At 38.6% G+C, this 144,179-nt stretch overlaps 3 protein-coding genes, 2 long non-coding RNA genes and 9 gene segments (V, D, J or C); 1 reads left to right on the forward strand and 13 right to left on the reverse strand.

Moving 5' to 3' along the window:
* Window positions 1-17,860: 17,860 nt before the first annotated feature.
* LOC134071252 (uncharacterized) lies at window positions 17,861-20,702 on the reverse strand. The gene is made up of 5 exons (XR_009937038.1): window positions 20,301-20,702; window positions 19,638-19,726; window positions 19,409-19,490; window positions 18,987-19,061; window positions 17,861-18,002 (listed from the first exon to the last, which is right to left on the reverse strand). It is a non-coding gene; the product is annotated as an uncharacterized LOC134071252 (long non-coding RNA).
* A 25,082-nt stretch (window positions 20,703-45,784) lies between these two features.
* On the reverse strand, window positions 45,785-46,334 carry LOC134099311 (T cell receptor alpha variable 9-2-like). The segment is given in 2 exon segments: window positions 45,785-46,155; window positions 46,257-46,334. Coding segments are annotated over 2 exon segments (411 nt in total).
* Window positions 46,335-49,360: 3,026 nt separating this feature from the next.
* LOC134071266 (T cell receptor alpha variable 40-like) lies at window positions 49,361-50,252 on the reverse strand. The segment is given in 2 exon segments: window positions 49,361-49,807; window positions 49,923-50,252. Coding segments are annotated over 2 exon segments (429 nt in total).
* Window positions 50,253-52,882: 2,630 nt separating this feature from the next.
* Window positions 52,883-56,781, reverse strand: LOC134071259 (alpha-(1,3)-fucosyltransferase 7-like). Its single transcript, XM_062527904.1, has 2 exons — window positions 56,707-56,781; window positions 52,883-55,593 (listed from the first exon to the last, which is right to left on the reverse strand). The coding sequence occupies exons 1-2, from the start codon at window positions 56,721-56,723 to the stop codon at window positions 54,465-54,467; spliced, it is 1,146 nt and encodes a 381-aa protein (XP_062383888.1). The 5' UTR covers window positions 56,724-56,781; the 3' UTR covers window positions 52,883-54,464.
* Window positions 56,782-60,511: 3,730 nt separating this feature from the next.
* On the reverse strand, window positions 60,512-62,213 carry LOC134099317 (polymeric immunoglobulin receptor-like). Its single transcript, XM_062552129.1, has 3 exons — window positions 62,081-62,213; window positions 61,468-61,833; window positions 60,512-60,834 (listed from the first exon to the last, which is right to left on the reverse strand). The coding sequence occupies exons 1-3, from the start codon at window positions 62,127-62,129 to the stop codon at window positions 60,512-60,514; spliced, it is 738 nt and encodes a 245-aa protein (XP_062408113.1). The 5' UTR covers window positions 62,130-62,213.
* A 969-nt stretch (window positions 62,214-63,182) lies between these two features.
* LOC134099327 (uncharacterized) lies at window positions 63,183-73,285 on the reverse strand. Its single transcript, XM_062552141.1, has 5 exons — window positions 73,170-73,285; window positions 72,713-73,014; window positions 69,878-69,908; window positions 65,271-65,572; window positions 63,183-63,398 (listed from the first exon to the last, which is right to left on the reverse strand). The coding sequence occupies exons 1-5, from the start codon at window positions 73,207-73,209 to the stop codon at window positions 63,183-63,185; spliced, it is 891 nt and encodes a 296-aa protein (XP_062408125.1). The 5' UTR covers window positions 73,210-73,285.
* LOC134102284 (uncharacterized) lies at window positions 68,959-71,412 on the forward strand. Of its 2 annotated transcripts, XR_009941503.1 has the most exons (6): window positions 68,959-68,990; window positions 69,800-69,896; window positions 70,025-70,118; window positions 70,344-70,423; window positions 70,546-70,677; window positions 70,907-71,412. It is a non-coding gene; the product is annotated as an uncharacterized LOC134102284 (long non-coding RNA). The 2 variants fall into 2 exon arrangements; XR_009941502.1 differs by lacking the exon at window positions 68,959-68,990 and having other exon boundaries at window positions 69,701-69,896; window positions 70,907-71,411.
* Window positions 73,286-87,801: 14,516 nt separating the features above from the next.
* On the reverse strand, window positions 87,802-88,639 carry LOC134099334 (T cell receptor alpha variable 38-1-like). The segment is given in 3 exon segments: window positions 87,802-87,816; window positions 88,142-88,455; window positions 88,532-88,639. Coding segments are annotated over 3 exon segments (378 nt in total).
* A 6,739-nt stretch (window positions 88,640-95,378) lies between these two features.
* On the reverse strand, window positions 95,379-95,932 carry LOC134099341 (T cell receptor alpha variable 3-like). The segment is given in 2 exon segments: window positions 95,379-95,740; window positions 95,827-95,932. Coding segments are annotated over 2 exon segments (468 nt in total).
* A 7,251-nt stretch (window positions 95,933-103,183) lies between these two features.
* Window positions 103,184-117,112, reverse strand: LOC134099347 (T cell receptor alpha variable 3-like). The segment is given in 2 exon segments: window positions 103,184-103,602; window positions 117,056-117,112. Coding segments are annotated over 2 exon segments (459 nt in total).
* A 296-nt stretch (window positions 117,113-117,408) lies between these two features.
* Window positions 117,409-118,233, reverse strand: LOC134099355 (T cell receptor alpha variable 9-1-like). The segment is given in 3 exon segments: window positions 117,409-117,491; window positions 117,718-118,065; window positions 118,181-118,233. Coding segments are annotated over 3 exon segments (480 nt in total).
* Window positions 118,234-133,856: 15,623 nt separating this feature from the next.
* LOC134071283 (T cell receptor alpha variable 18-like) lies at window positions 133,857-134,617 on the reverse strand. The segment is given in 2 exon segments: window positions 133,857-134,362; window positions 134,523-134,617. Coding segments are annotated over 2 exon segments (441 nt in total).
* Window positions 134,618-136,146: 1,529 nt separating this feature from the next.
* Window positions 136,147-136,651, reverse strand: LOC134099363 (T cell receptor alpha variable 1-1-like). The segment is given in 2 exon segments: window positions 136,147-136,502; window positions 136,598-136,651. Coding segments are annotated over 2 exon segments (396 nt in total).
* Window positions 136,652-142,689: 6,038 nt separating this feature from the next.
* Window positions 142,690-143,204, reverse strand: LOC134099369 (T cell receptor alpha variable 3-like). The segment is given in 2 exon segments: window positions 142,690-143,039; window positions 143,126-143,204. Coding segments are annotated over 2 exon segments (390 nt in total).
* Window positions 143,205-144,179: the final 975 nt, after the last annotated feature.

The following is a 144,179-nucleotide window of genomic DNA, read 5'->3' on the forward strand; positions in this document are numbered from 1 at the left end:
TGCAGGTGGGGCTGGCCACCTGGCATAAGATTCTAATTGCCCTATTATGATGTCATAATCCAATGTTAAGTCTATGGGAGAAAAAATGTTTTAAAAAATTAATATAAATTCAACGATAAAGTTTTCAAAGTTGAAAAATACAAAGCTGAAGTCACCTAAGTGAGACCTACGCAGCGCAGTTTGAATGAAGTTTCTACGTTAAACGGTTGAAGCCGCATTAAACACACAAAAAGCGTTAGAAGAATAATATCACCTATAATAAGAATAATTGGAAGAACAGTATAGTGCATTTTCATGCACTATAATAAGTCCTCCTAATTCCATCCAACTTTATATCCATTCATCTTCTTCAAACCATTCACTCATCCACCCATTCTAAACAGTCTGCCTATCAACATCAATTAGACGTTCTACATTCAACTTTTAAACAATCTACTCTGTCTCAGGCTGGCTCTCTTAAGACTAGCCAGTTAAATTGATTACACCTGTGTCTGTATCCACTACTCTCAGTAGAGAGCTGTGTCTCTCCATTCTACAAGAATATAAGGCACATTCCATCCAACATTCTATCCATTCATCTTTTTCAGACCATTCACTCATCCACCCATTAAACTGTCTATCAACATCTATTAAACAATCTGTCTATCAACATCCATTAAACTCTCTGTCTATCAACATTAATTAGACTATCTACATTCAACTTTTTAATTATTTACTCTGTCTCAGGCTTTAAGAGTACACTCTGGTTCTCTTAAGACTAGCCAGTTAAATTGATTACACCTGTGTCAACTACTCTCAGAGAGCTGTATCAGTGTCTCTCTTAACAAGAATATAAGGCACATTCCATCCAACCTTCTATCCATTCATCTTCTTCAGACCATTCACTCATCCACCATTAAACTGTCAATCAATATCTATTAAACAATCTGCCTATCAACATCCATTAAACATTCTGTCTATCAACATTAATTAGACTATCTACATACAACTTTTAAAGTATTTACTGTGGGTCCCTCTCAAGCAGCGTTTATATGTCCTCCCTCGCTCCTCGATCCTCAATGATCTACATAAAGAAAGATAGAAGAAGGGCTAGACTATCCCATTGTTGCCGCTCCATCATTCTTTATGTAGATCAGTGAGGAGCGAGAGAGGACGCGTAAACGCTATATGAGAGGCACCTTCTGTCTCAGGCTTTAAGCATACAATCTCATCAAGACTACAGATCCTGTTAACTGTTTCCTCTGTCCACAACTGTTTCAAAATAAAAGTCCTCACTGCAATAATACACTATTAAATCATTTGACCATTGAAACTACTCAACTATTTAACTGTTCAACCATTCCAACTGTCAGTTATCATCAACTATGCCTCCAGTCAACTACATGAAACCTCCATGTACCTAGCAACCAACATAGCAACCATTACAATTAAGCGTTTATGACCGTTTCCATAGCAACCAACATGATTATACTGCAGTAACTTCTTGTTTCCTGATAGTGGCCAACATGGATACCCTAGCAACAAATGTTTCAAAATAAAAGTCCTCACTAGCAAGTTATCTAGTTAGCATGGTTAGCTTTGTTAGCATAGCTAGCATTTTTAGCATAACTGCAAAAAATCATCAACTAAGTTAGCTAATCAACCTGGTTAGCATTGTTAGCAAATCTAGCATTGTTAGCATAGTTAGCATTTTTAGCATTACTGCTAGAAATAATCGGTTAAGTTAGCTAATCAACCTGGTTAGCATTGTTAGTAAAGTTAGCATTGCTAACATAATTAGCATTTTTAGCACAACTGCTAGAAATCATTGGCTAAGTTAGCTAATCAACATTTTAACATGAATATAAATCATTAATTAAGTTAGAACAGGAATGTTTCAGCTTTAAACTGTCTACCTTCACATCAACTCTCTGTAAACGATGCAACCACCATGTTTACCCTAGCTACACCTTAGTAACCATATCTACATTATCTATCTTTTTTTGCATTTTCATGCACTGGTAATTCCTTGGAATTGCATTTCTAGTTATTATTCCGCTTACCACTTTTTCTGACCGCAATTTCTCTTCAACCGTTTAACTTAGAAACTCCATTCAAACTTTGTAACGTAGGTATTCTAATGGATCGGGTTGCTATGACTTTTCAACTTTGTAACTTTTATACTTTTTGAACTATTAAATAAAAACTATTAAAATTTCCCCATAGACTTAACATTGGCCTCTATGACATCACAATCGGGTCGTTGAGCAATTAGAATCTTATGCCAGGTGGCCAGCCCCACCTGCAGCAGCCCTCTCTCTCTCAGGCTTTCAGCATACAATCTCTCTGTGAAGACTACATATCCTGTTAACTGTTTCCTCTGTCCACAACTGTTTCAAAATAAAAGTCCTCACTGCAATAATACACTATTAAATCATTTAACCACTGAAACTACTCAACTATTTAACTGTTCAACCATTCCAACTGTCAGTTATCATCAACTATGCCTCCAGTCAACTAAATGAATCCTCCATGTACCTAGCAACCAACATAGCAACCATTAAAATTAAGCATTTTTGACAGTTTCCATAGCAACCAACATGATTATACTACAGTAACTTCTTGTTTCTTGATAGTGGGCACCATGGATACCCTAGCAACTACTGTTTCAAAATAAAAGTCCTCACTAGCAAGTTAGCATTGTTAGCATGGTTAGCACAGTTAGCATTGTTAGCATAGTTAGCTAATCATTTTTAGCAGTTATGCTAAAAATGCTAAGTTAGCTAATCAACCTGATTAGCATTGTTAGCATAGTTAACATTTTAGAATACCTGTTAGAAATTATTAGTTAAGTTAGAACAGGAATGTTTAAGCTTTAAAATGTCTACCTTAACACTATCAACTCTCTTTAAACTATGCAACCACCATGTTTACCCTAGCTACACCTTAGTAGCCATATCTACATTTTTTTGCATTTTCATGCACTGGTAATTCCTTGGAATTGCATTTCTAGTTATTACAGTGCATGAAAATGCACTGTACTGTTCTTCCTATTCTTCTTATTATTATTACAGTGCATGAAAATGCACTGTACTGTTCTTCCTATTCTTCTTATTATTATTACAGTGCATGAAAATGCACTGTACTGTTCTTCCTAGGCTTTTTCTTATTATTATTCTTCTTCTAACGCACTTAATGGAGCTTCAACCGTTTAACGTAGAAACTTCATTCAAACTTTGTTGCGTAGGTCTTACTTACGCGATGTGGGCTTTGTATTTTTCAACTTTGTAACTTTTATACTTTTTAAACTATAAATTAAAAACTGTTAAGATTTCCCCATAGACTTAACATTACATTATGACATCATAATAGGGCAATTAGAATCTTATGCCAGGTGGCCAGGCCAGCTGCAGCAGCTCTCTCTCTCTCTCAGGCTTTAAGCATACATTCTCTGTGAAGACTACATATCCTGTTAAACTTCCTCTGTCCACAACTGTTTCAAAATAAAAGTCCTCACTGCAATAATACACTATTAAATCATTTAACCATTGAAACTACTCATCTATTTAACTGTTCAACCATTCCCACTGTCAGTTATCAACTATGCCTCCAGTCAACTACATGAGACCTCCATGTACCTAGCAACCAACATAACAACCATTGAAATTAAGCGTTTATGACCGTTTCCATAGCAACCAACATGATTATACTGCAGTAACTTCTTGTTTCCTGATAGTGGCCACCATGGATACCCTAGCAACAAATGTTTCAAAATAAAAGTCCTCACTAGCAAGTTAGCTAGTTAGCATGGTTAGCATTGTTAGCATAGTTAACATTTTTAACATAACTGCAAAAAATCATCAACTAAGTTAGCTAATCAACCTGGTTAGCATTGTTAGCAAATTTAACATTGTTAGCATAGTTAGCATTTTTAGCATTACTGCTAGAAATCATCGGTTAAGTTAGCTAATCAACCTGGTTAGCTTTGTTAGTAAAGTTAGCATTGCTAGCATAATTATCATTTTTAGCGTAACTGCTAGAAATCATTAGCTAAGTTAGCTAATCAACATTTTAACATGAATAGAAATCATTAGTTAAGTTAGAACTGGAATGTTTCATCTTTAAACTGTCTACCTTCACACTATCAACTCTCTGTAAACTATGCAACCACCATGTTTACCCTAGCTACATCTTAGTAACCATATCTACATTATCTATCTATTTTTGCATTTTCATGCACTGGTAATTCCTTGGAATTGCATTTCTAGTTAAACTTCTTCTTCTAACGCTCGCAATTCAGCTTCAACCGTTTAACGTAGAAACTTCATTCAAACTTTGTTGCGTAGGTCTTGCTTATGCCATATGTGCTTTGTATTTTTCAACTTTGTAACTTTTATACTTTTTAAACTATTAGTTAAAAACTATCACCATTTCCCCCATAGACTTAACATTGCTCATTATGACATCACGGCAGCAATTAGAATGTTACCCCAGCTGGTCAGCCACCTGGGCACCAACTGTCAGTTTCTCTCAGGCTCCTCTCTGAAGACTACATATTCTGTTCCCCTGTATCCTCTGCGCACAACAGTATCAAAATAAGTCCTCCTAATTCCATCCAACTTTATATCCATTCATCTTCTTCAAACCATTCACTCATCCACCCATTCTAAACAGTCTGCCTATCAACAACATCAATTAGACGCTCTACATTGAAGTTTTAAACAATCTACTCTGTCTCAGGCTGGCTCTCTTAAGACTAGCCAGTTAAATTGATTACACCTGTATCTGTATCCACTACTCTCAGTAGAGAGCTGTGTCTCTCCATTCTACAAGAATATAAGGCACATTCCATCCAACATTCTATCCATTCATCTTCTTCAGACCATTCACTCATCCACCCATTAAACTGTCTATCAACATCTATTAAACAATCTGTCTATCAACATCCATTAAACTCTCTGTCTATCAACATTAATTAGACTATCTACATTCAACTTTTAAATTATTTACTGTCTCAGGCTTTAAGAGTACACGCTGGCTCTCTTAAGACTAGCCAGTTAAATTGATTACACCTGTGTCAACTACTCTCAGAGAGCTGTATCAGTGTCTCTCTTAACAAGAATATAAGGCACATTCCATCCAACCTTCTATCCATTCATCTTCTTCAGACCATTCACTCATCCACCCATTAAACTGTCAATCAATATCTATTAAACAATCTGCCTATCAACATCCATTAAACATTCTGTCTATCAACATTAATTAGACTATATACAACTTTTAAAGTATTTACTGTGGGTCCCTCTCAAGCAGTGTTTATATGTCCTCCCTCGCTCCTCGATCCTCAATGATCTACATAAAGAAAGATAGAAGAAGGGCTAGACTATCCCATTGTTGCCGCTCCATCATTCTTTATGTAGATCAGTGAGGAGCGAGAGAGGACGCGTAAACGCTATATATGAGAGGCACCTTCTGTCTCAGGCTTTAAGCATACAATCTCATTAAGACTACAGATCCTGTTTCACTACTTCCTCTGTCCACAACTGTTTCAAAATAAAGGTCCTCACTGCAATAATACACTATTAAATCATTTAACCACTGAAACTACTCAACTATTGAACTGTTCAACCATTCCAACTGTCAGTTATCATCCACTATGCCTCCAGTCAACTACATGAAACCTCCATGTACCTAGCAACCAACATAGCAACCATTAAAATTAAGTGTTTATGACCGTTTCCATAGCAACCAACATGATTATACTGCAGTAACTTCTTGTTTCCTGATAGTGGCCACCATGGATACCCTAGCAACAAATGTTTCAAAATAAAAGTCCTCACTAGCAAGTTAGCTAGTTAGCATGGTTAGCATAGTTAGCATTGTTAGCATTTTTAGCATAACTGCAAAAAATCATAAACTAAGTAAGCTAATCAACCTGGTTAGCATTGTTAGCAAATTTAGCATTGTTAGCATAGTTAGCATTTTTAGCATTATTGCTAGGAATCATCGGTTAAGTTAGCTAATCAACCTGGTTAGCATTTTTAGTAAAGTTAGCATTGCTAGCATAATAAGCATTTTTAGCGTAACTGCTAGAAATCATTAGCTAAGTTAGCTAATCAACATTTTAACATGAATAGAAATCATTAGTTAAGTTAGAACTGGAACGTTTCATCTTTAAACTGTCTACCTTCACACTATCAACTCTCTGTAAACTATGCAACCACCATGTCTACCCTAGCTACACCTTAGTAACCATATCTACATTATCTATCTATTTTTGCATTTTCATGCACTGGTAATTCCTTGGAATTGCATTTCTAGTTCTTCTTCTAACGCACGCAATTCAGCTTCAACCGCTTAACGTAGAAACTCCATTCAAACTATGTCGCGTAGGTCTTACTTACGCGATGTGTGCTTTGTATTTTTCAACTTTGTAACTTTTATACTTTTTAAACTATTAGTTAAAAACTATTACAATTTCCCCCATAGACTTAACATTGCTCATTATGACATCACGGCAGCAATTAGAATCTTACGCCAGGTGGCCGGCCACCTGGGCACCAACTGTCAGTTTCTCTGGCTTTAAGCATACAGTCTCTTAGAAGACTACATATCCTGTTAACTGTTTCCTCTGTCCACAACTGTTTCAAAATAAAAGTCCTCACTGCAATAATACACTATTAAATCATTTAACCATGAAACTACTCAACTATTGAACTGTTCAACCATTCCAACTGTCAGTTATCATCCACTATGCCTCCAGTCAACTACATGAAACCTCCATGTACCTAGCAACCAACATAGCAACCATTAAAATTAAGTGTTTATGACCGTTTCCATAGCAACCAACATGATTATACTGCAGTAACTTCTTGTTTCCTGATAGTGGCCACCATGGATACCCTAGCAACAAATGTTTCAAAATAAAAGTCCTCACTAGCAAGTTAGCTAGTTAGCATGGTTAGCATAGTTAGCATTTTTTAGCATAACTGCAAAAAATCATCAACTAAGTTATCTAATCAACCTGGTTAGCATTGTTAGCACATTTAGCATTGTTAGCATAGTTAGCATTTTTAACATTACTGCTAGAAATCATCGGTTAAGTTAGCTAATCAACCTGGTTAGCATTGTTAGTAAAGTTAGCATTGCTAGCATAATTAACTTTTTTAACATAACTGCTAGAAATCATTAGCTAAGTTAGCTAATCAACATTTTAACATGAATAGAAATCATTAGTTAAGTTAGAACTGGAATGTTTCATCTTTTAACTGTCCACCTTCACACTATCAACTCTCTGTAAACAATGCAACCACCATGTTTACCCTAGCTACACCTTAGTAACCATATCTACATTATCTATCTATTTTTGCATTTTCATGCACTGGTAATTCCTTGGAATTGCATTTCTAGTTATTAAACTTCTTCTTCTAACGCTCGCAATTCAGCTTCAACCGTTTAACGTAGAAACTTCATTCAAACTTTGTTGCGTAGGTCTTGCTTATGCCATATGTGCTTTATATTTTTCAACTTTGTAACTTTTATACTTTTTAAACTATTAGTTAAAAACTATCACCATTTCCCCCATAGACTTAACATTGCTCATTATGACATCACGGCAGCAATTAGAATGTTACCCCAGCTGGTCAGCCACCTGGGCACCAACTGTCAGTTTCTCTCAGGCTCCTCTCTGAAGACTACATATTCTGTTCCCCTGTATCCTCTGCGCACAACAGTATCAAAATAAGTCCTCCTAATTCCATCCAACTTTATATCCATTCATCTTCTTCAAACCATTCACTCATCCACCCATTCTAAACAGTCTGCCTATCAACAACATCAATTAGACGCTCTACATTGAACTTTTAAACAATCTACTCTGTCTCAGGCTGGCTCTCTTAAGACTAGCCAGTTAAATTGATTACACCTGTATCTGTATCCACTACTCTCAGTAGAGAGCTGTGTCTCTCCATTCTACAAGAATATAAGGCACATTCCATCCAACATTCTATCCATTCATCTTCTTCAGACCATTCACTCATCCACCCATTAAACTGTCTATCAACATCTATTAAACAATCTGTCTAACATCCATTAAACTCTCTGTCTATCAACATTAATTAGACTATCTACATTCAACTTTTAAATTATTTACTCTGTCTCAGGCTTTAAGATATTCTGGCTCTCTTAAGACTAGCCAGTTAAATTGATTACACCTGTGTCAACTACTCTCAGAGAGCTGTATCAGTGTCTCTCTTAACAAGAATATAAGGCACATTCCATCCAACCTTCTATCCATTCATCTTCTTCAGACCATTCACTCATCCACCCATTAAACTGTCAATCAATATCTATTAAACAATCTGCCTATCAACATCCATTAAACATTCTATCTATCAACATTAATTAGACTATCTACATACAACTTTTAAAGTATTTACTGTGGGTCCCTCTCAAGCAGCGTTTATATGTCCTCCCTCGATCCTCGATCCTCAATGATCTACATAAAGAAAGATAGAAGGGCTAGACTATCCCATTGTTACCGCTCCATCATTCTTTATGTAGATCAGTGAGGAGCGAGAGAGGACGCGTAAACGCTATGAGAAGCACCTTCTGTCTCAGGCTTTAAGCATACAATCTCATTAAGACTACAGATCCTGTTTCACTACTTCCTCTGTCCACAACTGTTTCAAAATAAAGGTCCTCACTGCAATAATACACTATTAAATCATTTAACCATTGAAACTACTCAACTATTGAACTGTTCAACCATTCCAACTGTCAGTTATCATCCACTATGCCTCCAGTCAACTACATGAAACCTCCATGTACCTAGCAACCAACATAGCAACCATTAAAAAGTGTTTATGACCGTTTCCATAGCAACCAACATGATTATACTGCAGTAACTTCTTGTTTCCTGATAGTGGCCACCATGGATACCCTAGCAACAAATGTTTCAAAATAAAAGTCCTCACTAGCAAGTTAGCTAGTTACCATGGTTAGCATAGTTAGCATTGTTAGCATAGTTAGCATTTTTAGCATAACTGCAAAAAATCATCAACTAAGTTAGCTAATTAACCTGGTTAGCATTGTTAGCAAATTTAGCATTGTTAGCATAGTTAGCATTTTTAGCATTACTGCTAGAAATCATCGGTTAAGTTAGCTAATCAACCTGGTTAGCATTGTTAGCATTGCTAGCATAGTAAGCATTTTTAGCGTAACTGCTAGAAATCATTAGCTAAGTTAGCTAATCAACATTTTAACATGAATAGAAATCATTAGTTAAGTTAGAACTGGAACGTTTCATCTTTAAACTGTCTACCTTCACACTATCAACTCTCTGTAAACTATGCAACCACCATGTTTACCCTAGCTACACCTTAGTAACCATATCTACATTATCTATCTATTTTTGCATTTTCATGCACTGGTAATTCCTTGGAATTGCATTTCTAGTTATTAAACTTCTTCTTCTAACGCTCGCAATTCAGCTTCAACCGTTTACAGTAGAAACTTCATTCAAACTTTGTTGCGTAGGTCTTGCTTATGCCATATGTGCTTTGTATTTTTCCACTTTGTAACTTTTATACTTTTTAAACTATTAGTTAAAAACTATCACCATTTCCCCCATAGACTTAACATTGCTCATTATGACATCACGGCAGCAATTAGAATGTTACCCCAGCTGGTCAGCCACCTGGGCACCAACTGTCAGTTTCTCTCAGGCTCCTCTCTGAAGACTACATATTCTGTTCCCCTGTATCCTCTGTGCACAACAGTATCAAAATAAGTCCTCCTAATTCCATCCAACTTTATATCCATTCATCTTCTTCAAACCATTCACTCATCCACCCATTCTAAACAGTCTGCCCATCAACAACATCAATTAGACGCTCTACATTGAACTTTTAAACAATCTACTCTGTCTCAGGCTGGCTCTCTTAAGACTAGCCAGTTAAATTGATTACACCTGTATCTGTATCCACTACTCTCAGTAGAGAGCTGTGTCTCTCCATTCTACAAGAATATAAGGCACATTCCATCCAACATTCTATCCATTCATCTTCTTCAGACCATTCACTCATCCACCCATTAAACTGTCTATCAACATCTATTAAACAATCTGTCTATCAACATCCATTAAACTCTCTGTCTATCAACATTAATTAGACTATCTACATTCAACTTTTAAATTATTTACTCTGTCTCAGGCTTTAAGATATTCTGGCTCTCTTAAGACTAGCCAGTTAAATTGATTACACCTGTGTCAACTACTCTCAGAGAGCTGTATCAGTGTCTCTCTTAACAAGAATATAAGGCACATTCCATCCAACCTTCTATCCATTCATCTTCTTCAGACCATTCACTCATCCACCCATTAAACTGTCAATCAATATCTATTAAACAATCTGCCTATCAACATCCATTAAACATTCTATCTATCAACATTAATTAGACTATCTACATACAACTTTTAAAGTATTTACTGTGGGTCCCTCTCAAGCAGCGTTTATATGTCCTCCCTCGCTCCTCGATCCTCAATGATCTACATAAAGAAAGATAGAAGAAGGGCCGCTAGACTATCCCATTGTTGCCGCTCCATCATTCTTCATGTAGATCAGTGAGGAGCGAGAGAGGACGCATAAACGCTTTGAGAGGCACCTTCTGTCTCAGGCTTTAAGCATACAATCTCATTAAGACTACAGATCCTGTTTCACTACTTCCTCTGTCCACAACTGTTTCAAAATAAAGGTCCTCACTGCAATAATACACTATTAAATCATTTAACCATTGAAACTACTCAACTATTGAACTGTTCAACCATTCCAACTGTCAGTTATCATCCACTATGCCTCCAGTCAACTACATGAAACCTCCATGTACCTAGCAACCAACATAGCAACCATTAAAATTAAGTTGACTGTTTCCATAGCAACCAACATGATTATACTGCAGTAACTTCTTGTTTCCTGATAGTGGCCACCATGGATACCCTAGCAACAAATGTTTCAAAATAAAAGTCCTCACTAGCAAGTTAGCTAGTTAGCATGGTAAGCATAGTTAGCATTGTTAGCATAGTTAGCATTTTTAACATAACTGCAAAAAATCATCAACTAAGTTAGCTAATCAACCTGGTTAGCATTGTTAGCAAATTTAGCATTGTTAACATAGTTAGCATTTTTAACATTACTGCTAGAAATCATCGGTTAAGTTAGCTAATCAACCTGGTTAGCAGTGTTAGTAAAGTTAGCATTGCTAGCATAATTAGCATTTTTAGCATAACTGCTAGAAATCATTAGCTAAGTTAGCTAATCAACATTTTAACATGAATAGAAATCATTAGTTAAGTTAGAACTGGAATGTTTCATCTTTAAACTGTCTACCTTCACACTATCAACTCTCTGTAAACTATGCAACCACCATGTTTACCCTAGCTACACCTTAGTAACCATATCTACATTATCTATCTATTTTTGCATTTTCATGCACTGGTAATTCCTTGGAATTGCATTTCTAGTTCTTATTCTTCTTCTTCTAACGCAGTTAATGCAACTTCAACCGTTTAACGTAGAAACTTCATTCAAACTTTGTTGCGTAGGTCTTACTTACGCGATGTGGGCTTTATATTTTTCAACTTTGTAACTTTTATACTTTTTGAACTATTAATTAAAAACTATTCAAATTTCCCCATAGACTTAACATTGCTCATTATGACATCACGGCAGCAATTAGAATGTTACGCCAGGTGGCCAGTCCAGGTGCAGCAGCTCTCTCTCTCACACTGGCTCTCTTGAGACTACATTTTCTGTTCCCCTGTATCAACTGTATCAACATAAGTCTTCCTAATTCCATCCAACTTTCTATCCATTCATCTTCTTCAAACCATTCACTCATCCACCCATTCTAAACAGTCTGCCTATCAACATCAATTAGACAATCTACATTCAACTTTTAAACAATCTACTCTGTCTCAGGCTTTAAGCACACACTCTGGCTGTCTTAAGACTAGCCAGTTAAATTGATTACACCTGTATCTGTATCCACTACTCTCAGTAGAGAGCTGTGTCTCTCCACTCTACAAGAATATAAGGCACATTCCATCCAACTCTCTATCCATTCATCTTCTTCAGACCATTCACTCATCCACCCATTAAACTGTCTATCAACATCCATTAAACTCTCTGTCTATCAACACTAATTAGACTACATTCAACTTTTAAATTATTTACTCTGTCTCAGGCTTCAAGCATATATACACTCTTCTCTTAAGACTAGCCAGTTAAATTGATTACACCTGTATCAACTGTCAGTTTCTCTGGCTATAAGCATACAATCTCTCTGACGACTACATATCCTGTTAACTGTTTCCTCTGTCCACAACTGTTTCAAAATAAAAGTCCTCACTGCAATAATACACCATTAAATCATTTAACCATTGAAACTACTCAACTATTTAACTGTTCAACCATTCCAACTGTCAGTTATCATCAACTATGACTCCAGTCAACTACATGAAACCTCCATGTACCTAGCAACCAACATAACAACCATTCAAATTAAGCGTTTTTGACCGTTTCCATAGCAACCAACATGATTATACTGCAGTAACTTCTTGTTTCCTGATAGTGGCCACAATGGATACCCTTGCAACAAATGTTTCAAAATAAAAGTCCTCACTAACAAGTTAGCTTGTTAGCATGTTTAGCATAGTTAGCATTTTTAGCATAACTACAAAAAAATCATCAACTAAGTTAGCTAATCAACCTGGTTAGCATTGTTAGCAAATGTAGCATTGTTAGCATAGTTAGCATTTTTAGCATTACTACTAGAAATCATCGGTTAAGTTAGCTAATCAACCTGGTTAGCATTGTTAGTAAAGTTAGCATTGCTAGCATAATTAGCATTTTTAACGTAACTGCTAGAAATCATTAGCTAAGTTAGCTAATCAACATTTTAACATGAATAGAAATCATTAGTTAAGTTAGAACTGGAATGTTTCAGCTTTAAACTGTCTACCTTCACACTATCAACTCTCTGTAAACTATGCAACCACCATGTTTACCCTAGCTACACCTTAGTAACCATATCTACATTATCTATCTATTTTTGCATTTTCATGCACTGGTAATTCCTTGGAATTGCATTTCTAGTTATTATTAAACTTCTTCTTCTAACGCTCGCAATTCAGCTTCAACCGTTTAACGTAGAAACTTCATTCAAACTTTGTTGCGTAGGTCTTGCTTATGCCATATGTGCTTTGTATTTTTCAACTTTGTAACTTTTATACTTTTTAAACTATTAGTTAAAAACTATCACCATTTCCCCCATAGACTTAACATTGCTCATTATGACATCACGGCAGCAATTAGAATGTTACCCCAGCTGGTCAGCCACCTGGGCACCAACTGTCAGTTTCTCTCAGGCTCCTCTCTGAAGACTACATATTCTGTTCCCCTGTATCCTCTGCGCACAACAGTATCAAAATAAGTCCTCCTAATTCCATCCAACTTTATATCCATTCATCTTCTTCAAACCATTCACTCATCCACCCATTCTAAACAGTCTGCCTATCAACAACATCAATTAGACGCTCTACATTGAACTTTTAAACAATCTACTCTGTCTCAGGCTGGCTCTCTTAAGACTAGCCAGTTAAATTGATTACACCTGTATCTGTATCCACTACTCTCAGTAGAGAGCTGTGTCTCTCCATTCTACAAGAATATAAGGCACATTCCATCCAACATTCTATCCATTCATCTTCTTCAGACCATTCACTCATCCACCCATTAAACTGTCTATCAACATCTATTAAACAATCTGTCTATCAACATCCATTAAACTCTCTGTCTATCAACATTTATTAGACTATCTACATTCAACTTTTAAATTATTTACTGTCTCAGGCTTTAAGAGTACACGCTGGCTCTCTTAAGACTAGCCAGTTAAATTGATTACACCTGTGTCAACTACTCTCAGAGAGCTGTATCAGTGTCTCTCTTAACAAGAATATAAGGCACATTCCATCCAACCTTCTATCCATTCATCTTCTTCAGACCATTCACTCATCCACCCATTAAACTGTCAATCAATATCTATTAAACAATCTGCCTATCAATATCCATTAAACATTCTGTCTATCAACATTAATTAGACTATATACAACTTTTAAAGTATTTACTGTGGGTCCCTCTCAAGCAGTGTTTATATGTCCTCCCTCGCTCCTCGATCCTCAATGATCTACATAAAGAAAGATAGAAGAAGGGCTAGACTATCCCATTGTTGCCGCTCCATCATTCTTTATGTAGATCAGTGAGGAGCGAGAGAGGACGCGTAAACGCTATATATGAGAGGCACCTTCTGTCTCAGGCTTTAAGCATACAATCTCATTAAGACTACAGATCCTGTTTCACTACTTCCTCTGTCCACAACTGTTTCAAAATAAAGGTCCTCACTGCAATAATACACTATTAAATCATTTAACCACTGAAACTACTCAACTATTGAACTGTTCAACCATTCCAACTGTCAGTTATCATCCACTATGCCTCCAGTCAACTACATGAAACCTCCATGTACCTAGCAACCAACATAGCAACCATTAAAATTAAGTGTTTATGACCGTTTCCATAGCAACCAACATGATTATACTGCAGTAACTTCTTGTTTCCTGATAGTGGCCACCATGGATACCCTAGCAACAAATGTTTCAAAATAAAAGTCCTCACTAGCAAGTTAGCTAGTTAGCATGGTTAGCATAGTTAGCATTGTTAGCATTTTTAGCATAACTGCAAAAAATCATAAACTAAGTAAGCTAATCAACCTGGTTAGCATTGTTAGCAAATTTAGCATTGTTAGCATAGTTAGCATTTTTAGCATTACTGCTAGGAATCATCGGTTAAGTTAGCTAATCAACCTGGTTAGCATTTTTAGTAAAGTTAGCATTGCTAGCATAATAAGCATTTTTAGCGTAACTGCTAGAAATCATTAGCTAAGTTAGCTAATCAACATTTTAACATGAATAGAAATCATTAGGTTAGAACTGGAACGTTTCATCTTTAAACTGTCTACCTTCACACTATCAACTCTCTGTAAACTATGCAACCACCATGTCTACCCTAGCTACACCTTAGTAACCATATCTACATTATCTATCCATTTTTGCATTTTCATGCACTGGTAATTCCTTGGAATTGCATTTCTAGTTATTATTCTTTTTCTTCTAACGCTCGCAATTCAGCTTGAACCGTTTAACGTAGAAACTTGATTCAAACTTTGCTACGTAGGTCTTACTAAGGAGACCTGTGCAATATATTTTTCAACTTTGTAACTTTTATACTTTTTAAACTGTAAATTAAAAACTATTGAACATTTCCCCATAGACTTAACATTGCTCATTATGACATTACGGCAGCAATTAGAATGTTAGGCCAGGTGGCCAGTCCAGGTGCAGCAGTTCTCTCTCTCTCTCTCTCTCTCAGGCACACTGGCTCTCTTGAGACTACATTTTCTGTTCCCCTGTATCAACGGTATCAACATAAGTCTTCCTAATTCCATCCAACTTTCTATCCATTCATCTTCTTCAAACCATTCACTCATCCACCCATTCTAAACAGTCTGCCTATCAACATCAATTAGACGATCTACATTCAACTTTTAAACAATCTACTCTGTCTCAGGCTCAGGTATCTCTACACTCTGGCTCTCTTAAGACTAGCCAGTTAAATTGATTACACCTGTATCTGTATCCACTACTCTCAGTAGAGAGCTGTGTCTCTCCATTCTACAAGAATATAAGGCACATTCCATCCAACTTTCTATCCATTCATCTTCTTCAGACCATTCACTCATCCACCCATTAAACTGTCTATCAACATCCATAAAACTCTCTGTCTATCAACATTAATTAGACTATCTACATTCAACTTTTAAATTATTTACTCTGTCTCAGGCTTTAAGGATACACTCTGGCTCTTAAGACTAGCCAGTTAAATTGATTACACCTGTATCAACTGTCAGTTTCTCTGGCTTTAAGCATACAATCTCTCTGAAGACTACATATCCTGTTAACTGTTTCCTCTGTCCACAACTGTTTCAAAATAAAAGTCCTCACTGCAATAATACACTATTAAATCATTTAACCATTGAAACTACTCAACTATTGAACTGTTCAACCATTCCAACTGTCAGTTATCATCCACTATACCTCCAGTCAACTACATGAAACCTCCATGTACCTAGCAACCAACATAGCAACCATTAAAATTAAGCGTTTATGACCGTTTCCATAGCAACCAACATGATTATACTGCAGTAACTTCTTGTTTCCTGATAGTGGCCACCATGGATACCCTAGCAACAAATGTTTCAAAATGAAAGTCCTCACTAGCAAGTTAGCTAGTTAGCATGGTTAGCATAGTTAGCATTTTTAGCATAACTGCAAAAAATCATCAAATAAGTTAGCTAATCAACCTGGTTAGCATTGTTAGCAAATTTAGCATTGTTAGCATAGTTAGCATTTTTAGCATTGCTGTTAGAAATCATTGGTTAAGTTAGCTAATCAACCTGGTTAGCATTGTTAGTAAAGTTAGCATTGCTAGCATAATTAACATTTTTAGCGTTACTGCTCGAAATCATTAGCTAAGTTAGCTAATCAACATTTTAACATGAATAGAAATCATTAGTTAAGTTAGAACTGGAATGTTTCATCTTTAAACAGTCTACCTTCACACTATCAACTCTCTGTAAACTATGCAACCACCATGTTTACCCCAGCTACACCTTATTAACCATATCTACATTATCTATCTATTTCTGCATTTTCATGCACTGGTAATTCCTTGGAATTGCATTTCTAGTTCCACTTCTTCTTCTAACGCTCGCAATTCAGCTTGAACCGTTTAACGTAGAAACTTGATTCAAACTTTGCTACGTAGGTCTTACTAAGGAGACCTGTGCAATATATTTTTCAACTTTGTAACTTTTATACTTTTTAAACTGTAAATTAAAAACTACTAAACATTTCCCCATAGACTTAACATTGCTCATTATGACATCACGGCAGCAATTAGAATGTTACGCCAGGTGGCCAGTCCAGGTGCAGCAGCTCTCTCTCTCTCTCAGGCTACATACACTGGCTCTCTTGAGACTACATTTTCTGTTCCCCTGTATCAACATAAGTCTTCCTAATTCCATCCAACTTTCTATCCATTCATCTTCTTCAAACCATTCACTCATCCACCCATTCTAAACAGTCTGCCTATCACCATCAATTAGACGATCTACATTCAACTTTTAAACAATCTACTCTGTCTCAGGCTTTAAGGATACACTCTGGATCTTAAGACTAGCCAGTTAAATTGATTACACCTGTATCTGTATCCACCACTCTCAGTAGAGAGCTGTGTCTCTCCACTCTACAAGAATATAAGGCACATCCCATACAGAAAAATAACATATTGACATATATGCAGCTTGAATATATTCCAGCATAAGGGCATCTATGTTAAATACATATATTTACATCTATGTTAAATACATATATTTACATATATGTTAAATACATATATTTACATATATGTATCAATATATGTCAACATATAAGTACATGTTTGAAATTGGCCACTTTCTTATATTTTCTGCATATAATTAAATATATTTAAATATATTGCACTAAGAAGAATGATCACGTGACCCTTGATGAAAATTGTGATCACATGACCTATATATTTCAGACTTATATTTCTCACATATATTCTGATATATTGTTCAAATATAGTTCATATTCTACTATGGTTTCATGTTTTCTGCATTTACAATTGTTTTCACTATAGTATTTACTTAAAATTAACCATAGTATCATTATAAAGAGGAAGAAACACACAACTCTTCTGTTTTCTTTTGTTGAATTTATTTAAAAATGGCCATTTTTGTTTTTGTACTGACATCACAGTTCTGCAAGTTTGGCATTAATTGCATGGCCCAGCAATCTTGAGGGAGTGCCTGAATCTCTTCTAGGTGGCCTATGGAAAAGACAGAACATATACAAATAGAACATGCAAAATATTAGTGACAACCACAGATGCTAAAGTACAGAATCACAATAACTGGAGAGAAATACAAAGCCAGTTGGAGAGAAAGACATACGTTATGTAAAATAAAATAAATTCATCCATTATAGTCTTTTTTCTATTATTTACTTACAGCAATACCTTTTTACATTTAAGTTTAGTTTGACTTTGTTATAAGTGAAAATCAGCTCTATTGACAAATCTTGCAAGATAATTGAGTTTATCTTACAAAAGTGGTATTTCCACAAAACAAGAAACTTTTATTTGCAGGATTCGCCAATAGAAGTAGATTTTCACTTATAACAAGGTCAAATAAGTGTACATCAAGTGCAAAAATGTCTAAAGATGTATTGATATATGCACATAATAGATCAAATAAACACGCAATTGGGAACAAAATGATTCATACCCCTGGAATTATTTATTTAATGTTGATTTTCCCTTAACTAATGTTTGTTCTGACTGAAAAAGACATTGCCACATGCCAAAAGGTTGTAAGACCATGTGCTAGAAACATGGAACTTTTTTTACATTTTGATGATAAATGGCATGTGGCAGTGTCATGTTCAGTCAGAACAAACATATTGGTCAAGAGGAAATCACAAATCGATATTTGCCATGAGCAGTATCCAGGATCCATGACATAACTGCAAGTCAATAAGGCAAAATCATGAGGAAAATCTGCCTGTCTCTATGGGAATTTAACATAGGGGTGTCTTTAAAGGTTGGACTTTTCCTAAATTAAGGCATTGAGATCAATTTCCAAAAGATGATTTCAACTTCAGCATGGGGGTCCAAACTTATGGATATGACTGTAGCCGATATGAATATGAATAATGTTCATAACTGTATATTCACTTAAGGTTATCTCACTTCAAAAAAATATTGCATAGAAATACAAAGTGAGTTGGAGAGAAAGACATACAACAAACTCACCCATTATGGCCTTAACCCTTTAAGGGTCCAGGAACTCCTTTTGCTCCCCCGTCTGCAACTCTTAAGACTTGCCCCCTGAAAAAATTGCACAATCAATTAGATCCTCAAATAGTTTACTACTGAAAAGATCTATGATGGTGAGGTGAAAATGTGAAGCAGTCCACACAGATAGCCTAACATTTTTAAATGAGACAACACAACTAACTCATACACAGGAGAGACATAGAGAATTACACAGATAAAGCATTCAGTATCGTTCTGAATCAACTGTAACAATCTTAATGCACAAGCAGGCCAGGTAACAGTGTACAATAGTCCAGCTTGGAAATAACCATAATCTGTACAATAAGCTGTGTGGAATCTTGTGTCAGATAAGGTCTGATCTTCCTAATGTTGTAAAGGATAAAAACACAAACACTTACACCAGGTTGAGAGCAGCAGCCATAGTAGCAGGTAGTGCCATCAGGACAGACTGATTTTGCTCTGGACAGTTCATAGAGCCCACTACAAAGTCATAACAAACAGACACATGAAAGGAAGGGTTAAACTAAACATTTACAAACACAAATATATGCACACATACCAATGCTATATGCAATTATGTGTGTGTGTGTGTGTGTGTGTGTGTGTCTACCTGGTGAGTGAACTCACTTGCAGGCTTGTAATGGGCTTTGGAAGTGACAATATTCCAGAATAAACCCAGCGGTCTCAGGGCAGCAGTCCTCCACACAACACACCGCCTGCAAACAGAAGGAACAGAAGGAGGCTAAAATTAATAAGTTGCAAACACAGAGATCTATAGTTCCTGAAATCAGGGGGTGAGATAACGTATAGCAACACTATGTATATTATGCATCAACACTACATGTATTACCTTTAAATAATGTTAACTACCCATGTCCCATGGAAGTTTGCAACGTAACTCTATTAAGTAACGTTAACAACTTTCATACTTCAGCCTGCATGGTAATAGCCACTTTAAATGTACTGTTGGCTAAGCTACTTGCGCCTGATATTTAATTCAAACTAAAGCTGTACATTCATAAAGACATCTCTGACTGAATTATTGCTAGATATATTAACTACCATTCCAGATATTCCTCATAATGAATTTGGTTACTGTAAACGTTAACATTAACAGCTAACATCGCTAACGTTAGTGATGTTAGCTCGCTAGCTATATGCTAACTAATTATGATTCTAATCTAACACTATCAAATCATAATCACTTTGGTTAAGATTTCATAATGAAAACAATACATTTCTAATAGATTCCCGTTTTCAATTGGCATACGAAAGTACTGTAATTCTTACCTTGAATATGATGATGACGGCAGAGTTTGTTCAGCTTACATACAGCAAGCTTCATGACAGAAAAGTGACAGTTGAAGTGTGACTTGTGGCTGGAGTTGAAAAGTCAGTTGGGGTGGGGGATGGGAATTGCTGTGTGTGCGCATGCACTTTTAAAAAATCTATTCAGTGAATATATTCAGCACATAGACTTACATGTAAGATATTCACATATATGTTAGTGCTGGGTTCCGCATATACTTGCATCTATTCAGTGAATATATTCAGCACATAGACTTTCATGTAAGATATCCACATATATGTTACAGTGCTTGGTTCCACATATACTTGCATATATACATATTGGTACTATATATGTATTCAATATATTTTAGCCATCTATTTAAACATATGCTGGATGCAGCTGCATATATGTGCATATATTTTTTCCATGGATTTTTCTGTATGGGATTCCATCCAACTTTCTATCCATTCATCTTCTTCAGACCATTCACTCATCCACCCATTAAACTGTCTATCAACATCTATTAAACAATCTGCCTATCAACATCCATTAAACTCTCTGTCTATCAACATTAATTAGACTATCTACATTCAACTTTTTAAATTATTTACTCTGTCTCTCTGGCTCTCTTAAGACTAGCCAGTTAAATTGATTACACCTGTATCAACTACTCTCACAGAGCTGTATCAGTGTCTCTCTTAACAAGAATATAAGGCACATTCCATCCAACCTTCTATCCATTCATCTTCTTCAGACCATTCACTCATCCACCCATTAAACTGTCAATCAATATCTATTAAACAATCTGCCTATCAACATCCATTAAACATTCTGTCTATCAACATTAATTAGACTATCTACATACAACTTTTAAAGTATTTACTGTGGGTGCCTCTCAAGCAGCGTTTATATGTCCTCCCTCGCTCCTCGCTCCTCACTGATCTACATAAAGAAAGATAGAAGAAGGGCTAGACTATCCCATTGTTGCCGCTCCATCATTCTTTATGTAGATCAGTGAGGATCGAGGAGCGAGAGAAGACACGTAAACGCTATATGAGAGGCACCTTCTGTCTAAGGCTTTAAGCATAGAATCTCATTAAGACTACAGATCCTGTTTCACTACTTCCTCTGTCCACAACTGTTTCAAAATAAAAGTCCTCACTGCAATAATACACTATTAAATCATTTAACCATTGAAACTACTCAACTATTGAACTGTTCAACCATTCCAACTGTCAGTTATCATCCACTATGCCTCCGGTCAACTACATGAAACCTCCATGTACCTAGCAACCAACATAGCAACCATTAAAATTAAGTGTTTATGACCGTTTCCATAGCAACCAACATGATTATACTGCAGTAACTTCTTGTTTCCTGATAGTGGCCACCATGGATACCCTGGCAACAAATGTTTCAAAATAAAAGTCCTCACTAGCAAGTTAGCTAGTTAGCATGGTTAGCATTGTTAGCATAGTTAGCATTTTTAGCATAACTGCAAAAAATCATTAACTAAGTTAGCTAATCAAACTGGTTAGCATTGTTAGCAAATTTAGCATTGTTAGCATAGTTAGCATTTTTAGCATTACTGCTAGAAATCATCGGATAAGTTAGCTAATCAACCTGGTTAGCATTGTTAGTAAAGTTAGCATTGCTAGCATAATTAGCATTTTTAGCATAACTGCTAGAAATCATTAGCTAAGTTAGCTAATCAACATTTTAACATGAATATAAATCATTAGTTAAGTTAGAACTGGAATGTTTCATCTACTGTCTACCTTCACACTATCAACTCTCTGTAAACTATGCAACCACCATGTTTACCCTAGCTACATCTTAGTAACCATATCTACATTATCTATCTATTTTTGCATTTTCATGCACTGGTAATTCCTTGGAATTGCATTTCTAGTTATTCTTCTAACGCACGCAATTCAGCTTCAACCGCTTAACGTAGAAACTCCATTCAAATTTTGTTGCGTAGGTCTTACTTACGCGATGTGGGCTTTGTATTTTTCAACATTGTAACTTTTATACTTTTTAAACTATTAGTTAAAAACTATTACAATTTCCCCCATAGACTTAACATTGCTCATTATGACATCACGGCAGCAATTAGAATCTTACGCCAGGTGGCCGGCCACCTGGGCACCAACTGTCAGTTTCTCTGGCTTTAACCCTCTATGGTACGCATTATGATCTGAGGGAGCAAGATTTTTTTTGTAATGTTTTTCCTGCTTAGAAATAGTTACTTTAACAAAATTAATGAAGATTTTAAAAAATATATTTTTTATTTTGTTTTTATAAAAATGTTGCCTGTAGGCAACATTGTACCATAATGGAAAACATTAAACTATGTATGTTTTCTTATACAAAAGAATATGGCATATGTGTTTAGAACATATTTTTATATAGCCAGAGACATAGAAAGCAGAATTATGTAGTTTTTACACCATAATAACTGTACCGTAATGGAATCACAGTAGGCCATACTTTATATCATTTTGGGGTTGGAGGGTGTTTTTTACTCATTGTAATGCTTTTTTCTACTTGCAATTTCAATAAATAGTCATTTAAAATAATATTAATATTGCTAGCTTCATGTTTAAAAGTGACTAAGATTTCTGGTAATTTTCCCATTTAAAACGTGTCTCCTCTCAAGTTAGAAAGTGCAATAAGACCAACTGAAAATGAAACCTGGTGTTTTTCTAGACTGATTTGACCTGGAACTACACTCTCATCTGGCGTAATAATCAAGGCAACTTGCAAGCGTACCATAGGCGCAGTGATATCTTACGCAGCATCTGAAAATAGTCCCCATAGACAACAAGCAGTAGTAGTGCCAGTAGCTGCAAGTTGCCTTGATTATTACGCCAGATGAGAGTGTAGTTCCATATCAAATCAGTCTAGAAAAACACCAGGTTTCATTTTCAGTTGGTCTTATTGCACTTTCTAACTTGAGAGGAGACACGTTTTAAATGGGAAAATTACCAGAAATCTTAGTCACTTTTAAACATGAAGCTAGCAGGCGAGAAGCTAATGGTCTAATCCGATTCAATGATCTATGCTAGGCTGAAGCTAAAAGTTGTATCGCCAGACTCACAGAATGGCTGGATGAACGGGAACAAGGTAAATATCGATTGTTTTGCTCGAGGGGAGGTGGAAAATGAGCGTATTTCCAAAAATGGCGGAATATCCCTTTAAGCGGAACTTAGGGGTGGAGTTTTAGGTACGTGTGTTTGCGTGTGTTTGTTTGAGCAGGTCGTCGGAGTCGGAGAGTGACGGAGTGGGACAGAGAGGTCTGTTAGATAATGCTCTGTTAAAAGCGTGAGTTGTGGCCATAGACAGTAAAAGATATGGACAGAGCTATCACGTAGACGGCAGCAGAGACCGAGGAAGCAAATTTCAACGGTTTTTTTAGGTCTTCTTATTCCGTCATAGGTCTCCTGCGCAGGCTCAGATGTCGTACATGTGACGTAGGCACCGAGTCTGACCTATGGCGACGCTTTACTCTCGCTGGACGCATGCGCCTTTAACACTTTAGCATTGACTTTCGAAAAACGTTAATTACTCCGCCGATAAGACAGTTACAAGATTATTATGTCAATTTCACAATGTAGTATGTACCCCGACAATAGAAAATGTTCATATAAAGGCTTAAAACGCTTCAGCTGTAACGTTATTTGATGTCAAAGTGGCGCTTACGCCCCATAGGATTCAATGGAATGGCCAGCTAGCCACGGTCTTCTCGTTAGCATGGCGGCCGCCATACTGTCTACACCATAGACTGTATATATACAGTCTATGGTCTACACTCTCAGAACGTTCGCTGCCCCCTTGGTTGTGGCTAAGACAGCAACTCGGATGTGATATGGCTACTTGGTTGATAAATAAAGCACGGGAAGTTTCATTCAAGTATGACAACGTGTCTGGAGTATTACAATATTCATCCTGGCTGTAGCCTAACTTTAGATGAAGCAGACTATGAGTTTCACAATAGGCTATTAACGGTGGTAAACATTTAAGCATACAGTCTCTCAGAAGACTACATATCCTGTTAACTGTTTCCTCTGTCCACAACTGTTTCAAAGTAAAAGTCCTCACTGCAATTATACACTATTAAATCATTTAACCATTGAAACTACTCAACTATTGAACTGTTCAACCATTCCAACTGTCAGTTATCATCCACTATGCCTCCAGTCAACTACATGAAACCTCAATGTACCTAGCAACCAACATGGCAACCATTAAAATTAAGTGTTTATGACCGTTTCCATAGCAACCAACATGATTATACTGCAGTAACTTCTTGTTTCTTGATAGTGGCCACCATGGATACCCTAGCAACAAATGTTTCAAAATAAAAGTCCTCACTAGCAAGTTAGCTAGTTAGCATGGTTAGCATAGTTAGCATAGTTAGCATTTTTAGCATAACTGCAAAAAATCATCAACTAAGTTAGCTAATCAACCTGGTTAGCATTATTAGCTAATTTAGCATTGTTAGCATAGTTAGCATTTTTAGCATTACTGCTAGAAATCATCGGTTAAGTTAGCTAATCAACCTGGTTAGCATTGTTAGAAAAGTTATCATTGCTAGCATAATTAGCATTTTTAGCGTAACTGCTAGAAATCATTACCTAAGTTAGCTAATCAACATTTTAACATGAATAGAAATCATTAGTTAAGTTAGAGCTGGAATGTTTCATCTTTAAACTGTCTACCTTCACACTATCAACTCTCTGTAAACTATGCAACCACCAAGTTTATCCTAGCTACACCTTAGCAACCATATCTACATTATCTATCTATTTTTGCATTTTCATGCACTGGTAATTCCTTGGAATTGCATTTCTAGTTATTTTTATTTTTCCTCTAACATTTTTGTGCGTTCAATTCAGCTTCAACCGTTTAACGTAGAAACTTCATTCAAACTGTGCTGCGTAGGTCTTACTTAGGTGACTTCAGCTTTGTATTTTTCAACTTTGAAAACTTTATCGTTGAATTTATATTAATTTTTTAAGACATTTTTTCTCCCATAGACTTAACATTGGATTATGACATCATAATAGGGCAATTAGAATCTTATGCCAGGTGGCCAGCCCCACCTGCAGCAGCTCTCTCTCTCTCAGGCTTTAAGCATACAATCTCTCTGAAGACTACACATATCCTGTTAAACTGTTTCCTCTGTCCACAACTGTTTCAAAATAAAAGTCCTCACTGCAATAATACACTATTAAATCATTTAACCATTGAAACTACTCAACTATTTAACTGTTCAACCATTCCAACTGTCAGTTATCATCAACTATGCCTCCAGTCAACTACATGAAACCTCCATGTACCTAGCAACCAACATAGCAACCATTAAAATTAAGCGTTTATGACCGTTTCCATAGCAACCAACATGATTTTACTACAGTAACTTCTTTATTCCTGATAGTGGCCACCATAGATACCCTATCAACAAATGTTTCAAAATAAAAGTCCTCACTAGCAAGTTAGCTAGTTAGCATGGTTAGCATTGTTAGCATAGTTAGCATTTTTAGCATAACTGCTAGAAATGGTTAGCTAAGTTAGCTAATCAACCTGGTTAGCATTGTTAGCATAGTTAGCATTGTTAACATAGTTAGCATTTTTAGCATAACTGTTAGAAATTATTAGCTAAGTTAGCTAATCGACCTGGTTAACATTGTTAGCATAGTTAGCATTTTTAGCATAACTGTTAGAAATGATTAGCTAAGTTAGCTAATCAGCCTGGTTAGCATTGTTAGCATAGTTAGCATTGTTAGCATTTTTAGCATAACTGCTAGAAATCATTAGTTCAGTTAGAACTGTAATGATTAAGCTTTAAACTGTCTACCTTCACACTATCAGCTTTCTTTAAACTATGCAACCACCATGTTTACCCTAGCTACACCTTAGTAACTATATCTTCATTATCTACTCTATCTATACATTTTTGCATTTTCATGCACTCGTAATTTCCCTGGAATTACATTCTCTAGTTATTACAGTGCATGAAAATGCACTGTACTGTTCTTCCTAGGCTTCTTATTATTAAACTTCTTCTTCTAACGCTCGCAATTCAGCTTCAACCGTTTAACGTAGAAACTTCATTCAAACTTTGTTGCGTAGGTCTTGCTTATGCCATATGTGCTTTGTATTTTTCAACTTTGTAACTTTTATACTTTTTAAACTATTAGTTAAAAACTATCACCATTTCCCCCATAGACTTAACATTGCTCATTATGACATCACGGCAGCAATTAGAATGTTACCCCAGCTGGTCAGCCACCTGGGCACCAACTGTCAGTTTCTCTCAGGCTCCTCTCTGAAGACTACATATTCTGTTCCCCTGTATCCTCTGTGCACAACAGTATCAAAATAAGTCCTCCTAATTCCATCCAACTTTATATCCATTCATCTTCTTCAAACCATTCACTCATCCACCCATTCTAAACAGTCTGCCTATCAACAACATCAATTAGACGCTCTACATTGAACTTTTAAACAATCTACTCTGTCTCAGGCTGGCTCTCTTAAGACTAGCCAGTTAAATTGATTACACCTGTATCTGTATCCACTACTCTCAGTAGAGAGCTGTGTCTCTCCATTCTACAAGAATATAAGGCACATTCCATCCAACATTCTATCCATTCATCTTCTTCAGACCATTCACTCATCCACCCATTAAACTGTCTATCAACATCTATTAAACAATCTGTCTATCAACATCCATTAAACTCTCTGTCTATCAACATTAATTAGACTATCTACATTCAACTTTTAAATTATTTACTCTGTCTCAGGCTTTAAGAGTAGGCTACACTCTGTCTCTCTTAAGACTAGCCAGTTAAATTGATTACACCTGTATCAACTACTCTCAGAGAGCTGTATCAGTGTCTCTCTTAACAAGAATATAAGGCACATTCCATCCAACCTTCTATCCATTCATCTTCTTCAGACCATTCACTCATCCACCCATTAAACTGTCAATCAATATCTATTAAACAATCTGCCTATCAACATCCATTAAACATTCTGTCTATCAACATTAATTAGACTATCTACATACAACTTTTAAAGTATTTACTGTGGGTCCCTCTCAAGCAGCGTTTATATGTCCTCCCTCGCTCCTCGATCCTCAATGATCTACATAAAGAAAGATAGAAGAAGGGCTAGACTATCCCATTGTTGCCGCTCCATCATTCTTTATGTAGATCAGTGAGGAGCGAGAGAGGACGCATAAACGCTATATGAGGGGCACCTTCTGTCTCAGGCTTTAAGCATACAATCTCATTAAGACTACAGATCCTGTTTCACTACTTCCTCTGTCCACAACTGTTTCAAAATAAAGGTCCTCACTGCAATAATACCACTGAAACTACTCAACTATTGAACTGTTCAACCATTCCAACTGTCAGTTATCATCCACTATGCCTCCAGTCAACTACATGAAACCTCCATGTACCTAGCAACCAACATAGCAACCATTAAAATTAAGTGTTTATGACCGTTTCCATAGCAACCAACATGATTATACTGCAGTAACTTATTGTTTCCTGATAGTGGCCACCATGGATACCCTAGCAACAAATGTTTCAAAATAAAAGTCCTCACTAGCAAGTTAGCTAGTTAGCATGGTTAGCATAGTTAGCATTGTTAGCATAGTTAGCATTTTTAGCATAACTGCAAAAAATCATCAACTAAGTTAGCTAATCAACCTGGTTAGCATTGTTAGCAAATTTAGCATTGTTAGCATAGTTAGCATTTTTAACATTACTGCTAGAAATCATCGGTTAAGTTAGCTAATCAACCTGGTTAGCATTGTTAGTAAAGTTAGCATTGCTAGCATAATAAGCATTTTTAGCATAACTGCTAGAAATCATTAGCTAAGTTAGCTAATCAACATTTTAACATGAATAGAAAGCATTAGTTAAGTTAGAACTGGAATGTTTCATCTTTAAACTGTCTACCTTCACACTATCAACTCTCTGTAAACTATGCAACCACCATGTTTACCCTAGCTACACCTTAGTAACCATATCTACATTATCTATCTATTTTTGCATTTTCATGCACTGGTAATTCCTTGGAATTGCATTTCTAGTTATTATTACAGTGCATGAAAATGCACTGTACTGTTCTTCCTAGGCTTCTTATTCCTCTTCTTCTTCTAACGCTCGCAATTCAGCTTCAACCGTTTAACGTAGAAACTTCATTCAAACGTTGTTGCGTAGGTCTTGCTTATGCCATGTGTGCTTTGTATTTTTCAACTTTGTAACTTTTATACTTTTTAAACTATGAATTAAAAAACGATTTCCCCATAGATTTAACATTGAGCTATTTCCCCATAGACTTAACATTGCTCATTATGACATCACGGCAGCAATTAGAATCTTACGCCAGGTGGCTGGCCACCTGGGCACCAACTGTCAGTTTCTCTGGCTTTAAGCATACAGTCTCTCAGAAGACTACATATCCTGTTAACTGTTTCCTCTGTCCACAACTGTTTCAAAATAAAAGTCCTCACTGCAATAATACACTATTAAATCATTTAACCATTGAAACTACTCAATTATTGAACTGTTCAACCATTCCAACTGTCAGTTATTATCCACTATGCCTCCAGTCAACTACATGAAACCTCCATGTACCTAGCAACCAACATAGCAACCATTAAAATTAAGTGTTTATGACCGTTTCCATAGCAACCAACATGATTATACTGCAGTAACTTCTTGTTTCCTGATAGTGGCCACCATGGATACCCTAGCAACAAATGTTTCAAAATAAAAGTCCTCACTAGCAAGTTAGCTAGTTAACATGGTTAGCATTGTTAGCATAGTTAGCATTTTTAGCATAACTGCAAAAAATCATCAACTAAGTTAGCTAATCAACCTGGTTAGCATTGTTAGCATAGTTAGCATTTTTAGCATTACTGCTAGAAATCATCGGTTAAGTTAGCTAATCAACCTGGTTAGCATTGTTAGTAAAGTTAGCATTGCTAGCATAATTAGCATTTTTAGCTTAACTGCTAGAAATCATTAGCTAAATTAGCTAATCAACATTTTAACACGAATAGAAATTATTAGTTAAGTTAGAACTGGAATGTTTCATCTTTAAACTGTCTACCTTCACACTATCAACTCTCTGTAAACTATGCAACCACCATGTTTACCCTAGCTACACCTTAGTAACCATATCTACATTATCTATCTATTTTTGCATTTTCATGCACTGGTAATTCCTTGGAATTGCATTTCTAGTTCCACTTCTTCTTCTAACGCTCGCAATTCAGCTTGAACCGTTTAACGTAGAAACTTGATTAAAACTTTGCTACGTAGGTCTTACTAAGGAGACCTGTGCAATATATTTTTCAACTTTGTAACTTTTATACTTTTTAAACTGTAAATTAAAAACTATTAAACATTTCCCCATAGACTTAACATTGCTCATTATGACATCACGGCAGCAATTAGAATGTTACGCCAGGTGGCCAGTCCAGGTGCAGCAGCTCTCTCTCTCTCTCTCAGGCTTTAAACTGGATCTCTTGAGACTACATTTTCTGTTCCCCTGTATCAACGGTATCAACATAAGTCTTCCTAATTCCATCCAACTTTCTATCCATTCATCTTCTTCAAACCATTCACTCATCCACCCATTCTAAACAGTCTGCCTATCAACATCAATTAGACGATCTACATTCAACTTTGAAACAATCTACTCTGTCTCAGGCCTGGCTCTCTTAAGACTAGCCAGTTAAATTGATTACACCTGTATCTGTATCCACTACTCTCTCAGTAGAGAGCTGTGTCTCTCCATTCTACAAGAATATAAGGGACATTCCATCCAACTTTCTATCCATTCATCTTCTTCAGACCATTCACTCATCCACCCATTAAACTGTTTATCAACATCCATTAAACTCTCTGTCTATCAACATTAATTAGACGATCTACATTCAACTTTTAAACAATCTACTCTGTCTCAGAGCCACCTGGGCACCAACTGTCAGTTTCTCTGGCTTTAAGCATACAGTCTCTCAGAAGACTACATATCCTGTTAACTGTTTCCTCTGTCCACAACTGTTTCAAAATAAAAGTCCTCACTGCAATAATACACTATTAAATCATTTAACCATTGAAACTACTCAACTATTGAACTGTTCAACCATTCCAACTGTCAGTTATCATCCACTATGCCTCCAGTCAACTACATGAAACCTCCATGTACCTAGCAACCAACATAGCAACCATTAAAATTAAGTGTTTATGACCGTTTCCATAGCAACCAACATGATTATACTGCAGTAACTTCTTGTTTCTTGATAGTGGCCACCATGGATACCCTAGCAACAAATGTTTCAAAATAAAAGTCCTCACTAGCAAGTTAGCTAGTTAGCATGGTTAGCATAGTTAGCATTTTTAGCATAACTGCTAGAAATCATCGGTTAAGTTAGCTAATCAACCTGGTTAGCATTGTTAGTAAAGTTATCATTGCTAGCATAATTAGCATTTTTAGCGTAACTGCTAGAAATCATTACCTAAGTTAGCTAATCAACATTTTAACATGAATAGAAATCATTAGTTAAGTTAGAGCTGGAATGTTTCATCTTTAAACTGTCTACCTTCACACTCAACTCTCTGTAAACTATGCAACCACCATGTTTACCCTAGCTACACCTTAGCAACCATATCTACATTATCTATCTATTTTTGCATTTTCATGCACTGGTAATTCCTTGGAATTGCATTTCTAGTTATTATTACAGTGCATGAAAATGCACTGTACTGTTATCCCTAGGCTTCTTCTTCTTCTTCTACTACTTCTTATTATTCTTCTTCTAACGCACGCAATTCAGCTTGAAACGTTTAACGTAGAAACTTCATTCAAACTGTGTTACGAAGGTCTTGCTTAGGACATCAGCGCAATGTATTTTTTAACTTTGAAACTTTTATACTTTTTAAACTATAAATTAAAAACTATTACAAATTCCCCCATAGACTTAACATTGGCCTCTATGACATCACAATCGGGTCGTTAACCAATTAGAATCTAATGCCAGGTGGCCAGCCCCACCTGCAGCAGCCCTCTCTCTCTCTCAGGCTTTAAGCATACAATCTCTCTGTGAAGACTACATATCCTGTTAACTGTTTCCTCTGTCCACAACTGTTTCAAAATAAAAGTCCTCACTGCAATAATACACTATTAAATCATTTAACCATTGAAACTACTCAACTATTGAACTGTTCAACCATTCCAACTGTCAGTTATCATCCACTATGCCTCCAGTCAACTACATGAAACCTCCATGTACCTAGCAACCAACATAGCAACCATTAAAATGAAGTGTTTATGACCGTTTCCATAGCAACCAACATGATTATACTGCAGTAACTTCTTGTTTCCTGATAGTGGCCACCATGAATACCCTAGCAACAAATGTTTCAAAATAAAAGTCCTCACTAGCAAGTTAGCTAGTTAGCATGGTTAGCATTGTTAGCATAGTTAGCATTTTTAGCATAACTGCAAAAAATCATCAACTAAGTTAGCTAATCAACCTGGTTAGCATTGTTAGCAAATTTAGCATTGCTAGCATAATTAGCATTTTTAACGTAACTGCTAGAAATCATTAGCTAAGTTAGCTAATCAACATTTTAACATGAATAGAAATCATTAGTTAAGTTAGAACTGGAATGTTTCATCTTTAAACTGTCTACCTTCACACTATCAACTCTCTAAACTATGCAACCACCATGTTTACCCTAGCTATACCTTAGTAACCATATCTACATTATCTATCTATTTTTGCATTTTCATGCACTGGTAATTCCTTGGAATTGCATTTCTAGTTCTTCTTCTAACGCACGCAATTCAGCTTCAACCGTTTAACGTAGAAACTTCATTCAAACGTTGTTGCGTAGGTCTTGCTTATGCCATGCCTGCTTTGTATTTTTCAACTTTGTAACTTTTATACTTTTTAAACTATTAGTTAATAACTATTACAATTCCCCCCATAGACTTAACATTGCTCATTATGACATCACGGCAGCAATTAGAATCTTAGGCCAGGTGGCCGGCCACCTGGGCACCAACTGTCAGTTTCTCTGGCTTTAAGCATACAGTCTCTCAGAAGACTACATATCCTGTTAACTGTTTCCTCTGTCCACAACTGTTTCAAAATAAAAGTCCTCACTGCAATAATACACTATTAAATCATTTAACCATTGAAACTACTCAACTATTTAACTGTTCAACCATTCCAACTGTCAGTTATCATCAACTATGCCTCCAGTCAACTACATGAGACCTCCATGCACCTAGCAACCAACATAGCAACCATCAAAATTAAGCTTTTATGACCGTTTCCATAGCAACCAACCTGATTTTACTACAGTAACTTCTTTATTCCTGATAGTGGCAGCCATGGATACCCCATCAACAAATGTTTCAAAATAAAAGTCCTCAGTACCAAGTTAGCTAGTTAGCATGGTTAGCATAGTTAACATTATTAGCATAGTTAGCATTTTTAGCATAACTGCTAAAAATGATTAGCTAAGTTAGCTAATCAACCTGGTTAGCATTGTTAGCATAGTTAACATTATTAGCATTGTTAGCATTTTTAGCATAACTGCTAAAAATGATTAGCTAAGTTAGCTAATCAACGTGGTTAGCATAGTTAGCATTGTTAACATAGTTAGCATTTTTAGCATTACTGCTAGAAATCATTAGCCAAGTAAACCAGTCAACCTGGTTATCATTGTTAGCATAGTTAACATTTTAGAATACCTGTTAGAAATCATTAGTTAAGTTAGAACAGGAATGTTTAAGCTTTAAAATGTCTACCTAAACACTATCAACTCTGTTTAAACTATGCAACCACCATGTTTACCCTAGCTACACCTTAGTAGCCATATCTACATTATCTATCTATAATTTTTTTGCATTTTCATGCACTGGTAATTCCTTGGAATTGCATTTCTAGTTTGTATTACTGTCATGACGAGAAATGAAAAACAAAGGAACAAAGTTGATTCATGTGTGTTACATTTTCATTTTGTCTCGGTGTAACTGAATTTGGAGATGTAGGTTAGCTGAGGCAATCGAACAGACAAATCGTTCAAAATGAGTCAGTCTTTTGGTATGGAGTTTCAGTGTGCAGCTGTCACTGTGGGCTGCAGAGCACAGTAGTACACAGCAGAGTCAGACACATGCAGATCCTGGATGGTCAGAGGAACAGTTTTTGTAAGGGTGTTTAGGGTAGCATTCAATCTGTCCTTGAACTCAGCACTATTGATCTCTTCTCCATATTGATATCTTTGCAGCATATATGTTGGGATGTTATTTGTCTGCTTCTTATACCAAAACAGGTAGATTTGGAATCCTGTTGTGTCATACTGACAGTTGATTGTCACCATTCTGCCCTCTGAGCTGCTTACACGTTCTTGTGGCTGATGTACAGAGTCAGCCTTGCCTCTGCCAACTGCAAAATAAATCCAATATCATTGATAAATAAAAAAAAAGATATGACACATGTATAAAGTCTTAATAGATATCAAATACATTTTAAGAAGCATGTTATAGAAACTAATATTGTTTATGAGAAGTCTTACCACAGACAACTGCCAGTAGGATGAATAATACCCTTGCCATGGTTTGTGTATTTTTGTGAGAGAAAGCACAACCTGACTGATGTCCTCAATCTCTCTGTCAGCCAGTGTGCACCTGCAGCCGGGTTATGAAAGATATAGAGACAGAAATCTATTCACAAATAAGCATAGAGATGTCTCCCTCATATGGTGGAAAGTAGTATTGCATTGAGGTGCCAGGCCAGTGTTTCCATGTTGTGGGACAACAATAATCGGTAAATTAACAAATGTAAGTCATGGAGAATAAACAAGGGCAAAATTATTCACAATGCTCTCTCTAGTTATACAGCTTATACATACAATACAATGTGATGCAACTTCAATATTTTCTTTAATTAATGTTGAAGTTTAACATTCGCCTCATCCATGGAAGCGAAAGGGAACGTTAATTGTACAAAATGGTGATGCCTGTTGTTAGCTGAAAGTAATTTTAAACATTTCTTTGTTTATTTGTCAATGTTTTATTTTCAAGCAAGCAAACAATGAAACAAAAAACATTATGCAGTACAAGTTGAATGAGAGTGCAGTTTTTCTTCTACATGTGTCAGTTTTTGTATGACAGTGAGTCTGTTTTGTTCACTGTGGGCTGCATGGCGCAGTAGTACACTGCAGAGTCTGAGAGCTTGGCAGAGTTGATGTTCAGGAAGATTTTATTTCTCTCTTTGTTCAGAATCCCGGACAAGTGAGGGTCTGTTGTTGAGTTCTGAGCCTTATCAGAATAAACCGCCATGAGTAACTGTGGCTCTGATCTTGGGTACTTGCGATACCAGAACAGAGAGTTAGACGAAGAGTAGTTGCAGGAGAGGGTTATGGTTAAATCCTCCACTGTGTAGACCTCTGCACCGTTTGAAGTGATTGTATTTCCAAAGGTGCAACCTGAAAAAAATGGGTGAAAAGTAAGAACACCAGGTAAATTGAAAATTATGCCTATGACTAGAGTTATTTGAAATTACATTTGAATATGTTAAAGATGCATTATTCTTATATTAAAAGTGTGAAAGAATAAACTAACTTTACCTATAAAGGCTGTTAGCAGTATTCCAGTTACGAGGAACATTCTGGATTGAGAGACAGAGTGCTACAGCTTGAACTACAGTAGATGAACGCTCTCAGTACCACAACTCAGAGAACATATACTCCTCCCTCTCACCTGTTACAGTAGTTTGACACTACAATCAGTATACTCTAAATAATGAAAGCACTGTAATGTTAAAACTTCATTATCACTAATTATTTATTTACCGTTACAGTGTTCCAAATTGTAGTATTATTAGTTGTAGTAGGTAAGTTGGTAAGGGTTGTGTTTCTGCCACTCACCCCAGAAAAAACTCATACGAAGCTGTTAAGTTAAGGTAAATTAAGCTAAACAAACTGTATAGTTCCCCTTTAAATGAAGGGTATCTTAACCATAATAACATTGTTACAAAAGTTGTATAGGTTTTGCATAACAATAGAACATATAAGATTATGTTTTACTGACAGTGTAATGCTATAGTGCTTTTAATCAGAATCAGAATCATTGTATTTGATGACAACATTCAAGTGCTTCTCCTTCTGGTACTAATGTGCAATGTTGACTTGTACAGATCCTGGAGATTTTGTATGAGTCTAATATGTGCAGCTGTCACTGTGGGCCTCAGAGCACAGTAGTACACGGCAGAGTCAGACACTTGCAGATTCTGGATGGTCAGAGGAAACGTTTTTGCTGTTGTGTGAAGTGTGACGTTAAATCTTCCTTTAAAGTTTTCATCAGTGTTATCATCAAAATTTGTTTTCCGCAGCATGTACTTGGGGAATCCATTTGGTTTCTGCTGGTACCAGAAGAGATACTCTTGACCTGCTGCTGCAGTGGTCTCATACTGACAACTGAGTGTCACTGTGTTGCCCTCCAAACCCATCTCATCTTTAGGTTGAGTAACAGTGTCCCCTTTTGCAGAGCACACTGTGAAGACAGATACGTATTTTGATAAAGGTAGATTTATATGTACAGTATATGCGTATTACACCATCTATAAGAAGCTACAGAATCTTACCACAGAAGCAGGCAGCTAAAACGAGAGATGTGTTGATCCAGTTGGCCATGGCCTGACTGTACTGAACTGAATTCCAATCAGCAGTGCAGCTCAGTGTGGAGTCTCCATATGTCTGCCCACACTTCTGTGCTGTATTGTGTCATGAGAACCTCTCTGGGTTTGCTGTAGAATGATGCCCCCTTTCATGTGCAATAGGAACTGCATACACAGTGTACAGTATTATATAGTTGTACTGTAAGACAAGATGGTAATTGTGTAATTAAATGAATAAACTTTGTGAAAATGTGTTTGTTGCCAACAAATGTGTTGTTGTCTAACCATTATGAATGACAGAAATGGAAAGAACACATGATGACAACAGCATAGGCCTACCTTCTCTTCTCATACAGTATTTCAGGTTGCAAGAGTCCAATATATTTGTTGTGTATTATTGAACTTAACAGTCTGGTTGAAATAGTCATATTTACATTTACACACACAGATCTCTGGGAAAAGTCATGAGACCTCTGCACATTTGAATATGAGCAGTATATGTATACTCTGTGTGTGTGTGTGTGTGTGTGTGTGTGTGTGTGTGTGTGTGTGTGTATAGGCCTACAGTACATATATGTATGTGTATATATATACAGTATATATATATATATATATATATATATATATATATATATATATATATATGTATATATAAATGGAATTTTTAAGGAAAATGCAGAGATTACTGTAATCCATTCCCTCTTCTTTAATACAGGGCAGGTTTTTGTACAGCAGTCTGTGGTTCAGTGTCACTGTGGGCTGCAGGGCACAGTAGTACAGTGCGGAGTCAGAGACTTGAACAGAGGAGATCTGCAGAATCACTTCAGTTTTCTTCTCATTTAATTTTATCAGCAGGCGAGGATCTATTTTTGACGTTTCAGGTGTTCCAATGCTGTGTAACATGAGCACGAGGAACTGTGGAGCTGATCCGGGATACTGGCGATACCACTGTAGAGTATATGCTGAGGAGTAGCTGCAGGACAAGGTTACATTAGATCCTTCTTCAGCATTACTTTGATTTTGGTTTGGTGTAATAGTATTTCCCAAAGTGAGACCTGGAAAAGAGATACGTATATTTGATGATGGTGTTTCAACACACCCATTTAAAAATTACATTGTTTTCATGACTGAATGTGAACTCACCTGCAGTGAACAGTAGGATTCTGTACAGCAACATTTTGGAGGCTGCTTTGAGAAAGTAAATCCAACACTGAATGTTTCACACCGGAGTCTTCTGTGTGCACCAAGCTCCACCTCTATCTTCAGAATTCTAAAGGGGTTCAGCTTTCCTGTCAAGCCATGTGATAACTGAAACCAATCACACTGCCACTGAATGATCTCCACTGGTAGTATAGGGCCAATGGAATTCATCTTAAATATAAAATAATACTGAACAATATGATTGTGAAACATTCAACATTCAGATCGACATTGAGTCTGAAAAATATTTCATGAAAAGAAGTATGCACCTTCATTAAGGAGAACTTGAGAAAACATTAACCAATGTTCAGATTGGACTGGCTTGTTGGATTGTTCTTAGTGGACAACAGAGAATAGAGAATACAAATGCAGGAGAATTAACCAGAAATAATGGGCTACAGTCAAGCCTCTAATGGAGTACAGTTGATGAATCGGATGTAGCATTGTCAATATGAGGGTCAGTGTTACTGATCAAGCCCTTCTCCTCAATACATATTGTAATGCCTCATTTAGATGTGGTCTCTATCAGGAAACCCAAGGCTGAGGGAGGAGGGTGCACTCATTCACCTTGGGATCAAAACTGCAGGTTCCTTTGAAGGAATGCTTCACCATTTTTTCATATTAAACTACATTATTCCCCTAATTAAGACGAGTTGATACATATACCTCTCACGTTTCAATGGCTGCACTCACTGGCTCTGATGCCCGGCGCAACTTTGATAGAACTTAGCTAGCCCAATGCATTCATTAGGATCCAAACAGAGATGAAGTTAGAAGCGACCAAACACCTCCATGTTTTCCCTATTAAAACAGTCACACGAGTAGTCACACGACCAAGTATGGTGACACAAAATAAAACGTGGTGCATTTCTAAGCAGGTAAAAGGGATAGCTATATTGTGTGGCGCAGTAACCTCACTCTTGCAGTTTCAGTTTCACTTCAGAGTGAGGATATTACTGCGCAGAGTCAACGTGCTCACAATATTCCGCCACACAATAGAATTATCCCTTTTACCTGATTTTCTTAAAAAAAAAAAAAAAAAAAATATGTTCACAGTGTGAAGTGCAAGGGGGACAATCTTACTCAACCCAAACATAATATGGGTCTCGAAGGCAAAAGTGTGACACTCAACTGCAAGTATGTTAATTTATGTCTTCACAGTGTGTTCTGTGGCAAGGCAGCTAAAATAAGAGATGTCTTGATCCAGTTGGTCATGGCTTGACTGTACTGAACTGAAATCCAATCAGCAGTGCAGCTCATTGCGAAGTCTTTCTCTGTCTGCCCACACTTCTGTACTGTATTGTGTCATGAGAATCTCTGGGTTTGCTGTAGAATGATGCCCCCCTTCATTTGATATGGGAACTGCATACACTTTGTACAGTAGTACTACAATATGGTAGTTGTGGAATTGAATAAGTTATTCCCAACAATGTTGTTTTCTTACTATTATGAATGATGGAAATGGAAGGACAGAATACATAACAGAATATGTACAGAACCTTCTCTTCAGTATTTCAGGTTGCAAATGTCCAATATATACTGTTGTTGTGCATTATTAAATATTAACAGTATGGTTAAAATAGTCATATTTACATTTACGTCTCTCTCTCCACACACTTACGTCTCATATTTTTTTCCAGAGCTGTATGTATATATGTACTGTATATATATATATACTGTATATATATATATATATATATATATATATATATATACCATATATATACTGTATATATATATAATCTGGAATATTCAAGAGAAAATTCAGAGTGGTTCATACACTCCCTCTTCTTTAATACAGGGCAGGTTTTTGTACAGCAGTCTGTGGTTTTGTGTCACTGTGGGCGCCATGGCACAGTAGTACAGCGCAGAGTCAGAGATTTGAACAGAGGAGATCTGCAGAGAGACTTCAGTTTTCTTCTCATTTAATTTCATCAGCAGGCGAGGATCTTTTTCTGACTCTTTTTCTAGATCGTTAGTGTTGTGTAGCATGAGCACAAGGACCTGTGGAGCTGATCTGGGATACTGGCGATACCACTGCAGAGTATATGCTGAGGAGTAGCTGCAGGACAAGGTTACATTAGATCCTTCCTCAGCATAACTTTGATTTTGGTTTGGTGTAATAGTATTTCCCAAAGTGAGACCTGAAAAAGAGATACGTATATATTTGATGATGGTGTTTCAACACACCCATTTAAAAATTGCATTGTTTTCATGACTGAATGTGAACTCACCTGCACTGAACAGTAGGATTCTGTACAGCAACATTTTGGAGGCTGCTTTGAGAAAGTAAATCCAACACTGAATGTTTCACACCGGAGTCTTCTGTGTGCACTAAGCTCCACCTCTATCTTCAGAAAGGGGTCAGCCTTCCTGTCAAGCCATGTGATAACCGAAACCAATCACACTGCCACTGAATGATCTCCACTGGCAGTATAGGGCCAATGAAATTCATCTTAAATATAAAATAATACATGACAATATGATTGTGAAACATTCAACATTCAGATTGATCTTTTCTGAAAAAGATTTCATGAAAAGAAAGTATGGCACTTCATTAAGGAGGACTTGAGAAAGCATTAATTAACCAATGTTCAGATTGGACTGGCTTGTTGGATTGTTCTTAGTGGACAACAGAGAATAGAGAATACAAATGCAGGAGAATTAACCAGAAATAATGGGCTACAGTCAAGCCTCTAATGGAGTACAGTTGATGAATCGGATGTAGCATTGTCAATATGAGGGTCAGTGTTACTGATCAAGCCCTTTTCCTCAATACATATTGTAATGCCTCATTTAGATGTGGTCTCTATCAGGTAACCCAAGGCTGAGGGAGGAGGGTGCACTCATTGACCTTGGGATCAAAACTGCTTTAGGTTCCTATAAGGATCAGCATCAGTGGGGATCTAAGCTGGTCACATGCACCACATGGCCATGAGGCATTTGCATCAGTGGTTATGAAGGAATAATGTGCCAGTACAGTATAGCTCTTCTTTCTTTGACGTTTGAGGAGGTTTGCCATGGATATGTCTGAATTTGTGTAATATGTAAAATGTGTTTTTATGCCTAGTAACTTGAAATAGTCTCCCAAGTTTAGATTCTGATTTCCTACCTTACACAGTGTGAGAAAAGGCTGAAGTCAGTCAGAGTTTTTGTATGAGTGCTGAGTGTGCAGCTGTCACTGTGGGCCTCAGAGCACAGTAGTACACAGCAGCATCAGACACGTGCAGATCCTGGATGGTCAGAGAAACGCTGGAGTCGTTGAGTTCAGCATGAAATCTCCTCTTGTACACCTCATCAGCTTCATACTTAGATTCAGACCCAGAACGGAATACTTTAACCGTGTATCTGGGGAAGTCATTGGCCTTTTGTTGGTACCAAAAAAGATAAGGGGTTCCATATGATATTTTGTAAGTACATTTGAGAGTTGTTGTTTCTCCCTCTGATGCCACTTGAACTGACTCTGTCGGATTAATTGTGTCCTGTGATCTGCACTCTGGGGGAAAACAACAACGACAACAGCAAAAAAAGCAAAAATGTTTGTAATCACAAGCTGCTGATGATACAGACTGATGCATCAAAAGTGATTTTACCTTTTAACATTACAGAACACAAAATGTTACAGAACCAACCAACCATTATTAACCCAAAACCTACCAGAAAAACACACAGACAGCACCAGTAACTCCCATAGCCAGTGTGCCATAATGGTACAGGGATAGACTCTGAAAGTCTCTACCACACTCTCACTGTTGCCTCTGTCTTTATTTACTATACTGATTGGGTGGGAGGTGTCAGTACATTCTAAAGTACTTCAGTAGACCTCATGTGATACAGACTGCTACCATATTTGGTAACACTTTACGATAAGGGTGCATGAATTTTCATGAATTCATGCATGAATTAATGCATGAATCATGCATTACTTAATCCCTGCATATATCATGAATCATTATGACTTAACATGAATTCACTGATTGTCATTAATGAATTCATGCATAAACAACTCATCATCTTAAAGGGATATTCCGCCATTTTTGGAAATACGCTCATTTTCCACCTCCCCTCGAGCAAAACAATCGATATTTACCTTGCTCCCGTTCATCCAGCCATTCTGTGAGTCTGACGATACAACTTTTAGCTTCAGCCTAGCATAGATCATTGAATCGGATTAGACCATTAGCTTCTCGCCTGCTAGCTTCATGTTTAAAAGTGACTAAGATTTCTGGTAATTTTCCCATTTAAAACGTGTCTCCTCTCAAGTTAGAAAAAGCAATAAGACCAACTGAAAATGAAACCTGGCGTTTTTCTAGGCTGATTTGACATGGAACTACACTCTCATCTGGCGTAATAATCAAGGCAACTTGCAAACGTACCATAGGCGCAGTGATATTGTACGCAGCATCTGAAAATAGTCCCCATAGACAACAAGCAGTAGTAGTGCCAGTAGTTTGCAAGTTGCCTTGATTATTACGCCAGATGAGAGTGTAGTTCCATGTCAAATGAGCCTAGAAAAACGCCAGGTTTCATTTTCAGTTGGTCTTATTGCACTTTCTAACTTGAGAGGAGACACGTTTTAAATGGGAAAATTACCAGAAATCTTAGTCACTTTTAAACATGAAGCTAGCAGGCGAGAAGCTAATGGTCTAATCCGATTCAATGATCTATGCTAGGCTGAAGCTAAAAGTTGTATCGCCAGACTCACAGAATGGCTGGATGAACGGGAACAAGGTAAATATCGATTGTTTTGCTCGAGGGGAGGTGGAAAATGAGCGTATTTCCAAAAATGGCGGAATATCCCTTTAAGCATTAAGCACCGTTGGCACATCATCATGAATCATGATTAATTAAGCATGGTCATGATGACTTTTTGTCGGACAAAATCGTGGACATCACTGTCATGGAGAAAAAAGAAAAGTAATGCCACATTAATTCATGTTAACTAAATGTTATGAATTATCATGAGTTAATTCATGAACTCATGCATTAATTATACATGAACATTTCATTAATTAGCATGAATTAATTGTCTGTCATTAATGACATCAAGTATGGACAACAAATCATCTTGAGCATTAGGTACAGTGGGTAAATCATTAAGAATAATGATCAATAATCATTAAGAATAATGAACACATGACCCCCGAAACCTTTTTTCTAAATAACTACCTGAACCGCAACACTGAAGATCACAAAAATGTTTATGGTATGTTGGTCTCAAGAGGCTGCAGCAACTTAGCTTATAACCAGTCATTTTTTATTTGCACCCCCATGATAAAAAAAAAACAAAATGCAATATAATATTGCTTTAATCACTCCTACCTTCAGATGAGATGTTATGAACTGCACAAAGTTAACCTGATATCCTCTGGGAGTATGCCAAGTTTTGTGGAATTTCATCCAGGGAGGGCTATACAGTATTATATGTATTTATGGGTACTGGTCACTTAAGTGACTGGTCACCCAACGGCCTTCAGATGGTGCTATTTAGCGAAAGGTTGCTGGGAATTATGTCAACTCTCTCTCTCTCTCTCTCTCTCTCTCTCTCTCTCTCTCTCTCTCTCTCACACACACACACACACACACACACACACACACACACACACGACACGTATGCACACACACATCAACAGATTCACACGCACAGATAAACACACATCCACAGATTCCACACATGCACACACACAGTCAAGAAAACCTGATTATGCAGGCTATGACATGCTACTGGTATCAGGTTGTTGATATTTGAGCAGCTCAGCAGCAAAACTGCACTCTTCACGATCAAGTGTAGAATTGTGGAATTGTTCTTATATTCTTGCATTCTCCACTAGATGGTGATCTAATCTCATTTACGTGGCTAGTCAAGGAGTGTGTTCTTTCATGATACTTTTACTTTCTTCAGCAAGACTGAAACCCTGGTCAGTGGTCAGTGTAATATTGACTTGGAGAGCTAGCTAGAGCTAATTGGGTGAATCTGGCCAAGTAGAAGTGTTCTAATCTTTTTTGGGGCGGAACTAAATTCTTACTCATATCAATTTAGAAAATAAATTACCAAGACACATACAATATACTTTACCTTCTCATTAGAGGTAATTGCATTTAGTCTCATATACAGTAAGTTCATAAGGGTAGAAGCAGGTTTCACTCAAGAGTTATATTATTTTCTAGAGTGCTGATCAAATGATAAGCTACAATTGAAAAACAGGAAGAAACGCTGCACTATGCATAAATAATCACCATTTATTCCACAGACGCGTTTCGGCATTCTGCCTTCCTCAGTGTATTTCAATTTAGTTTCATATACCATTTTGTTTGTAACAGATGTACCGTACCTGAGCTGTGTCACAGAAAAGTTCATAACATTTTAGAGTGAAAAACTATTATATTGGGGGGAGTACTGTCACAGCTCTTATTTGGTCTTCAGTATGTTACAGATGTGATCAAATTTGAGCATGCTACTCAAATATCTCAACTCTACAAGTTTAAATTCAGTTTCATGGAAATGATGTGGCTTTGAAGGAGCTATATTTTAACAGTGTCACACACTCTTATGTGTGAAGTGATCATCTCAGGAGGATGACATACATTCATAAACAAAATGTCACAGCTGGCCCTGTTATTAACCACATCTGTCCTATTCTGGGTGTGGCCACAAGTTATTTGAAATGCATTTCTGTGGATAGGACTAAATTGTGAAGATTGTTTTGATGTACCAACAATGTGTTCCATTGGGGTTATTTATATAGTAGGCTTGAACAAGTCACTTCTTATTGTAAATGAACACTGCAATCTTTCATGGTTCCCTTCCAGATGTTGTATGTTGTTGTTGGCAGGAATAAGTTGATCGGATACAATATCTGTGAACAATTCAAGAAAACTGAAACTGTTGTTATTGGTAGATGGTAAATTACCAGTATAAGGGGAATAACATATCATGCTGTGGTTGTCATTCAACCGATGATGCAGTGCTCAAGGTGTGACCACAATGGTTCGATGGAGGAAAAAAAATAGTCATGTGGCTTTGTTATCAGAACCCTGTGGGAAGATGACTTTGATGAGTTTGTCTTTAAAACCATAATTTGTGTTTAGGTTTTTGATCAGTTTTTCAGTGTATTTGTATCACTGGGTACATCCCTCAGGGCACAGTAGTAGAGAGCTGTGTCTGCCACAATCAGAACCTTAATGATGAGCTCAGTAGATTCATCGGATGTTGTGGAATCATAATACTGAGGGTTAGGAATATCATCATCGCCAGTTCTAGATTTTGCTCCTTTGTATAGTATATACTGAGGTCCTTCATTTGGATACTGCTTATACCAGTAAAGCCTGACATAGTTACTGGTTGTTTTATACGAACACCGCAAACTTGTATGGGTCCCCTCCAGACTATTGATGTCGGAATTGGCAGGAGTAAGTTGATCGGCTACAATATCTGTGAAGAATTCGAGAAAAAGCGAGACATGGAACTTTTATTCTTGGAATGCGGTAAATTATCAATATTATCAGTATAACATATCATCCGGTGTTTTTCATTTGAACTCACCTGTTGTCATGATGAGGATGAAGAACAGTGATTTCTCCATGTGGAATATAAGGTGGCGGTTGAGATTCTAGCAGTTCTTGCTCACACTTCTCTCTCTGTGCTCTTCATGGGTTACTGCATTGTCTTACTTTAAGTCACATGACCTTTACTCAGGAAGGCCTTCCCATGAACACTTTGGTTTGGATTGACTGCCCACTGTTTTTCTTTATTTTTTTTTATCCCTTTTAGATCAAATTAATTGTTTTGGAAATTCACTGTGATTGGCTCACATCCCCTTTCTTCCCTTAACTGCTCCTGTCAAACTATGTAACAGATTATTCAAATTTTTGTGGTACTGCACTTGAATTTCCCCTTGGGGATCAATACAGTATCTATCTATCTATCTATCTATCTATCTATCTATCTACTAAATTGTTAAACAATTTGTATTTACTTGTCTGACCTTGTCTGACCTTTGTTTGGAGTGATTGGGCCCAATTTTGGTGATCAGAAATGGATGGTTAGAGGCGCAAAGCTTAAGGGTGTGTATGGTCCACAGGTGTATGTTCTACACAGTTACTTACCTTCAGTATTGTCTGACAATGGGTTACCATCGAAAGCATAGCCTGACAAAAACAACACTTACCCCAATTGTGTTTGAATGATGAGAATAAAAATCTTAGGATTAGCAGTGGAGGTGTTTGGGACTGTTTGTTGAGGGCTGCTATATCTCATGACTTCAGCTGTGCTTCGCCTTTTGCTATAGACCAGTTTTTTTCTGGTCAGTGTGGTAATGACTTTTAGAGGGTGTAAGATAGTGAGTTTTGGATCATGCACCATGCTTAATGTCATTAATTGCCTCACCCCTGGGTGCTATACTTAATAAAAGTAGAGTGCATGGTGAACAATTCATGACATAAATAAGTGTAAGGTAAGAAATAAGCCTTGCTTGGATCTCTCTGCTGGGTGTAAGATGGGGCCCATAGACTTTAAAAATATATCATTGATTGGTCATGGAACTTTAAACATGGTTCCTCAAATCAGTTAAGTATCTTTTCATCTGTCAGGTTTTTGTACGGTGCAGCTGGGTTTCCTGACACTGTGGGCTGCAGGGCGCAGTAGTAGAGAGCAGAGTCTGAGACTTCAGCTGAGGAGATCTGCAGAAACATTCGGTTTCTCTCCTCATTCAGTCTCACAGACAAGTTTGGATGTGGTGGATCAGCCTTCTGCACTAGAGGCCTAGAGGAGTCAGTGATGAGCAGCAGGAACTGTGGAGCTGATCCAGGATGCTGGAGATACCACTGCAGACTGTAGGCTGAAACTGTGTAGTCGCAAGACAGCGTCACATTTTCTCCTGTCACTGCATTCTCTTCTGATTTGGCGGATTTAATATCATCTCCTAAACAGCTACCTAAGCAGAACATGATTTACAGTGTGTTTTCATCAGACTTTAACTCAAGTAGTTTAATGGGAACATGTTAATTAAATGATTCAATTGTGGTTTCCACTCACCAATAAGAGACAAAAGGAGAAGACAACACGTGCGAGACATGCTTGTAGAGGAGCTTAAACAGGCCTGTCACAACTCCAACTTCCTGATTTAATCTGCAGAAGCTCAGGGTCCCATGCCTAGTGGTGAAGCTCCTCCTCTAATGTCACATGGTGAGGTCAGGGGCAGGATAGTATGTCTGGTGCTCAGGAGTTTTCAGAGGGAGGAAATGATACAGAGTATGATGAATGCATTTATTGCTTTTTCAATATTGTTGGCTTTGTTGGACTTGTAAAAGCAGCATCATGCTTTGAATTAAATTTAATTTAAAGTTAAGTGTTCAGTTTGATTCCCATCCCTTAGTGATTTGTGGGAAACAAATGAGTTTAGAAAGTAGAAAATATTGCCAGAAGTTTGCCAATGTTAGAGTGCTCAAGCCCTTTTTTCGCTATTGACACACATTCCATTCATCTTGGGTGAATTGCTCCTATACTGTAGTGTGCATCAAACGTACTGTATGGTATATACTGTATATCATGTGATCATCATCATTGACACAGTGATGAAGGGTTCATGAGATAAACAACTTTTCTTGCAAACTTCATTTGATTTAATTAGTTACATTGTGTATATACTGGTGTCCATTTTTACTCCCATTCTTGTCAATTGCATAGTTCACTTAGTCACTCCATCACACCACCCATGTGACATACCTTTATCAAAATAAGCAGCAGAATATACAGAATGGAATGCTATTTGTGTGAGTAATCCAGTTTTTAAATCACACATGTCTATCTCCACCTCTGGTCTGTCAGTTTATGGTATAGGCTATACATTGCAACATATACAATGCACCAGGTGTGACCACAGATATTCGGCAAAAGGAAAAAAAACTGATTGTTAAACTGATATCAGAGCATTGAGAGGAAATTGCTTTGATCTCTAAAACAATAGCATCCTATTTGAAATGTGAGTTTTTGTACAGCTTCTCAGAGTCTTTGTATCGCTGTGTGCCTCGAGAACACAGTAGTAGAGAGCTGTGTCTGCCAGTGTCAGCTCTTCAAAGATGAGTTCAGTAAACGTTTCACCAGTCTTTGAGGTAAATCGTGGGTTAGAACTTTCGAAAGCTTTGGATGATCGAGCGCCTTTGAGTAGAAGCCACTGTGGAGCCTGATCAGAGTACTGTCTGTACCAGTGAAGCACAACGCCACGGCTTCTCAACTCATATGAACATTCCAGGGTCACTTGTTTCAGTCCCTCTGGGTGATTGACATGGTCCCGAACAGGATAAATTTGGTCAGAGATAGTTTCTGAAAAATAAATAAATAAATAAATAAAAAATACACAGAGGAGGACTAAAATGTAGATCAGTACACAAATTCAAAATGTAAGAAATATATGGGGGGCGAAAAACAAGACAAAGGTCGTCCATTAGAAAAAGAACACGCATAAGTACAGTGTTTTACCAGTGGTGAACAAGAGAATCAGAAGTAGTGATTTGTCCATGTTGCTCCTGGTCAGGTCAGCGCTCTTAGTATTTCTCTTTGTAGTTTGTGCCCTGATGTACTGATGTACTGTAGCTGGAAGCGTGCCTGTGTGCCTGTGCCTTTTCAATGACAAGGGAACACGACAGGAAGTTACTCTCATGTCACTCAGTATAATCAAAGATCCTTTATTACTGACAAGATAGAGCAACATAATGCATCTCTATGGAAGCAAAATTCGAACAGTTCCTGTCTGCTTAAAGAGGCGTGTCGCAAAGTCGTCATAGTGGGATATCGATCTCTGTCAGATTGGCAAGCAGTTAAGTCACTTTCTAGGTCTGCTTAAAGGGATAATCCGGAGTGAAATGCAGTTTAGATCAATTTTTCGGACTATTGGGAGTACATACGTTGAGTTGACACCAAAATCATGTCATTCGGATGTATTTTGAGAAAGTTCGAGCTCACCGTTTTTAGCCAAAACTCGTTAGCCTGGAAGTGACTCGGGCATGTCCTTTCGCCGCTACAAAACGCTATTTTTATACCTCTTCTACTGTTCCAAACAACACTACACTTACGTGGTAGTGAGTAGAGGATCCCTAAAGCCAAACCGAAGTATCCCCACGTCTTTATGTGGTCGGATAGAGAGTCCAGAATAAATTTAATCGAGTCAGTACCTTTCCGGAAATGTCGCAGCTGCAGCTAGCAACGTTTTAACAACACTTTATTAACATTTCCGGAAAGGTACGGACTCGATTAAATTCATTCTGGACTCTCTGTCCGACCACATAAAGACGTGGGGATACTTCGGTTTGGCTTTAGGGATCCTCTACTCACTACCACGTAAGTGTAGTGTTGTTTGGAACAGTAGAAGAGGTATAAAAATAGCGTTTTGTAGCGGCGAAAGGACATGCCCGAGTCACTTCCAGGCTAACGAGTTTTGGCTAAAAACGGTGAGCTCGAACTGTCTCAAAATACATCCGAATGACATGATTTTGGTGTCAACTCAACGTATGTACTCCCAATAGTCCGAAAAAATGATCCAAAGTGCATTTCACTCCGGATTATCCCTTTAAAGGGGGATTTCGCCCCCCTCCCCTTTGCGAAAACAGAACGTGGAAATGTTAGAACGTTTGCGCCTCTCGCTCCCCTTTAACCCTCTCTGGTGTAATAGCAATATCATAGCTGATTAATTGATATTGGGTTCATCATCATCAATTCAATCAATGAAGTTTATGATGGACATTTAATATCAAATGTGTGCAGTTCAGTCTCTATCTCATTCTATAGGTATGTATGATTAGGGTTCATTACACCTTCCATGCATTAACACCTTCCATGCCTTGGTGTTGAGTCTGACCTCAAGGTTAGAATGAAATTGCACAACCAGGCTTATGTTATGTTCATGTGCCTGGCCTACACATAATGCTGTTTAAGGTCTACAGCAGAGTATAGCACTCTGAGTAACTTTACACACCAATCAGAATGCTTATCATGATTTCCACAATTTGATTGTGTTCCGTGAGTTCCCTGATCTACATATGTTGTAATATTTCATAAAGAATCAGTTCTAAATTAAATGCTTTCCCCCCCTTGAATGACTGGTTCATCAGGCATTTTAATAGTTAATTAGGTTGCATTCTCAGTTGACGGATCAACTTTGTAAAATATATTATAGTAATACAATATCACAATCTTTAAACATAAAGATGTTATCCTCTATCAATATGAATTCTCTGTGTGACTACGGAGCCTGTGTTTTTGCATGAACATTGAGTCTGCAGCTGTCACTGTGGGCCTCAGAGCACAGTAGTACACAGCAGAGTCAGACACCTGCATATCCTGGATGGTCAGAGGAACTGAGTTTGAGGTGAGATTGGCGTCATATCTCTCTTTAAAAATGTCATCTTTGGACCCTGTTGTTGAGAATTTCCACAGTATGTATGCAGGGAATCCATTAGGTTTCTGTTGGTACCAGAACAGATACGGCACTGAACTGGTGCTGGTGTAAGTACAGGGCAGAGTTACTGAACCTCCCTCAGTAGCAGTGATAAATCCTCCTGGCTGATCAACCGAGTCCTCAGCTCTGCATTCTGAAATCAGAAAAACAAACATAATCGCAATATAACTTTTAACTCCACTACAACGTTTAATGTGGCATTAATATAAAGATGATGTAAAATGGTGACCCGCCCATTATGAACCCACCAAAGCAACAAAGAGCAAATAGGAATGTATTCCACAGTCGCAATTCCACAATATCCATGTCTGAACAGCTTTTCTGAGGAGAGGAGGAATTCAGTTCATCAGGTTGTCATCTCAGTGTGCTATGAAATGCAGTGTGTTACCTCTGCTGCCTTGTACAGTACAGAATGAATGACATGGTAAGTGTAGGGAGCTGTAATGGCGCCACCATGTGGTTGTAGGTGACAGGGACTGGTGGATGGCTTTTTTAGACTAAAATATCCCATTGACTATAAAGGACGATGAGCTCAGTCTGAAAATAAAACATTTGATACACTCATTTGATATCTCAAATCTCAAATAACACTCTGTTTTATCTTTAATTAGTCTGAAATTGAAAAAAAAAATCACAGACAAGAACCGACAAAATCGACAAAATGTCCAAAGACGTGATGATGACTCTGCTACTAACATTTTGTTTCATTCTAAGAGCAGAGGCTATTTATAATGAAAGGGTTCCCCAGTCACAGTATAATTCAGTTCTCTCCTGTAAAGTGTCTGGCAGCTGCAGTTATGATGGGGATTCACCATTTAACACAGAGAGCAGGTGTGGCCAGATGCACTCAATGAGGCTTCCACCATTAGATCTGTGGTGAATCGCTATCTGTATTACAGTAAACAGGAAATTTCTTTGATCTATTCAAATTCAAAGACATCTTTTGTGTGCAGGTTTTTGTACAGCATCTCAGATACTTTGTATCACTGGGGTTCTTCTCAGAGCACAGTAGTAGAGAGCTGTGTCTGCCAGAGTCAGATCTTTAATGGTGAGTTCAGTGGAAGTGCGTGAGGTTTCGGAGGTAAAACGAGGATCGGGTTCATCAGAGCCACTTGCTGAGCGAGCTGCTCTGTAGAGTAGATACTGTGGTGCCATGTTAGGATACAGCCTGTACCAGTAAAGGAGTACATAGTCGCTGTCTGACTCATATGAGCACTTTAAAGGCACTGTCTCTGTCTCCTTTCTATTTACTAACACATCTCCATCTTTTGGACCAATTTTATCTTGTGCAGAAGTACCTGCAAAAACAGAGAACAGAAAATTATTGTTATTGTTTCATTTGTAATTATCCTTGACAAAAATGTGACTACCTGTTAAATATGACAGTATGAGAATGATGCCCATAAGTGATTTCTCCATCTGAATCATGGAAGAGGACATAATTTCTTGGTGTGTTTGCTCAAAGCTTTCTGAGCTGTTATGTGAGTGCATGAATTGTGAGAGCCTCAAAGGTATGAGTCATGACAAGAGAAATATCTTCTGGGAGGGCCTTGTGTGAGAAATTCATAGACAGAGAGTGAGTGGTTAAATGCCCTTGACCGACTCTGGTTGTCTGGATGGTATCACACTTTTGTTTCCATCGTCTACTCCATCGCCTACTGTAACTTTAATGTATGTAAATGAGTGTGTGCATGTGCGCGCTTGCTTTTGTGTATGAGTGCTTGAGTTTTCGCTGTGAGTGTGTATGGTGGGGATAATAGTGTGTGCGTGTGTGTGTCTGCTTGTGTGTCTGCTTGTGTTTTATGTGTCTCTGTGTGTATACGTGTGTGTGTGTGTATGTGTGTGGGTAATTGTGTGTGTGTGCATGCATGTGGGCAAGTTGCATGTGTATGTGTTTGTGTACATTTTTATGTACGTGTGTGTGTGTGTGTGTTGGTGCGTGTGTACGTGTGTATGCCTGCCTGTCTATTGTGTGTGTAGGTATGTGTCTCTGTGTGTGTGAGTGTACTGTATGTGTGTGTGTGTGTGTGTGTGTGTGTGTGTGTGTGTGTCTGTGCTTGTATTCCTGCAACCAGAGCAACCCTTCGCTTACAGTAATACCACCATCACCATCTGCAGGCCGATGGGTGTAGTCACCAAATGTACACATACATTCATTTATTTTATAGCCCCCCATGGATGAAATTCCACAAAACTTGGCATACTCCCAGAGGATGGCATACTTCCAGGGGGGCAAGCGTGGGGGTGGAGTGGACCCCGGGGACCAAACATTTTTTTCCCCGTAGAAGTCTTCTGGGGCTCCATGCCCACCAACTTTCATGTACTGAGCGGCGGTCATATTGTGTACCGCTATGTGGTGCATCTACTGTAGTTACCATTACATTTCTGTTACTTCTCTGAAAAGTGATAGAAAGGCAGTTTTTTTATGATTGCAGAAATGACAGAAAAATCATCAATTAACCATCGTTTTTTTAAAGATGCATTTCCCACATAAACTGTTCCTAAATAAATCTTTGATGATCAATTACAACTCAATTACACAGCCTGCTGATGCCAGTCTTTCTCCTTCACCGCCACTTCTGCCATTACTATCAAGTGAGGCTGTTGGTTGATTATGGCTAGTTATTGGCATATTGGTACAAAGACGGAAAAATGTCTTTCTGTTCTTCACAAGAGCTCTCTCTGGTTTGGGTTCTGCAAAAAAACTTTTTTTTATTTTTTATTTAAAAATGCATGGCAAAGGTGCACATGTCCTGCTTATCTTTACTTATCTGTAAGAATATTCAACATAAGTTGGGCTTTCATATGTATGCCTTCTGTTTATGTGCAAGGCAGGTTTTTGTATGTCAATCTGTGGTTTAGTGTCACTGTGGGCCTCAGAGCACAGTAGTACAGTGCAGAGTCAGAGATTTGAACCGAGGAGATCTGCAGAGAGACTTCAGTTTTCTTTTCATTTAATTTCATCAGAAGGCGAGGATCTGTTTCCGACTCTTCCTCTAATTTTTCAGTGCTGTGTAGCATCTGCACAAGGAACTGTGGAGCTGATCCAGGATACTGGACATACCACAGTAGAATATATGCGGAGGAGTAGTTACAGGACAAGGTTACATTAGGTCCTTCTTCAGCATAACTTTGACTTTCAGTTGGTCTGATAGTATTTCCCAAAGTAAGACCTTGAAAAGAGAAAAAGACATTTTGACCAAATCAGTTTAAGCGTTATTATTATTATTCAATTCAATTCAATTCAAAAACACTTAATTTATGCCCAAGGGGCGATTTACACAGTATCATAGAGTGAAATTAAAAAACCTAGATATCACTGTTTAAAATACATGAAAACAATAATAAATAATTGTATTGCCCTGCATAAAACTGAATGTGAACTCATACCTGCTGTGGCACTGAGCAGTAAAAGTCTGTACAGCAACATTGTCAATGTTGTTTTGAGAAAGTAAATCCAACACTGAACGTTTCACACTGGAAACCTCCTAAGAGTGCACTAAGCTCCACCTCTATCTTGAGACACCAATCACATTGCAACTGCACTTGTTCTCTGAGGGCACCCTGTTAGTATACTGTAAGTCGATGGAATTAGACTTGTTTAGAATAACTACCCTACAGGATAAGTGCTAGACTTTGCTCTACATTCTGATCACAGCTTTGTATATGAAAATGTCGAAATCCACTTGTAAGTACAGAGCAAAGATTGAAGTTTGTAGGAAACAACAACAAGCCATCATACTTGAGAGAGTTGGATAGTATAGAAAACCTTTAACAGATCCCCAAGTTACAAGTCAAATTTGCCACCTGCAATTCTGGCAACAGAATGTGTCATTCAAATCCATATGTTATTTATCTAGACTGTTCATATCCTTCTCTCAGAGTTATTCTTTTTTAAGCCAACAAATGAAACATTTTACTATACATGAACATGAGATTGGGTGCAACTTCCACAAGATGGCGCTCAAATGTAATGTATTACTGTAAGTTATTGGTGTACTGTATGTTGTTTCATGATACCTGTGTAGTAAGCTTAATGTTTCACTAAACTTATTTTTACAAACAGACAAACGAACAGATCCCAATGAAAACATAACCTCCTTGGCGGAGGTAATTAAAATAATTTTAAACTGCAGTAGATCTGCAGAGAGAATCATACATGCTTTTATTGCTTCAAGATTAAACGGTTGCAATGCCCTTTATACTTTATCCTCCAAGATCACACAAGTGATGCTGCCGTGCCCATACTGCCCATATGAAAAACTGCCCGAGCTGCATGATAACATCACACAAGATAACTTCATTCAGAATCAGAAATGTATGGTAACCAGTAACTGTATGACTGCTTCATACCCTTGTCAAACGGGTCAGGCGACATACTGTATCTTATGATGACAAAATAGTGAAGACATTATACTCAACATACTGTATACAGTATATCATATTTACAGTAGTTTATGTATACAGGGAGCCCAGTGAGGGAAAGAAACTGAAAAGCTAAACATTGGATGCCTTTAAGATTAAACATTGGATACCTTTAAGACAGATTGTGCTGTGGGTGACTCGCTAGTCAGGTAACTTGTGAGCTTGTGAAGTGGCAGCTAGACTAGGCTAATAATGTTTACCTGATTTGTTTTTTCCTGAATTTGTGTCAGCTTTCCCTACTTCAAAGAGTAGTATTGGCTACTATGTGTATCTCTGTAGCTATTGAACACTTGAAAGTGCCTAAAAGTCAAGTGAGATTGCATAGGCTACCAGTGACACTCTTGTACATATTTTTCTTCCAGCTTTCATTGCCAATTCCAGCCATGTAAGTCCTTATATATCTTTGATGTGGGCAAACTGCTAATGATTGGACAGACCCTGCACAGTCTCTCCGCCCATCCTGCACCAGCAACGGTGTAGTTCAGATGCCAGGCAAAGTAGGAAGCGTAGCGCTCTTTATCCGCAGCCAGAGCCTTCATGAAGATGCCCAGTTCTTCTACTGTGCTGAAGTCGTCCACATGGATGAAGGAGTTCTTTGGCAAGACCGCCTCGTATTGTTTCCTTGGCGGACCTAAAACCACCGGTATGGCTCCACCCTTAAAGGCATTTTTCCAAACTTTCTCCGTGATGTAGTCTGTAGCAATGCTGTTCTCAAAGGAGAGGTAGAAATAGTAACGAGATATTGTGGGTAGGAGACTATCTGCAGAGATACGCTTATTTCTTGCACCTCCATACACATCCACTGGGATGACATTCTTCAGCTTGTTATACACTTGTGTCCTCTTATGTCTAGTCTGGTAGTTGCTCACCACCCAACAGGCCAGAGCAGTTTTGCCCTTTGGTATAAAGTCCTCAATGGTTGTGCCATTCGGAGCTTTGCTTGGCACAAGCCACCCATACGGCGCATAAATGTCCGAGTCCTGGCGATAACACATGGTGTAGTTGAAGAGGCCGGCTAGGGGCCTCATATTCCCATTATGTGGAGGACTCTCCAAGGATAGCCAGACCCACTTTTGGGTTTTTGGCCGAGGCAGATTCAGGGGTAACCTCCGCTTCCCGTTGACCAACTCACGGTTGTGGAACACCACCAGATCTGCTTTGGGGAACCAGGACTGATTGACCACTACGTTGCAGTTGGGAATGCCAAAGTTATTCATGCAGTAATTATCAGCAAGAGTGACCGATCCTTTAAAGGGCCAGTACCACAGCACAATAACAGTGTTCTTGATGGGTTTTAGTGTGGTATCTGACCAATTTGACCAGGCTGTGGCCTTTGGCTCCTCCATGGAAAAGTGAGGAGGCATTGCAGCGGAGGGTTGTAACGTTGGCCATAGGGAATACTGCCCGACAAGAATAACAAAACCAACAGCAATAATGGCGAGGATTTGCTTGCTCAGACGTTTGATATTGTTGTCTTGTTCACATTTGTATTGCCTTTAAAGAAAAAGAGAACAATAAAAAAAACGTTGTGTTGAGGTAAAAGACAGTATCTGAATGTAATGGTTATTTAAAAGAAAAAAAGGAATCCCATTACACAATACTGAACAAAGTAACCAAGCAGACATCACGTAGAAAACCAGTTGGTCTACTTTTGTAAGCTATCTGTATCTGCAGGTGTCATCAACATGACCAGCTATCCAAATCTTGCTCATCAAGGGAAATAATGGCAGTTCCCTCAGCCACAACAGAAAAACGTAGTTCTTGTAATTTCAATCCATTATCTTAAAACTTTAGATATCTTCAGATGATGACATACTGAAAAGAAAATTTGAATGGAGTTGAATGCATTTCCCCCCCAAATTCCCCTCCATTTTTTCCCCTCTTATTGTACAAATAGTATTTAACACTCTGTAATCTAAATCTCCTCTGGGGATTTGGAAAACTGTTCCAAACAGGAATATATTGATGGGGGTTTGTAAAAACAATAAAAGAAAATACGAGGATTTCAATCCTCTCACCTGCAGCAGGCCCATTCAAAATGCCAATTCAATTTATTTGAATTTGAATGAGCCACTCACTAAGAGACACATTTAATCTGACTTTTTTCCAATTTGTAGTAAAACTGCATAACATTTTGAATGTTCTTCTTACTTTTATGTACAGTAGCAAACAACTTTGTTTTCAAAGTTCCAATTTCAAAAGTCTTGGGTATATATCATGTGTTTTTTTACAAGGCTTGAAGACCTTTGAAAAGCAGTATGTAGTTGTGTTTACACTGAATTATAATAAATAATAATAATAATTTCATTACATCCACTACTCTCATATCATTATTATTGAGGACTTCTAGACTATAACCATATGTGCCACTTTTGCAGAGATGTTTTTAGTTAGGTGAAAAACTTTAAAATGTCAAGGTGTAGCAGATTGAGTCAAAGTGTCTGAAAGGCCCTTGGACCTGGAAGTGCTTACCAAAGCTATTTCTTGAAGCTCCTTATCACCACATCACCAGCAAGGTCATATTACAGTTGTGATAATAGCGATAAAATGTTTAGTACCAATAGGAAAAAAGTGTTGAGGGTAAGCAGCGCTGGATAACCTCTTTACCTTGGAGAAGTGTCCATCTCAGGGACTGCTGCTGCCCTGTCCTGTGTCCTTTCCTTCTGTCTTCCTCGGCTCTGTGTGAGGTTGTGGCAATAGCAAATAGTGTTTGCCAATCAGATACTGGTGGATATTATAACTATCACCTACACTGGTCGTCAAACAAGTAAGTCTGGTTAAACACAACTGCCAAATTCTGATGTCATGCACAAATGCAAATGAACTGACTGATAAAATTCCCAAGTTACAGTAACAGTGCTGCCCTTACCACCACGCACGTAGGGCAACAAGGGGCAACAAGGGGCGTTGGAGGCACCAACATTTCAAGGGCTGAGAACCAAAATTGAGTTATATATATCACCTGATAGCTCTTGATGTGCTCTCTTAACTGACAAAATTATAGAAGTAAAATATTTATAAATATATAGTTTTTGAACAAAAACCAGCGTTTGTCCATTCAGTTGACACATTTTCAAAACTCTAAACACAGTTAGCACAGCATCGGTCTTTTGTGGCCATACCATTGACACATTTCATGTTGTTTTCACACAGTATACAGTCAGTGAATACATTTTCACAATGCTTACATTTTCTTAACAGACAAACTAGCAATGCATTAGGTAGTAAATTACAGTAGATTACCTCATTACATCCTCATGATTACCTCATCACATCCTACATCCTCACTTAATACAGTCTGGTCATCTAAGTTATTGTGTTGATGACAGTGACACGTTTTTCCCCATCCAATGTGGACACTATAATGTAAAAGATTTGAAATTAAACTGATTGAACAGATAGGAGAAGATATTTTATTTCTACTGGACTAAAGGATCATTAGAAACTGAACAGTTTAAATAAACCGCTCACAAAAAGTAAGGAAACTTGACTTTGGCCCATTATATCTCCACTTTAATAATACCAATCACTAAAGTGTTTTATGTTATCTTCATCATTTATTAGTCACCTTTACAATGAGGTACAGCTTGCAAGCATTGGGCTCCCATGGAATGAGCAACATAAGCAAACGTGTAAGTAGTGTCAACGAAAAATGTGCCAAAATGGCCTGTTATGCTGTTGGAATTCACCATTGTTACTTCAAGCATTGACGATTGCACTCTCCCACAGAAATGAGGAAAACAAAACATGTTAGGCATACATTCGTTCATTTTATACTCAGTGTCAGGGTCCTCAGTAGCATGTAGAGGATCCATATGCTTTACTCATTGTAAAGGTGACAAATCAACGATAAAAATTATATGAAACACTTTACTAGTTGGTATTACTAAAGGTGAGATACTGTATAATGGGCCAAAGTCAAGTTTCCTTACTTTTTGTGAGCAGTTTAGTTTACAAGTGGTGATAATGAGTCAATGTAAAATTATTATTATTTTTTTTTTGTGACTTTTTGCACTTATATACTATTGTTGATTTTTAATCATGATGGTGTCCAGTTATTTAACAAAAAATGCAACTTCATGTAGGTCTCTATCTCTCTGTCTTTGTCTTTCTCATCTTGCTACTTTTATTACTGTCGGAAGTGTATAATCTCAGCCCAAGGTTCTTGTTTACACCCCTGTCAGTTTGAAATGATAACTGCACTCCTACATTTATTTCTGTGAGTGTTGAGTTAAAACTTCTGTGTCAGTCAGGTTTTTGTATGGCAGTCTGTGGTTTAGTGTCACTGTGGGCCTCAGAGCACAGTAGTACACAGCAGAGTCAGAGACTTCAGCAGAGGAAATCTGCAGAGAGACTTGCGTTTTGTCTTGGTTTAGGTCCATCATCATTCTAGAGTCCACCTTTGAGCTTTGTGGTTGTTTAGCTATGTTTAACATGAGCACGAGGAACTGTGGAGCTGATCTGGGATACTGGACATACCACTGCAATACTGCACCAGTGTCTGTTGTAGAGTAGGTACAGGACAAGGTAACATTAGATCCATCTTCACTGTGACTTTGGTTTTGGTTTGATGCGATCGTATTACCCATACTAATACCTGGAAATGAAAGACAGTTCAGAAATATCTGAGTAAGAAAATAATTATTCCTCTTCTGATTAAAAAAAAAACAAAAACAAAAATGCATTTAAGTCATATCTACATCTTGTAGTTAGAATTCTTACCTGCTGTTGCACTGAGCAAGATTCCAAACAGTAACATGGTGGAAATTGCTTCAAGAAAGTGAATCCAACACTGACTGGTTGACACTGAGATGATCCCCTCAGATCACACAAAACTCCACCCTCACCTTGTCACATGTACAGTACATCAGCAGATTGTGCCATTTTCTTGCCAAACGGCATGTGATGGAATTTTACCAATATGCACATGCACTTTGTTACAGACTTTTATGACTTTTAAGATATAAAATACCACAAACTGTGTTTTTTCGTATCGCTCTTCACTTTCATTTTGGAACTTGGAAAGAGGTTGTGTCAAAAACGCATCTCAAGGGAATAAAAGCTTGCACACCAGGGAATAGACTTCAGACTCTCACAAGGGGCCTGGTTCTTGGATATTTTACGGTAGAGAACATCTATCCATTTGCTTTGTCTTTTCGGTCGCACTTAGCTCAGGCCTTGTCAAAAGTGTAGCACTGTAGATGCCTTGCTTCTGTTGGCTGCAGTAACACCATTGTTTTTTTTTTTTTTTTTTTTTTTTTTTCGCGCAATGCCAGTTCATTGCAGGCAGAGTCCTCCTTTATGCTTTGATGATGAAAAGATATCTCTATATTGTCCGTTAGCTCAGACCAAAATAGGCAGAAAAAGAGCATTTTGTTGGTGCACAAACATATAATTTTGTAGAGCAAAGCAAGTCAGGGTCTGCACCATTTTTTTGAGTGCACTAGTATTTATTTCTTGTATAAGGCATGCATTACTGTATGATTCAATAGCGTCTATTCCTGGTAACAGGTGTGACCACAGTCAGCGTTCGGGTTTCGATCAAGAGCAGAGCATCAGAGCATTGGCAGGAAATGTCTTGGATGTCTTTGATGTCTGTTGGCATAAAAGACATAATGAACAAATGAGTCTTTGTTCAGCTTTTTGCTGAGTTTGTATCACTGGGTAAGAACCCTCAGGGCACAGTAATAGAGTGCTGTGTCTGCCAACGTCAGGCCATTACTGTAATAATGAGTTCAGTAGATGAGTATTGTGTAATAACACCAAACTGTTGGTCAGATTTATGTGTCAGATCGAGCCCCTTTTAGCAGTAAATACTCTGGAGCTTCATTTGGATGCTCTACCAGTAAAGCCTGATGTAACGGGCATCGACTTCAAATGTGCATTTCAGTTTCACCAAGTCCCCTTCATGGTGAGAGACCAACTCTTTCTCAGGATCAATTCTGCCAGTCATTATGTCTGAAATAGAAAATGCCATGTGTGAAATGGATAATGTCAAATAATTGAAGAGTTTGATTCCAAAACGCTATATCCATTTTCAAAAACATTAAAAAGTCATGTTATTTAATTGTGTATTTCAGGTAATATCAATAAAAATGCAGTTGTTTTGTTTTGATTGAGTAAAGATAAATCAACTTAACATAAACCAATACTGTTCCACTGTAAGTACTTGCAAAACAAAATGTAAAAAAACATATTTATGAAAATTCATTAAAATGGTGGATATAGCGAGTTAAAGAATTGAGAACAATGAGACAATGTATGCATTTATTGCTGTCTAATCTCTATGGGTCGTTACCACTTTGTGCACAGCTTTTGGAAGAGAAGAGAAGAGAAGGCTAAGTTGTGGGACAGGAGAGTAAAGTATAGTGTAAGTCCTCTCATGTTACAGTATGTCCCAGGAGTTTTTGCACTACAGTGTGCCTGTTTCCTTCACTGTGGGCCTCATGGCACAGTAGTAGAGAGCAGAGTCTGAGAGTTTAGCAGATGAGATGTCCAGGAACATTTGACTTTTCCCCTTATTCATTCTCCCAGAGAATCGAGGATCCACATCAGACGTTCCTGGACTATCAGGACTAATGATGAACAAGAGAAACTGAGGTGCTGATCTTGGGTACTGCCGATACCACTGTAGATAGTCTCCAGAGCTGTAGTTACAGGAGAGGGTTAAATCATCTCCCTCCACCTTGTGAAGTTCAGCACTGTTTGGCATGATTTTATTTCCTTGGGTATTACCTGTATAAAAACAAATATACAGTATATGACATGCAATATTTATGTATTATCATGAGAATCTCTGATATTTGACAGATATATTTCAGATCAATTGCATAATCTTCATCATCAATATCATTGCCATCTTTTGTTTACCTGAAAGGCCCATAAGTAATATACCAAGAAAGATCATTGTAGAGCTGCAGATCCAAGGTCTACTGTAGTGACACAACTTGTACAGTATGTCAGTCCTATCAAGTCAAGAACCCTTCAAGTGTTGGAATTGTGACAGTCACAGTCTTCTCTGTCTAGCTCCTCCCTCTTCTCATAACAGAGACACATTCGCCAAAAAGTTGACTATCCTAAAACTATGTCCAGTGTGCATTGGAACATTTAGCCTACAACTGTATTATTAGTGTTTTTGATAATTGAAGTAAATGTTCGGTAACATATATGAATAAAGGTTTTCAAATATGAATTTGAATTAAGTGCTTTATTGGCCTGGGTAGATTAAACAAGTAATAAGGCAGATAAGATTAAAACAAAACAAAACAAAAAATCTAAATATTATCGCTCAGCTTGTTTTGACTTATTTTCTAATCAGTGCACATTTGATCATTTTTCATCTATTCCATTGGTGGGCATTGTGAGTACTACTGGTTTGAGGTAAAGGTTTTTGTATCATGACGTGATAGACTCCTGTCACTGTGGGCCTCAGAGCACAGTAGTACACAGCAGAGTCAGACACTTGTAGATTCTGGATGGTCAGAGGAAAAGTTTTTGCTGTTGTGTTCAGTGTGACGTTAAATCTTCCTTTAAAGTTTTTATCAGTGTCATCGTCAAAATTTGTTTTCCGCAGCATGAATCTAGGGAATCCATTTGGTTTCTGCTGGTACCAGAAGAGATACTGTTGACCTGCACTGGCAGTGGTCTCATACCGACAGTTGAGTGTCACACTGCTGCCCTCCAAACCCGTCTCATCTTTAGGTTGAGTGACAGTGTCCCCCGCTCCAGAGCACACTGTGAAGACAGAAATTAACATTAACAAAAGTAGATTCATATTTCTATACAATTTATTACAGCTTTATTACACAGTTCAGCAGAGTGCTACAGAAAGTTCCATTCATATGAATAGGCCTTCCCAACGTTCGGAGGTCTGTTAAGTAAAGGATAATGTGTTGTCCGCTGGTAATTATCAGAAAATAAGTCTAGACAGGGCGAACAGAACCCTGACGCGCAGCACTGCTACAGAGAGCAAGAATCTTACCACAGAAGCAGGCAGCTAAAACGAGAGATGTGTTGATCCAGTTGGTCATGGCTTGACTGTACTGAACTGAAATCCTATCAGTAGTGCAGCTTCATGTGGAGTCTGTCTCTGTCTGCTCAAACCTCTGTACACTATTGTGTCATGTGAACCTCTCTGGGTTTGCTATAGAATGATGCCCCCTTTCATTTTCAATGGGAACTGTTGTTGTTAAACAAGGTGGTGGCAGAGGAATTGAGTGAAGAATAATTTGATTTCCCTTTCTTTTGTTGTCAAACTGTAATAAATGACTGGTGAGCAAAATACAAACATACATAATCTTTCTTTCATACTATGTTGTAAAGGTCAAACACATGACATTTGTTGTGTATTATCTTGATATAGTGTGGGGTTTTACTGAAGTGTTCAAAACTGCTTGGTTGTTATTAAAACCTCAACATCAGAAAAATAGGTAGTGTTGTGTAAAATTAAAATAAAAACGTGACAATCTGCATATCTCGTAAGCTCGTCATTTGAATTTGATACCTACAACATGTTTCAAAAAAGTTGGGACAGGGGCAACAAAATGCTGGAAAAATTGTATAATGATTGACAACAATATACTGTAGAATATATGAGGTATTGCTCACTCTGTGTAAACCTGTATGAGCATGAAGAATATAATTATAATGCTTCATAACATGAAATTGTGAAGTATTTCATCATATCCCATTATAAATACACACTGCTAGGCATCGGTAATTCATCCACGGACCCTGATTGTCGAATAAAGCAATGTCTTGTGTGTTTGCGGATAGGACTTCGAGTAGGGTGGACTGGCTTGTCTACAGTAGACACAGGCAAGGGGAAACTGTGTCTTACAGCACAATTGCATTTCCAAGTGAAGAGCATGCTTTTGCCAGTTAAATGTTACTTTACCGAACGGGATAGGTAACATTTAGCTTATTAGTGCCTCAATTTCAAAAATTTGTGCGAAATCATCAATTTACCATATGTTTTTGAGATGCTTGTATGTTTTCGTTTTTGCTGCATAAACTGTTTATGATATGGCCAAAGAAATCCATGATGTTAAATTACAACTGATTTGATTAACAAAGCTGCACACTCAACGTTTTTGTATGAGTGTTGAGTGTGCAGCTGTCACTGTGGGCCTCAGAGCACAGTAGTATACAGCAGAGTCAGACACTTGTAGATCCTGGATGGTCAGGGAAACACTGGAGTCGTTGAGCTCAGCATGAAATCTCCTCTTGTTCACATGATCATCATACTCAGTCCCAGAAGGAAACACTTTAACCATGTATCTGGGGAAGTCATTGGACATCTGTTGGTACCAGAAAAGATAAGGGAATCCATCTGATGTCTTGTATGTACATTTGAGAGTTCTTGTTCCTCCTTCTAATTCCACTCCAACTCTCTCTGGCTGATCAACTGTGTCCTGTGATCTGCACTCTGGAAACAATAAAACACACAATACTGTATAAGACCATACAGACTGAAGCATCAGATGCGATTGAACCTATGAACCATCATTAACCCAAATCCTACCAGAAAAACACACAGACAGCAGCAGTAACTCCCATAGCCAGTGTGCCATAATGGTACAGGGATAGACTCTGAAAGTCTCTGCCACACTCTCACTGGTACCTCTCTCTTTATCAACTGATTGGGTGGGAGGTGTCAGTACACTTCAGCAGAAGACAAGTACACTTCATGTGGTACAGACTATTTAATGGCATATGTTGGTATACACTAAGCTAGCTACAATAAGGATAGACTGTTCATTCACCAGCTATACCGACACAAACACATTCTGTAGCTGTCATCTAATAGATGAGTTGAGTGCCAAAGAGCCTTGACTCCACTCATTGGGGGAATGTATTTCTGAGTAATCAGAGTGCAGAGGATTTTTTTCATTACTATTCCCTCTTGATTGATTGTATTGGTAATTCATAAACAGATCATGTACACAAACGTGATTATAACTGAATCCTTAACATTTGTTCAATGTTTAGGGTTATACAATAGTGTAGCGATCACACCCGGAGTCAAAAGCCCTATTCGCACGGGATTAGTATTACCTGTGGACCTCCGGTCATTTTCAAATTATCGCCCCACCTCTGTGTTACTTGCAGCGCATTCGCACGGGATAAGCAAAGTCTGTAAATTACTCTATTTTCACTGACATTACACCCGGATATGTCGTATGCTAACGTCCGAAAACAACACAGAAAGTAGAAAAGATATAGCCTGGCTAACGCCTCCCACTTCTCAAATGAGACGTGGTCTGGCAACCAGACGTTCATTTTCTCGTATTTGAAAAAATGCCCAGATCCGTTCATTGGGCGCCACGGATGTCTATCAAATGCGCATAGCTCACCCAACTCGTTCGTATGCAACGCTAAGGGCTGCCGTAAATCCTTTGGCGTCGAATGTAGACGCAAGAGGGCAACGGAAACTTCTCGGATGTTCTGTGATTGGTTCGCCAGCATCAGGCGAACATTTGGGCGTTAGTTTCCAGACTGGCTTAGCAGCGGGATTGAAATCACCGCGCAAGGCAGTATGGGAAAACCCAGGCTAGAAAAGATATGCAATTGCAACAGCAATCACTGAGATACAGATTCGCACGGGATTAGTATTATCACCGGACGTCTGTGTTTGGCGAAATATAGCAGGTAATTTGCGGCGGAATTTTTACTTTACAAATTACAGACATGGCACATTCGCACGGGACTAAGATCTCAGACATTCTCCGCAATTATCACAAATCACCAAAGGTCCACAGGTAATACTAATCCCGTGCGAATAGGGCTAAAGATCACTGTATTGGCCAGGATGGTCATTTGTTGGGATAACCAGCTAAGCATTCAGGCAACTTATATAGGGCAACACATGGATAGTGTCAGCCGCTCATGTAACACACGATAAGGGTTCACCACACACATACACACGGGGATAAACACATAACGTGCAGCCTAAGAGACAAGCATGCTGTAGGCCTAATACACAACATGGTAACCGTAAATACAGCTACAATAACCGGCATTACACATCATAACACTCACTAGCATTGCATTATGGGAGACACTCATACAACATAGACATTTACAGCCACCGACACTACAATATATTCACAAGCAGCACAAGATTGAGGCTGTAAGGGTTTTTGAGTGGTGTGTCTGTGATTTCTCATCACTGTGGGCTCCAGGGCACAGTAGTAGAGAGCAGAGTCTGTCATCTTAGCAGAGGAGAGGTGCAGAGAAACCAGCTTTTCTGTCTTTTCATGTTTTATGGATATCCCAGGAACAGGAGGAGTTGCATTGTTCACAAAACCTTCATATTCCAGGATCAGGAACTGTGGTACTGAATTGGAGAACTGGCGATACCAATGTAGACTTCTAACAGACACTTTATACCTGCAGGAGAGCTTTAGATCATTTCCCTCTACTGAAGAGTATACCAGACTCTCTGGGGTAATGGAGTTCCCAACACTCTTACCTACTGGCAGAGAAATACAGGTACAAATAATTAAATGTTGTTAATCATGTATTGTACATTTTTTTATATATTTGTTTTATTGTTTATTTAGGCTATCTTAATCTTTGAAAGCATTCAAACACCTTTTAAAACATAAATACATACCCACAAACGCTGAAAATAGTATAACTACCAGAGGAGACATATTAACACAACGAGCATCTCAGATGTGAAACCACCATAGCAATCCTACAGTGACAGTGCTATGATACATCTCTCTGCCCCTCACATTCTGAGCACAGCTTGTTATGTGTATACTCTACAGTGCCCCCTATAGACAGTTTTATTCAGTATTGTAGGCCTATAGGCCTTTAATGGGTGTAAAGGGGCTAAATGCTGCAATATTTTAAGACTTTACAGTTTGTTTTCACTGTATATTATGATTTAAGTCCCATTGTTGAAATGTTTTGCTTCCTGTCTTGTGCACAAATCTTAAATCCACATAAACTCAGAGCAAAGATTTGCAGTGAGATTTGTAGTGAGTCTGCGCTTCACCTTCACAGTGGGCTCCAGAGCACAGTTGTACACAGAGAAATACAGATATGAATGATTAGAGAATAAAGATATACAGTGTACATGTTGCTAATTATACATTGTTAAATGGTAAGAATGTGTCATATTTGTTGTATTGTGTATTTAGCTTAATACTCAAAAGCATTGAAAGACCAGTGTAAAAAAAAAACAGAAACATACCCAGGAATGCTGAAAATAATACATCACATTTAAGTGAGTATGATTGTCCAGAAAACATTTATTGTTTCTTGTAAATTTAAATAAATTATTGTACAGTAAGTTGAAGCAGCCTGCAATTTCAGACATTACATTGGATGCATACTTATTATTCTCCACTAGATGGCAATCTAGTCTAATTTACTGTAATAGGCTATTTAAGGTTTTGTGTTGTGTCATGATGCCTTTCAGCAATAGTAAACCCTAGTGAATAAGAAGAAGACGTACACAGGAGCTCAAACAGAACTCTAACGATTGAAATGTTCTAATGTTTTATCTATGTTTTATCAGCAGAAGCTCTGGGTCCTGCTCTGCTTTACTAGTGCTGAAGCTCCTCCACTGATGTCAAATGGTGAGGTGAGGGGCAGGATGGGATGTCTGGTGCTGACTGAGTTCTCAGAGGGAGGAAATAGATAACGCTTAATAATAAGGCCTTAACAAAACATTTACAAGGTATTACTAGGTTAGTTAACTGTTCATATATATCATTATATAACATTAATCAATTATTTAAATAAGTTTATATATTATTTAAAACATATCACAAATGCTTTATATAGAATAAATAGGAATATCATAAACAATTTTTAAAAAGGAAAACCCATGTTCCACAATGGTTTCATTCCACAATCCACAATTAGACTAGACCAGTCATATATGGTAATAGCTTTGGTTATTGTTTTTCATTTAGATACAGTGTAATGGATTGTGTGTAACTGTTCATTATAATGTCATTCATTTCAAAGCAACAGGTGTGACCACAAACACTATTCACCGGAAAGGCTCTGATGGTTCTAAACTGATATCAGAGCACAGGGAATTAATTACTTTGATCTCTCTGAAAGAATGGCATCCTATTTAAAAATGTGAGTTTTTGTACAGCTTCTCAGATACTTTGTATCACTGGGCTACCCTCAGAGCACAGTAGTAGAGAGCAGTGTCTGCCAGAGTCAGATCTTTAATGGTGAGTTCAGTAAATGATTCACCAGTGTTAGAGGCAAATCGTTGGTCAGATCTTTCATAATTACCGAAAGATCGAGCGCCTTTGAATAAAATCCATTGTGGTGCCTGACCAAAATACTGTCTGAACCAGTAAAGAAGAACATCACGGCTGATTGTCTCATATAAACATTTCATGGTCACTGTTTTCGTTCCTTCTGGGTGACTTACAAGGTCACGATCAGGATCAATTTTGTCAGCCATTATCCCTGAAAACAAGCACTTTAAATAAATACGTTTTTAAAAATATATTTGTGTCATAAACAAATGACAAAAGTCAGCTTACTAGTGGTGATAGTGAGAATCAAAATTAATGATTTGTCCATATTGCTGCTAGATCAGTTCAGTGCTCTTGGTACGAGTGTGTGTAATGTATTCTCTGACGTGCTCCTTTGCATATGACTGACAGTGTGTCTGTACCTTTTAAAATCGAGAGGAAATACATGAGGAAGTGACACTCTCACCATGTCAGAACAACAGCAGTATTGCACTCATTAACTATTTATCTGAATTTGTTGGGTCATGACTGAACATATGCTTTTAACTCTTTTTGCTTTCATTGTATACTGTATTGTATATGGTTTGAGCAGCAGTTGGATTGGTGTTGTATCATTGCCCTTTAACATGGCATAAAGAGATTCTGGTAACACTTTACATTACAGATCAGTAATAAGTGGGTAATGTTATGGTAATATATATGCAATTTCATGGTAATAATATTTTTAAACCACATATTACAAATAATTAATGTGTAATTTCTAGACAATTACTGTGTAATTACCATACAACAATAGTGCGAGTAACTTGGGTAAAATAAAATGGTAATAACTGCTGTACATATGTACTTACCAAAGCAATAAATATTTAGGAATTACTTATTGTGACATATTATTTCTGCAATTATACCAACCTGATGGTGCTATGAAGGACTAAATGACATAGTAACTTTTAAGTGTTATGGCACAACTACACAATGGTCAAAGTTTTTGTGGTAGTTAGTTTGATGGTAAAATGTGACCTGTTATCTGTTATTATGATGAAATAAATAAAGTAATTTCACATTAACTGTTAAATATTACTGTGATTTCACAATACCTTACAGTATTATTTCACAGTAAATTACTGTACTCAAACATTTACTGTAAAATCACAGTAGCTCTATCACATTACAGCACCTTGTTGTGAAATTTGAATTGCACTTGAACCGCACAGCATTGTGGGGCGATTTCTAACGTTCACCCCTCCCACCCGCACCTGCCACCCTCAACTGAATTTTCAACTCAGCCGTCCACCAGTGACTTCAATCATCACTTTTCTGCATGTGTAAAGGCCCATTCATGCTCAACGTATGGCAATTTACGTCCGTATTTTGTACGCACGTTCTATCCGGTGGTGTATTCATACCTCCGTCCGTATTTTACGTGTGAATGCATAGCGCCCCCACTTTTTCGTGTGATATTCCTGTGGTAGTGTTCGGTATTGCAACGTTTCATCCGTTTCATCCGTAATCGTAAGCTCCTCAATTTCATGTCAAAGTACGGACGAAATCAACGGAAAGAACGTGTGAAACACTCCACACGTATCCGTATTCGTATTTTACGTTGAGCATGAATGGGCCTTAAGCTGTACAAACTCTGCCATCATATCCAAGGTAAGAAGTACAGTGCTTTTGTATGTTATTTAGAAACGGGAATTTAATTTAAAAAAATATATTGGTGTTATACTGTAATGTTTACCAAAACCGGTTGTGTTAGAAGTGGCTGGCTAGCCATTAGCTAGCGAGCTAAGAATCGCTAACATTTGCAGAGTTAGCTTTTTCAATAGCTAACTTCACGATTATGTGCAATATCTGGAATGGTAGTTAATATCATATCCAACAACACGTCTGTGTAAGATGTCGTTGTGAATGTAGTTTTAAGTTTGAATGAAATATCAGGCGCAAGTAACATTTACGTTAGCTATCTTTAAAGTGGCTGATTGTAGCCATGCAGGCTAACATTAAGTTAACATTGCAGACACAGATGAGAGTTGTTAACGTTACTTTCCTAACTAACGTGACTTAAGAATTGTCATGGGACATAGGCTTAGGTAGATAACTTAATTTAAATTTGATATACAGTAGTGCCGATACAAAGGACCAGTAAAACTAATGAATGTAGTAATTTATTTCCCACCTTAACTAAACTGCAGTTTAGTATGGCCATTGTCATTAACAGACGTGTCAAGGATGTGAATGGGGGTATGATGCACTTTAGGTTGTGAAGGGTAGTGTTTGGCTTCATGTTCTTCATTTCATAGCCCTTATTTACCCTTTGTTTGATATAGTACCTAATCTGCGCCGAACTATGTGTTTATTTAAAATGCATATGAGTGTAGTAGTGCTTCAGTGATGATCTTTTTGTCTTCTGTGTGTTTTGCAACTTATTAATCTTAGTCTCCCTCTGTTCCCTCTGTTTACAGACATTGCATTGTGAGGACTGTTGCCCTGGGAACACTGAGCGCATTCTCGAAAATTCCAAATTTGTGCCACTTCCATACGAAGACAGCCCAGAATAATGTAGGTCCGGCCCTGCACACATTCACATACAAAAATTGTACAGAATTACATATAGCATTATGATGTGTGCATTTATTTGTACGTTTATCCCCTCTCTTCCTTGTCTGTTTGTTGTTATGATTGTGTAGTGGGCTCCATCAACCATCCCGGGTAAAGTCGGTCTGTCCTGATTGCACTACTTGCTAATTGATGACGTCTAGAAGCCATAGCTGCTTCCCTGGCGTAAGTGTTAACGTGTTTTGAATGTATTTATTGGTACCATTGTGAGTGCTCTACTGTGAATGAATGCAGCTACTTAAAATACTATACTCTTGAAATATCCATGTTTACCATTGTGTTGGTGGTAATGTAAAGTGTTGTGAATATCTGCCAAACTGAGCATATTCATTATTTCAAGTGTATTGTATAGAATGCATACTTATGTTAAATCCTATCTTTTATTGACAGAGCCCTCACAAATAAACTGATACCAGGAATTAACATACAGTAGATGGTGATGGTGGTGGTGACAAGGGTGCCTTCACAAGGTAATTATAATATCTGTTTGTACATTTCATTGACTTGTCTTACTTATTTTTTAATGCTTCATTTTTTTTAAATCTTGCTCAACAATGACAAGGTGTATGACAATTGCTGTTTTATTTTTTAGGTGCCATGTCACAATCTCAGTGTGGAGCCAAAGGCTGCTATTGCAAGTCAGATGGGGGACGATCGATGTAAGGCATCAGAAAGGTGGTGTACGTACAAAGGCTGGAGCTGCTGGAGACAGTGTTGCACTTAGGTATGATATCACACAGATATACTATTGCTCAGAACTGTGGGGTCACTTTGAAATATCCTTCCTATCAAAAGAAAAGCACCCGACATCTGCATTACTTATACTGTAACTATTGCATCTGACTATAGGTTGCTAATGTGGGTATTTTTTTTTATTTGTCACAAAAGATTACTAGTTTGAGTAGTTTGTATTAGTTATATTCATGGACAGGGCCTATTGTACTCTTTTACAGATACTTGATTTACTGCCGAAGGTACCATCAGAGAACCACCCTACCCCTGCAGGACCAGAAGAGGACGGACAGGGGGCCAACATTTTTTAACACTCTGACCATGGACTATTTAAACCATTGAGGTAACGCAGACGTCTGATCCCACTTGGCTAAAACAGAAGACTGAGGAGGAGTTTCTTTCCTCATGCCATTCGCATCCTGAGCACACATACTACATTACATGGACTTGCCATACTGCACTTACACACTGCACTATTTACCCCCTGACTCATTCCGTGTCAAATCAGACAAGGTTATGCTGCACCGTCTCAGGCCTGTACAATATTTTTTTGTTCAATCCTATGTCTTCATATTATAATGTTTGTATGGGCTGCTCAATGATTTTCATTGAAAAGTGTTCATTAAAAGTTCAAATGGTATTTTCTTTGTTGTTGCTTTTATTGACCAGATCCAAAACATGTTGGTATAGGTCAGGTAAATCACAAATCAAATGTTCAAATGTACAATATCTTTCACTGTAAATTCACAGCAAATTGCTGGCTAATAAATTGCATGACTTTTACAGTAAAAATTAAAATATACAGTATGGTATTGTGATTATACACAACATGATACTGTAAATTCACAGCAAATGGCTGGCTACTGAGTTGCATGACTTTTACAGTAAAACATGAAATTCACAGTAATTTACTGTGAGATAGTACCGGTAAATTACTGTGAAAGTCATGCAATTATTAGCCAGCAATTTACTGTAAATTCACAGTGAAACATTTTACAGTGTATGGTATCAGGGCTGTAAAATGCAGTTTTGTCTTTTCGAAAGGATTTCAACAACTCCCCACTGTACAGAAAAGACAAAACAGTATAATACAGCCCTGATACCATATAGTTATTGTGAAATTACCTAATTTATTTCACAACAGATAACAGGTCACATATTATGTCACAATAAGTAAATCCTAAATATTAATTGCTTCGGTAAGTACATATTTACAGCATTTATTACCATTTTATTTTACCCTTAAATCCAAGTTATTTGCATTGTTGTTGTATGGTAATTGCACAGTAATTGTCTAAAAAATACACATTAATTATTTGTAATATGTGGTTTAAAAACATTATTACCATGAAATTGCATACATATTACCACAACATTACCCACTTATTACCGATCTGTAATGTAAAGTGTTACCGAGATTCTTGATGACGTCACATTTTTACCACCATTTGAACCAAACAGCAAACAAAACACAACAGAGCACAAGCTCCTCCTTCTTCTCTCCAAACTCCCCAAATCTCCCTCCCTCCAGTCTGGCTTTAATGATATGGGTCTTTCCAACCTCATCAGTTCCAGGCAAATGAGTCACACAAAGCTAAGATGCAATAGTAGCACTTGCACACGGAGTGAAGTGAATGAGTCGTGGGTCATGACAGATTGATGTGACCTGTCACGATCACATTGATGATGGACACAGTTTGCTTGTTTTATTAGCATGAAAAATGGCAATTTATTTGGCCTATAAGCCCCCCTAAAATTAGGGACATCATTCAGCTGATGCATATAATTTACCCATGTTTGCAGCCATCAAACAACTCTCTCTCTCTCTCTCTCTTGGTTTTTCTCTGCCCCTCTTTCTAATGTCATATTACAGTAATCTTTTATAATTGTATAGCCTCAGCCCACTGCTCTTGTCTTATAGTACAAAGATGCCCCTTTCAGTTTAAAATAACAACTGCACTCATAAGGTATGTGTGTCTGTCTGTTCCTGTCAGGTTTTTGTATGATGATGTGTGTCTGTCAGTCACTGTGGGCTGCAGGGCACAGTAGTAGAGTGCAGAGTCTGAGAGTTCAGCAGAGGAGAGGTGCAGATATCCTTTCTCTTTAGTCATTCTCGCAGACAAACGGGGGTCTGCATCTGATATCAAGAATTTGTTGTCAACAGTGTAAGTGGTTAGAAGATACTGAGGAGCTAAGTTTGGATGCTGTCGATACCACAGTATATAGACTGAAACTGAAGAGGAGTAGTTGCATGAAAGGGTTAAATTAGACCCCTCCACATCAGACACCTCAGTCCTGTCTGGAGTAATCTCATCTCCATTAGTGAGTCCTGTGAGGGGAAAAAAGAGACATTTCCCTTCAGAATAAATTATGTATAACAAATAATTGCATCAATGTAGGATTGTATTTATGTTGCTTTCAAAAATGTAATTCTAATCATTAACATATGTATGCCTAAATCAGGAGAATATAAAAACATCTCACCTGCTCTGACTGTAAGGAGTAGCACTGAGTAGAGCAGCATAGTAAACTCATTAAGGCTCCAAACAAGACAAAGAGTGCAGCAGCTTGAGCTCCTTCAACTCAGACTCTCCTCCTCCTCCTCTTCTGCTTCAGCAGGATCCTTCACATCACGTCTTCTCATGTCGGCTCCTCCTCTTCAGTAGTCTAGGCACTGGGGTCTGCAGTCGCTTGACGACTCTTTCTTGTATTTAGCACATTTGTGTACAGTACATGTATTCTAAAGAAATTGGGAGGGCACTTACAACAATGTTAACTTACTTACTGTGCATACAATGCTAAATGATTAAAGCCTTTCTCTTATTATATACAGTATATGCCAGAATTTCCATTGATTTCTAACTCTCTTTCAGCAGTTTTTATCCATTTTCCCTTCTGGGAAGTGATCCTTAAATCATTTACCTAGCTTTGAAAATGCTTTAATAGTGTTGATAGATAGATAGATAGATAGATACTTTATTGATCCCCAAGGGGAAATTCAAGATGTGTTGTGCATACTGCATAGCATCACGGGAGAGGGTTGTGGTCAGACACTTTATGCATGAGAGTTTTGACTAAGACAGTTTTTGTATGAGTGTTGCGTGTGCAGCTGTCACTGTGGGCTGCAGAGCACAGTAGTACACAGCAGAGTCAGACACTTGCAGATCCGGAATCTTCAGAGGAACAGTTTTTCCTTCAGTGTTGAGTGTAGCATTGAATCTTCCCCTAAAGTGGTCATCAAAGTTATCTCCATATTTACTTTTGTGTAGCATATATCTGGGGAATCCATTTGGCTTCTGCTGGTACCAGAAGAGATATTGATTAGCTGCTGCTGCTTTGGTCTCATACTGACAGCGTAGTGTCACCGTGCTGCCCTCCAGACCCGTCTCATCTTTAGGTTGAGTAACAGAGTCCCCCTCTGCAGAGCACACTGTGAAGACATGCGTTTAATTAATGTTCATAAAACCATAATTTGAGTTATTTTCCTATGTAAGACATCATCTTACCAGATAAGTAGGCAACAAAAATGGATAATGTCTTCATGCATTGGATCATGGCTGAAGATGATTCCAAAACCAACCCAATTTAGTCAAAGTCCTGCCCTTCAGTGTGAGCTTTGCAGCCTGCGGTCTCTATCTTTCTGACATGCTCTGGGCCTCTGGCACATGCTGAGATGCATTTGAGCAGTGAAGCAGCCCTAAACTCATAGGATGTTGATTCAACGCTCCCTGATGGTTAGAATTTGAACTGCATATAGGGTCAGGTTGACATTGGTGTGTATGTCAAAGGTCAATAAAGGGACGTGATTTGAGTAGCATGTGAGTGTTTGTCATGGAGCAGCATGATAAACTCAACAAAGTCCACTATGAAGAGTGAAGCTTGTGTGTCTGTTATGGTTCATGAGGCTTAGGACATCTGTCATATAGGCCCCTTCTCTCAAATGATGATAATTAAACCTCGAATGAACAGAAATTGGCCTGAAAACATGCTTAACCCATTTAAGCCCAAATTTTTCCCAGACATGTAAATATGCAAATCATGTGCTATTAGCAACCCTATGAAATAATCAATAAGTATTTTTTGAAAAAAGTGTGGAGAAATACATGAAAAAGCTTGTTTTATTATCGGTCACAATTGTGACCGGTGGGATAATATGCGTATTCTCAATTATAGGTTGATCAATTCGATTTTTTGTCAAAATAAGGGTATTCTGACAGCAATTACGTGTCTGTGTGCGTTGATGTGTGTGTGTGTGTGTGTGTGTGTGTGTGTGTGTTTGAATGTGTGTGTGTGAGTGTGTATGTTTGTGTGTGTGTGTGTGCGTGTGTATGTCTGTGTATGTGTGTAGGTATGTGTCTGTGTGTATGTATGTGTGTGTATGTACTGTAAGTGTGTGTGTGTGTGTGTGTGTGTATATGTGAGTGCATGTGTGGGGTTGTGTATATCTGTGTGTGCATGTCTGTGTGTGTATGTATGTATGTATGTATGTGTGTGAATGTATGTATGTGTATGTATGTACTGTATGTGTGTTTAGGTGTGTGTGTGTGTGTGTGAGTTCGTATGTCTGTGTGTATGTGTGTCTGTGTATGTGTCTGTGTGTATGTATGTGTGTGTGTGTGTATGTACTGTAAGTGTGTGTGTGTGCATGTGTGTGGGTTTGTATATCTGTGTGTGCATGTCTGTGTGTGTATGTATGTATGTATGTGTGTGAATGTATGTACTGTATGTGTATGTATGTACTGTATGTGTGTTTAGGTGTGTGTGAGTGTGTATGACTGTGTGTGCATGTCTGTGTGTATGTACAGTACCCTCCAGAATTATTGGCACCCTTGGTAAAAGTTGACTAAAAATAGGTCTAAAAAATAATCTTTAGGTGATTTATTGTACTCCCACAATGAAAACAATGAGGAAAAATACACCCTGCAAGGGAAGCAAATTTATTCTGAGAAAAAGGAAAATCTCATAAAGAAATAAATGTTTTTAATAAAAACACGTCACTCACAATTATTGGCACCCCTACTTGTAATACCTTCTTAAACCTCCCTTTGTCAATAAAACAGCATGTAATATTCTTCTCTGACACCCCATAAAGATTGAGAATACAAAGTAAGGGATTTAAGACCATTCATCTTTACAAAACCTCCCCAGCGTCCAGATTGCTAGGTCCACAATTGTGCATTCTTCTCGTTGACTCATCCCACTGTTTTTCTATGGAGTTTAGATCAGGGGACTGCTATGGCAATGTCTGAAGCTTGATTTTGTGTTCAGTAAACCATATTTGTTTTGATCTGTGCATTTGTTTTGGTTCATTGACCTGATGAATGATCCAATCATGACCAACTTTTAGGGCCTTGGCAGAGATTGTTTGATTTCCTTTGAAAATGTTCAGGTTTTTCTTGGTGTTCATGATGCCATGCACCTTAATTAGGTTCCCAAGGCCTTTGGGAATTAAAACAGCCCCACAATAGCACAGCTCCTCCACCATAATTCTGATTAGGCATGGGGTTCTTTTTAGTATAGTCATTCTTCTATGTACGCCAAAGACACCTTAAGTGTTTTTAGCAAAAGAGCATAATTTTATTTTCATCTGACAATAGACCACACTCCCAGACATGTCATGGTACCATTCAGTAACTCCTGCCATTTACATTGTTCATTAAATGACTCTACTGGCTTTAACCTGACATCCTGTCTAATTAATCTATTAGCAGTGAGGTCACTTTTGAAGATTTTTGGGGGGGACTTGGTGACCCCAAGATGATAGCTTTGTCTGTAACTCTCAACAGTGGTTCTTATGGATTTTTTGCCCATCATACCATCCTCCATACTGTGCGTGGGAGCAAAATAGCCATGGGTCTTTGTCCAAGCATGTTTGCCACATTTCCAGATGTTTAGAACCTTTTAGTCATCATTTTAACTGGAAATATAAGGCATTTTCAACAAAATACCTAGTTTCCATAGACATTCTCTTACTTACAAATGTCAACACAATTTCTTTTTATTTCAATTTAGTGTATTCTCTTGTCTCTCCAATGTTGAAAAATGACTAGAGGAGTTAGCCTCTGAGTGACTTCATTTTCATACCATAGTGAAAAAGAACGTCATGAACTACTTCTGAAAGTTCACAGACACTCTGATTTACTTTAAAAAGTTGCATTTACAGTGGGTATAGTAAGTATTCACACCCATGCTAAAGTTGACTAAAAAGAGGAATATAAAATCATCTTTTGAGAATTGATTGTAATGCCTTAATTAAAAAAATGAGTAAAAATCAAACCGTTAAGGACACTAATTTTCTTTGTGACTGAAGAATGTATCGTAAATAGATAAATGTTCTTCCTTAAATACAGGTTGCATAAGTAATTGACCCCTATGTTAAATTCCCATAGGAGCAGGAGGATTTTTTATATGTTTTTATTTTTAAAGGCCAGCTATTTCATGGATCCAGGATATTATGCATCCTGATAAAGTTCCCTTGGCCTTTGAAATTAAAATAGCCCCACATCATCACATACCCTTCACCATAGCTAGAGATTGGCATGGTGCTTTTTCCAGTTAGCCTATTAGCCTGTTTGATACTCATTGAGCTCAATGCAAATCAAACAGGCTAATAGGCTAACTGGAAAAAGCACCATGCCAATCTCTAGCTATGGTGAAGGGTATGTGATGATGTGGGGCTATTTTAATTTCAAAGGCCAAGGGAACTTTATCAGGATGCATAATATCCTGGATCCATGAAATAGCTGGCCTTTAAAAATAAAAACATATAAAAAATCCTCCTGCTCCTATGGGAATTTAACATAGGGGTCAATTACTTATGCAACCTGTTTTTAAGGAAGAACATTTATCTATTTACGATACATTCTTCAGTCACAAAGAAAATTAGTGTCCTTAACGGTTTGATTTTTACTCATTTTTTTAATTAAGGCATTACAATCAATTCTCAAAAGATGATTTTATATTCCTCTTTTTAGTCAACTTTAGCATGGGTGTGAATACTTACTATACCCACTGTACATAGGAAAATGCTCCTGTTAAATGTTGTACATTATATGTTTCAGGGGTGCCAATAATTGTGAGCAAGCTGTTTTTGTTAAAAATATTTATTTCTTTATGAGATTTTCCTTTTTCTCAGAATAAATTTGCTTGCCTTGCAGGGTATATTTTTCCTCATTGTTTTCATTGTGGGAGTACAATAAATCACCTAAAGATTATTTTTTATACCTATTTTTAGTCAACTTTTACCAAGGGTGCCAATAATTCTGGAGGGTACTGCATATGTGTGTGTGTACTGTAGGTGTGTGTGTATATGTGAGCGTGTATATCTGTGTGTATGTATGTATGTGTGTGTGTACTGTTTGTGTACTCTTTGTGTGTGTATGTGTATACTGTATGTGTATGACTTAGTGTGCATGTCTGTGTGTGTATGCATGTGTGTGTATGTACTGTATGTGTGTGTGTGTGTGTGTGTGTATCTGTGTGTGTGTGCATGTATGTATGTGTGTGTATGTACTGTATGTGTGTGTAGGTGTGTGTGAGTGTGTATGACTGTGTGTGCATGTCTGTGTGTGTATGTATGTGTGTGTATGTACTCTATGTGTGTGTATATGTGTGTGTGTGTGTGTGTGTGTGTGTGTGTGTGTATCTGTGTGTGCATGTCTGTGTGTGTGTGTGCATGTATGTATGTGTGTGTGTGTGTGTGTGTGTGTGTGTGTGTATGTACTGTATGTGTGTGTAGGTGTGTGTCAGTGTGTATGACTGTGCATGTCTGTGTGTGTATGTATGTGTGTGTATGTACTGTGTGTGTGTGTGTGTGTGTGTGTGTGTGTGTGTGTGTGTGTGTGTGTGTGTGTGTGTGTGTGTATGTACTGTATGTGTGTGTGTATATGTGTGTGAGTGTGTATGTCTGCATGTGTATGTGTGTGTATGTACTGTACAGTATGTGTGTGTAGGTGTGTGTGTGTGTGTGTGTGTGTGTGTGTACTGTATGTGTGTGAGTGTGTATGTCTGTGTTTGTTGGTGTGTGTGTGTGTATGTCTGTCTGTGTGTGTTCGTGTGTATGTAGGTATGAGTGTGTGTGTGTGTGTGTGTGTGTGTGTGTGTGTGTGTGTGTATGTATGTGTGTGTGTGTGTGTGTGTGTGTGTGTGAGAGAATGTGTGTGTGTCTCTGTGCATGTCCGTGTCTGTGTGTGCGAGTTTATATGTGTGTGTATGTGTGTGAGAGCAGAGTGCATGCCTTGTGCAATGTGAAGTCCCCTTTGACTGTGTGTGTGTGTGTGTGTGTGTGTGTGTGTGTGTTAGAGAGAGTGTGTGTATCTGTGTGTATGTGTGCATGTGTGTGTGAGAGTGTGTGTGTAGGTAAGATACAATGATTGTTGTATAGTGACAGTACTGTTGTATTGTTTGTATAGAAGTAAGTGTGCTTCTTGATACAACATTCTATCCCACCGGTCACTATTGTGACCGTTAACATATTTACTCATTTAGCAGACACACCAAAGACATTTGAATATCTGCAAATGTATATATCATAACTAGACACCTTAAAGAGCATGTGTACAAAAAATATTTTTCCTATGTTTATTTTAACATACTCTAATAACCTTTTATTTCGGGGCTGTGAGGGAGTAATTCTCTTCTCAAGGTGCACCCAGGAAGTAAACAGCTCTGGTCATGTGACAATTTACTCAAAACATCTGACACTCCACACATTTCATTGAAAAACTCTATTATTTCAATATTTACCAAAAGAGTGTTGGGATTTTTTTTAGTAACAGTTTTAGGGCCTTAAAAACATGATTTTTTTCTTCGGTCACAATTGTGACCGATGGGTTGAAATGGGTTAAGTGTTTGAGCATACTTTTTATTTTGTATCTGTCGTATAGAATTGCCGTATACCCATATACTGTTACTGCAGTAATATGGGATTTTGTCATTTTAGTGCTATATATAGATTATTACTCTGTAATCCATTACAATTCATAATTAGCGGATAGTACTTATTTTTTTGTTACATTTATGTCAATACCTACAGTAAATATGTTCTAAATCAATTACTTGTAGTTGCAGAAAATTAAATTTATGGAAGTAAGCCTGAATTTAACCCCACCCACAAAATTTGAGGTTGGGAAATTCGGTCTGAACTTGTTTCATTGAAAGGCCTCTACGGAAACTTGAGAACTATGCTGAACAATCAAATCCAACCCTGAATGTTTCACACTGGAAACCACTTAGGCGTCATGTGGCCATGAAATGAACCAATGACATGCTGCTAAAATATGTCTTCTGAGGGCACTCTGTCATTGCAGGAGCAATCAGACATTAGCATAAAGGATTCTCAAGGAAGGAGCGTCTGGTGTTAAGAGTTTACAGAGTATACCTTATACCTTGTCTACTTGCATAGGATTGTATGCAGTTTATTATAATGACATTCATTTCAATGATGCAACAGGTGTGACCACAGAGATTATTCAGAGGAAAACCTCTGATTGTGTTAAACTGATATCAGAACAATGAGAGGAAATTGCTTTGATCTCTGAATGAAAAGCATCTTATTTTAAATGTGAGTTTTTGTACAGCTTCTCAGATACTTTGTATCACTGGGCTACCCACAGAGCACAGTAGTAGAGAGCTGTGTCTGCCAGAGTCAGATCTTTAATGATGAGCTCAGTAGATGTTTCATGAGCATTACAGGTAAGTCGTGGATCTGAGCTTGTCCCACCACTGTAATCTCGAGCACCTTTGTGTGAAAGAAATTGTGGTGCCTGGTGAGGATACTGTCTGTACCAGTAAAGCCAAACATTACGGCTGCTTGTCTGATATGAACATTTCAGGGTCACTGTTTTCGTCCCTTCGGGGTGACTTGCACTGTCATGATCAGGAGCAATATTGTCAGCCATTATTTCTGCAAAGAAGTACATTAAATAAATACAATTTGCATCATATTGAACAGATCAGAGGGAAAAAAGAGGGGGAAAGTCAGTTTACCAGTGGTGAAAATGAGAATCAAAAGTAGTGATTTGTCCATGATGCAGTCAGTTCAGTTTGGTTATCTTAGTAGGTGCTGCTCCGTGTGTAACTGAAAGTGTGTCATACCTTAAAAGAGAAAGGAAATAAACATGAAGTCAATTCTCTCGTCACATATACAATAGCATTATGACATGAATTGACTATGTACGGTATCTTCATTTGCAGGATAATGGCTGAACTTGGCTGTACATTTGGTTTAGTCAGGGTCCTAAACATCCTGTTATTCAATCTCAACTCTTTCTGTCATTGTGTTGTCTATGTATAGAGTTTAAACAGTACAATGTTGACACATTTGAAAGCAGATTAGTTGAATCATTGGCCCCTTGTGGTCAGTTCCATTACTACATTTGTAATTGTTCACTGGTAATTATGGGTAAATAAGTCCTGTCAGGGTGAATAGATCTGTGATGCACAGCGGAAAATCGATAAATATCTCGGTTATAGAATTATTCCTCTGCTGAATTACTGTTCAAAAACTTCTGTTAACTTGTGCTGTGTTGCACATTTTCCACATCCTACAGCTATAATTACAGTGCATGCAAATGCACTGTTCTGTTCTTCCTAGGCATCTTCTTCTTATTATTACAGTGCATGAAAATGCACTGTACTGTTCTTCCTCGGTCTTCTTCTTCTTCTTCTTCTTATAATTATTACAGTGCATGAAAATGCACTGTACTGTTCTTCCTATTCTTCTTATTAGAGTGCATGAAAATGCACTCTACTGTTATCCGATTTATTCTTATTACAGTGCATGCAAATGCACTGTACTGTTCTTCCTAGGCTTCTTATTATTATTCCGCTGATCGATTTTTCTAACCGCAATTTCTCTTCAACCGTTTAACTTAGAAACTTCATTCAAACTCTGTAACGTAGGTATTCTAATGGATCGGGTTGCTATGACTTTTCAACTTTGTAACTTTTATACTTTTTGAACTATTAAATAAAAACTATTCAAAATTTCCCCATAGACTTAACATTGGCCTCTATGACATCACAATCGGGTCGTTGAGCAATTAGAATCTTATGCCAGGTCTCTCTCTCAGGCTTTAAGCATACAATCTCTCTGTGAAGACTACATATCCTGTTAACTGTTTCCTCTTTCCACAACTGTTTCAAAATAAAAGTCCTCACTGCAATAATACACTATTAAATCATTTAACCACTGAAACTACTCAACTATTTAACTGTTCAACCATTCCAACTGTCAGTTATCATCAACTATGCCTCCAGTCAACTAAATGAAACCTCCATGTACCTAGCAACCAACATAGCAACCATTAAAACTAGCGTTTTTGACAGTTTCCATAGCAACCAACATGATTATACTACAGTAACTTCTTTATTCCTGATAGTGGGCACCATGGATACCCTAGCAACTACTGTTTCAAAATAAAAGTCCTCACTAGCAAGTTAGCATTGTTAGCATGGTTAGCATTGTTAGCATAGTTAGCATTTTTAGCATAACTGCTAAAAATGATTAGCTAAGTTAGCTAATCAACCTGGTTAGCATTGTTAGCATAGTTAGCATTGTTAGCATTATTAGCATAGTTAGCATTTTTAACACAACTGCTAAAATGATTAGCTAAGTTAGCTAATCAACATGGTTAGCATTGTTAAGATAGTTAGCATTGTTAGCATAGTTAGCATTTTTAACATCACTGCTAGAAATCATCAGCTAAGTTAACTTATCAACCTGGTTAGCATTGTTAGCATAGTCAAAATTTTAGAATACCTGTTAGAAATCATTAGTTAAGTTAAAACAGGAATGTTTAAGCTTTAAAATGTCTACCTTATCACCATCAACTCTCTTTAAACTATGCAACCACCATGTTTACCCTAGCTACACCTTAGTAGCCATATCTACATTTTTTTGCATTTTCATGCACTGGTAATTCCTTGGAATTGCATTTCTAGTTATTATTATTCTCCTAACCAGGTCCTATTCAGCTTCAACCGTTTAACGTAGAAACTTGGTTCAAACTTTGTTACGTAGGTCTTGAAAATAAGACTAAGTCTATGTATATTTCAGTTCTGTAAACTTGATACTTTTTGAAATATTAGCAAAACATTTTTCCCCATTGACTTTTCATAGACCTCTGAAGCCGCCCTGTTGGCCATATAAGGAGATCCGGGAGTTAATTGAAGCCAACTGCCCATATATGGCAAGCTTTTTTGTAGGCGAACTTCAGAGGTCTATCGCACTGCACTGCTGATTAAACTGATTTGCACCTGTGTCAGGAGCCAGCTGCTCAAGGCCCTATCAAGTTTAATTGACAGCCAGTTAAATTGAACCTGCATTATCAGCTCTCTCTGTCTACCCATTCACTCATACACACACACATACACACACACACACACCTGACTGCAGCACTTCATATATACCACACTTCTCCATGCAATCCACAACATTCTCACCTTAACCCAACTCTCCCATTTCACTGCATCATAGAAAGCCATTCTCCTTACATCCACTTACATCCACTCACACACACACACGCACGCACGCACACTCACACGCACTCACACTCAGAGGTGGAAAAGTCAAGCTTCAGAGAGTAAAAGTCCAATCACGTATTGGTTCTATCTGTGCACTTAAACACCGGTGATCTCACCAATTAGCTGTTCTGCCTGGCTGAAGAGTTACTACTGAGAATCAGCTGGTTGGTTGGACTTTTCCACCTCTGCCCCTAAGCCACATACATACAACACACTGCCCCCCCCCCCCCTTCCCTCACCTTCCTCTGTCCACAACTGTTTGTAAATTTAAGTTTGTTTCACATTTTATCTTATGTCTTGCTTTTGCATGCACTGGTAATTTCCTCGAAATTACGTTTTCTAGTTCTTACCTGCTTTCGCACTGACCAAACAGCAACATGGTGGAAACTGCTTTAAGAAAGTGAATCTAACACAGACTGGTTGACATTGGGATCGCACAAAGTTGCACCCTCACCTTGTTACACATACTGTACATCAGCAGATTTTATAAATCTGCGAATATACTTCAGACTTACAATAATATTTTAAACTAATTGAAGACCTGACCTTTGTCACATTGTAATAATTTTTGCTTTATTCTTTACTACAAATCGTCCACATATGCACTTTGTAGACTTTTAGGTAAAGATAACTAGAAACTCTCTCATAACAACAATTGATGGCAGGAAAGGTTTTAATCAGATCCCACCATAGAAGGGACCAGCTCTGTTTGATATAGTTTATCGGAATTCTCGATATTGAGAGCTGAGAATCAGTATGTTTGACTCAGTATCTGGCTCTGTATCTGTATGTGGTTCAGGACTCATATACAGTATGGTTCACTGGAGCTTCATTCTGCAGGTTTTGGCAGTGCATTTGCGCCCTCCTCAGTTCACAATGAGAAGAGCACACAATGATTGTAAAAACAGTATAGACCCCTTCGATATTTTTAAATATCCAGAGCTTAGGTTGGGTGCACTTACGGCCTGGGGTCAGAAGCTAAGAGACCTGTTGAGTTGTCAAGGTGTCATTGTCACCCAAGGACCGCAAACCGTACCTTAATACATTTGTATTTGCTAATGGCGATTGTTTGCCTGTTCCTGAGCTGATAACAGAATGGTTAGACTGTGTTAGCAAGTGGCCAGAAATTCATTAGCAAACTTATGCTATCTGGTTGACAAGCCCAGTGTGTGTACAAGAAAAAAAAAGTAGCTTAAGTAGGCACTTTTCTTGACGTTTCCTTGACATTTCAGTCGATTCACACACACACACACACACACACACACACACACACACACACACAATTCAATGGAATAGAACGTTTTCTGACCCCGACATCACATCTTCTCATGTCGACGACTCCTCTTCAGTAGTTTAGAGACCTCTTAGGCACTGGGGTCTGCAGTCGCCTGATGACTCTTTATTGTGATTAGCACAGTTGTGTACATCAATGTATTCTAAAACAATTGGGAGGCTTGGGAGTATTTGCCAGTTTTCATTGGTTTCTAGAAATGAGAAGGGTCTCAGTGTCTCAAGTCGTTGGTCAGACGGGGCCCCTTTCCACATGTTCATTTGTTTGCTGGAACTGCTGCGATCAGTGGATCAGTGACTTCAAATTAGCTTTTTTTCAGCATTTTCTAATCTAGACAATATCACAGGGTTATAGTACACAATTAATACATAACATGAATCATTATGTTTTTAAGATTTGAATTTTTTTTCTCTGGGAGATGATCTTTGGTTTTGATAGTGCTGTGCACAGCATGGGATAGATTAGAGAGTTGATGTTAGACAGTTTTTGTATGGGTATTGACTGTACAGCTGTCACTGTGGGCCTCAGAGCACAGTAGTACACAGCAGAGTCAGACACTTGCAGATTCTTGATCATCAGAGAAACAGTTTTTCCATTAGTGTTGAGTGTAGCATTGAATCTTTCCCTGAAGTGGTCATCAGAGCTATCTCCATTATCGCTTTTCTGTAGCATGTATCTGGGGAATCCATTTGGCTTCTGCTGGTACCAGAAGAGATACTGGCTAAGTGCTGAGGCTGTGGTCTCATACCGACAGCTGAGTGTCACACTGCTGCCCTCCAGACCCGTCTCATCTTTAGGTTGAGCAACAGAGTTCGCCTTTACACTGCAGACTGTGAAAATAACAGATTTAATTAATAATCATATAATCATAATTCTAGTTATTTTCCAAAGCAAGACATTATCTTACCAGAGAAATAGGCGATACAAATGGATAATGTCTTCATAAACTGGATCATGGCTGAGGATTACAACCAACCTAATTTAGTCCTGCTCTTCTGTGTCAGATACACAGACTAAAGTCTCTCTCCCTCTTTTTCTGGTTTTCATTGACATGTTCTGGCACATGTTGCGATGTATTTGAGCAAGAGAGACGTTGATTCAGTGCCCCCTGGTGGTTAGAATTTGAACTGTGCATAGAGTCAGATTATGACATACTGTATGTGTTTGTAAAGAAAAGGGACGTGATTCGAGTAGTGTATGTGTTGTCATGGAGCAGCATGATAAACTGGGGTGAAGATCTTGGGCACTGTTGGTACCAATATAGATAGTCTCCAGAACTGTATTACTGAAATAACTAGGAATAGTGAAGTCATCATGATCTTCTCTTTCCAACTCCTCCCTCAGTTCAAACAGAACCGACTTTGTCAAAAGTTAACTCATATATTTTCACACAGTGCATGGCTTGACGTTAAAGTTTAACTTGGTCAGTCAGCTTGATTATTCTTAGCATTGCAGTGGACTTGAGAAGACATTATCTTTTGCCTTTTTCTCATCTGGCCATTAAAGGATTATTTTCACAGAAACAGAAGTAGCAGGTATCAGTTCTTGCATGCAGTTCTAGATTTGTAGAGTTGAGTTACCATTTTGAGTACTGAGAGTCACTAGTTGTATGTTGTAATTTTGAAGACATAGCACCTGTTAATCACTTGATAGTGCCCTACTAAAATATTACAAGAGGGATACATGTTTAAGTATATTTGCAATTGTAAGCCCATTCCTATTTTACATAGTATTGTATCAATTAAACCTCTTCAATGTGTATTTGTACACATTTACATACACCAACACATAAAACAGAGAATTTACATCAAAATTGATATCCATATGGATTGCAGACCCCTAGAGTTCCCGGACACCTATTTAAGTTCCCCTTTCCGATGCACACTGCTTGAACAGAGGCACATTAATGAAAAATAGATTTTGCACATTGCATGAAATGAGTATTCTGTCTCTCACTGTCAGTTAGGTTTTTGTATGACAGTCTGTGGTTTAGTGTCACTGTGGGCGCCAGAGCACAGTAGTACAGTGCAGAGTCAGAGACTTGAACTGATGAGATCTCCAGAAAGACCGTTTTCTCTTCATTTAGTGTCACCAGCATGCGAGGATCTACCTCTGATCTTTGTGGTTTTTTAGAGCTTTGTAACGTCAGCACGAGGAACTGTGGAGCTGATCTGGGATACTGGCGATACCACTGCAACCCTGGATTACTGGATGTTGTAGAGTAGTTGCAGGATAAGGTGACATTGGATCCATCTTCAATGTGACTTTGTTTTTGGTTTGATGTGATTGTATTACCCAAACTAATGCCTGGAGAAGGAAGAACATTGATACAGTACATATCTCAGTTATAAGAAGATCACTTCTCTGCCGATTCACTGTTCAAAACTTGCAACTTTGTTTGTGAGCTTTAATTCTTACCTGCTGTTGCACTGAACAAGATAAGTCCAAACAGTAACATGGTGGAGGATGCTTCAAGAGAGTGAATCCAACACTGACTGGTTGACTCTGAGATGCTCCCTTCAGACTGCACAAAGCTCCACCTTCACCTTGTCACATGTACAGTACATCAGCAGATTTGGCTGTTATCCCATACCTGAAGTCATGGGATGAGATTTGATTAATATGCACATTTAGGCTACTTTGATACAGACTTATAATAGACCTACTTGAAACTAATTGAAATAAGCCATTTTGTGATATTTGTGTTTTTGTGTGTCTTATTTCTCACGAAAGATTATCCACACTTCATAGACTTTGAGTAAAGATATATATGCAGAAACAGAGAACTACATATCAAATCAAATCAGGCTTTTTGGTACTTATACAAGGAATTGGTGAATACAAACACATAGTGAACACACAGTGAGGTGAAGCATTCACTAACCCAGAACAGTGAGCTGCCTTCATACAGTGGCGCTCGGGGAGCAGGTGACTTGCTCAAGAGCACTTCAGCGGTGGACTGGTCGGGGATCAAACCCCTCCGGTTACAAGCTAAAAGCCCTAGTAGGTCACGGCTGCTCGTTATGTTCATTTTGATGCTGGAACAGCTGCGACCAGTGACTTCAAATTAGCTTTTTGTTTTCAGACCTTCTCATGATCATTCTTACAGCAATTACGTCAGAAATGAAAATGAGTTGTATTTAGTTTTGAGCTTATACCTGAGAGTTTACAGCTTACAGCTTAGTTTAGAGCTTAGCTTAGTTTACACTATCAACAAAGGAAATAGCTGTAGCTGTCCAGGTGTTAAAAGCAGTACTGCCACAGCTGATGGGAGGCAGATGAAGGAGGACTGTTCTCATCTCAGTCTGTCAGAGACTGCTCAACCCATCCAAGACACAGGGCTGATTTAACACAACAATCCATTTGAATTGTGCCTCCATCTAATACCTAACACTATTGTAAACAAATTCAATAATATGCAGGAAAGCCTTTCTAATATAATAGAATAGAAATGTAGTGTTGTACATGGGTTATACACTACAAGCTGAATCATTGTTGTGAATATTATTTTAACCATTGTCTCCTGCACAGTCTCTGGAAAGTGATCCTTCAGTGATTTTGGTAGTGTTGTGCACAGCATATAGGGTAGACTTGACATCAGACAGAGTTTTTGAAAGGGTATTGAATCTGCAGCTGTCACTGTGGGCCTCAGAGCACAGTAGTACACAGCAGAGTCAGACACTTGCAGATCCTGAATCTTCAGAGGAACAGTTTTTTCATCAGTGTTGAGTGTAGCATTGAATCTTCCCATAAAGTGGTCATCAGAGCTATCTCCATATTTAGTTTTGTGTAGCATATATCTGGGGAATCCATTTGGCTTCTGCTGGTACCAGAAGAGATACTGATTACCTGCTGCTGCTGTGGTCTCATACTGACAGCTGAGTGTTACTGTGCTGCCCTCCAGACCCGTCTCATCTTTAGGTTGAGTAACAGTGTCCCCCTCTGCAGAGCACACTGTGAAGACATGGATTTAATTAATGTTCATAAAACCATAATTTGAGTTATTTTCCAATGTAAGACATCATCTTACCAGATAAATAGGCAACAAAAATGGGTAATGTCTTCATGCATTGGATCATGGCTGAAGATTGTTCCAAAACCAACCCAATTTAGTCAAAGTCCTGCCCTTCAGTGTCAGATACTGTATGCAGCCTGAGGTCTCTATCTTTCTGACATGCTCTGGCACATGTTAAGATGCATTTGAGCAGTGAAGCAGCCCTAAACACATAGGATGTTGATTCAAAGCTCCCTGGTGGTTAGAATTTGAACTGCACATACAGTCGGGTTATGACATTGGTGTGTATGTCAAAGGTCAATAATGGGACGTGATTTGAGTAGCATGTGAGTGCTTGTCATGGAAGTCCACTTTGAAGAGTGAAGCTTGTGCATCTGTTGAGGTTAATGAGGATTAGGACATCTGTCATATAGGCCCCTTCTCTCAAATGATGATAATTAAACTCTGAATGAACAGAAATTGGCCTGAAAAGGGGCTTAAAAAAAACATGCTAGTTTTTGAGCGTACTTTTATATACATATATATATATCTGTCATAGAGAATTGTCTTATACCCATACTGTTGCATATGGGATTTTGTCATTTTATTGCCATTACAATATGTTGCTATATGTTCTGTTACTCTGTCATCCAATACAATTCAGACTTAGCGGATTGTACATGTACTTCATTTTTTGTTTCATTTATGTTCCTAAATATGTTCTAAATTAATCACTTGTACTTGCAGAAAATTACCCCCATCCACAAAATTTGAGGTTGGGAAATTTGGTCTCAACTTTCATTGAGAGGCCTCTATGGAAACTTGAGAACTATGCCGAACAATCAAATCCAACCCTGAATGTTTCACACTGGAAACCTCTCAGGCGTTATGTGGCCATGAAATGAACTGATCACACTGCTGCTGAAATATGTCTTCTGAGGGCACCCTGTCATTGCAGCAATCAGACATTAGCATAAACAATTCTCAATGAATGAGCATCTGGTGTTAGGGGAGTTTGCAGAGTATACCTTATACCTTGTTTACTTACAGTAGGATTGAATGCAGTTTATTATAATGACATTCATTTCAATGATGCAACAGGTGTGACCACAGAAATTATTCAGAGGAAAACCTCTGATTGTGTTAAACTGATATCAGAACAATGAGAGGAAATTGCTTTGATCTCTGAATGAAAAGCATCTTATTTTAAATGTGAGTTTTTGTACAGCTTCTCAGATACTTTGTTTCACTGGGATACTGTACCTGTGAAGCACAGTAGTAGAGAGTCGTGTCTGCCAGAATCAGATCTTTAATGATGAGCTCAGTAGATGTTTCATCAGCATTACAGGTAAGTCGTCGATCTGACCTTGTCCCATAATAACTGTAATCTCGAGCACCTTTGTATGAAATAAATTGTGGTGCCTGGTGAGGATGTTGTCTGTACCAGTAGAGGTAAACATCACGGCTGCTTGTCAGATATGAACATTTCAGGGTCACTGTTTTCATTCCTTCGGGGTGACTTGCACGGTCATGGTCAGGAGCAATATAGTAAGCCATTATTTCTGCAAAGAAGTACATTAAATAAATAAAATTTGCATCATGTTGAACAGATCATAGGGGGGAAAAAGAGGGGAAAAGTCAGTTTACCAGTGGTGAAAATGAGAATCAAAAGTAGCGATTTGTCCATGATGCAGTCAGATCAGTTCGGTTGTCTTAGTACGTGCTGCTCCGTGTGTAACTGAAAGTGTGTCTGTACCTTAAAAGAGAAAGGAAATAAACAGGAAGTTAATTCTCTCGTCACATATACAGTAGCATTATGACATGAATTGACTATGTATCTTCATTTGCAGGATAATGGCTGAACTTGGCTGTACATTTGGTTTAGTCAGGGTCCTAAACGTCCTGTTATTCAATCTCAACTCTTTCTGTCATTGTGTTGTCTTTGTATAGAGTTTAAACAGTACAATGTTGTTGACACATTTTAAAGCAGATTAGTTGAATCATTGGCCCCCTGTGGTCAGTTCCATTTCTACATTTGTAATTCTTCACTGGTAATTATGTAAGGGATAATGTATAGAATGCCGGTCATTATCGGAAAATAATTCCCGACAGGACGAACTGAACCCCGACGCGCAGCAATGAGTTGTCAAGGTATGTCATTGTCACCCAAGGACCTTAAGGTACCTTAATACATTTGTATTAGCTAATGGCGATTGTTTGCCTGATCCTGAGCTGATAACAGAATGGTTAGACTGTGTTAGCAAGTGGTCAGAGATTCGCTAGCACACTTACAGTATACGGCTATCTGGTTGACAAGCCCAGTGTGTGTATATGCAAAAAAAAGTAGCTTGAATAGGCACATTTCTTGACATTTCCTTGACATTTCTGTAGATTCACACACTCACACAATTCAATGGAAAAGAAAATGTTCTGACCCCGACATCACATCTTCTCATGTCGACTCCTCCTCTTCTGTAGTTTAGAGACCTCATAGGCACTGGGGTCTGCAGTCGCCTGATGACTCTTTATTGTGATTAGCACAGTTGTGTACATCCATGTATTCTAAAACAATTTTCATCAGTTGGGTATTTGCCTGGGGATGTGTTGTTTGTCTTCCAATGTGGGATGTATGGCACAGTAGGATGAGTCTGAAACTGAGAAATGAGATCAGCTGCAACATTTTTCTCTCGATTTCCCTCCTCATTCAGTCTAACAGACAAGTTTGGATGTGGTGGATCAGCCTCCTGCACTAGAGGCCTAGAGGAGTCAGTGATGAGCAGCAGGAACTGTGGAGCTGATCCAGGATTGTGGAGATACCACTGCAGACTGCAGGATGAAACTGTGTAGTCGCAAGACAGCGTCAGATTTTGTCCTGTAACAGCATTCAACAGAGTATAATAGAGTTTGTTTTAGTCAGCCTTCAATTCAAGTACAGTACTTTCATGGGAAAATGTGCATTCAACATTACATAAACGATTCTTCATGAATGAAAACCAGCAGCATAGACATAGGCTTTTGACTTACCAATAAGAGACATAAGAAGAAGACGTGCACAGGAGCTCGATCAGAACTCTAACGATTGAAATGTTCTAATGTTTTATCTATGTTTTATCAGCAGAAGCTCTGGGTCCTGCTTTTTACTAAGTGCTGAAGCTCCTCCACTGATGTCAAATGGTGGGGTGAGGGGCAAGATGGGATGTCTGGTGCCTCTCAGAGGGAGGAAATAGATAACGCTTAATAATAAGGTGTGTTAACAAAACATTTACAAGGTATTACTATGGTTAGTTAACTGTTTATATCTATCATTATATAGCATTAATCAATTACTTATCACTTTCAGTTTCACTTTGGAGTGAGGATATTACTGCGCAGAGTCTAAGTGCTCCTAATATTATTCCGCCACACAATATAGTTATCCCTTTTACCTGCTTAGAAATGCACCACATTTTATTTTGTCTCACCATACTTGGCTGTGACTACTCGTGTATCTGTATTTTAATAGGGAAAACATGGAGGTGTTTGGTCACTTCTAACTTCATCTCTGTTTGGATTCTAATGAATGCATTGGGCTAGCTAAGTGCTATCAAAGTTGCGCCGCGCGCCAGAGCCAGTGAGTGCACACATTGAAATGTGAGAGGCATGTATCAACTCGTCTTAATTAAGAAGAGAATAACATAGTTTAATATGAAAAAACGGTGAAGTGTTATTTTAATATAGAATATTTAGGAATATCATAAACAATTTTTAAAAAGGAAAACCTATTTTCCTACATTATACTCCACACTGGTTTCACTCCACTATCCACAATTAGACTAATCCAGTCACATATGGTAATAGCTTTGGTTGTTGTTTTTAATTTAGATACAGTATACCCTGTAATGGATTGTGTGTAACTGTTCATTATAATGTCATTCATTTCAAAGATGCAACAGGTGTGACCACAAACACTATTCACCGGAAAACCTCTGATGGTTCTAAACTGATATCAGAGCACTGATCATTAATTACTTTGATCTCTCTGAAAGAATGGCATCCTATTTTAAATGTGAGTTTTTGTACACCTTCTCAGACTCTTTGTATCACTGGGCTACCCTCATAGCACAGTAGTACAGAGCTGTGTCTGCCAGAGTCAGATCTTCAATGGTGAGTTCAGTAAATGATTCACCAGTGTTAGAGGCAAATCGTTGGTCAGATCTTTCATAGTTACTGAAAGATCGAGCGCCTTTGTATAAAATCCATTGCGGTGCCTGACCAAAATACTGTCTGAACCAGTGAAGATGAACATTACGGCTGCTTGTCTCATATAAACATTTCATGGTCACTGTTTTCATTCCTTCTGGGTGACTTACAAGGTCACGATCAGGATCAATTTTGTCAGCCATTATCCCTGAAAACAAGCACTTTAAATAAATACATTTTTAAAATATATATTTGTGTCATAAACAAATGACAAAAGTCAGCTTACTAGTGGTGATAGTGAGAATCAAAAGTAATGATTTGTCCATATTGCTGCCAGATCAGTTCAGTGCTCTTGGTACGAGTGTGTGTGATTTATTCTCTGACGTGCTCCTCTGCATATGACTGACAGTGTGTCTGTACCTTTTAAAACAGAGAGGAAATACATGAGGAAGTGACACTCTCACCATGTCAGAACAACAGCAGTATTACACTCATTAACTATTTATCTTAAAGGGATAATCCGGAGTGAAATGCACTTTAGATCAATTTTTCGGACTATTGGGAGTACATACGTTGAGTTGACACCAAAATCATGTAATTTGGATGTATTTTGAGAAAGTTCGAGTTCACCGTTTTTAGCCAAAACTCGTTAGCCTGGAAGTGAACCGGGCATGTCCTGGAAGTGAACCGGGCATGTCCTGCTTTTAACTCTTTTTGCTTTCATTGTATACTGTAGGTATTGTATGGTTTGAGCAGCAATTGGATTGGTGTTGTATCATTGCCCTTTAACATGGCATAAAGAGATTCTTGATGACGTCACATTTTTACCACCATTTGAACGAAACAGCAAACAAAACACAACAGAGCACAAGCTCCTCCTTCTTCTCTCCAAACTCCCCAAATCTCTCTCCCTCCAGTCTGGGTTTAATAATATGGGTCTTTCCAAGCTCATCAGTTCCCTGGCAAATGAGTCACACCAAGCTAAGATGCAATAGTAGCACTTGCACACGGAGTGAAGTGAATGAGTCATGGGTCATGACAGATTGATGTGACCTGTCACGATCACATTGATGATGGACACAGTTTGCGTGTTTTATTAGCACGAAAAATGGCAATTTATTCGGCCTATAAGGCCCCCTATTAGGGACATCATTCAGCTGATGCATATAATTTACCCATGTTTGCAGCCATCAAACAACTCTCTCTCTCTCTCTCTCTCTCTCTCTCTCTCTCTCTCTTGGTTTTTCTCTGCCCCTCTTACTAATGTCATATTACAGTAATCTTTTATAATTGTATGGCCTCAGCACACTGCTCTTGTCTTATAGTACAAAGATGCCCCCTTCAGTTTAAAATAACAACTGCACTCATAAGGTATGTGTGTCTGTCTGTTCCTGTCAGGTTTTTGTATGATGATGTGTGTCTGTCAGTCACTGTGGGCTGCAGGGCACAGTAGTAGAGTGCAGAGTCTGAGAGTTCAGCTGAGGAGAGGTGCAGATAACCTTTCTCTTTAGTCATTCTCGAAGACAAACGGGGGTCTGCATCTGTTACCAAGAATTTGTTGTCAACAGTGTAAGTGGTTAGAAGATACTGGGGAGCTGAGTTTGGATGCTGTCGATACCACAGTATATAGACTGAAAATGAAGAGGAGTAGTTGTATGAAAGAGTTAAATTAGACCCCTCCACATCAGACACCTCAGTCCTGACTGGAGTAATCTCATCTCCATTAGTGAGTCCTGTGAGGGGGAAAAAGAGACATTTTCCTTTAGAATAAATGATGTATAACAAATAATTGCATCAATGTATGATTGTTTTTATGTTGCTTTCAAAAATGTAATTCTAATCATTAACATATGTGTGCCTAAATCAGGAGAATATAAAAACATCTCACCTGCTCTGACTGTAAGCAGTAGCACTGAGTAGAGCAGCATAGTAAACTCATTAAGGCTCCAAACAAGACAAAGAGTGCAGCAGCTTGAGCTCCTTCAACTCAGACTCTCCTCCTCCTCCTCTTCTGCTTCAGCAGGATCCTTCACATCACGTATCCTTATGTCGACTCCTCCTCTTCAGTTTAGTGACCTCATAGGCACTAGGGTCTGCAGTCGCCTGATGACTCTTTATTGTAATTAGCACATTTAAAGAAATTAGGAGAGCACTTACAACAATGTTAACTTACTTACTTTGCACAAAATGTTAAATTAATCAAGTTTGTTATTATATACAGTATATGTCAGAGTTTTCAATTTTTTAAAATTTAATTGATCTCAAATTAGAAATGAAAAAGTCTCTGAAGCCAGATGGAGCCCCTTTCTTCATTATGCTCATTTGTTTGCTGGAACTGCTATGACCTGTGACTTCAAATTAACTTTTTATTTTCACACCTTCTCATGACCCACTATTTCAGCAATTATGTCTGAAATAAAACATAGATGTAGCTGTCCAGCTGTTAAAAGCAGTCCTGCCACAGCTGATGGGAGGCAGATGAAGGAGGACTGTTCTCATTTCAGTCCGTCACAGACGGCTCCTCCCACCCAAGACACAGGACTGATTAAATTGTTGAATTGTGTTACATCACACTATTACACTATTAATACAAAAGCTGAATCATTATGTATTAAGTTTTTAACCATTTTCTGGGAAGTGATCCTTGAAAATCATTGCTTTGAAAATGCTTTTACAGTAGTAGTGTTGTGCATACTGCATAGCATCACGGGAGAGGGTTGCGGTCAGACACTTTTTGTATGAGTGTTGAGTGTGCAGCTGTCACTGTTGGCCTCAGAGCACAGTAGTACACAGCAGAGTCAGACACCTGCAGATCCCGAATCTTCAGAGGAACAGTTGTTGCATCAGTGTTGAGTGTAGCATTGAATCTTCCCATAAAGTGGTCATCAGAGCTATCTCCATATTTAGTTTTCTGTAGCATATATCTGGGGAATCCATTTGGCTTCTGCTGGTACCAGAAGAGATATTGATTAGCTGCTGCTGCTGTGGTCTCATACTGACAGCTGAGTGTCACCGTGCTGCCCTCCAGACCTGACTCATCTTTAGGTTGAGTAACAGAGTCCCCCTCTGCAGAGCACACTGTGGAGAGAGTCTTAATTAATGTTCATAAAACCATAATTTGAGTTATTTTCCATTGTAAGACATCATCTTACCAGATAAATAGGCAACAAACATGAGTAATGTCTTCATGCATTGGATCATGGCTGAAGATTGTTCTTCTTCTTCTTGTCTCTTTCTTTCTGACATGCTCTGGCACATGTTGAGATGCATTTGAGCAGGAAAGCAGCCCTAAACTCATAAGATGTTGATTCAATGCTCCCTGGTGGTTAGAATTTGAACTGCACATACAGTCAGGTTATGACATTGGTGTGTATGTCAAAGGTCAATAAAGGGACGTGATTTGAGTAGCATGTGAGTGTTTGTCATGGAGCAGCATGATAAACTCAACAAAGTCCACTATGAACAGTGAAGCTTGTGTGTCTGTTATGGTTAATGAGGATTAGGACATATAGGCCCCTTCTCTCAAATGATGATAATTGAATGAACAGAAATTGGCCTGAAAACATGCTTAAGTGTTTGAGCATACTTTTTATTTTGTATCTGTCGTATAGAATTGTTGTATACCCATATACTGTTACTGCAGTGATATGGGATTTTGTCATTTTAGTGCTATATATAGACGATTACTCTGTAAACCATTACAATTCATAAGTAGCGGGTAGTACTTAATTTTTTATTACATTTATTTTAATACCTAAATATGTTCTAAATCAATTACTTGTAGGTGCAGAAAATCACATTTATGAAAGTGAGCCTGAATTTAACCCCACCCACAAAATTTGAGGTTGGGAAATTCGGTCTGAACTTGTTTCATTGAGAGGCCTCTATGGAAACTTGAGAACTGTGCCGAACAATCAAATCCAAGCCTGAATGTTTCACACTGGAAACCTCTTACCCCGCATTCACACTGTCTCCGTCCGTCAACGGATCTCATTCACTTTGCATGGGGCGGACTCGAAATGCATTGTGGGTCCGTCCGTCGCTTCAGCTCCGTTGCCTCCGTCAAGAAAGTTGAGAAATGTTCAACTTTTCAGGCAGCGATGGATCCGTCAGCCAATTGGATCACGTGTATGCAAATACACATACGGCAGATCCAACCTCCGTGATCCGTTGACGGAAGGAGACAGTGTGAATGCGGGGTTAGGCGTCATGTGGCCATGAAATGAACCAATGACATGCTGATAAAATATGTCTTCTGAGGGCACTCTGCCATTGCAGGAGCAATCAGACATTAGCATAAAGGATTCTCAATGGAGGAGCGTCTGGTGTTAGAAGAGTTTACAGAGTATACTGTACCTTATACCTTGTCTACTTGCATAGGATTGTATGCAGTTTATTATAATGACATTCATTTCAATGATGCAACAGGTGTGACCACAGAGATTATTCAGAGGAAAACCTCTGATTGTGTTAAATTGATATCAGAACAGTGAGAGGAAATTGCTTTGATCTCTGAATGAAAAGCATCCTATTTTAAATATGAGTTTTTGTACAGCTTCTCAGAGACTTTGTATCACTGTGCTACCCTCAGAGCGCAGTAGTAGAGAGTCGTGTCTGCCAGAGTCAGATCTTTAATGATGAGCTCAGTAGATGTTTCATGAGCATTACAGGTAAGTCGTGGATCTGAGCTTGTCCCACCACTGTAATCTCGAGCACCTTTGTGTGAAAGAAATTGTGGTGCCTGGTGAGGATACTGTCTGTACCAGTAAAGCCAAACATTACGGCTGCTTGTCTGATATGAACATTTCAGGGTCACTGTTTTCATTCCTTCGGGACTTGCACGGTCATGATCAGGAGCAATATTGTCAGCCATTATTTCTGCAAAGAAGTACATTAAATGAATTACATGTGCATCATATTGAACAGATCATAGAGGGAAAAAAGAGGGGGAAAGTCAGTTTACCAGTGGTGAAAATGAGAATCAAAAGTAGTGATTTGTCCATGATACAGTCAGATCAGTTCGGTTCTTATACGTGCTGTTCCGTGTGTAACTGAAAGTGTGTCTGTACCTTAAAAGAGAAAGGAAATAAACAGGAAGTTAATTATCTCGTCACATATACAGTATCATTATGACATGAATTGACTATGTATCTTCATTTGCAGGATAATGGCTGAACTTGGCTGTACATTTGGTTTAGTCAGGGTCCTAAACGTCCTGTTATTCAATCTCAACTCTTTCTGTCATTGTGTTGTCTTTGTGTTTAAACAGTACAATGTTGACACATTTGAAAGCAGATTAGTTGAATCATTGGCCCCTTGTGGTCAGTTCCATTACTACATTTAAAACATCAACATTAATTGTGCACTGGTAATTATGGGTAAATAAGTCCTGTCAGGGTGAATAGATCTGTGATGCACAGCGGAAAATCGATCAATATCTCGGTTATAGAATTATTCCTCTGCTGAAATATTGTTCAAAAACTTCTGTGTACTTGTGCTGTGTTGCACATTTTCCACATCCTACAGCTATAATTCTTACCTGCTCTCGCACTGACCAAACAGCAACATGGTGGAAACTGCTTCAAGAAAGTGAATCCAACACTGACTGGTTGACATTGGGATCGCACAAAGTTGCACCCTCACCTTGTTACACATACTGTACATCAGCAGATTTGATCAATCTGCAAATATACTTCAGACTTACAATAATATTTTAAACTAGTTGAAGACCTGACCTTTGTCACATTGTAATATTTTTTGCTTTATTTTTTATTACAAATCGTCCACATATGCACTTTGTAGACTTTAGGTAAAGATAACTAGAAACTCTCTCATAACAACAATTGATGGCAGGAAAGATTTTAATCAGATCCCTCCATAGAAGGGACCAGCTCTGTTTGATATAGTTTATCAGAATTCTCGATACTGAGTGCTGAGAATCAGTATGTTTGACGCAGTATCTGGCTCTGTATCTGTATGTGGTTCAGGACTCACATATGGTGCACTGGAGCTTCATTCTGCAGGTTTTGCTCAATGAAGTCTGTCTCTTATTAAGTATTTGCCCGTTTTCATTGGTTTCTAGAAAGGAGAAGGGTCTCAGTGTCTCAAGTCGTTGGTCAGACGGAGCCCCTTTCCACATGTTCATTTTTTTGCTGGAACTGCTGCGACCAGTGACTTCAAATGAGATTTTTTTCAGCATTTTCTAATCTAGACAATAGCAGGGTTAGTATGCAATTAATACATAACATGAATCAGCGGGTAAAAGTTAGCAGCGGGTTTGATATTCGCTGGATATTCGTTTTTGAAAGATATTTTCTCATTCTGATTGCTGACATTTTCTCATTCTGATTGCTGTAGTAGGCTAGTTGCCAATGGTAGTCTGCTACTTACTACAAGTGAGGTTTTGCTGATACCTGCCATTGTGGTGACACAGTAGGCCTACACATTTAAATGTTTAAAATATGCACCAAAAATCAATAAATATATATTTTCTCATTCAGATTGCTGTAGTAGTTGCCATTGGTAGTCTGTTACTTACTACAGGTCAAGTTTTGATGATATCTGACATTATGGTGAAACAGTATGCATTTAAATGATTAAAATATTCATCATAAATCAACAAAAAGCTATTTTCCCATTCTGATTGATGTAGTAGTTGCCAGTGGTAGTCTGCTACTTACTACAGGTCAAGTTTTGCTGATATCTGACATTATGGTGAAACAGTACGCATTTAAATGTTTAAAATATGCACCAAAAATCAATAAATATATATTTTCTCATTCTGATTGCTGTAGTAGTTGCCATTGGTAGTCTGCTACTTACTACAGGTCAAGTTTTGATGCTATCTGACATTATGGTGAAACAGTATGCATTTAAATGATTAAAATATTCATCATAAATCAACAAAAAGCTATTTTCCCATTCTGATTGCTGTAGTAGTTGCCAGTGGTAGTCTGCTACTTACTACAGGTCAAGTTTTGCTGATATCTGACATTATGGTGAAACAGTACGCATTTAAATGTTTAAAATATGCACCAAAAATCAATAAATATATATTTCTCATTCTGATTGCTGTAGTAGTTGCCAGTGGTAGTCTGCTACTACAGGTAAAGTTTTGCTGATATCTGACATTATGGTGAAACAGTACACATTTAAAGTTTTATAATAGGCACCAAAAATTTGCAAAAATATATTTTCTCATTCTGATTGCTGTAGTAGTTGCCAATGGTAGTCTGCTACTTACTACAGGTGAGGTTTTGCTGATACCTGCCATTGTGGTGAAACAGTACACATTTAAAGTTTTATAATAGGCACCAAAAATTTGCAAAAATATATGTTCTCATTCTGATTGCTGTAGTAGTTGCCAATGGTAGTCTGCTACTTACTACAGGTGAGGTTTTGCTAATACCTGCCATTGTGGTGACACAGTACGCATTTAAATGTTTCAAATATGCACCAAAAATCAATGAAAATATATTTGCTCATTCTAATTGCTGTAGTAGTTGCCATTGGTAGTCTGCTACTTACTACAGGTGAGGTTTTGCTGATACCTGCCATTGTGGTGACACAGTATGCATTTAAATGTTTAAAATATTCACCATAAATCAACAAAAGGCTATTTTCTCATTCTGATTGCTGTAGTAGTTGCCAATGGCAGCCTGCTACTTACTACAGGTAAAGTTTTGCTGATATCTGACATTATGGTGAAACAGTACGCATTTAAATGTTTAAAATATGCACCAAAAATCAACAGAAAGCTATTTTCTCATTCTGATTGCTGTAGTCTGCTACTTACTACTATCAAAGAGTAATACGTGTACCAACACAGTTGCATGTAACAGCTGCACTGCTACACGTTTGTAACTCTTTGATGGTATAAAACTGTTAAGTGTACCAGTTAATAACGTTCACGCACATATGACATGTATGTTGTGTCTTTGATGTCTTGGAACATGTCTGCAATTACCCTACGCAGCACATGTATCAACTGTGTTGGTACACTCTTATTACTCTTTGATACAGTGGCATAAACCCGTAACAAGGTTGTAGCAGCACAGTTGTTACATGTACACTGAAGACAATGAGGCCTTGACTGGAGCTAAAAATGGTTTGTATATCAAATCTATCATCACCAGATTTACCCCATCCAGCAGGTCTCAGGTCAGCCCTTTGCCTCTGATGAAATGTAGACAAATTGGTGAAGTTTTGTAAAAGCACTCAGTATTACAATGTAACAACTATATGTAGGAACCCACAAATACTTAATGATAGAATGATAGTACCTGACAGTGTATTACACAGGTTGTACCACTGTACCTAATTAGGTAGGTACACTTCAACATTAAAATAAAGTGTTACCAAATGTTTAAGATATACACCAAAAATCAATGAATATATATTTTCTCATTCGAATTGCTGTAGTAGGTGCCAATGGTAGACTGCTATCCGTCTCTATGCATGAATTGTGAATTCTGCATCTTATTTATTATTATGGTATTAATATTTTTCATTTAAGTGTCACTGTTTATTATTTATTACTTTATTTATATCTTTATTTAAGTGTCTCTTGTTATTATAGATATCATCCTTCTTTAATATTCTGTAATAAAAAATGACTTGTTGACAATGCCATTAGTGTGTTTTTCAGAATTGTTCTTACCCTGTTTCATTGAAAGTCTCCCTAAGTAGAAGCCTACCATTGGCCACAGGCCATCTACAGCAAACAGACGATGAATATGCAATTTTGTTAAATAGCAGCCTACCACTGGCAACTACTACAGCAATCAGAAAGAGACAATATATATTTATTGATTTTTGGTGCATATTTTAAACATTTAAATGCGTACTGTTTCATTATGATGTCAGATATCAGCAAAACTTGACCTGTAGTAAAGCAGACTACCAATGGCAACTACTACTGCAATCAGAATGAGAAAATATATATTTATTGATTTTTGGTGCATATTTTAAACATTTAAATGCGTACTGTTTCAGCATAATGTCAGATATCAGCAAAACTTGACCTGTAGTAAGTAGCAGACTACCACTGGCAACTACTACAGCAATCAGAATGGGAAAATAGCTTTTTGTTGATTTATGATGAATATTTTAATCATTTAAATGCATACTGTTTCACCATAATGTCAGATATCATCAAAACTTGACCTGTAGTAAGTAGCAGACTACCAATGGCAACTACTACAGCAATCAGAATGAGAAAACATATTTTTGCAAATTTTTGGTGCCTATTATAAAACTTTAAATGTGTACTGTTTCACCATAATGTCAGATATCAGCAAAACTTTACCTGTAGTAAGTAGCAGACTACCATTGGCAACTACTACAGCAATCAGAATGAGAAAATATATATTTATTGATTTCTGGTGCATATTTTAAACATTTAAATGCGTACTGTTTCACCATAATGTCAGATATCAGCAAAACTTGACCTGTAGTAAGTAGCAGACTACCACTGGCAACTACTACAGCAATCAGAATGAGAAAATATATATTTGCAAATTGTTGGTGCCTATTATAAAACTTTAAATGTGTACTGTTTCACCATAATGTCAGATATCAGCAAAACTTGACCTGTAGTAAGTAGCAGACTACCACTGGCAACTACTACAGCAATCAGAATGGGAAACTAGCTTTTTGTTGATTTATGATGAATATTTTAATCATTTAAATGCATACTGTTTCACCATAATGTCAGATATCATCAAAACTAACTTGACCTGTAGTAAGTAGCAGACTACCAATGGCAACTACTACAGCAATCAGAATGAGAAAATATATTTTTGCAAATTTTTGGTGCCTATTATACAACTTTAAATGTGTACTGTTTCACCATAATGGCAGGTATCAGCAAAGCCTCACCTGTAGTAAGTAGCAGACTACCAATGGCAAATACTACAGCAATCAGAATGAGAAAATATATATTTATTGATTTTTGGTGCATATTTTAAACATTTAAATGCGTACTGTGTCACCACAATGGCAGGTATCAGCAAAACCTCACCTGTAGTAAGTAGCAGACTACCATTGGCAACTACTACAGCAATAAGAATGAGAAAATATATATTCATTGATTTTTGGTGCATTTTTTATATTTCTTGATTTTTGGTGCATATTTGAAACATTTAAATGCGTACTGTGTCACCATAATGTCAGATATCAGCAAAACCTCACCTGTAGTAAGTAGCAGACTACCATTGGCAACTACTACAGCAATCAGAATGAGAAAATATATTTTTGCTAATTTTTGGTGCCTATTATAAAACTTTAAATGTGTACTGTTTCATCATAATGTCAGATATCAGCAAAACTTTACCTGTAGTAAGTAGCAGACTACCATTGGCAACTACTACAGCAATCAGAATGAGAAAATGTCAGCAATCAGAATGAGAAAATGTCTTTCAAAAACGAATATCCAGCGAATATCAAACCCGCTGCTAACTTTTACCCGCTACATGAATCAATATGTTTTTTCCCCCCTTTACATCATCTCTAGGAGATGATCCTTGATTTTGATAATGCTGTGCACAGCATGGGATAGATTAGAGAGTTGATGTTAGACAGTTTTTGTATGGGTATTGACTGTACAGCTGTCACTGTGGGCATCAGAGCACAGTAGTACACAGCAGAGTCAGACACTTGTAGATTCTTGATCATCAGAGGAACAGTTTTTCCATTAGTGTTGAGTGTAGCATTGAATCTTTCCCTGAATTGGTCGTCAGAGCTATCTCCATTATCGCTTTTCTGTAGCATGTATCCGGGGAATCCATTTGGCTTCTGCTGGTACCAGAAGAGATACTGGCTAAGTGCTGAGGCTGTGGTCTCATACCGACAGTTGGGTGTCACACTGCTGCCCTCCAGACCCGTCTCATCTTTAGGTTGAGTAACAGAGTTCGCCTTTACACTGCAGACTGTGAAGATAACAGATTTAATTAATATAATCATATAATCATAATTCTAGTTATTTTCCAATGCAAGACATTATCTTACCAGAGAAATAGGCGATAAAAATGGATAATGTCTTCATAAACTGGATCATGGCTGAAGATCACAATCTATTCTAAAATCAACCTATGATTTAGTCCTACTCTTCTGTGACAGATACACAGCCTAAAGTCGCTGTCTCTCTGTTTCTGATTTTCATTGACATGTTCTGGCACATGTTGCGATGTATTTGAGCAAGAGAGCCGCCCTAAACTTCTCCATAGGACGTTGATTCAGTGCCCCCTGGTTAGAATTTGAACAGTGCATAGAGTCAGATTATGACATACTGTATGTGTTTGTAAAAAAAAGGGACGTGATTCGAGTAGTGTATGTGTTGTCATGGAGCAACATGATAAACTGGGGTGCAGATCTTGGGTACTGTCAGTTTCAGTATAGATAGTCTCCAGAACAGGAGAGGGTTAGATCATCTCCCTCCACCTTTTTGAGTTCAGCGCTGTTTAGAGTAATTTAATCCTGATAATCAAAGTCTTGAGAGAAAAAAAAAGCAAATAAATAACATATATATTTATTATGACCGCCGCTAGCGTAGCTAGCGAAGCGGTCATATAGTTGTTGTCAAAGTTTTTTTTTTTTTTTTTTTTTTTTTTTTCTTTTTTCCCGTCATTTTTCGTCAACGATTCCCGGGACACCGTAACACCGGAGCGCATGAAACTTGGTGGGCATGTAGCCCCAGTAGAGTTCTATGGAAAATTTTCGTTTCGTCCCCGGGGGTCACTCCACCCCCGCGCTGCCCCCGCCCGAAGCCCAAAAATGACAGTTTTTCCTACATAACTACCTGAACCGTGGCACCGAGGATGACAAAATGTTTATGGTATGTTGTTCTCTAGAGCTTGCATCAACTTAGCTTATAACCAGTCATTTGTGATTTGCCCCCCCATCGTAAAAATTGAAAATGCAATGTAATATTGCTTTAATTGCCCCTATCTTCAGATGAGATGTTATGAACTGCACCAAATTTCATGTGTATGATTAACCTGACACCCTCTGGGAGTATGCCAAGTTTTGTGGAATTTCATCCATGGGGGGCTATAAAATAAATGGATTTATGTGTACATTCAGGACTGTATACCCATCGTCCAGTAGATGGTGGTATTATCTGGAGTCTAAATCCCCCCCTGGGGATTTCAAAAACTGTTCCAAACATCTCAATCTCTGCTAGTTTTTCTCCTAGAAACATATAAGTGACACCATTAGAAACCTTTAATCAACTAGTTTCCAAATATGTTTTAAAAGAGAATGGTTGCTCTGGGTGCAACAAACATGCAGGAACACACACACACACACACACACACACACACACACACACACACACACACACACACACACACACACACACACACACATAAATACACACACACACACGCATACCTACACACACACGCACCACTACATACACACATGTACATAAAACATTATACAAACACATGCACAAACACGCCCACACGCATGCACACATACACCCTTACACACACACACACACACACACCTACACACACACACACACACACATGCACACACACATCTTTGAGTACATTTTGTGAGACCACCGGAGCTGAGAAGTGAGTGTGTGTGTGATGTACTATAGTGTGTGGGTGCGTTTCTGTGTGCCCATCTGTGTGTTATTGTAACCCAATGAATGGCACTTGCGCCGCCAGATCAGGCCATCTGTAAACGCATGCAGAGACTGATGCGGTTTAGAAGGGGAGATTGTAACCCAATGAATGGACCCTTGCCATTATGATGCGCAAAACAAACCAGAGGGCGCACGAGAACATCTAAATGTAAACAATTGGAAACCGTCAATCAGCAGCGTATTTGAAGAAAAGCTCTACGTCTGATGATACACGGCGAGAGGAGCTCAAGAAGAGTCGCTTGGAAACTTGGATTAATCGATACGAACACTTCGAGACTTGGATATTTTGATGAAAACACGATAGCCTATTTGGACACTTCCACTCGACCATTGAAAACATAAAGATCATCTTCGGTGAGTTGCAAGTCACAACTGCAAACGCAAACAGATTGTGCAGGCCTATCCTAATAAGAGCCAATTATTTAGTGCACCTTAATTTGCCCTAAAACAGACCACCACCATTAAAGAAGAAGGAAGAAAGAAGACTTTCCCCGTTACAAAGACTTTCCCCGTTACATTTGTAGCTACTGGAATCCTGGTGAGCGAACCAAACACTTAAGATAAGCTACCATAAACATTTAAAACCAGTCAGGACACCCGATCTGTAGATCGACTGTAAAGTTCGTTTGATGTATAACTTGTTTGACAATTTAATTATTTAATGTGTTTGTTAAAAGAATTGTAAGCTCCGGTTTTTTTTTGTTAGCCGTTGACTCAGGCTACATGGCGTCCACGGAAGCCATAGCAACCAAGCTAAACGTAAACAGATTTATTAGCCTACTCCTACGGCATTATGCCGCTGTTGTTATTCAAACTCAAGTTAGTTATAGTATATATGTTATTGTTATGACAGAGATTGAAATTAATAAGAGTTCTGTACAATTTTGTGCAGACTGGTTTTTTATTGTACCCGATCAAACCCCGTTGCTTCACCCTTGGAACCTTGGATTTCCCGTCTGGATTTTCCCCGTCGTCTTGGATTCGATTCATCATCATCATCTACATCAACTTGCCCTTCCTGTTGGACTGCCTGTCACATATCACCATCCCCTTACTACCCTTGTGATTGTGGTAGGATCTGGACATTACACCTTGCACAAGTTGGATTGAATCTTTCCCCCTTTTCATTTCTTTTGTTTATTATTTTTTGAGTGCACTCATATTCTATTTTGTTTGGTTTTCATTTAGTTTAAATGATAATCTATAATAAGATTTAGTATTAAATAGGATATAAATAGAATAAATATATAGAAACAAATAGAATAAATATAAAAGAGTATATGGATATATACAGATAATAAATAGAATATTATAACAGAATATATTAGCAAAATAGACACAACCTAATACTTTTAATATTGATATTGAGATAACTGTTGAACTGAATTGAATGACATTGAACTGTGAAAATAAATTATATATTTTTATTATAACCTTAACCACGAGTGTGTGTATAGGCCATTACCCTGTCGTACAGGTTACAGAAAGTACTTTCTGTAACCTGTACGACAGGGTAATGGCCTATACTTATACAGGGACAGTCTAATCTAATATCTAAGTTCAGTGAAGATTGGTATAGGTTTTCTCTAGACCAAATTCTAGTACTCACCCCAAAAGACAACACACACACTCGTGGTTAAGGTTATAATAAAAATATATAATTTATTTTCACAGTTCAATGTCATTCAATTCAGTTCAACAGTTATCTCAATATCAATATTAAAAGTATTAGGTTGTGTCTATTTTGCTAATATATTCTGTTATAATATTCTATTTATTATCTGTATATATCCATATACTCTTTTATATTTATTCTATTTGTTTCTATATATTTATTCTATTTATATCCTATTTAATACTAAATCTTATTATAGATTATCATTTAAACTAAATGAAAACCAAACAAAATAGAATATGAGTGCACTCAAAAAATAATAAACAAAAGAAATGAAAAGGGGGAAAGATTCAATCCAACTTGTGCAAGGTGTAATGTCCAGATCCTACCACAATCACAAGGGTAGTAAGGGGATGGTGATATGTGACAGGCAGTCCAACAGGAAGGGCAAGTTGATGTAGATGATGATGATGAATCGAATCCAAGACGACGGGGAAAATCCAGACGGGAAATCCAAGGTTCCAAGGGTGAAGCAACGGGGTTTGATCGGGTACAATAAAAAACCAGTCTGCACAAAATTGTACAGAACTCTTATTAATTTCAATCTCTGTCATAACAATAATATATATACTATAACTAACTTGAGTTTGAATAACAACAGCGGCATAATGCCGTAGGAGTAGGCTAATAAATCTGTTTACGTTTAGCTTGGTTGCTATGGCTTCCGTGGACGCCATGTAGCCTGAGTCAACGGCTAACAAAAAAAAACCGGAGCTTACAATTCTTTTAACAAACACATTAAATAATTAAATTGTCAAACAAGTTATACATCAAACGAACTTTACAGTCGATCTACAGATCGGGTGTCCTGACTGGTTTTAAATGTTTATGGTAGCTTATCTTAAGTGTTTGGTTCGCTCACCAGGATTCCAGTAGCTACAAATGTAACGGGGAAAGTCTTTGTAACGGGGAAAGTCTTCTTTCTTCCTTCTTCTTTAATGGTGGTGGTCTGTTTTAGGGCAAATTAAGGTGCACTAAATAATTGGCTCTTATTAGGATAGGCCTGCACAATCTGTTTGCGTTTGCAGTTGTGACTTGCAACTCACCGAAGATGATCTTTATGTTTTCAATGGTCGAGTGGAAGTGTCCAAATAGGCTATCGTGTTTTCATCAAAATATCCAAGTCTCGAAGTGTTCGTATCGATTAATCCAAGTTTCCAAGCGACTCTTCTTGAGCTCCTCTCGCCGTGTATCATCAGACGTAGAGCTTTTCTTCAAATACGCTGCTGATTGACGGTTTCCAATTGTTTACATTTAGATGTTCTCGTGCGCCCTCTGGTTTGTTTTGCGCATCATAATGGCAAGGGTCCATTCATTGGGTTACAATCTCCCCTTCTAAACCGCATCAGTCTCTGCATGCGTTTACAGATGGCCTGATCTGGCGGCGCAAGTGCCATTCATTGGGTTACAATCTCCCCTTCTAAACCGCATCAGTCTCTGCATGCGTTTGCACACGGCCTGATCTTGCGGAGGGCACTGAAGAAGTATCAGGAACATTTCTACCCAAACTCTCAAAAAATGAAGCAATGGCTAGGACTAAAGGCCTTCCTAGTTCACCATAACAGAGTCTCTGAGGGGGATGTCTTTCTCTGCTAGATCTTCTGATCTGTTCACTCTCAGACGGGTCAGCCTGGGCAGTCACATCAGTGGGCGGTGCATTCTCAAATTCAAGTGGGTTGTTTTCAGGCGAACATCCTTCAACTGGTCCAAACTGAGGCTCATCTGTGAGTATTTCTGTCTCACGCACAATTGATTCATCTTCCAGTAATTGATTCTGAACAGACTCAGGGGTATGGGGTTCTTCACTGATTGGTGGGTTATGAGATTGGGAGGATTCTGATGGGCTTGGATTCAACCCGATTCGATTCGACAGCTCCATGGCACATTCTGGCGGGGTGGCCTGTGTGGTTGTTCGGATGATTTGGGGGAACCTTGTTGAGATCTGTGGAACTTGCAGATAGCGATCCTCATCTTCATCACTGCTGAGTGTATCTGGGTCAACAAGATCGTTGTGCTTGGTCTGCTGTGGGACTGCATCCCTGCGTCTCAGCTTTCTTGTAGGTAAGGTTGTTTCAGGTTCTGAGTCTCTCTCTGCAACAGGTAAAAAACCGCAGGGCAGAAGAAGGTCTCTGTGAAGAGTACGGTGTGGACCTTCACCCTGTTCTTGCTTGACAACATAAACTGGGCCGTCTCCCATCCTCTTCACTACTGTGTGGACTTCCTTTTCCCATCTGTCTGCAAGTTTATGTTTTCCTCTTATGTTCACATTCTTCACCAGGACTCTATCTCCAGGAACAAGTTCTGCTGCTCTGATCTTTTTGTCAAACCTGGTTTTATTCTTCTCTCCCATCTTTTTAGAGCTTTCAGAGGCAAGTGCATAGCTGTCTTGGAGGCGTTGACGAAGATGTTTAACGTACTCTGAATGTGACTTGAATCCAATTTGGTCTGGTGTTAGGCCTAGAACTAGATCAATGGGCAATCGTGGTTGTCTGCCAAACAGTAATTCATATGGCGAGTAGCCTGTGGTGTCATTTTTCGTACAATTGTACGCATGGACTAGCGGTTTGACAAAGTCCCTCCAATGATATTTATCCCTGTCTTCTAGTGTTCCAAGCATGCTGAGAAGGGTCCTGTTGAATCTCTCCACAGGGTTTCCACGTGGATGGTATGGTGTGGTTCTGATTTTTTCAGTTCCGATCAGAGAGCACAATTCCTTTATGGTGTGGGATTCAAAATCTCTCCCTTGGTCACTGAGAAGGCGACTTGGAAAACCATACTGCACAATGAAATGTTCCCACAGTGTTTTGGCAACAGTATTCGCCTTTTGGTCTTTCGTGGGGATGGCAACAGCAAACTTGGTGAAATGATCCGTGATGACGAGGATGTTTCTAGTGTCCTTACTATCAGGTTCGATGCAGAGGTAATCCATACACACCAGTTCAAGGGGATAGCTGGTCTGTATATTCTCCATGGGAGCAGCATGCTGGGAGTTTGTTTTCCGCCGCACACATCTCTCACAAGTCCTACACTTCTGTTCCACAGACTGGAACATCTTCGGCCAATAAAATCGGGAACGAACAAGGTGAAGGACGCGCTCAGCACCAAGATGGCCAACTTCATCATGAAGGCCATGCAATGCTTTTTCTCTGTGGCTACTAGGCAGCACCAACTGAAAAATCTGATTTCCACGATCGAGGCATTTCCTGAACAGTACTCCATCTATAAGCTCTAGTCTATTCCATTCTCTAAGGAGCAGCTTGACTTCTGACAGTTCAGAGGATGTCTCTTGAAAAGTGGGTTTTCTGTTTCCTTGAACGAAACTGATCACACGCCTGATAGATGGATCCTGTCTTTGAGACTGATACCAGTCTTTGTGAGTCATTCCAGGGAGGGTGCCTTGTCCAGAGGACACGAAGTCATCAGGAATGGCAGAAGCATCTAAAGCTAAGGATTCAGCAAAAATGGGGAGTTCTGGCGGCGAATAGTCAGCCGAAGTGATCACAGAGTGGCGCTGACATACAGCAGATAGCATGTCACCGGAAACAGTTTTGCTTTCTCCATCTAAAATTCTTTGCTTCAGCTCTTCTATCCTCACTTTCTCCTGCTTGAACTCCTCATCTTCCTCTGATGGACTCTGAGGTCTTCTGGACAAGCCATCGGCGTCTTGATTGTTGATCCCAGCCCTATACTTGATGTTGAATCTGTAGGTTGACAGAGAGGCTAACCAGCGATGTCCTGCTGCATCAAGCTTTGCTGTGGTCAACACATAAGTTAGGGGGTTGTTGTCTGTTAGAACTTGGAATTCTGTTCCATAGAGGTAATCATGGAATTTCTCACAGATGGCCCATTTCAAAGCGAGATACTCTTGTTTATGGGCAGGATAGTTTTGTTCACTTCTAGATAACCCTCTGCTGGCATAAGCCACAACTCTCATCTTCCCATCATGCTCCTGATAGAGCGCAGCACCAAGACCATCGCGGCTGGCATCAGTATGCAGGACATAAGGAAGGTTGGGATTGGCGAAGGCAAGCACAGGGGCTGAAGTCAGTTTATCTATGAGGGTTCTAAAAGCAACATCGCACTCTTCAGTCCACTCATTTCCAAAGGGTAAGGTGGGACTGATGGAAGTTTTGGCTTTGTCCTTCTTGTAAATCTTCCCTCTTTTCCTTGGAGCAACATAGCCAGCAGTTAGAGCATTCAATGGCTTCGCTATTTTAGAGTATCCTTCCACAAAACGTCGATAATATCCGGCAAATCCTAGGAAGCATTTTAGCTCTTTTCTGTTGGTGGGTTGAGGCCATTCTCTCAAAGCCGAAACTTTACTGGGATCTGTGTGGACTCCATCAGCATCTACAACATGGCCAAGGTATTTGACAGATGTCTGGAAAAAATGGCACTTTTCAGGAGACAACTTTAGGCCATATTCTCTAAGGCGGTTCAACACTTTCATTAGTCTGGCCTCGTGCTCTTCTAGTGTGTCAGAGAAGACAATCAGGTCATCCAGAAATACCAGTACTTCACTGAGGTGTAGGTCACCGACACATTTCTCCATGAGCCTCTGAAAGGTGCTTGGTGCATTTGTTACACCTTGCGGCATACGATTAAACTCATAAAAGCCCAGGGGGCAGACAAAAGCGGTCTTGTGCTTATCCTCCTCTGCAACTTCTACTTGGTAGTAGCCGGACTTCAGATCCATGACCGAAAACCATTTGGCTCCACTAAGAGCAGAGAAGGTGTCTTCGATGTTAGGGAGAGCATAGGCATCTTTAATCGTTCTCATGTTCAGCTTCCTGAAATCTATACAGAGTCTGATCGCACCATTCTTCTTTTTGACAACCACAATGGGGGATGCAAATGGGGACTCTGACTCACGAATAATTCCAGAATCTAACAGCTCTCTTAGGTGTTGTTTGACAGCTTCTCTGTCAGAGGGATGAATGGGTCTGGGTCGTTCTCTGAAAGGGGCTTCATCCTGAAGTCGGATGCGATGCTTTACTGCAGTTGTACGGCCATGGGACAAGTCATCAACAGCAAACACCTCCGGCATGCTGTTCAGCTGCTGTGTGATTCGTCTTTTCCACTCTTCTGGAATGGGAGAATCTTCCAAGTCAAAGTTGATGTTATTCTGAGACTGAGGGACTTCAGGCAAAGTCATCTTTGAGGATTCGGATGGCATCACATATTGAGCTATCATCATTTCAGCTATCACCTGCCTTGGATGCAGTGTGACAGTGCGATCAGTCACATTTCTAAGAATGACAGGAATCTTGTTTGAAGATCTAAGAGGAGTTTCTATCAAGGCATTTTCAACAAACACTCCACCAGGTAAGGACATTTTTTCAGGGGATTCGACTACAAAAAGGGAACGTGGGGAATGTTTCTTCACTCTGACATTTCCAAAGACAGAGACTTTTCTTCCTGGTGGAATGGTGACAGAATGGCGTCCATGCAACTTGACATGATTGGCTGATATCTCTTCCTGATGACTAAGGGCAACATGCTGGAACAACAAGACACAGTCACTACTGATATTGGGTCTTTGTAAGAATTCTTTTCCATGTTTTTCTATGCCACCTTCATATAATCGGTCAAGGACATTGGTTCCAATCAATAGGGGGATCTGAGTGTTGAAATGGCAATTGGGTACAATGAGGACTAATGAAGAGACTTGTTCAGCAACGCCAGTGATGCTGCTGGGGAAGGAGATGAGGGCTTGTATATAACCCTGATAAGGAACATGTTGGCCACCGGCACCTTCTATCTGGAATAGAGTCTGAATGGGCTGGACGGGGAGGAACGATAAGTTGTCCAAGTAGAATGTTTCTGAAATAGTTGTTACTTGGGAACCAGTGTCAAGGATTGACTCACATTCAATTCCTTCAATGGAGACAGATGCAGTGCAGCGTGGGCCTACGAGTCCAAGGGGAAGGGATTGGCTATTTTGGCATCTTTGTCTGTATCTGTCTTTCCCTGTCTGGGTTCTATTCATTATAGCATTAATGGGTTTGGGACTCATATGTTGGTACTTAGCTCCTGAACGTCCCGGAACAGGAGCTGCTACTAGTTTAAAGGCATGGAGGTGACTGTATGCTTATTCCTGTAAGCTTCACGTTTTTGTCTCAGCTCTGTGTTCTTTTGATGGACAAGAACGGGGTTGGGGGCACTGACACAGTGGGCAACAATGTGACCATCTTCACCACATTTAAAGCAGAACCATGGTTTAGGATGACGAGGCGCGAAATTTCGAGGTGTGGAGGCATTTGTGACCATGCAGCTGGCTTCGATTTGAGTTCTGTTTGGCTGTGGCTCTTTTTTGATGGACAGGGTTGCAATTTGTTTCTTTAATTCAGCTACTTCATCACGGAGTTTTTGTGTGTCATCATCTTTGTTTTCGACTGGGACTTCAATTCCATAAACAGCATGGGCATGCGCTGAAGCTCTTGAGCTCCCTAGATGTTTCTTCATCCTGTCTAGTTTAACTGAACGACGGTCTTCTTCTGTTCTAAGCTGATGAAGCAATTCAGGAAATGAGGGTGGGCTATTTTTCTTCTGTTCTAATTGAAGGCCTAAAATCAATGAGTGGTCCCAGCATCCTCTGCAGAACTGTCTAATTAAGTGCTTTTCTGAATCTGCAAGTGGGGCTCCCCCTCTAGAGATAACTTTAGTGAGGAGGGTCTGAAGTCTGAATAAATAATCGGATGGCTTCTCTCCAGAATTCTGGTTTGCGCTCAAAAATGCAGCAAAAAGCTCTTCTCCATCTGCTACGACTCCAAAAGCGGATTCAAGGTGGTTTACATAAGCTACAGGGTTTGCATTAACACCAAGTGGTTTCACCATGTCAGCAGCTGGACCAATCAAGCTCTCTAGTATCTTTCTATTTTTTTGTGAATCCGTGACATGGGTGTCACTTAGAAGCAGTTCAACTTGAGTTCTCCAAGCTTCGTAATCTACTTCCCCATTTGGCTTTGGAAGCCTACCTGAGAAGGTTCGCATTTTGATTGGGCTACTGTATGGGTGTGCTGACTCGTTCTTAATAACGTGTTCTACTACAACTCTCTGAATGCTTGGGGGGTTAATGATGTTTTCTTCAAGGCTTATAGAGTTACGCACAGATGAGTGTGTGCTTGGAACACAGTGAATGTTGGGCATAGGTTGGCTTCTGTTACATTCTTGGGTTATGCTAGATGTGCGCTCAACATCAATGCTAGAGTTCTGCATAGGGCTGTGTCCCAGGCTGGACGTGTTGTGAGGTTCCTGTGATGCTGTAGATCGAATGCGTTTCAGTTCATTCTCTAGGATTGTCGCATAGCCTGATGTGGCACTACCACCAATAGCACTGAGTTCTTCAAGATATTGCTGTGCTAAGTCTTTGCCTATTTCCTCTTGACATATTTCTCTAATTGTTCTGATGTTCCATAGAGTAGTTGGATCGCTGGGACTAGGTATATTGCCAAGGGTATCTGGGTTGATCCTGGTGATTGACTTTTCACACTCGAATTCTATCAATACCCTACCATTAGGTTGATTGGGCTCATCCTTAACTCTGATAAAGGATGAGATCTTCCCATTTTGTTCAAAAAAACTTTTTATCATTTCATCAGAGATTATTTCATTGACACCTTCAACTAATAAGCTGTTTTGTCCATGAACTTTATACTGATTGCAAAGTTCCATATTGACCGTGTTATTTTCTAAATAAAACTATATATAATTCAAAATATTTTTATAGAGAGGTGTGGTCAATGGGGTAGTATATGGTCTGAAACGCTAATTAACCAATCTCCTGGCTCTGGCTCGCCAACTTTCTGTAACCTGTACGACAGGGTAATGGCCTATACTTATACAGGGACAGTCTAATCTAATATCTAAGTTCAGTGAAGATTGGTATAGGTTTTCTCTAGACCAAATTCTAGTACTCACCCCAAAAGACAACACACACACTCGTGGTTAAGGTTATAATAAAAATATATAATTTATTTTCACAGTTCAATGTCATTCAATTCAGTTCAACAGTTATCTCAATATCAATATTAAAAGTATTAGGTTGTGTCTATTTTGCTAATATATTCTGTTATAATATTCTATTTATTATCTGTATATATCCATATACTCTTTTATATTTATTCTATTTGTTTCTATATATTTATTCTATTTATATCCTATTTAATACTAAATCTTATTATAGATTATCATTTAAACTAAATGAAAACCAAACAAAATAGAATATGAGTGCACTCAAAAAATAATAAACAAAAGAAATGAAAAGGGGGAAAGATTCAATCCAACTTGTGCAAGGTGTAATGTCCAGATCCTACCACAATCACAAGGGTAGTAAGGGGATGGTGATATGTGACAGGCAGTCCAACAGGAAGGGCAAGTTGATGTAGATGATGATGATGAATCGAATCCAAGACGACGGGGAAAATCCAGACGGGAAATCCAAGGTTCCAAGGGTGAAGCAACGGGGTTTGATCGGGTACAATAAAAAACCAGTCTGCACAAAATTGTACAGAACTCTTATTAATTTCAATCTCTGTCATAACAATAACATATATACTATAACTAACTTGAGTTTGAATAACAACAGCGGCATAATGCCGTAGGAGTAGGCTAATAAATCTGTTTACGTTTAGCTTGGTTGCTATGGCTTCCGTGGACGCCATGTAGCCTGAGTCAACGGCTAACAAAAAAAAACCGGAGCTTACAATTCTTTTAACAAACACATTAAATAATTAAATTGTCAAACAAGTTATACATCAAACGAACTTTACAGTCGATCTACAGATCGGGTGTCCTGACTGGTTTTAAATGTTTATGGTAGCTTATCTTAAGTGTTTGGTTCGCTCACCAGGATTCCAGTAGCTACAAATGTAACGGGGAAAGTCTTTGTAACGGGGAAAGTCTTCTTTCTTCCTTCTTCTTTAATGGTGGTGGTCTGTTTTAGGGCAAATTAAGGTGCACTAAATAATTGGCTCTTATTAGGATAGGCCTGCACAATCTGTTTGCGTTTGCAGTTGTGACTTGCAACTCACCGAAGATGATCTTTATGTTTTCAATGGTCGAGTGGAAGTGTCCAAATAGGCTATCGTGTTTTCATCAAAATATCCAAGTCTCGAAGTGTTCGTATCGATTAATCCAAGTTTCCAAGCGACTCTTCTTGAGCTCCTCTCGCCGTGTATCATCAGACGTAGAGCTTTTCTTCAAATACGCTGCTGATTGACGGTTTCCAATTGTTTACATTTAGATGTTCTCGTGCGCCCTCTGGTTTGTTTTGCGCATCATAATGGCAAGGGTCCATTCATTGGGTTACAATCTCCCCTTCTAAACCGCATCAGTCTCTGCATGCGTTTACAGATGGCCTGATCTGGCGGCGCAAGTGCCATTCATTGGGTTACATTTGCATGTGTGTATATGTGTGTATGTGCATGTTCTGTGTGTGTTCTCTTTCTTTCTCTCTCTCTCTCTCTCTCTCTCTCTCTCTCTCTCTCTCTCTCTCTGTGTCTGTGTTATCTGTGTGTATTCTGTGTGTGTTCTCTCTTTCTCTCTCTCTCTCTCTGGGTGTGCCTGTGTGTGTGTGTGTGTGTGTGTGTGTGTGTGTGTGTGTGTGTGTGTGTGTGTGTGTGTGTGTGTGTGTGTGTGTGTGTGTGCACACGCGCGCATGTGAGTGTGTGTGTGTGTGTGTGTTATCTGATATTGGAGTGACAGTGACGGCAGAGAACACAGTGAACATATACTCAGAGACACATTAAACACACACACAAGCAGACACACACTCACACTAGACAGAGAAGCACTCATACACAAAAGCAAGCGCACACATGCACACACTCATTTACATACATAAAAGTTGCAGTAGGGATGGAGTAGGCGATGGAAACACAAGCGTGATTGATATTTGCGGAGAGAATGTGCAGGACTGAGCGGCGGTCATATTGTGTATCGCTTTGCGGTACATCTAGTTTATTCTCTTATTACTCTTTCTTCACTCTCTGACATACATGTCTAATATAGATTAGTTGCACTCTTTGCCTATAGGTCATGTTTTGTTTACCTGAAAAGTCCATGAGCAATATTCCCAGTAAGAAGATCATTGTGGAGGTCTGTTTATCTGGAGTCTACATAAGTAACACAACTTGAATGTCAGTCCTGTCTGAAATGACTAGGAATGGTGAAGGCATCATGATCTTCTCTTTCTAGCTCCACCCCCAGTTCAAACAGAACCGACTTAGTCAAAAGTTAACTCAAATATTTTCATACAGCACATGGCTTGACGTTCTTCAATCAAAGTTTAACTTCAGCTTGGTTATTCTTAGCATTGCAGTGGACTTGAGAAGACATGATCTTTCGCTTTTTTCTCATCTGGCCATTAAATAATTATTTTCACAGAAACAGAAGTAGCAGGAATCAGTTCTTGCATGCAGTTCTAGATTTGTAGAGTTGTGTAGAGACCAACTCCTTGTCAGGATAAAGTCTTTGGACCAGTATGTCTAAAGAATATTATATGACATATGAAGTGGGTAATAAGAATTACAACAGATGTATTGCAATTGTTTATTTAGATTTAATGTCCTACTTACAGCCAGCCAGCTACAGCTTGGATGCCCTTCAATTGGCTTGAGTTGAGCAAAAATCCTTTTGGCTTGTTCTAAGTGATGTGCATAGCATCTAATCTCCTCACCAACACAGTGTAAAAAAAAAAAGATGAGGTGATACGTTTTTGTGTGAGCACTGAGTCTGCAGCTGTCACTGTGGGCTGCAGAGCACAGTAGTACACAGCAGAGTCAGACACGTGCAGATCCTGGATGGTCAGAGAAACGCTGGAGTTGATGAGTTCAGCATGAAATCTCCTCTTGTACACCTCATCAGCTTCATACTTAGATTCAGACCCAGAACGGAATACTTTAACCGTGTATCTGGGGAAGTCATTGGACTTTTGTTGGTACCAGAAAAGAGTAGGGTATGCATCTGATGTTTTGTATGTACATTTGAGAGTTGTTGTTTCTCCCTCTGAATCCATTTGGACTGACACTGTCCGATTAATTGTGTGCTGTGATCTGCAATCTGGAAACAATAAAACACATAAGAATGTTGATAATTCACAAGCTACTGATTATACAGACTGATTAATCTAATGTGAATGAACCCTTTAACAATTAAAAAAAAAAAAAAAACCTACCAGAAAAATACACAGACAGCAGAAGTAACTCCCATAGCCAGTGTGCCATAATGGTGAAGGGACTCTGAAAGTCTCTGCTACACTAGTGCCTCTCCCTTTATCAACTATACTGATTTGGTGGGAGGTGTCAGTATACACTTCAGTAGAAGTATAGACTTGCGTATTTACATCAAGTTATGTGTTGCAAAATCTTTATTATTGTTACTGGCTTATTGTATGCAAAGACAAACAATCCTTGCATCAGTGACAGTTGTCTTATGTCTAATACATTTGAGTTGTAAATAAGTGTTGTGCGCCAAAGAGAAGCCTTGATTCCCTGAGTTACAGCACAGTATTTATGAATTCTCAGTGCACATCAACAGCCTTGTTTCTATCTACATATTGTTCATTATGTCATCATAAAATCATTATTGGTACTTCTGACAAAGAAATTGAACTTTAAACTTGCTTGGTTGTTGTACAATACACATGCAGAGCAGCAGCATTTGTTCAGGCTGTGAGAGTTTTTGTGTGGTGCATCTGTGCTTTTCCATCACTGTGGGCTGCAGGGCACAGTAGTACAGAGCAGTGTCTGTCATCTTAGCAGAGGAGATGGTAAGAGACACCAGCTTTGGTGTCTTGTCATGTTTTATGGATATCCCAGGAACAGGAGGAGTTGCATTGGTCACAACACCTTGATAATCCAGGATCAGGAACTGTGGTACTGAATTGGAGAACTGGCGATACCAATGTAGACCTCTAACAGTCCCATCGTACCTGCAGGAGAGCTTTAGATCATTTCCCTCTATGGCAGAGTATACTGGACTCTCTGGGGTAATGGAGTCCCCAACACTCTTACCTACAGACAAGTATAAATAACAAAATGGCTGTTAAATATTGTTGTGTTGTAAATCATATTTTGTTAAACAATACAAATATGTGGTATTTATTATGACCGCCGCTAGCGTAGCTAGCGAAGCGGTCATATAGTTGTTGTCAAAGTTTTTTTTTTTTTTTTTTTTTTTTCTTTTTTCCCGTCATTTTTCGTCAACGATTCCCAGGACACCGTAACACCGGAGCGCATGAAACTTGGTGGGCATGTAGCCCCAGTAGAGTTCTATGGAAAATTTTCGTTTCGTCCCCGGGGGTCACTCCACCCCCGCGCTGCCCCCGCCCGAAGCCCAAAAATGACAGTTTTTCCTACATAACTACCTGAACCGTGGCACCGAGGATGACAAAATGTTTATGGTATGTTGTTCTCTAGAGCTTGCATCAACTTAGCTTATAACCAGTCATTTGTGATTTGCCCCCCCATCGTAAAAATTTAAAATGCTATGTAATATTGCTTTAATTGCCCCTATCTTCAGATGAGATGTTATGAACTGCACCAAATTTCATGTGTATGATTAACCTGACACCCTCTGGGAGTATGCCAAGTTTTGTGGAATTTCATCCATGGGGGGCTATAAAATAAATGGATTTATGTGTACATTCAGGACTGTATACCCATCGGCCAGTAGATGGTGGTATTATCTGGAGTCTAAATCCCCCCCTGGGGATTTCAAAAACTGTTCCAAACATCTCAATCTCTGCTAGTTTTTGTCCTAGAAACATATAAGTGACACCATTAGAAACCTTTAATCAACTAGTTTCCAAATATGTTTTAAAAGAGAATGGTTGCTCTGGGTGCAACAAACATGCAGGAACACACACACACACACACACACACACACGCACACACACACACACATAAATACACACACACACACGCATACCTACACACACACGCACCACTACATACACACATGTACATAAAACATTATACAAACACATGCACAAACACGCCCACACACATGCACACATACACCCTTACACACACACACACACACCTACACACACACACACACACACACACACACACACACACACACACACACACACACACACACACACATGCACACACACATCTTTGAGTACATTTTGTGAGACCACCGGAGCTGAGAAGTGAGTGTGTGTGTGATGTACTATAGCCTGTGTGTGTGGGTGCGTTTCTGTGTGCCCATCTGTGTGTTTGCATGTGTGTATATGTGTGTATGTGCATGTTCTGTGTGTGTTCTCTTTCTTTCTCTCTCTCTCTCTCTCTCTCTCTCTCTCTCTCTCTCTCTCTCTATGTCTGTGTTATCTGTGTGTATTCTGTGTGTGTTCTCTCTTTCTCTCTCTCTCTCTCTCTGGGTGTGCCTGTGTGTGTGTGTTTGTGTGTGTGTGTGTATGTGTGTGTGTGTGTGTGTGTGTGTGTGTGTGTGTGTGTGTGTGTGTGTGTGTGTGTGTGTGTGCGAGTGTGTGTGTGTGTGCGTGTGTGAGTGTGTGCCTGTGTATGTGTGTTTGTGTGTGTGTGTGTGTGCACACGCGCGCATGTGAGTGTGTGTGTGTGTGTGTGTGTGTGTGTGTGTGTTATCTGATATTGGAGTGACAGTGACGGCAGAGAACACAGTGAACATATACTCAGAGACACATTAAACACACACACAAGCAGACACACACTCACACTAGACAGAGAAGCACTCATACACAAAAGCAAGCGCACACATGCACACACTCATTTACATACATAAAAGTTGCAGTAGGGATGGAGTAGGCGATGGAAACACAAGCGTGATTGATATTTGCGGAGAGAATGTGCAGGACTGAGCGGCGGTCATATTGTGTATCGCTTTGCGGTACATCTAGTTTTCTTGGCTATTCAATTCAATTAGTAACATTTAATTAGATAGATACATACTGATGAATGCTGAAAATACCACTACAACCAGAGGGATCATGTTAACACAGCCAGTGTCTCAGAGGATCTATCACAACAACCCTAAAGCAGAAGCTTATGTTTCCCCTCTCTGCTCCTCCCATTCTGATTACAGTTTTGTGAAAGCTGTGAAAGCTCGTTCAGTAGCGTTTGGAAACCTGGACCAGTAGCACATTTTTATCAGGTATAAAGGAGGAGTTAAAGAGAAGTACTTCACCGTCTTTATTTTAAACTGTTTTCAGTGTGTAAAGCAGAATCAATGTGTTGATTATTTGGAATTGTTCATAGTTTGGTCTGAGCTACTTTTTGTCCCATTAAAAATACTAACAGATGTGAAGATCAGACTGGATGTCTGCATTCTCCACTAGATGGCGATCAAATCATATATACAGTGAGGAGCATATGTATTTGATACCATGCTAAAACAGGAATATAAAATCATCATTTGACAGTTGATCTTAATGCCTTAATTCAAAAAATGACTAAAAATAAAACCGCCAAGGACACCAATTTTCTTTGTGATTGAAGAATGTATCTTAAATAAATAAATGTTTTCCTTAAATGCTAAGGGAAGGAAGTATTTGACCCCCTATGTAACCCTATGGGAATTTAGCACATAGGGTTAACATAGGGTCAGGCAGATTTTTATTTTTTAAAGGCCAGCTATTTCATGGATCCAGGATATTATGCATCCTGTTAAAGTTCCCCTGGCCTTTGGAATTAAAATAGCCCCACATCATCACATACCCTTCACCAAAGCTAGAGATTGGCATGGTCCTTTTTCCAAAAGGCCTATTAGCCTATTTGATTTGCATTGAGCTCAATGAGCATCAAACAGGCTAATAGGCCTACTGGAAAAAGACCCATGCCAATCTCTGGATATGGTGAAGGGTATGTGATGATGTGGGGCTATTTTAATTCCAACGGCCAAGGGAACTTTATCAGGATGCATAATATCCTGGATCCATGAAATAGCTGGCCTTTAAAAATAAAAATCTGCCTGCCCCTATGTTAACCCTATGTGCTAAATTCCCATAGGGTTACATAGGGGGTCAAATACTTCCTTCCCCCTAGCATTTAGGAAGAACATTTATTTATTTACGATACGTTCTTCAATCGCAAAGAAAATTGGTGTCCTTAGCGGTTTTATTTTTACTCATTTTTTGAATTAAGGCAATAAGATCAATTCGTGAGCTGAGAATTATAAGGTTCTATCTCCATTTTGGTCGAAATTGAGTTTTTGACATCATCTGATCCATTAGGTGCTTATTAATGCCTGTGTGGTGTCATTTTTGTAAAAAAAAAAAAAAAAAAGTTAATTATTAGCAAAATAAAAAGGTACTACAGTACAGTTTTGCTAGCTATGTAAAACTTTGATGCTCAATATCTCAGAACTACCCTAAACGGAGATAGAACCTTATAATTCTAAGCTCACGAATTGTCAAATGATGATTTTATATTCCTCTTTTTAGGCAACTTTAGCATGGTATCAAATACATTTTCTCCTCACTGTACTGTAATAACCTCCTGTAATTCAGAGTGTGTGTTATGTCATGATGCCTTTCTTCAGGAAGAGTAAAACCCTGGTGAGTGTAATATTGACAGGGAGTTCTGCAGCTAGAATTAAATGGTTGAATCTGGCCAGGTAGTAAATACATGATGATGACCTCAATATAACTCACTGGCACAGATGTCATAATTCAATTTCAAAATGTCATACTCTGGTCATTTTAGTTAATCTTCACACATTGATTTAATAAAAAACATAAGGTTGTGAATATAACTGATTCTCTGAAGGAGAGCACAAGATATTACTGTAACCAGTTATTCTCAGATGATGCCATCGATCACCCGTCTTGGGGATCTTTTCTCACTGACGTCTATCTAGATCAGTGGGTCATGTTTTAGTAAAAAACGACAACATGGAGCAGGCAGAGTTCTAGCATGCTCAACCCTGCCCAGCTTGTACTTAGGCATACCTGTCAATAGAGACACCCTTTCAAGCTGCCAGGAGACCACTACACTCCTCTTAGAATGGGCCCTCAAATGTTCTTGGGGAGATACACATGAGGCCTTGTACACCAGGGTGATGGTTTCCACCAACTAGTAGTGGTTTCCACCAATCCTCAGCTTCGAAAGTGCACGGTCCAATGCGTGTGCCCCACAGCAACCAAACAACTGTTGGGTTTTGTATGTGTTGGTGTATGTAATGGCTACTCCTAAGGGTTGAGGTCAGTTCTTTAGATTGGTAGGGTTGACTGATTAGGTCACTCACACATTTGATTGATGAGGAAGCAGCACCATTTTTCAACAACTGATTTTTGTGAAGCTTGATTTCCTGTATATGGTCTACAGGGCACAGTAGTAGAGAACCGAGTGTGAGCCTTCAATTGAGGAGATCTGCAGGAACACTCTCTCATTCTCTCCTCATTCAGTGTCACAGACAAATTTGGATGTGGTGGATCAGCCTGCTACACAAGGGGCTTAGAGAAGTCAGTGATGAGTAGCAGGAACTGTGGAACTGTGGATCTATAGGTGAACCCTCACTAAAAACCATGACTCGACTGAAGGCTGAAACCATAGTCGTAAGACGGTGTCACCTGCTTCTGTCACTTTATTCGCCAACTGCATCAACAGGCACACAGGAATTTAGACATCAGTAACACAGAAGCTCGACAGATATGCACATAGCTGGACAAAGCATGCTTAAAACCGTTAAAAAAATTAAATCATATGAAAATGGTAGAATAAAATGGGGAGGGTGGCAGTGGATTAGCTATTCAGAAGGGAAATGTGTCTCGGAAAAAGCTATTGGGGTGGCGTGAGGTCCTCATCACACTGTACCTCCTTCTTAAGTGAAGCAGCCTAAAAATGTCACTTGCTGGATTGGACAACTTTTTCCTGCCCTATTCCCCACTCTGGCCTCATACAAGTCACTGATTGACAACTGCCTCTGTCCAGAGAGCCCTCTTTATTTTCATATCCTGAACTACCGTACAACCTGTGGACAAGACTATATACAGTACAATGCATTTTAGTCAGACTTAAACTCAACTATTTTCTGGTACGCTCTATTATTATATTATAATTTTGTGTGATTTCAATAGTCATGGATTCCCATGAATGATAGAACGTCTACTGCTGGAGGAGTTTGCTGAGTATACATTATCCCTTGTCTACCTTACATGAGATTGTATGTAACAGTTTAATATAGCAACATTAATTTCAGTGATGCAACAGGTGTGACCACAGGTGCTATTCAACCGGAAAACCTCTGATTGTGTTAAACTGATATCAAAACAAGTGAGAGGAAATTGCTTTGATCTCTGAATGAAAAAGATCTTATTTTAAATGTGAGTTTTTGTACAGCTTCTCAGAGACTTTGTATCACTGGGCTACCCAGAGCACAGTAGTAGAGAGCTGTATCTGAGAGGATAGCAGATGAGAGGTGCAGAGAGCCTTTCTTTTCAGTCATTGTGCCAGATAGACGACGGTCTATGTCTGATATTTCATTTTCATCACCAGTGGAAGTGATTAGAAGATACTGGGGAGCTGATTTTGAATATTGTCGATACCACAGTATATAGACTGAAACTGAAGAGGAGTAGCTGCATGAAAGGGTTAAATCAGACCCTTCCACATCAGACACCGCAGTCCTGTCTGGAGTAATCTTATCTCCATTAGCGAGTCCTGTGAGGGGAAATAGAACAGATTTTTTTCATCCAAAGGTATTTGATACAAATTGGAGAAGTCAATCTCCTTTGAGTAACTTAATGGTGAAGGACCTTGCTCAAGGGCACAACCATGGCCGTCAGGAATGAAAATTGCAAAAGTACATCATGCATATAATGCTTTCACATATTGAAATATACAGTGTATGTAACAAGTGTAGGCCCTATGCATGTCTAAATCATGAATGCACAAGACATCTCACCTGCACTGACTGTAAGGAGTAGCACTGAGTAGAGCAGCATAGTGAACTCATTAAGGCTCCAAACAAGACAAAGAGTGCAGCAGCTTGAGCTCCTTCAACTCAAACTCTCCTCCTCCTCCTCTTCTGCTTCAGCAGGATCCTTCACATCACGTCTTCTCATGTCTGCTCCTCCTCTTCAGTAGTTTAGGGACTTCATAGGCACTGCAGTCGCCTGATGACTCTTTATTATGATTAGCACATTTTACAAGTACAGAAATGTTAAATTAATGTACTATGACTCTCTAATTATGTTTATTTGCCAGTTGTCATTGGTTTCTAATTAGAAATGAAAAAGTGTCTCAGTGTCTCAAGCCGTTGGAGCCCCTTTCCACATTTTGATCATTTGTTTGCTGGACCTGCTGGAACCAGTTAACCTGGTGGTCCTACTGTACCATACTCTTGTACATTCAAAATGTGCAGAGAGTCTGGCCACAGTCCATTGCCAAGATTGAACTTCCTTGAAATTGGACACTCTGTTGATGTTTAAAACTATTGGATCTGCCCAGAGCCACGCATAACCAATCGCTAAGGCTTGGTCGTGACGTGACATGCTCAAACTAGTCCACGACCTCAACGTCATCGTTCTCAGCTCCCTCTGTTCGCTGATTGGACCTGCACATTTTTGTCTTGAGAAAACCCATGAATATATACTGCAGACACAGACTCTCGGTACATTATGAATGTACGAGAGTATGGTAGGACCATGCTAGTGACCAGTGACTTCAAATTAGCTTTTTATTTTCACACCTTCTCATGCAATTCTTTCAGCAATTATCTCTGAGATGAACAGTGGACTAGAAAAAAGAAGTTAAAGGGATAATCCGGAGTGAAATGCACTTTAGATCAATTTTTCGGACTATTGGGAGTACATACGTTGAGTTGACACCAAAATCATGTCATTCGGATGTATTTTGAGAAAGTTCGAGCTCACCGTTTTTAGCCAAAACTCGTTAGCCTGGAAGCGACGCGGGCATGTCCTTTCGCCGCTACAAAACGCTATTTTTATACCTCTTCTACTGTTCCAAACAACACTACACTTACGTGGTAGTGAGTAGAGGGTCCCTAAAGCCAAACCGAAGTATCCCCACGTCTTTATGTGGTCGGATAGAGAGTCCAGAATGAATTTAATCGAGTCCGTACCTTTCCGGAAATGTTAATAAAGTGTTGTTATAGCGTTGCTAGCTGCAGCAGCGACATTTCCGGAAAGGTACTGACTCGATTAAATTCATTCTGGACTCTCTATCCGACCACATAAAGACGTGGGGATACTTCGGTTTGGCTTTAGGGACCCTCTACTCACTACCACGTAAGTGTAGTGGTGTTTGGAACAGTAGAAGAGGTATAAAAATAGCGTTTTGTTGCGGCGAAAGGACTTGCCCCGGTCACTTCCAGGCTAACGAGTTTTGGCTAAAAACGGTGAGCTCGAACTTTCTCAAAATACATCCGAATGACATGATTTTGGTGTCAACTCAACGTATGTACTCCCAATAGTCCGAAAAATTGATCTAAAGTGCATTTCACTCCGGATTATCCCTTTAAGTGGAGTAACCTTGAGAGCAGAGGAATATTAGTTTAGGTTTGCCGGTTTGCTCCATGACCAAACAGTGTGTGCATCCATGGCAAGCTGTTTTAACATTTAATGGCTAAACATCAGATATGGCAAGTCATCTGAAATTACAATCATACCCAATTAAACTACATACTGATAGCACAGTGAAATACTGTAAATACTGTTGCTAAATATCATGTAAAAAAAAAGAAAAGCCATTGAATAATTCAATTACGTCCCAATGGTGCAGTATCAGACTCGCATTCTGAACAGAATTGAATATGGCCATGTCAGGCAATATTTTTTTACCTTGAACATGAACATTTTTGTTATCTTATGAGAGCATTTTTTATTCATTCTATTCATTGCATTGCAAAATGTGCGACAGTATGTTGATATGTAATGACTATAGGAGATCACACATGATTTTGTATATCAATGTAGTTTGAGACCTGGTTTGTGGCCTCAGAGCACAGTAGTACACAGCAGAGTCAGACACTTGCAGATCCTGGATTGTCAAAGGAGCAGATTTCACAGTGGTGTTGAGTTGAGCTTTAAATCTTCCTTTGATCCCATCACTATTGCCCTCACTGTCCTCCATCCCTCGGCCAACTGTAAAAAAGCAAGAGACAGGTACAGAATATGGTCAACTGTCCAGGTATTGCAACTTGAATTAGACATAAATATCAGGCAAATGTATATTGTAAATCAAACAAAATGTGAAGGTGCTCAGAAAAGTTTACTAACCACAGTCACAAACAATCAGAAGGTGTAAGATACAGTATTTGTCCAGAGGGTCATGGTTCTGTGTGATGACTAAGACCGGAACACTCTAGAGTTTGTTTCTCAGCTCTTAGAGCTGAACAGAAACACCTTAATTTATTGAACACTAGGAGAGATGTTGCCCCCCTATATAATTGTAGTGCAGCTGCGTTTTTCCATTCTTTTTTTTTTTTTTTTTACATTTTTTTAGTTACATTAAATATGCATTTATTCGATCCTGAATATGAGACACAAGTGGACAAAATTATATAGCTATACTTCTTCCTTCTTTCCTTCTACCTCTTTGTCACTATTCATTGGTTCAGGGGTCCTACGCTTCCTGTCATTCAGTCTATACTCTTTTTTTCTGTCATTGCGTTGCCTTTGTAGAGTTTAAGAAGGACAACGTTGACAATTTTAAAACATATGAAGAGTTCAGTTGCAAAAGCCTCTTAAAGCCACTTTTGGAGTTGAATCATTGCCCCCTTGTGGTTAGTTTCATTACTACATTGAAAGCATTAACATTACATGTAAAGGTACCTGACAAATAAGCCAAAGCTGAGATCAAATGAATCATGACTAATTGATTTGACCCATCATGGTCGTAATATGCATTTTTAATGACACAGCTCAACTTTAGAATTTATATCAAATTCATTTCCATATGGATTGCAGACCCCTAGAGTTCCCGGACACCCATTTAAGTCCCCCTTTACAATGCACACTGCTTGAACAGTGGCACATTAATGAAAAACTTGGTTTTGCACATTGCATGAACTGAGCATAGATTCTGTCTCTCACTGTCAGTTACAGGTTTTTGTACAGCAGACTGTGGTTTAGTGTCACTGTGGGCACCAGGGCACAGTAGTACAGTGCAGAGTCAGAGACTTGAACAGAGGAGATCTGCAGAGAGACCGTTTTCTCTTCATTTAGTTTCACCAGCATGCGAGGATCTACCTCTGATCTTTGTGGTTTTTTAAAGCTTTGTAACATCAGCACGAGGAACTGTGGAGTTGATCTGGGATACTGGCGATACCACTGCAACCCTGGATTACTGGATGTTGTAGAGTAGGTACAGGATAAGGTGACATTGGATCCATCTTCATTGTGACTTTGGTTTTGGTTTGATGTGATTGTATTACCCAAACTAATGCCTGGAGAAGGAAGAAAATTGATACATATCTCAGTTATAAGAAGATCACTTCTCTGCCGATTCACTGTTCAAAACTTGCAACTTTGTTTCTGAGCTTTAATTCTTACCTGCTGTTGCACTGAACAAGATAAGTCCAAACAGTAACATGGTGGAGGATGCTTCAAGAGAGTGAATCCAACACTGACTGGTTGACTCTGAGATGCTCCCTTCAGACTGCACAAAGCTCCACCTTCACCTTGTCACATGTACTGTACTGTACAGTACATCAGCAGATTTGGCTGTTTTCCTATACCTGAAGTCATGGGATGAGATTTGATTAATATGCACATTTAGGCTACTTTGATACAGACGTATAATAGGCCTACTTGAAACTAATTGAAATAAGCCATATTGTGATATTTGTGTTTTTGTGTGTCTTATTTCTCACGAAAGATTATCCACACTTCATAGACTTTGACTAAAGATATATATGCAGAAACAGAGAACTACATATAAAAACATACTACTTTTGTGGTTCTTGTTTCTTAAAACAAGATACTACAAATCAAATCAAATCAGGCTTTTTGGTACTTATACAAGGAATTGGTGAATACAAACACATAGTGAACACACAGTGAGGTGAAGCATGCACTAACCCAGAGCAGTGAGCTGCCTTCATACAGTGGCGCTCGGGGAGCAGGTGACTTGCTCAAGGGCACTTCAGCGGTGGACTGGTCGGGGATCAAACCGGCAACCCTTGTACCCCTCCGGTTACAAGCTCGAAGCCCTAGTAGGCCACGGCTGCTCGTTATGTTCATTTGGATGCTGGAACAGCTGCGACCAGTGACTTCAAATTAGCTTTTTGTTTTCAGACCTTCTCATGATCATTCTTACAGCAATTACGTCAGAAATGAAAAAGATTTGTATTTAGTTTAGAGCTTATACCTGAGAGCTTACAGCTTACAGCTTAGTTTAGAGCTTAGCTTAGCTTAGCTTACACTATCAACAAAGGAAATAGCTGTAGCTGTCCAGCTGTTAAAAGCAGTACTGCCACAGCTGATGGGAGGCAGATGAAGGAGGACTGTTCTCATCTCAGTCTGTCAGAGACTGCTCAACCCATCCAAGACACAGGGCTGATTTAACACAACAATCCATTTGAATTGTGCCTCCATATAATACCTAACAATATTGTAAACAAATTCAATAATATGCAGGAAAGCCTTTCTAATATAATAGCACAGGGTTATACACTACAAGCTGAATCATTGTTGTGAGTATTATTTTAAGCATTGTCTCCTGCACAGTCTCTGGAAAGTGATCCTTCAGTGATTTTGGTAGTGTTGTGCACAGCATATGGGGTAGACTTGACATCAGACAGAGTTTTTGAAAGGGTATTGAATCTGCAGCTGTCACTGTGGGCCTCAGAGCACAGTAGTACACAGCAGAGTCAGACACTTGCAGATCCTTGATCATCAGGGGAACAGTTTTTCCTTCAGAGTTGCGTGTAGCATTGAATCTTCCCCTAAAGTGGTCATCAGAGTTATCTCCATATTTACTTTTGTGTAGCATGTATCTGGGGAACCCATTTGGCTTCTGCTGGTACCAGAAGAGATATTGATTAGCTGCTGCTGCTGTGGTCTCATACTGACAGCTGAGTGTCACCGTGCTGCCCTCCAGACCCGTCTCATCTTTAGGTTGAGTAACAGAGTCCCCCTCTGCAGAGCACACTGTGAAGACAGATTTAATTAATGTTCATAAAATCACAATTTGAGTTATTTTCCAATGTAAGACATAATCTTACCAGATAAATAGGCAACAAAAATCGGTAATATCTTCATGCACTGGGTCATGGTTGAAGATTATAATCTATTCCAAAACCAACACAATTTAGTCCTGCTCCTCTGTGTCAGATATGTAGCCTAAAGTCTCTGGCCCTCTGTCTCTGATTTTCATTGACATGTAGAGATGCATTTGAGCAGGAGAGCCACCCTAAGCTCTTCCATTGGATGTTGATTCAGTGCCCCCAGGTGGTTAGAATTTGAACTGATTATAACATTTATGCATTTGGCATATAGAGGTGTGCAAAAAAAATCGATTCACATTCGTATTACGATTCAAGCTCTACTGATTCAAAATCAATTCATAGAATTTAAAAAATCGATTCATATTTTATCTGTTTTGTAACACCGTTGAAACTATTGTCCTAGCTTTCCATTCCCATAGATGCTGCCACGTCTATTTCACACTCTTGACGCCTGGGCATACATAAAGAAAATGATTAATTCAGCAGAGGTAGCGCACTAGATCATTTAACACCTTGCCATTTTACTTTTTTCCAGCCCTTCACCTCTGTGAACCAGATGCCCACATGTCATCCAGAAAATATTTTGGGATGGCCTTCTATATCCATGGACAGATTATGAGCCACTGGGCCCTGGCACAGACATGAAAAGGGACCCCCTGCACATTGCTTATACTGTATATTATACATGTATAATTATATGTACATATATTGTAACATATTATTCTCTTATTTGTCTTCATTATCTGACATTATCATGTTCCATAATGATTAGTTGCACTCTGTTTGCTAAGATCATGTTTTGTTTACCTGAAAGGTCCATGAGCAATATTCCCAGTAAGAAGATCATTGTAGAGGTCTGTATATCTCTGAAGTCTACAGAAGTAACACAACTTGAACGACGGGGGCTGTCCAAAATTACTAGGAATTGTGAAGGCATCATGTCTCTTTTTAGCTCCACCCCCGGTTCAAACAGAACCCACTATGTCAAAAACTGATTTATACAATTTCCACACTGCACATGGCTTGACATTGATTAATTAAAGTTTAATTTTTTCAGTCAGCTTGGTTATTATTCTCTTTGCAGTGGAGGCATGATCTTTCACCTTTTCTCACCTGGCCATTAGAGTAAAAGAAACAGAAGCATCAGGTATCAGTTTTAACATGTACCTCTGTATCTGTAGAGTTACCAGTTTGGATACTGACAGTAGTGCCACCAGTAGTGTAGTGTTGTGATCTAACAATATTTTCATAGCACATGTTTTCCACTTGATGGCACCCTAATCAAATACAACATGCAGTACAAGTGGGGTACATGTTATGTTTAAATAGCATATTTGAGCTATAATCTCCAAAACAGTGAGCCGCATTCTTGTATTGCATGCTGAGGTTTCAGGCTTGTATACATTTAGAAGTAAATTAATTGTATTTACTGAAGGCAGATATAATTGTCCCTGTATTTAAGACATTAGAAGCTATAACTTCCCAAGGTTTTGTGTCACTGTGGGCCTCAGAACACATTGCGCGGCACAGACAGAGATCTGTAGAGAGACTTGAGAAATCTTTTTAGGAGATGCTGAGAAGATGAGTTTATATGTTGGTGAGACTGGAATAAGGAAGGGCTAGCTGCATGACAGGACTAAATCAGATCTCTCTACATTAGACAACTCATATGTCAGAGGTAACCCTTTAAGAGGCAAAGAAAAACAAATGCCTGTCATCTGAAATACATAAAAAAATGTATTATTACTGTGTAGAGCATGAAATGAAGAGACACATCCATACTCATTAAACATATTCTATGAATCTAGATGAGGTCACATCTGTTAACATTTGAACTAAACACCAAACAAGCACCAGAGAATTAACCCATCCCTCTCCTCCCCAAACTCCCCTTACTGTACATTTCCCCAACTGATTCAATGATTGGCTGGGACAATTTATTTATCATTTTATCATTTCCTCCACTCTGTTTGAACAAGCAGCATATTCATTGAATTTGACATCAAGTTTTTACAATTCCTTAGAATTACTTACAGAACCTTTAATTATGTCATTCATAGAGTTCATTTAATTTAATTTAGCAAATTGTGAGGAATAGCACTGAGCAGCATGATAAGATCAACAAAGACCACAACACGGATTCACACTGACATTCTGTATACCAGAGATCATTTCAGGACAAGGAAAGTCCTCTGCAATCATGACTTCATGCAGTTCATGCAATTGAAGTTTTTGTACAGTGTTGTTGGGTTTCCTGTCACTGTGGGCCTCAGAGCGCAGTAGTAGACAGCAGAGTCTGAGACTTCAGCAGATGAGATATTCAGATAAACCTTTTTAGAGTCTTTATCCACTATACCAGAGGCACGAGGATGAGGAGGAGTTGATTTTACTGGATCACCGCCGAATTCGAACAACATGATGATGAATTCTGGTTTAGATCCTGGATTCTGGCGATACCACTGAAGATTGTCCACAGCAACACTGTATGTGCAGGAGAGAGAAGCTGTTTCACCCGCTGAGACAAGAAGTTCTGTAGAGACTGGAGTGATGTCATCTTGTAAACTGTAACCTAAAAAAGTTAAAGAAAATGTTACTCTTTTCAAAAATAATAAAATAGGCAAAGACTCCTATTTCATACATGTTCTACATTTGACTTCTTGTTGTTTCTGTATTTTTTTTTTGAATACACAAATAAACCAACCTATAGGTATCCAAAACAGAAAAAGAAAGCTGCACATTGTCATAATTGTGTGCAACAGAATCAAAACCTCAGCAGTGAATGAGCTCACACATGCACATTCACACACACACAAATATCCAAACACCGCTGTGAGACTCCTCCTTCTGACTTCTCTCTGCAGTTGGTACACAACCCACTAGGAGACTTTATAACAGCATACTGTATATAACAGCCCTTTTAAAATGTTCTCTCAAGTGCTTTAGTGTATTTCTCAAATAAAATTGCACATTTGCCGAACAGATCTGAGAAATGTTCCTTTCTTCCATTTTCTTAATACAGCAACAGGTTAAAAACACACATCACGTAAGAGAAGTTGTAAATTCCTGTCCAGTGGCTCTTGATCTACAGTATAATTGTGACAGAAAGCATACCTGATTGAAGTCCTAATGAATCTCTATACCAGCCAGTTACACTCCGCCAGTGAGTTATGGGGGATTAAGCAAAAACATCAACTCAACAGACCTACCAAATGTTTTAGTGCAAAATGTTGAGTAAATTCCTTCAGTATTTAACTTTTATTTTCTTAATGTTGGAAGTTGGACACCAACCTCATCCATAGATTTAAAAAGGCAACTCAAGTCATGATTCACACTAGCCTGGGTTTTCCCATACTGCCTTGCGCGGTGATTTCAATCCCGCTAATAAGCCAGTCTGGAAACTAACGCCCAAATGTTCGCCTGATGTTGGCGAACCAATCACAGAACATCCGAGAAGTTTCCGTTGCCTTCTTGCGTCTACATTCGACGCCAAAGGATTTACGGCAGCCCTTAGCGTTGCATATGAACGAGTTGGGTGAGCTATGCGTATTTGATAGACATCCGTGGCGCCCAATGAACGGATCTGGGCATTTTTTCAAATACGAGAAAATTAACGTCTGGTTGCCAGACCACGTCTCATTTGAGAAGTGGTAGGCGTTAGCCAGGCTAGATTCACACTGCTTAAAATGCCAATTCAACACTTTGGCAATACTGTGTTATTTATAATAAGTTAGCATTCATTCACTCACTTGTATGAACAAGTGCATCAAGCAAGAAAACAAGCACATTCAAATGTGTTTTATTCTCTTCAAAAGGAAATGACAAAGTAGCTTGTCTTCCTCATGTGTGAGACTGTGGTTTTTGTATGACAGTGAACCCGTTTTGCTCACTGTGGGCTGCATGGCGCAGTAATACACCGCAGAGTCTGAGAGTTTGGCAGAGTTGATGTTCAGGAAGATTTGATTTTTCTCCTTGTTCAGAATCCCTGACAAGTGGGGATCGGTGGTTGACTTCACAGCCTCATCAGGACTATATACACTCATGAGAAACTGGGGCTCTGATCTTGGGTACTTGCGATACCAGAATAGAAAGTTAGCCGAGGAGTAGTTGCAGGAGAGGGTTATGGTTAGATCCTCCACCGTGTAGACCTCAGCACCGTTGGAAGCGATTGGACTTCCAGAGGTGCAACCTGAAAAATTGTTGTGGGAATTAAATTCAATGAAAGGTACCTTTTGACATGATATCACTTGAAGTTTGACATGTATGACTAGATACATTATTTGAAATGACAGTATCTTAGAGATCCATTATTTTTAATTCAAAAGTCTGAAATAATAAATTAGATTTACCTATAAAGGTTGTTAGCAGTACTCCAACGTAGGGGAACATTGTTTGTGACTGAGGAAGACTGAGAGCACTAGCCTACAGCTTGAACTAGATGAACCCTCTCAAGACCACATCTCAGAAAACTCCTCCCTCTCACCTGTTATTACTACTCATATACTAGTCATTGTATTCTAAATACTTTAACTAACACTACAATTATCATTATCAATCATTATTTGTGGCCTGTTACTTACAACTGTCTGATGTGAACCTCAGTTTTACTGTTTTTCAACTGATCAATATTCATATTATTCAATATAGCATGTGTAGTGTTTTTTTTTATCATCTAGACTGTTCAAGGACTCAAGGATATGGATATTGATGCTTATTGAGCACAATGCGAATCAAACCAGCTAATAGGCTAAACTAACAAAATAATAAAAAATAAAAAAAACACCATGCCAATCTCTAGGTATGGTGAAGGGTATGTGATGATGTAGGGATATTTTAATTCCAAAGCCCAAGGGATCTTTATCAGCATGCATAGTATCCTGGAGGAAATAACTGGCCTTTAAAAATTAAAATCTGCCTGCCTCTATGGGAATTTAACAGGGGAGAAAACACTTGTGACCAAGAACAAGAATAACATGTATTTGTTTGTGATACATTATTCATTCACAAAGAAAATTGGTGTCCTCATTTTGTTACTTAAAGGTAGGGTAGAAGATCCAGGAAAACGATTCCAAACGATTCCAAAGGTGCATTTTGAAAATACACATGCAGGTCAAAAGTCCCAACCCCTTTTTTTCAGACTTCCCCTGAATTCACACCTCCAGAGTACAGGAATGTGCAATGGTTGTTCGAGGGAGAGGGAGGAGCAGATTGCATGCATCAGAATCCAATCATCGTTAACAGTCTATTCAGTATGATTGGATAGTGTTTTTCCTGGATTGTTTGTTCTAGAGGCCACTAAAACTTTACATTTTTGTGTCAAAACTTTTAATTAATTGGTTGCAATGGGGGTGTGAAGAGTATTTCAAGCTATATGTAAAAAAAATGCTCCAAAGAGCATGCTACGAACATCTCCTACCCCACCTTTAAGGCATTAAGATCGATGTCCAAAAGCTTGCATTGCAGTTTGCCTTGCAGCTGGTCATGGTCCTGGGACACTTGTCTGCTGAAATACCTTATGGATGAGGTGAGCATAGAGCTATGAGTGGAACTGAGTGGCTGACTGAGGCTGTCAATCATCCCTATGGGCTCCCCTAAAAAAATGTCATCATTCATAATATAAATAAGAAATGTCACTTATTTTTAACTGAGAGTTCAGAATTAGTCACATGCCAGAAGTTCCATTGTTCATTTCTCATTAGGTAATCAGTTTTCTCCACTGAAGGAATGCATTGTTGTTGTTATGTTGTTTGCTATTTCTTTGAACAACTCTTGTGCACACACTCTTTAGTTGCTTGGTTAGTGTATATTGACCTCTTGACTTTAGGTATTAACATCAAGTGTAGGGAATGTATAAGGCAAGTATTTGTCTTTAAAACATTAGAAATACCACAATATTATGTGCATTTCTATGGATATTGTTTTTTTGGAAATTACATGTGCCTCTTATTTGTTATTGCCATTTTCAGGTGTCTCTTAAAAAGGTTTTTGTATGAGAGTTGAATGTGCAGCTGTCACTGTGGGCCTCAGAGCACAGTAGTACACAGCAGAGTCAGACAATTGCAGATCCTGGATTGTCAGATTAACAGTTTTTGTCTCTGTATTGAGTGCAGCATTGAATCTCTCCTTAAACTCTGGGTCATTGTCTTGTCTTAGAGACATTTTCAGAAGAATATATTTTGGGAATCCTTTTGGTTTCTGCTGGTACCAGAAGAGATACTGTTGAGATGCTAATGCTGTGGTCTCATACCGACAGCGTAGTGTCACACTGCTGCCCTCCAGACCCGTCTCATCTTTAGGTTGAGTAACAGAGTCCCCCTCTGCAGAGCACACTGTGAAGACAACAGAGCCACACATGAAATATGAAAAAGAATGACAAAACACAAAAATTGTGTGAAACATTACTGCATTTTAGGGTGTCTCTTACCACTGAAATAAGCTGCTAGAATGAATATGCAACATTCCATTGTTGAGCTGTGGTGACTACCAGTGATAATGCTTTGGACTCTCTGTCTCATTCAGTTCTTATAGCACATTCTGATGCACACATGTGGTGCATCAGAGCGTCATTCTGCAGGTTTTGGCATTACATTTGCGCCCCCCGCAGTTCACAATGAGAACAGCATAAAAGTACAGAGCTAAAAAACGTTATATTCAAGGTCAATGGGCTTTTTTCCAGACCAACCTGCAGAGGAAATTCATTCAGATATACTTTGCCAGCAACTAAAAGTGCTACAGGGTAATAATAACAACATTAATAACTGTGAAAGAAGGAAAACACATTAAGATATTAAGAGGCAACAGCCATCAAGGTTAAAGCAACAGTTATGTCAATTAATAAAATATATTCTGGTAAAAAATAAATGTTTTATATTTCCAGCCTTTCGTGCCACTAGTCATTGGCTAGCCCGTCCTGGCTCAGAGCTTGCGATGGCATAACAGAGTTATAATCTAAGATCTCTGGGCAATAGAGCAGAAGGCCCGATCACTCATTGCTAAAAGTCTTGTCCTGGGGCTGTGGAGGCGGTCTGAGTGAGTAGAACAGAGGGATCGTGTTGAGATTAGTGGGGTGAGTAGCTCTTTTGGGTATAGGGGGGCCATTGCTGTGGATATTCCAAAAATATTATTACTTTGTGCAATTTTGCACACAAAACAAAGAATGGGAACATCATGAACATTCATCAAAGTACAGATCAATTAATGTATCTACTTGAAACCTCACAGCCATGTTGTGTATACAGTAATGTTGATTGGCCGCCGTGGGAAATTCCCTATCTGTGGTATAGGTGCACCTGTCCTCTGTGTATCCAAAATAGACAAAAAAAGTCATTTGCATGCTACTGACAATTTTTTTCTGGTAGCAGCCATGAGTTACTCTACAGTTTAATAGCATTTATTTCTGGTGACAGGTGTGACCACAGTCAGTATTCAACTCCAAACCTCTGATGACAGGCGACTGATATCCGAACACTGCAGGAAATATCTTTGATGTCTGTTGGCATGAAAGACAAATGAGTTTTTGTTCAGCTTTATGCTGAGTTTGTATCACTGGGTAAGAACCCTCAGGGCACAGTAGTAGAGAGCTGTGTCTGCCAACGTCAGGCCATTAATATTGAGTTCAGTAGATGAGTACTCATTAGTAATACCAAACCGTTGAGCTGATTTATGTTCATCTGTCGATCGAGATCGAGCCCCTTTCAAAGCTAAATACTGTGGAGCTTCATTTGGATACTTCCTGTACCAGTAAATCCAAATGTCATTACTGGTGGCTACAATTGAGCATTTAATTTTCACCGAGTCCCCTTCACGGTGAGAGAAAGACTGTCTCTCAGGATCCATTCTGTCAGCCATAATATCTGAAATGAAAATGATATGAAAATAATGAAGGCTACAAACCCTAACAGTATTCAGCAATAGAGAAAGAATGATTTGTTTGATGATTTAAAAAAAAAAAAAAAACCTTTATTACATTATTTCTTTAGGTTTGGTGTACAGCTTACCTGTAGACATAAAGAAGATCAGAAGAAGTGTTTTCTCCATATCAGTATGATGCAGCAGCAAGTCAGTAATGTGCTCTTACGTCTAATACGCTATTTTGTGTCTTGTGTGAGGTTGTCTGCTCACTGGAGATGAAAGAAGACACAGGAAGTGTATATGTCACCAAAAAAAAATAAAAAATACGGTACACAGTTCAGAGATTCAAACTATCAAAGGATAACTTGGAAGGGAAGCAGCATTGGCGGTTCTGGGGGGATATACAGTATCTTGACCCCCCAGTTGCCACCCTATTTTAATATATGTTATTTCTTAAATCGGATTTTCGAAATTCAATGATCTGTCCACAAAACACAGTCCTCACCCGCTTTCTAGCTGTCATTATGGTTCTTTAAAATACCCTCCCACTTCTCCGAAATTTTTAACGGAGTGATTATTTGCACCCGGGTGTAAATAGTGGAATGGAGGCATTTTCTTATTTGCACCCAAACCGGAAATGCGTGCTATCCAACATAGCGGGACCATCTTGGCAGGAGATGGCCTACCTAAATCTAACAAGTTAGGATTATTAAAACTATATTTGAGATGGGAAAGTGGTGCTAAATTTCCACAAACTTTATTCAGTGAACGGGTAAAGCCGTCCGTTTGCAAGCACAATCAAGAAACACGATCTTTTTGTTTTGTTTATACTGTATAATCGAACAGCTAAGGGGGTTTTAGGCACTCCGCTTCGCGTCGTGCCTAACAACGCCCCTTAGCTGTTCGATTATACAGTATAACCCACGGCCTCTCGGGGCTTATTGCTTAATTCTCCTCTTCTTCTTCGACGGGGCGCAGTACAGCGGTAAAGTGACTGAGCTACCATGCTCGAGGTGCTGGGTTCGAATATCAGATGAATTTTTTTTTTTTGCCTGCCAAAGTACGCACCATGACTTCTTTTTTCTTAGATGACGTTACCTCGCGGCAAATAAGAGTTTGTGCTTTTTGAACCTGTCAAAGATTTACTGGTTTTATTTCAGTTATGAGTAGAGTTAAGTAGAAGTAGGCTTCAGTAGTTGTTAGAAAGGTTGTGTTTTGACTTTGAGCCCCCAACGCTGCCTGGAAGGCGCTTAGGCGTGGGTTAAGGTTAAGGTTAGGGTTAAGGTTAGGGTTAAGGTTAGGTTAAGGTTAGGTTAAGGTTAGGTTAAGGTTAGGGTTAAGGTTAGGAGTAGGATTAAGTGTTTTTAAGTCAACAGTGGCAGCGCTGCCTGGAAGACAACTCAGAAAACAACTCTTTAAAGTAGCTTTGATGAAGCTACCACATGACCACTCATTACCCTAATATTTGTATAATCACTTCCAAGTAACCCAGACATGGCAAAACAGCTAAAAACTGTTCAAAAATATTAGGCCTAGCCTACTGTAGAGCTGGTAAATACACAGGCCTATTGACAGAGAACATGGATGTTAGACATCGGGTGTAAATAGTATTGTTGATTATTACACTATTTACACCCGGGTGTAAATAGTAATGTTGATTATTACACTATTTACACCCGGGTGTAAATAGTAATGTTGATTATTACACTATTTACACCCGGGTGTAAATACTAATGTTGATTATTTGCACCCGGGTGTAAATAGTAATGTTCATTATTTACACCCGGGTGCAAATAGTCTCTGCCAATTTTTAAATGGTTTCTCCCAAAGTGACGCGAATCACTGAACTTCATCTGCTTGAGACGTAGCCTATCCACGGAGTCAACAGGTGCGTCAAAATTGTTTCAATCCAAATGATAGCCTAGCCTGATCATAGATAGTCACTTCCGAAAGTTTAGCGTTCGCCGCCATCTTGAATTTAGTCACGTGACTGATTCGTGACTAGTTCCATAGATATATAAATATGATATATCTATGGAACTATTATAAATGATATATAATATAATATGCATATGGAATATCATATATAATTTATATATCCATGACTAGTTCACCTTATAGCTATAGTTCCGCTCCGGCTCGTCTCGTGACTAAATTCAAGACGTGAACTAGTCACGAATCAGTCACGTGACTAAATTCAAGATGCCGTCGAACGCTAAACTTTCGGAAGTGACTGCCTGAATAAACAGTCACGTAAGTAAACCACCAGTGCTTTTTCAAAGTTCTCAATGTCTCGTTTTAAATGTCAGGGCCCTCAGAAGTCTACCAATAAAGTGTGGAGCTACTTTGAGCCTCATAAATGGTGTAAAACAGTGATTTATTTGCATGGATAAGCTGATGCCCGAGCCACTGCTATTGAAAACCTGTTTTAGCATTGGCAAGCTAGTGTCAGATTTCGGAGTGCAGGGGGCAGGTCGAGATCAGCTCTGAGACAAACGCTCACACTCGGTATCATGTTTCATGTTTCAACACACTTTAAGTCAATATCACACCGGAATTCTCCTTTAAAAGAAGTCTGTACAGTTTCTTCATTATAAGATGTGTGACTTGGCATTACTCTGTGAATCATGTGTTTTGGGAGGAGGGTTAGTTGTAGAGACATAACTTCCTGTTTTTGTGAGACAGTTAGCTAGTTAGTCTTCAGTGTGGGCCTCAGGGCACAATAGTAGACCGCAGAGTCTGAGACTTTAGCAGAGGAGAGATCCAGATAGAGTTTGTCTTTAGTCATTCTGCCAGACAAACGAGGGTCTACATCTGATATCCGATTCTGCCCAGAAAAGTCAAAGGTCATAAGATGCTGAGGAGCTGATTTTGGATGCTGTCGATACCAAAACATGTGGGGTAAACCTAAATATGAGTAGCTGCATGAAAAGGTTAAATTAGACCCCTCCACATTAACCACCTCAGTTATATCTGGAGTAATATCATTCCCATGGGTGAGCCCTATGAGAAGAAAAAGAAATGCAATTTCCATTATTAAGAACCAACATATTAACCATGTGTAGCAATGCTGCCACATGGCACGAAATTCATTAAATTTTGCATGCCAAATATATTTATTATTTCACCAAATGTCATCCAAAAATGACATTTAGAAATGGTATCTGTACCTGCTATGGTCAGGAGGAGTAGCACTGAGTAGAGAAGCATAGTGAACTCAACAAAGACTATTAGTATTAAGATGCTTAAGTTGAGCTAAAACTCGAATGCTCCTCTGGATGGAAAAGAGTTTTTCAGAACACACCCTGTCAGCTCCTCCTCCTGAAGTGGTTGATGCTTCAAATCAAGCATCAGCTGAGCTGCTGAGGTGGGGCTCCTCGGGAATACCAGGAGTGGATTAACAAGCAATGTGTAAGCTCTGTACATTATCACAACTGTGTCTATTTTGTAATACAGTACCATTGTCAACACAGTCTTTATATTGTATATTATATCAAACGTTGAATATTAATGAGAGTAGTTTTTTTGTTGTTGTTTTTTTTATGTGTGACATCTCATGTCTTTGTAACTGATACATTTTGAACAACCTACATCTTGCTATATTTCTCACTAATGCTGCATGTATGCTGATGTACTAATATTGATATTCCATTGTATTGTTATATATTTTCAGTTTTTGTAAGGGTATTGAGTGTGCAGTAGTAGTAGTAGTAGCCTACACAGCAGAGTCAGACACTTGCAGATTCTGGACGTTAGAGGAATATTTCACAGTGGTGTTGAGTTGAGCTTGCTTTAAGTCCATTTCCATCGCCCCCATGTCCAAAAGAGTATCTCTGCAGCATATATCGAGCGAAAACATTTGCTTGGATTTTTTACCAAAACAGCAGACTTGGTAGCCTGTGTTAGTCATCATATTTTATTACAGCTGAGTGCCACCACTGCATCCTCTACACTAAATACTTTTGATTGATGATTTTATGGCTGATCAACAGTCCTTCATCTCACTGCCAACAGTAAAAGAACAGACATAGCACATTTTACAACATAATGACCAGATTGGCATGTACAGTGAAACAGTGAAAATCAGGTTAACCATGCACAGTTAACTATAACTTAGAAATATAAAGCAATCACTAATGTGAATCTGATTGGAAAGGTTTATGGTAACGAATGATATCAGAACACGTAAGATACTTCTCCAGATGGTCATGGATATTCTGTGTAATGACACTGGAGCTGTCTAATATATTTCAGCTCTGAGAGACAATTAAACATCATTTTTGAACACGTAGTGTTGAAACGTCGCCCCACCCTGGATTCGAGTGGTTTTGCAGTCCAAGAGCAGCAGTGAAATGATGGCATGTGAAATACAGTCAAATGCATTTTGTGAGATAAATGTACAAAAGTGAGATAAATTGTACAAAAAAAAAAACATTGTCTTACTATTTGGTATGACTGATATGGTATGACTCATGGACACTTGCAGAGGTTCAGTAAACACAGGGGTTAAATAATCAATTTGATGGATCATGAACATGAATGTAATGGATAATAAACTTGAATAAACATGTACTGTATGTTATTCACGTGATGTCTTCTCTGTAGGATTACACACTTCATGCGGATATTTTGGTTAGAATGTAAGATATGGTGAATTCATTTGTGTCATGTCATGTCATATGAGTTTTTGTTTGACAGTCTGTCTGTTTCCTTCACTGTGGGCCTCATGGCGCAGTAGTAGAGAGCAGAGTCTGAGAGTTTAGCTGCAGTGAGTTCCAGAAACATTTGACTTTTATCCTCATTCAGTCTCCCAGAGAATCGAGGATCCACATTTGATGTCTCTGGTTTACTAATTATAAACAAGAGAAACTGAGGTACCGATCTTGGGTGCTGTCGATACCACTGTAGAACGTCTCCAGAGCTGTAACTAATGTTGCAGGAGAGGGTTAAACTATGTCCCTCAACCATGTTGAGATCAACACTGTTTGGAGTGATTTTGTTTCCATGGGTGTTACCTGCAAAGAGAAGATATGTCATATTTATATGATGTGTTACATTCTGAAAATTCATAATGGCAATACAGTGGATACAATGTGCTTACCTGAAAGGTCCATAAGGAATAAGCCCAGAAAGAAGATCATTTTGGAGGTTTACAACTGTGAGGTCTGCTAAAGTAACACAATTGAATGGCAGTCCTGCATGTGAAGACACGTTTCCTATAGGCATTGTGAAGTCATCATGATCTCTTTCTAGCTCCTCCCTCACAGCTCCAATGCAAACAGAAAATACTTGGTGAATGCCTTACTGATGCAGACAGTTCCACACAGTATTTGGAGAGTGCACAGTAAATAGTCTCTAAACACAGTATGAGAGATGTTAGCTTGTGAATTTGAATGTAGTGCTATAGTGGTTTGAACATCTCAATAGGTCATGCTTCATGGCAGGCAAGGTTTGCCAACCTGTATGGAATGGATGCATGCTATTTATTCACTAACTACAATGCGGGAATATTTTTATACTGCTATAATGTGGATGCAATGTACTATTTGTATTTGATTGAATGTTGCTTGACTGAAATTAATTTCAAATGCATTGCAATGGCCAGCTTTAGAGCCTCTTTATTCAGGCTTATTCTTCCTCCTCCTTGATCTTTCAGTTAGAACTGCAGAGAAAAGGGAGTTCTACATTTGTCTTTATGCAGTGGCAAGATTATGATTCATAATGATTGACAAATATCTGTTCAATATGTCCGCTGGCCGAAAATAAAACCGGTCTTTCATTCTGAAGGGATTTCTTACATTGCCCAGTGGACTCATTATTCAGCTACTTAAAAGTTCCAATGTATGTGTTTTAAAATGTTTTATCCAGGTGTTCCTCTGAGGAAAACAATCTGACATTGTTAGGTTTAAAGACATGAAATTACAAATTCAGCACAGAGTCGGAGACTTGAGCAGAAGGTATCTGCCGAGAGACTTGAGTTTTCTCTTGTTGACCCTCACTGATTGATCTACATCTGATTTCTGATCACCTCCACCAGTGTTAGTAGTGCACACTAAACTGTGGAGCTGATCTGGGATACTCAATACCACTGTAGAGTAGCCTATATGCTGATTCAGTGTAGTCTCACAACAGCATTAGGTGAACTGATTCTCATT

The sequence above is a fragment of the Sardina pilchardus genome, chromosome 2 (assembly GCF_963854185.1).
Source record: "Sardina pilchardus chromosome 2, fSarPil1.1, whole genome shotgun sequence".
NCBI lineage: Eukaryota > Metazoa > Chordata > Actinopteri > Clupeiformes > Clupeidae > Sardina > Sardina pilchardus.

Bases quoted from the DNA above. Each gene is read 5' to 3' on its own strand.
- LOC134099327 (XM_062552141.1), bottom strand. From the start codon at position 73,209: ATGCTGCTCTACTCAGTGCTACTCCTTACAGTCAGAGCAG. The intron at 69,909-72,712 runs GTGACTGACAGA...GAATGTGTGCAG, and splicing joins ACTGTGCCCTGCAGCCCACA to GGCCGGACCTACATTATTCT. The intron at 65,573-69,877 runs GTATGGAAGTGG...CTCTGCCAGTAG, and splicing joins CATTATTCTGGGCTGTCTTC to GTAAGAGTGTTGGGAACTCC.
- LOC134099317 (XM_062552129.1), bottom strand. From the start codon at position 62,129: ATGACCAACTGGATCAACACATCTCTCGTTTTAGCTGCCTGCTTCTGT. The intron at 61,834-62,080 runs GTAAGATTCTTG...CTGTCTTCACAG, and splicing joins TTTAGCTGCCTGCTTCTGTG to TGTGCTCTGGAGCGGGGGAC. The intron at 60,835-61,467 runs GTACTCACAATG...GTTTTTATACAG, and splicing joins ACCTTTACCTCAAACCAGTA to GTAATACCCAAGGAAATAAA.